At 44.4% G+C, this 127,415-nt stretch overlaps 1 protein-coding gene and 4 long non-coding RNA genes across 9 annotated transcripts; 1 reads left to right on the forward strand and 4 right to left on the reverse strand.

The window, feature by feature from the left end:
- Positions 1-8,525: 8,525 nt before the first annotated feature.
- Positions 8,526-62,896, reverse strand: LOC146189530 (uncharacterized). 3 transcript variants are annotated; one of them, XR_014707663.1, is made up of 3 exons: positions 62,673-62,896; positions 15,509-15,561; positions 8,526-11,013 (listed from the first exon to the last, which is right to left on the reverse strand). It is a non-coding gene; the product is annotated as an uncharacterized LOC146189530 (long non-coding RNA). The 3 variants fall into 3 exon arrangements; XR_014707664.1 differs by lacking the exon at positions 62,673-62,896 and adding an exon at positions 18,551-19,103; XR_014707665.1 differs by lacking the exon at positions 62,673-62,896 and adding an exon at positions 18,529-19,103.
- LOC146189531 (uncharacterized) lies at positions 40,290-49,935 on the reverse strand. 3 transcript variants are annotated; one of them, XR_014707668.1, is made up of 4 exons: positions 49,902-49,935; positions 48,474-48,801; positions 46,043-46,184; positions 40,290-40,481 (listed from the first exon to the last, which is right to left on the reverse strand). It is a non-coding gene; the product is annotated as an uncharacterized LOC146189531 (long non-coding RNA). The 3 variants fall into 3 exon arrangements; XR_014707669.1 differs by having other exon boundaries at positions 45,976-46,184; XR_014707667.1 differs by lacking the exon at positions 46,043-46,184.
- LOC146189532 (uncharacterized) lies at positions 57,105-60,275 on the reverse strand. The gene is made up of 3 exons (XR_014707662.1): positions 59,740-60,275; positions 59,497-59,657; positions 57,105-57,955 (listed from the first exon to the last, which is right to left on the reverse strand). It is a non-coding gene; the product is annotated as an uncharacterized LOC146189532 (long non-coding RNA).
- A 7,823-nt stretch (positions 62,897-70,719) lies between the features above and the next one.
- LOC146189533 (uncharacterized) lies at positions 70,720-79,569 on the forward strand. Its single transcript, XR_014707666.1, has 4 exons — positions 70,720-70,830; positions 73,962-73,991; positions 77,943-78,020; positions 79,417-79,569. It is a non-coding gene; the product is annotated as an uncharacterized LOC146189533 (long non-coding RNA).
- Positions 79,570-90,469: 10,900 nt separating this feature from the next.
- Positions 90,470-109,615, reverse strand: LOC146189534 (uncharacterized). The gene is made up of 12 exons (XM_084605293.1): positions 109,602-109,615; positions 109,421-109,542; positions 106,563-106,607; positions 104,323-104,364; positions 103,597-103,638; positions 101,518-101,688; positions 100,219-100,418; positions 99,961-100,055; positions 98,630-98,747; positions 96,288-96,434; positions 93,669-93,782; positions 90,470-90,791 (listed from the first exon to the last, which is right to left on the reverse strand). The coding sequence occupies exons 1-12, from the start codon at positions 109,613-109,615 to the stop codon at positions 90,636-90,638; spliced, it is 1,266 nt and encodes a 421-aa protein (XP_084461419.1). The 3' UTR covers positions 90,470-90,635.
- Positions 109,616-127,415: the final 17,800 nt, after the last annotated feature.

Raw genomic sequence — 127,415 nt, forward strand, 5'->3', positions numbered from 1 at the left:
GGCATGAACGCGGTGAATAGTGTTTTAAATGTGTCACAAAGACAGACGTCGCATGTAAATAGTGACATGTAGTGTTAAACTGCACGTCCTCACCAGAAAGTTTGTAGTGCTGATGATGACATAAAGGCGTGTAATTGCTTGCGTTTCAAGTTGTCCTCGAATTTAATAGCCTAGATATCCTGAAGGAGAGAGCCCGAAGGTCTCCGCAAATCTGCTTTTGAAGAGTGCTTTCATTGCATTCAGAATGATGTGATCACAATTGTAGTGCCTAATGATGTCTCATGGAGGGTATAGATGCCATATGTACAAGGGCCTTGTTGGCGATTACAAACTTCATGTCGGCTACCAAGCAGCAAGAACAGAGCAGGAATGCATATTGAAGAACAGTGTGCTGCAAATACAGCCTTTTTCAGACGCAGAAACTCGAAGCATTGGCGAGAGAAAAATCAGTTGTCCACTGTTCGCGTGTATTACCTATAAATTGCAACGACCACAACACAGTAGAATACAGGCACCTGAACAGGAACTTCAGAACTTCAAGACAATTTCATATTCTGAAAGTTGCAAGCTCGAAATGCTCGTTTATTGTAGCTCCTATGGAGCGAAAAATGGCTGTTTTTTCTAATGTGGAATGGTGGATATTTTTTTGGAGTATTTGCTTGCAATTTAGACATCACCATGAAATTCGACAACTGTGGGCACTTCTTTTTTGTGTGTGTGCTTTTGTTAACAATCTGAAGAAAGCGGCTGTCTGACATATTGTTGTGAGCTCTTGAAAAACGTTAGAAAATTTCTTATGCATCGGAAGCTTTCTCCTTGACATGACTATGTTCACAAAAAAGTGTTACACTATACTAAGTAAAATGTGCTTTATAGAGTGCTATAAGTACGCAATCCCACACATTTTTACAGGTGTAGCTTTTGCTTTCGTTGTGGCATGACTAATTACAACTAGCGTACGAAAACAGTTTATATCCGTCCATTTAAACAGAATTATTCAAGTCCACTAGACGCTCGTTCCTGATATTCACAGAAGTGGTACAGCAGCCTTAGGGCTGCACATTTATTTCCTTCCTTTTGCTGTATTTGAAGAAAATGTTCAACCAAGGAGCTAATTCCGTAGGGAAACCGAGCCAAGAATCAGATCATAAAAGAAATGCATGTAGGAGGAGGGTGAATGGTTAGGGTAAAATGACCCATGGTACTCATTGCAACGATTCGATTCGAAGTCTAAAGCAGCGTAGCAATGCGGCGAACATTATGGCTGCGGATAAAACGCTCTGCCGAATTTTATGATCGCAAAGCTTTAAACTTTGTTCAAAGTTTGTAAATCAAGGGATCTGCTTTAAGGCACACCCACTGGTCCAACGTATCTAAACTTTCGCGAATATGTAGGTTTCTCTTCACCCGTAGGAAACACTTCCACGAATGAAAAAAGAGCACCACTGCGTTGCTTAGGAAAATCCCTTTGGGTTCTCAGCTTCTTTACAAGGACTGAATATGGCTACGTTAACTAGAATGATAAGAAAGAAGAATTTTCTACAGTATCTAGTGTGGCTGATTAAACAGGAACTGAAATCTGTGCCCAAGGAGATTCTCTGATGTCAAAATTTCAAGCGCTCATTGAAAACAGCGGCTAAGAGTGTAACGATATTTTAGCTGCGGAGGCCTGCACAGAAACAAATGCCGTCTGAAACTGCAAAATATGTTACTTGTTTGGCATCTGTAATGGCTTGGTCAGATATTTCCCTCAGTTTGTAGAACCCTGTAGAGGGAAAACAAAAAGGAAAGTGGACGTGTGTGAAACAGCTGTGATAGCTTTCAAAGCAAACAAAAAATAGTAAAATCAATCTACAAATCTTGACCTTTGCAAACGATAGTCATGGCCTCCAATACCAGGTTAATGAAAACATGTTATCTGCAAAACCAGTCATGTCTAGTTATAAGGTTGCAATGCCGAGAAGTTTTACTCTGTGCGTAATGATTGTCTGTATTCTTTGAATGACGCTCAAATGTATTTGATAGATCACCTTTTTTCACGTTTCTTTCGAAAGGTATGTGTTTCTCTGACATTAACGTTTGTCGAAAAAGCCGTTGTAATAAATAAATGCAAAACGAAAAACTTGTACGCTCATCACTCTTCGTGGTACTTGGTGGTAGGAAAACAGGTAGTTGACGTTTTGCTCTCGTCGCAATAACAATGGAGGCAGTTGAGCAGTGTATTTTGCCTGTATGGGATTTGGACACTGCGCGACACATCCAACGATGTTATTATTACAAAAATTATATATTTCATTAAATTGCTAGACGAAAATGCTATATAAATGCATACCTTTGCATATAGTATATCGAAACTAATCCATATGAGATACATGCTCCGCATTCAAGAGTTCATCATGTAGCCAGTGTAACATACCGAAAGATGGGGCCGAGGAAGAAAATTACTTATCGGTCTATAAGTGAAGAAACAGCAACAATAATAGCCACAATAATAGCCATGTACAAATCAAGGATGTGATAAGCAACTTCGTGCTTCTAGTGTTTGTAACTTCTCGTAAAAATTATTTCACAAGTATGTTTATATCAATCATCACTTCAAATATCAGACACAGCATTTATTAAGCCAGTCCTATGCGTATTTCTTTGCATTATCATAAACTACAGAAATGAAGATTTTATTCTAGTGCAGTAATTTTCCTACCTTCACTTTAATATATATATATTGTGAGCCCTCCACGGATCTTCTTTCATTTGTACATACCATGATCTTCTTCTTCTTCTTGTACATACCATCATCATCGTCCCGCGGCGCTGGCTCCGGCACGCGCTTGGGTTCTGTCCATCGGAATAAAACGCCAGACACGGCATCCGTTGCCTTGCCGTCTCGACCTTGCCGTCTCGACGTGGCCTTCTTCCACAAGTGGTGGAGGTAAGACTTGATCCCCTTGCCGTTTTGTGCCCTGCCTCTCGCTGGAGCTGCGTTCCGGTCGCTGTTTACCGCCTGCCACCATCGTTATGTCTACCGAGAGTACCCACGAATCGGCAGGACCCTCTACCTCGGCTGCACCACCCCCTCCGACTGTGCCTACACGAGAATGCGACCAGCCGCTGTTCGCTGGTCGTCGCGATGTAGACGTCGATGACTGGCTGGACACCTATGAACGATGCAGTAACCACAACCGGTGGGACGATGCTCTAAAATTTCTGAATGTTTCTTTCTACCTCATTGAGGTCGCCAGAACCTGGTTTATTAACAGCGAACCCCACACCACTAACTGGACCACATTCAAGCAGCAGTTCCGCCAATATTTCGCGGACCCAGCAGTTCGGACTGAGGTCGCGAAGAATAAGCTCGCCTCTCGCCTCCAAGGTCCCGATGAGTCGTACGCGTCTTACATAGAGGCCATACTTGCACTTTGCCGGCGTATTAGTCCCACCATGCCGGAACCTGAACGCGTACACCACATCTTGAAAGGAATTAATTCTGTGGCTTATAATACCCTGATTGCCCAGAATCCTTCTACTGTTGACGCCATTATTGCGACCTGCCAACGCATCGACCAGCTGCAGTCCTCCCGATTGCAGCCCGGCATTGTTGCTGGCCCGACCTCTGCTGACCTGGATCTGCGGGCACTGATTCGAGCCATCATCCGGGAGGAGCTCCAAGCCCTCAAGCCTGTCTGTCGACATGGGCGCGATCATTCTTCCGTACCTTCTAATGACGCCGGTCTCCGCAACATCATTAAAGATGAGCTTGCAACCATCACCCGACCAATGGCGTCCGACGCTCCTGCACCCCGCCCAGCATCGACTTACGCGCACGTCACAGCATCACCCCCTCCTTTTGTTCCGCCGCCCCAACTGGCATCGCCCTACAACCACATCAACGCCGTGACGACGGCTCAGCCTACGCCACCCTACTACGCACCTTGGCACCCCTCTCGCCCAGTGTGCTACTACTGTGGAATACGAGGACATATATCCCGCTTCTGTCGTCGACGTATTCAGAACGAGCGGCGTGGTTACGACGCCTTCGAAAGTGACGTATCCTCATATTATCAGCGACGACCTAATCCCGGCTCACCTCGTCGATCCTCTCCACCGCCGGTATCCTCGTCTGAACCAAGTGATGCCCATGTAACCCGACGCCGGTCCCTTTCCCCATACCGCCGCTCTGTTTCTCCTCTTCGACCAGCAACAAATGTTCCTATCCGTCACTCGGAAAACTAAGCGATGCAGTTTCCGGAGGTGAAACTGCACTCTGCGAACTAACCAAAAGTCCTCCTCATCGCCCGTACAATATGACTTGCGTTTCAGCTGAAGGATTACCGGTCGAAGCTTTGATTGACACAGGGGCTGCAATTTCTGTTATTCGCGCTGATTTGTGCCACCGTTTGCGGAAGGTAACGACACCAAACGATGCACCTCAACTTCGTGGAGCAAATGACGTCCCTCTACATCCTTCAGCAAAGTGTACAGTTCGAATTGTTATAGACGGCGTCCGCCACCATGTGCAGTTTGCTGTGCTTTCACCGTGTGCGCATCAGATGATTTTTGGATGGGTTTTTTTGTCGACCGCTTCAGCGTTAATTTCTTGTGGCGACCGTGTCATTCATATGACAGACAGTGATTTTTCATCTGACATTTCTGAAGGACGTCATTCCCTCATTGCCGCAGTTGATACTGTATTGCCTCCACAGTGCGAAAAGCTTGTTACCGTTGTGTCAGAACACATCACTGACGGGAATGTACTCATCGCACCATCTCATCGTCATCTTGCACGTGGAATTGCCTTCCCATCAAGTCTTGTACGATTCCGCAGCGGCTCAGCGATAGTAGCTGCCACGAACACATCCCGTGAATCCCTCGTGCTGACTAAAGGAACTTCCCTGCCATGCATAGTGGATGCTCACCCTATGTCCATGATGGTGCTCACCGCCCCGCTACCTCAGCAACGTGATTCATCGCACGTCTCTCTTTTCATGCTGTCGAAGACAATCAGTCCGGACCTCATGCCGCACCAACGCAAAGAATTGCTGGAATTGCTTCAAGCCCATCAAGCCATTTTTGACGCCACTTCCCCACCACTGGGACGGACTAGTGTTGCACACCACCGCATCATTACTGAAGGTAACTCGATCGTACGCCGACGACCTTATCGGGTTTCTCTCTCGGAACGAAAAGTAATCGAAGAAAATGTGAATGACATGCTCCGTCGCGATATTATTCGTCCATCAACAAGCCCATGGTCCTCCCCAGTAGTATTAGTTAAGAAAAAGGATGGATCGGTACGATTTTGTGTTGATTATCGCGCACTCAACAAAATTACCCGTAAAGATGTCTACCCTATGCCGCGAATAGATGACGCGCTTGACTCTCTACAAGGCGCCCATTATTTCTCGACCTTGGATCTCCGCTCAGGTTATTGGCAAATACCTATGCATGAGAGCGACAAACAAAAAACCGCTTTCGCAACTCCCGATGGACTTTACGAGTTTAATGTTATGCCCTTCGGCCTGTGTAAAGCACCAGCGACATTTGAAAGAATGATTGATATGGTACTTCGTGGCCTAAAATGGAGAACCTGTTTATGTTACTTGGACGACATTGTTATCTTTTCGGCAACTTTTAACGACCATCTCACGCGCCTGAATGAAGTCCTGACGTGTCTTTCTTCAGCGGGCCTTCAGCTCAACACCAAGAAGTGCCACTTTGCACAGAAGGAAATTAATATATTGGGACATCTGGTTAGCCATGATGGCATTCGTCCAGACCCTGATAAAATCAGCGCGGTCTTGAACTTTCCTCGCCCACAACGGACTACAGATTTGCGCAGTTTCCTCGGCCCGGCGTCATATTTCCGGCGTTTCATAAGGCATTTCGCAACTACTGCGGCACCACTTCATCAACTACTTAAAGCGCGAAGCTCTTTCGTGTGGACTGAACAGTGCAACACTGCTTTTACCGACCTAAAGAACGCCCTCACATCAGATCCCGCTCTTGGCCACTTCAGCGACAGCGCTCCTACCATCCTGCACACTGATGCCAGTGGTCACGGTCTTGGCTCTGTCCTTCTGCAGCGCGATGCAACTTCGCGTGAGAAAGTTATTGCCTTCGCCAGTCGGACCTTGACTCCAGCTGAGAAAAACTACACCATTACCGAGCAGGAATGTCTTGCCGTCGTCTGGGCTGTTCAAAAGTTTCGCCCCTACCTCTATGGTCGGCACTTTACAGTTGTGACCGATCACCATGCTCTTTGCTGGTTGTCTTCACTGAAACATTTGACAGGCCGACTTGGCCGTTGGATTCTACGCCTGCAAGAATACAGTTTCGACGTCGTTTATAAATCGGGACGGCAACACCAAGGCGCCGACGCTCTTTCTCGCTGCCCACTTACGGAATCAGCCTGCTGTTTTTCTTCGCAACGCATTTCTACCTCTGACCACAGCCGACCATCTCTTCCCCCGACGCATATCACAGCAGTTTCTTTTGACGATTCTGAGCACAAACACGCACTCCGCTCGCAGCAATTAGCTGATGCCTACTGCCGGCCCATACTACCCCGCCCAATGCTAGGCTTCGCCGACAGCTTCGCAATTTCAAGCTCGAAGATGGCATACTACACCGCTACGTATATTGCCCTGATGGAACTCGTTGGCTCCCAGTCGTGCCGCGTGCGCTTCGCCCACGTATACTGGCGGCTTTCCACGATGACGCCACTGCCGGTCACCTTGGTTTTAACAAAACATATGACCGCGTGAAAAGACGATTCTTTTGGCCTGGCCTATCTTCTACCATAGCTAAATACGTCGCTTCCTGCCATCTGTGCCAACGTCGCAAGCGGCCGACTTCTTCGCCCGCTGGCCTCCTACAGCCTCTTCCATGTCCCGCCACGCCATTCGACGTAGTCGGCATCGACTTATATGGTCCCCTACCTCTCTCCGACGGGGGTAACCATTGGATTATAACAGCTGTCGACCACCTTACACGCTATGCTGAGACGGCCCCTGTACCGACTGGTTCCGCTGAAGAAGTAGCTAATTTCTTTTTGCGGTCAATTGTATTGCGTCATGGCGCTCCTCGGGTGCTTCTAAGTGACCGCGGGACGGCCTTCTTATCGACAGTCGTTTCCGAAGTTCTTCGGGCCTCATCCACCCTCCATAAGACAACCTCAAGCTACCATCCCCAGACTAACGGACTGACTGAGCGATTTCATCGCACCCTATCGGACATGATATCCATGTACATCACACCGGATCATCGAAATTGGGATACTGTTCTACCATTCGTCACATTCGCCTATAATACTGCAGTACAGCGGACTACCGGTTACTCCCCATTTTTTCTCGTTTTCGGCCGTCCTCCCACTACAATCCTCGACACTTCCTTCTTCTCTACGCCCGATTACTCCTCATCATTACCAGCCCAGTTCTTATCCCGTGTGACCCGATCCCGACATCTTGCCCGCCTCAACACAAAAGCGTGCCAGCAAGACCGCAAGAGTTGCTACGATTCGAAGCATCGCGTGGTCTCTTTTCGTCCTGGTGACGAAGTACTGCTCTATACACCACTGCGCACCCCTGGCCTTAGTGATAAATTTCAGCGCCGCTATGTTGGTCCCTACAAGGTCATCAACCAAACGTCCCCAGTAAACTACCAAGTCACACCTGTTGATCCCCCCGCCGACCGACGCCACCGTGGAGCTGAAATTGTTCATGTGTCTCGCTTGAAGCCGTTTGTGCGCCGCGGTACATCGGTTGATTAGGAGCGGCCAGGCTGGCCGCTTCCGATCCCCCGGGCAGATTGTGTGAGCCCTCCACGGATCTTCTTTCCTTTGTACATACCATGATCTTCTTCTTCCTCCTGTACATACCATCATCATCGTCCCGCGGCGCTGGCTCCGGCACGCGCTTGGGTTCTGTCCATCGGAATAAAACGCCAGACACGGCATCCGTTGCCTTGCCGTCTCGACGTGGCCTTCTTCCACAATATATATATATATATATATATATATATATATATATATATATATATATATATATATATATATATATATATATATATATATATATATATATATATATATATTCTCACATATAAAGGAAGCTGTAAAGGAACATCAAAGGCCGAATAGCATACATGCAACTTATTTATAATTTGTCGCATAGATCAATGGAAATTTAGTTGTGCAGTAAGTTCACTGGCAGATACCTCATCATAACGATGAAGAAAAGACAATACCCCACTGATGCGGTACACACTCCTAAATTCCGCATACTAAAACGGTGCTCTCTATACTGTACCGCTTAAAGTGTATGCCATAATTAGAAACTCATTTATTTCCCCTTGTCTGCTCAATTTCTGAGTTGAGTATGACAATAAATGGCATCTCGAGGAAACTTCGGTTCGCGGCAATATTGAAGCTGACATGCATACAGGTAAATTTGAGCTTTGCTTAAGACGACGAGTGAGACTGAGGCCATGCACAATACTGTAATTGTGTAGTCGTAAGTTCCTATGTAAGAACCATGCAACGCAGAGGGTTTGGTTTCGGTACTTATCGCGTTGTATAAGATTGACTAATCGAGGTGAGATTCCCAGTTACTTCCCCTGTGAGAGACACAACAGTGGAGGGTACGAGGGCTCGACAAACTTTGTACCAAAAGGGCATGCTCGAAGCGCAATAGACACGAGCGTAGTTTTTTTAGCCTCCACCCAAAATACAGCATTTATTCAGAAATTGCATGTCTGGACAGTGTAAAAATGAAGAACTTGCGCATTTATATAAGAGCCAGCTGTCCGCCGTACGGCGGACATATTTGCCACTATAAGTTTACAATTGTAAAGAGCTTGCCACGTAATCAAAAGATTACCCAGTAAACATCGCATTGTAATATTTGAATAGCTAAACGAACATACACAAACTCAAACCACAGGGCTTTCTGGAACACGTGGTACCGCGCGTGTTCTGCGTTATTATCTCCTGCTATCCTGTACGCGTTGATTCCAGGTGCATTTGCGCAATAAAGCCTTGCTGCTCCAACTCTACAGTTATCTCTCAGCCCTGAGTTCAGTAAGCGATAGGAAGTTCCGATCCTTTACTACCTCTGATAAAACCATTTGGAAAAGTGCATTTGATATAGCATGTCTAACTCCAAGTTACACCTAGCTGGCAAAACAAATAGCGCACTTCCCAACGTACGGCCCTAACAAGCCACTTTCTGGTTCCAGTGGCAGTAAACGGAAGCACCAATCCAAGCGCATAAGCTCTTACACGTCAGATATTATGCTACTTGAAATATCTTTTATTACATTCACGAACATGCAGCTAAATGAAATAGCCGACATGAATATTCACACAAATTGAGTGCCCCAGACTGCATTAATATATAGGCTACATTTCATCACTGCTGCTGCCCTTGAAATTTATAAAATAAAAAGTTATCATTCTATGCGTAAATGAACATTTACCGAATCACGCGTGGCTGTCTACCAGCCAAAAAACGTCTGCAACATAAATCAAGGGGTTTACTCCTACAATATTGTAAGGGTGAAATAGAATACTACACAGAAATGCTGATGTTTATGAGACGATAACTTTTTCATTATCAATGTTGTATGGGTTAAATAGAATATATAACCATTTCAGAAGAAACCACAGAGGAAATAAATGGCGAACCGACACACTTATTTCGTAGCTATAATTAGAGTCGTGTACTCTTCTGAATTATGAACATAGTTGCCTCAGATATGACTTCACAAAATGCTAATATTTTTTAGGTTATATATTAAACCGCGTGTGGTTAGTGTATACGCTATTTATTGTCCAGCTACATGAGGAATTTACAGTATATTTATCCGCGTAGCTGACACGAGTGCATTGTTGTTTGAAACTAATGGTTTTTTCCTGTAGAAAATGAGTCGCTTAATAGTACAACGAAGAGGTTGTTGTCAACAAGCTTTATATAAATTACAACAGCTATAAACGAACGAATAAACATCTCCACTTTCCACTGCATGTTCTTGGACCATGTCTTATGCAGAAATATTTGAACTTACTTTTCAGGCATACTCTTAGCTTGCGGTGCAAGCCAGGTTTAGATATCAGCAACCGTGGTTGGTAGGATGGAATTCAAAAAGAAATGTGCCGCTTTAACACACGCCAACAATCGCGCATTTTCACCACAGAAGCCCGAACTCTGTATGTATTGAAAAGGAATCGCGTAATTAGGAGTCATATAAATAATAATTTTTCTATTCATTTTAAGCATTTAATAGGATGTAATTCAGATCCCCAAAAATCATCCTGATTTCTTAAGATCTGGAGAGGCGCAACATTTCATTGTGTATTATAGCAATGTTTTTTGAGAGATAGCTTGTTGGCATTTGCAAAATGGTATACTAATAATAATACGGTAAATAGGGTTTCACTGTGATTTATTGCTTAACCTTTGAGAACATAACTGCGGTGTGCTTCCCACAATAGGTTGATAGCGCTCTCGCTGCGCAGTAAAAGTCTGACAACATGATTTTGCTGTTGCAGTAGGCAGTGAAATGGCCGGGTTCGAATTAGTTCTCAAATTTTTTGTCTCACGAGACTAAACCTACAAATACGTGCTGGCAAGTGTGACCAGCGCTCTTAGTTACTTTGAGACGGAAGGGGCAGAAGAGAGCACGACCCCATACCATTATATCCCGCTGGTTGTTCCCGCATGCTACTTCTGTACACGGGATGATGTTGATATATTTGGATGTCCAATCTTTAATAGCTGCGCATTTATTATGCAATGTCCTGAAGACACCGATATAATATAACTGTTCCCAGCTTTCACATACCACTCTCTACGATTCCGCGAGCTATTCGCCGCGAGATCGACCTAGAGGTGGCGCCACCGTCACTCCGATAGTGTGGATCGGCAGCCGGCGGCGCTCGCAGAAACGCACGCTGCGTAGGTCTGCTTCCGAGTTTACGGCGGGTTTTTTGGCGATGAAAACGTGTCTTCTGCAGTATTTCTGCAATATTGGAGAAAAAAATCAAAGGATTTCGCCAGTGCAGCAGAAGAAGAGCGGATTTTAGGAAAACAAAGCACGCAACCACCAGACTTCTAGATTTACTTTGCACGTTTCTTGCGCTGTACCACGATCACGCGCCTAATGCTTGGGCCTGCCTAATGACAGCTTTGCTTTTATTATCGACTTTTAAACAGTTTGCGTGTGTCTCATGCGGGTGAGACCGGCGTAGTTAGTGTCAAGCCCACGCAGATACCTGCAGTACTTTAGATTGAATTGAGAAAGCCTGGTTCATTATATCGTACTTAACTCGAGGATTAAGCAGGTTAAATGTAGCACTGGCAGTGCGCTGCATGGCGAGTTGCTTTAGACTGAGTGCACATCAACTCTGGCCCAGACAACCACGCACAAGTATTCCCCAAAAATTAGATTACGCCGACACTATACAGGAAACCTCGCCGCACAGGAAAGCTAATTGTTCACGTGTACAGCGCTGAGTGGATTGAATTTGCCAAGATGCTTTTTGCGGCTACTGTCATAAAATGTGATAGTGTATTACTGCATGCGCCACTAACTGTAAAGGATTTTCTGAAACCGAGGAAAGTATAAGGGATTTCTGATGTGTGTGATGTTACTGTATAACGGTAGATTAGTAGTGTAATTATTTTGTTTGGCAATGCCAATAAATTTTACCGTGTGAGAGAACTTTTACACACTTGACAGAATTTACAATAATCAGCGATTATTTTCAGTAACGTTAAAGTGCAAGCTACGAATTACTCGCTGCGAAGACCATTATAAACTGCGCATGGGCACTGTCATGTTCTGGGAAGCATATTTACAGGCTGAAAATTTCTTTATCACTAATTTTTTAGCAGTGACTAAATCTTATGCGAAGTAAAATATTAGGGTTGCTTCCAAAACAGATGCCGGATATAAAACTATTCCGAAAGAAATGGAGGTCATCTTATCATGCGACTATAAAGATGTATTTATTCCCGAACTAAACACTGATATTTAGGCTCGCATGAAGCTGTTTTACTCCCCTTGTCAGAAACGACGAGTTTGTTCGGAAGACAGCACTTGGACGAAAAGGGATTATAATGATTATAACTACCACTAAAGTACATTAATCTAGGTGTATTATGTAATATTTAGGGTAACAATTAGGTGCAGGGAATAAGTTTCCCAAACATTCGAGCATTTCTCTAAAGCAAAATGTGCTCAATAAAACTTTTACAGATGCACAGAAGCCTTCAACAACAAAAAAAAAGAAAAGAAAAAAAGAACAGAAAAGAAATGCATATTACCCGGGCTTAACGCATGAAAGTGGCATCGGCTATGACGGATGATTGCAGAGGCTGATTTTGGTGTCGTTGTTTTTTTCAATATTAACACCACATTTACCACGTGGGATTGTTTATTGTGCAGTCAAATCCCCCAGCAGGGGAGCGCCTTTCGAAACGGTTGTGATTGAATCCCCCGTTCTCGAAATCAGCAGTCGAGCGCCCTTACTATTGAGGCACCACGACAGAGGTTTAAAAGAAAAAAACAAAATTACACACACAACTTTATCGTGCATAGAGAAGGCATAGCAGGCATGCATAGAGAGGCCTGTTCATACTGCATTCTGCTATATGAAGAAGTCTGCGGTGGCATATGTTTCAGTAGCTGCGGTATTCCAAACAGAAACGGGAATATGCGATTTCTGAGCTTTTGCATTAACTTTTATTGACGGCAGCGACCTGTTTTGCTTTTGACACGGTGGTAACGACAGTACCACTTCGTTTGAGGCATTGCATGTTAAAGGATCTCAAGCACCGAAGACCGCGATGGATGATGTCCTTATCCAAGCATGACATGCTCGATACGGACAAGTATATATATTTTTTAATGAAGGGTGGGGTTATAGACTGTTCCTATTTATTTTGCAAGAGACATATAGATAAGCAAAAGCTCACATTAACTGCGAAACAAACAAAAACACTCCTGTACACGCCGCATGCGCGCGCGTAAATCACTGCGGGCTGGCACGCGACGCGAAAACGCATCCACACTGGGTAGGTTTCGCCGCTGAGCCGCAAGGTGGCGACTTGGCTCGATCTCGAGGCCAATACTAACAGGCTGAACTTACGGCTCTGCAGAGAAGCTGCATAATATGAAAGTACATGTGTATGCGGTCATTGTGCTATATTACGATGCGCCGCAACCAATGCCCTCTTTTTGTATTCGTGCCAACCGCAAGCTGGTGCCTATCTCATCTTTTTGAGCGTTTACACAGGCCTGTTGAATTTGTTTCACACACATGAACGTCGTTTATGCGGGCTTGCAAAGGAGACGTGCTCTGTAACGTTTCTGAAAAAGTGGCTAAATGGCATAAAAAGAGAATAGCTCACGTTTGAATATACAGGATGTGAAAGGAATGCTCTATACTTGGTGGAGTGCTGTGCTTCGGCAAACCGTACACTGCGCTAGAACGGATCATGCATGCGAACGGAACTGAGATGTTCACTTCAATTGAAGAAGTTTTTACGAGATCTCAAAGCTGCGTCTTATTTTCCGGCAAATGTTGGCTGAGCAAAAACTGTATTCGCCCTTCATTCGAAATTGACCGGAAGTCCCTTTCGTAGTGAGTCAACAGTGAATAGGAATGACGTTGAAAGTCAAAAACCTACATTACTTTTTAAACGTTCTCGAATATGCCTGGAGTATTTTACTAACAGGACTACAAGGGCGGTTGATCCGACTAGAGCTGAAAGAATGAAACACATTTCTTTTCCATGCAGCCCCATGAAGGCGTTGAATAGTGTTTTAAATGTGTTAAAAAGACGTCGCATGTAAATAGTGATATGGAGTATAAAACTGCACGTCCTCACCAGAAAGTTTGTAGTGCTGATGATGACATAAAGGCGTGTAATTGCATGCGTTTCAAGTTGTCCTTGAATTTAATAGCCTAGATATCCTGAAGGAGAGAGCCCGAAAGTCTTCGCAAATCTGCTTTTGAAGAGTGCTTTCATTGTGTTTAGAATGATGTGATCACAATTGTATTGCCTAATGATGCCTCATGGAAGGTACAGATGCCATATGTACAAGGCACCTGTTGGCGATTACAAACTTCATGTCGGCTACCAAGCAGCAAGAGCGGAGCAGGAATGCATATTGAAGAACAGTGTGTTGCAAATACAGCCTTCCCAGACGCAGGAACTCGAAGCATTGGCGCGAGAGAAATCTGTGGTCCACTGTTCGCGTGTATTACCTATAATGTGCAACGCCCACAGCACAGTAGAATACAGGCACCTGAACAGGCACTTCAGAACTTCAAGACAATTTCATATTCTGAAAGTTGCAAGCTCGAAATGCTCGTTTATTGAAGCTTCTATGGAGCGAAAAATTGCTGTTTATTTATAATGTGGAATGGTTGATTTTTGTCGGAGTATTTGCTCACAATTTAAACATCACCACGAAATTCGACACCTGTGGCTCCTGCTTTTTTGGGTATGTGCTTTTGTTAACAATTTGAAGAATGCGGCAGTCTGACACATTGTTGTGAGCTCTTGAAAAAAGTTAGAAATTTTTTTTATGCATCGGAAGCTTCCTTCTTGACAAGACTATGTTCACAAAAAAGTGTTATACTATACAAAGTAAAATGTGTTTTAAAGATTGCTATAAGTACGCAATCCCACGCATTTCTACCGGTGTAGCTTTTGCTTTCGTTGTAGCATTACTAATTCCAACTAGCGCGCGAAAACAGTTTATATCCGTCCCTTTAAACAGAGTTATTCAAGACCACTGGAAGCTCGTTCCTGATAATCACAGAAGTGGTACGGCAGCCTTAGGGCTGCACATTTATTTCCTTCCTTTTACTGTATTTGAAGAAAATGTTCAACTAAGGAGCTAAATCCGTGGGGAAAACGAACCAACAATCAGATCATAAAAGAAATGTATGTAGCAGGAGGGTGAATTGTTAGGATAAAATGACTCATGGTACTCATTGCAACGATTCAATTCAAAGTCTAGAGAAGCGTAGCGATGCGGCGAACATTAGGGCTGCGGATAAAACGCTCTGCCGAATTTAATGATTGCATAGCTTTAAACTTCGTTCAAAGTTTGAAAATCAAGGGATATGCTTTCAGCCACATCCGCTGGTCCAACGTACCAAAACTTTCGCGAATATATAGGTTTCTCTTAACCCTTAGGAAAGACTTCCACGAATGAAAAAGGAGCACCACTGTGTTGCTTAGGAAAATCCCTTTGGGTTCTGAGCTTCTTTACAAGGACTGATAATGGCTACGTTAATTACAATGATAAGAAAGAATAATTTTCCTACAGTATCTAGTGTGGCTGATTAACAGGAACTGAAATCTGTTCCCAAGGAGATTCTCTAACTGATGTCAAAATTTCAAGCACTTATTGAAAACAGCGGCTTAGAGTGTAACGATATTTTTCTGTGGAGGCCTGCACTGAAACAAATGCCGTCTGAAACTCCAAAATATGTTACTTGTTTGGAATCTGTAATGCCCTGGTCAGATATTTCCCTCAGTTTGTAGAAGCCTGTTGAGGGAAAACAAAAAGGCAAGTGGACGTGTATGAAACAGCTGTGATAGCTTTGACAGCAAACAAAAAATTGTAAAATAAATCTACAAATCTTGGCCTTTTTAAACGATAGTCATTGCCTCCAAGACCAGGTTAATAAAAACGTGTTATCTGCCAAACCACTCATGTCTAGTTATAAGGTCGCAATTCTGAGAATTTTTAGTCTGTGCGTAATGATTGTCTGTATTCTTTGAATGACGCTCAAATGTATTTGATAGAGCACCTTTTTTCACGTTTCTTTCGAAAGGTATGTATTTCTCTGACATTAACGTTTGTCGAAAAAGCCGTTGTAATAAATAAATGCAAAACCAAAAATTTGCGCGCTCATTACTCTTCGGAATACTTAATTGTGTTAGGCAAAGACGTAATTCACGTTTTGCTCTGGTCGCAATAACAATAGAGGCAGTTGAGCAGTGTATTTTGCCTGTATGGGATTCGGACACTGCGCGACACATCCAATGATGTTATTATTACAAAAATTTTATATTTAATTAAATTGCTAGACGATAATACTATATGAATGCATAACTTTGAGTAGTATCTCGGAACTAATTCATATTAGAGACACGCTTTCCAACATTTACCGAACCACGCTTGGCTGTCTAAAGCCAACAAACGTCTAAAACAAAAATCAAGAGATTCTCTCCTACTCTAGTGTATGGGTGAAACAGAGCACAATAAAGAAATGAAGATGTTTTTTACATAAGATAAATTGCTCAATATCAGCCTTATATCGGTTAAGTTAAATAAAAATCTTTTTCAGAAATAACCAAATATGAAATAAATGGTGAACCGATTCATTTATTTCGTAGCTATAATGAGAGTCGTGTACTGTTCTGCATTATGAACATCGTTGAATCCGATTTGACTTCGCAAAATATGGATAAGTTTTTTGGTTGCATTAGGCCGCTGGTGGGTATTGTATACGTCATTAATTGCCTCGCTATCTTAGCGATTTGGAGTATCTTGATCCGCCTACGTGACATGAGTGCATTGTTTACGAACCTTGCGCTTTTTTTATGTAGTAAACAAGTCGCATAATAATATGATGGAGAGGTATTTTTAATAAGCAATATATAATTACTACAGTAATAAATAGGCAATAAATAAAGAGGTCACCATTTTCCACTGCATGTTCTTGGAGCTTGATTTATTCAAAAATATTTAAACCTCAATCGCGGCAAAATCTTAGCTTGCGGAGCAATCTAGATTTTGGTACGAGCAACCGTTGTCGGTGGAATGGGATTCAAAAAGAAATTTGCTCGTTTAACATAGGGCAACAATGTTTTTTTTTTCACCACAGAAGCACAAACTCTATGTGTTTTGAAGAGGAATCGCGCAAATAATGAGTTCTATAACCATTAATGTTTTTTTTTTCATATTATGCGTTTACTAACACGTAATTCATGTCCCCAAAAATCATCCTGCTTTCTGAACGCCATGAAAGTGATACAATTTCAAGGTGTTTTCTTAGCAATGTTCTTTGAAAGCTTGTTTGATAGCATTTATAAAAGGGTATCCCAAATATATTGCGGAAAACAAGGTTGCACTGTGATTTATTGCTTAAAGTTTGGAACATAACTGCGGTGTGCTTCACACAATATGCCGATAGCTCTGTCGCTGCGCAGAATAACTCTGACAACATAAATTTCTAGTTTGCAGTAGGCAGTGAAATGGCAGGGTTCGGATTCCTCCTCAAATTTTTGATTCAAGAGACCAAACGAACAAATACGTCCTGCAAATGTGGCCAGCTCTCGTAGCTACATTGAGACGGAAAGAGTTGACGAGTGTGCAACCCTATACCATGAGATCACGCTGGTTGTTCCCGCATGCTACTTCTGTCCACTTTATCATGCTGATATCTGCAGGTTCATGCTTTATTAGCTCCGCAGCTATTTTTAATGTCCTGACAAAACAGGTATACACGAACTGTTCCCTGCTTTCACATACCATTCTCTACGGATCCGCGAGCTATACTAACAGGGTGAAATTGCGGCTCTGCAGAGAAGCTGCATAATATGAAAGTACGCGGGTTCTGTAGAGATGCTGTAGGAAAATACGGAACCCATTAATGCCTTCTTTTTTTCTTCGCACCAAATTCGGGCTGGTACCTGCCCCATCGTTTTGAAACTTTTACACAGGAATGTTGAACTTGTTTCACACATATGAAGATTGTTTATGTGGGCTTGAAATATTGGCGTTCTTTAACATTTTCGAAATGGCGTCTACGGGCATACAAAAAGAAGTGATAATTTTTGAATCAACAGGATGTAGAAGAAATGCTATACACATGACGAAGAGCAGCGCTTCGTTAACCTGTATACCGGGCTAGAACGGATCATGCCAGTGAAAGAAGCCTAGATGTTCAACTGATTTAAAGAGGTGATCAGGAGAACTAAAAGCTTCGTATGATTTCCCGGCGAATGTTGACTGAGCAGAAAACTCTATTGACCCTGCATCTGAAAGTGTCCAGAGCTGCCTTTCGCAGCGAGTCAGGAGTGACTAGGGTTGATGCTGAGAGTATACTACATACAACAACGTTTTACACGTTCTTCAACAAGTGTGGAGTATTTTGTCAACGTTACAACAAAGGGTGCTGTATCGTACTAATGCTGGAGGAATGACAGACATTTAATTTCTCTGCAGCGCCATGCAGACGTTAAATGGTATTTTAAATGTGTTAAAACAAGAGACGTCCCAGGTCACTAGTGACATGGAAAATGAACTGCACGTCCTCGCCGGTAATTTGGTAGTGCTGGTGATGGCATAAATGCGTGTAATTGCCTGCGTTTTAGGGTGTCCTCAAGTCTAATAGCCTAGATACCCTGAAGGACATACCGTCTGGCTTCGCAAATCTGCACTTTAAGAGTGCTTTCACTGTGATCAGAATGACGTGATCACAATAGTAGTGTCTAATGATATCACCTGGAGGGCATAGATGCTATACCTGCGAAGGCCTTCTTGGAGCTTAGACATTTCATGTTGGCTACGAAGCAGCAAGAGCGGAGCAAGAATGCATATTGAAGTACAATGTGTGGCAAATACTGTCTTTAAAGGTGGAGATACTCGAAGCATCTTCGCAACAGAAGTTTGTGGGCCATTGTTCGCTTGCGTTACTTACGAAGTGCAACGACGTCAACACAGTAAAATTCAGGCACTTGAACATTAACAGGATAACTCCAGTCCAATTTCGTATTCCGGAAGCTGCAGGCTATGATTGCTCGTTTATTGCTGATACTTTGCAGTAAAGAATGACAGCTTTTTTTGTAATGTGTAATGGCTGATTTTTATGAGAATATTTGCTCACAATTTTAACATCACGGGGTCATTCGACAACTGTGGCTCGACACTTTTTGCTTACGTGCTTTTGGTAACAATTTGAACAGAGCGCCAGTCTCACATATTTTGTTGAGCTCCTGAAAAACGTTACAAAATTCCGGTATGCATCGAAAGTTTAGTCCTTGACATTATTTCGTTCACAAAAAGTGCTATAGTATACCACTATAGTATCCCACGTATATATAACGACGCAGCTTGTGGTTTGTTGTGTGATTACTATCAATTAGTGCACAAAAACGGTATATGCGTCCAGTTGATAGTTATTCAAGACCACTAGAAGCTTGTTCCTGGTAATCACAGAAGTTGTGCAGCAGAATTACTGCTGTACATTTATTTCATTCCTTTTGCTGCACTGGAAGAAAGTTTTCAAAGCAGGAGATAATCCCGGGGGGAAACTGAAACGTGCATCTCATCCGAAAATGAAATATATGTAGGAGGGGGCTCAATTGTTACGGTAAAATGAGCCGTAGTACTCATTGGAACAATTTCATTCGACGTCTAGAGATGCGTAGCAATGTGGTGAACATTAGGCTTGCGCATAAAATGCTCTACCAGTATTAATGACCGCAACAGTTTAGTCTTAATAAAGCATTTGGAACTCAAGGGATCTGCTTTCAGCCCTACGCAATGTTCCAAAAATGAATATGTGGGTTTAATTTTGCAAGTAGGGTAGACTTCCACGAATGCAATAAGGAACGCCACTGTACTGCTTAGAAAAAGCGTTTTATGTTGTTAACATTTTACAAGGACTGAATATGGCTTCGTTATATAAACCGCTAAGAAAGGAGCATTTTCCTACAGTATCTTGTCTGACTGACTAAGCAGGAACGGAAATTTGCGCCCAAGAAGATTTTTCAACTGTCAAAATTTCAAGCGCCAATTGAGGAAAGCCGCTAGGAGTGTAACGATATTTTTGCTGTAGAGGTATGCAGTGAAGCAACTGGCGCCTGCACTGTAAAATATGTTACTTTTTCATCTGTGATAGACCAGTCAGATATTTCCCTCCTTTTGTAGAAGCCTATTGAGTGAAAACAAAAAGGCGAGTGGACGTGTGTGAAAAAGCCGTGATAGCTTTCAAAGCAAGAAGAAAATTTCCAAATCGATCTGCAATTCATGGCATTTGAAAACGATACATATCGCGTCCAAGACCAAGTAAATGAAAACATGTTTTCTACAAAGCCACTCATCAGCATTATCATCATCAGCCGGACTATACCCACGGCAGGGCAAAGGCTTCTCCCATATTCCTCCAGTTAACCCGGTTCTGTGCTAGCTGCATCCACTTGACCCCTGCGAACTTATTAATCTCATGCGGCCACCTAACGTTCTGCCGCCCCCTGCTACGCTTTCCTTCCCTTGGAATCCACTTTGTTACCCTAAGCGAGCATCGGTTATCCTCTCTTCGCAATACATGTCCTGCCAATGTCCATTTCTTCTCCTTCATTTCCACTAGAATGTCGATAACTTGAGTTATTTCTCTGACCCACTCTGCACGCTTCCTATCGATTAATGTTACCCTTCCATTTTGCGTTCCATAGCCGTCTGGGTTGTCCTCAACTTAAGTAGAACTCTCTTGGTTAGCCTCCACGTTTCAGCCCCATAGGTGAGTACAGGTAAGATGCAACTGTTGTATACTTTCCTCTTGAGCGATACCGGTAAGCTGCTAGTCATAATCTGCGAGTGCTTGCCAAATGCGCTCCATACCAATCTTATTCTTCTTGTTATTTCCTTTTCATGGTCCGGATCAGCGGTTACTACCTGTCCTAAGTAGACATATTCGCCTACTACTTCCAGTACTTCGCTACCTAATCTAAACTGCTGTTCCTTCCCGAGGCTTTTGAACATTACCTTAGTCTTCCGCATATTGATTTTCAAGCCTACCTTTCTATTTTTCCTGTCTAGGTCATCAATCATTATTTGCAGTTCATCCCCCGAGTTGCTTAGCAAGGCAATGTCATCAGCAAATCGCAGATTACTGAGGTATTAGCCATCTACCCTCATCCCTAACTGCTCCCAATCCAATTCTCTGAATACTTCCTCTAAGCAAGCTGTGAATAGTACTGGGGAGATTGTGTCTCCTTGCCTAGCACCTTTCTTTATGGGAATTTTGTTACTTTCTTTATGCAGAACTATGGTTGCTGTGCAGCCACTATATATATCTTCCAGCACTTTCACGTACGGCTCGTCTACCCCCTGATTTCGCAATGCCTGCATCACCGCCGACGTTTCAACTGAGTCAAATACTTTTTTGTAATCAATGAATGCTATGTATAAGGGCTGGTTATATTGCGAGCATTTTTCTATCACCTGATTAATAGTATAGATATGATCGATAGTAGAGTATCGTTTCCAAAACCCTGCTTGATCCTTTGCTTGATTGCAGTCTAAGGTTGTCCTGATTCTATTAGCGATTACCTTAGTAAATACCTTATACGTAACAGACAGTAAGCTATTCATGTTTAGTTATAAATTTGCAATTCCGAGAATTTTTAGTCGGCGTAAAGATTGTCGGTATTTTCCAATTACGCTCAAATTTATTTGATAGAGCACCTTTTTCACGTTTCTTTCGAAAGTTGTGTGTTTCTGTGACATTAACGTTTGTCGGAAAAGCCATTCTAACAAAGAAATGCAAAACCTAAAATTTGCACGCTCGTCAGTCTTCGTGACACTTGGTGGTAGGCAAAGAACTTATTCACGTTTTGCTCTGATTTTAGTAACAATACAGGCAGTTAATCAGAGCATTTTACCTGTATGGGTGTCGGCCACTGCGCGACACAGCCAACGATGTTATTATTAGAAAAAAAAGTACATTTTATTAGGATGCTATCCGGAAATGTTATGTAAATATATACCCTGGCGCAGTATCGAAACTAATTCATGTTAGATAGTTGCTCTGCATTCAGGAGTTCATAATGTAGCCAGTGTAAAATACCTAAAGATGGAGCCGAGGGGGAAAATAATTATCGGTCTATAAGTGAAGAAACAGACACTATAATAACCCTAATATTAGCCATATACAAACAGCACGGATGTGATAAGTAATTTCGAGCTTCTAAGGTTGATAACTTCTGATAAAAACTCCTTCACGGTTATTCCTTAACATCAATAATAAATTCAAACAGTACACCAAGCAATTACTAAGCCACACCTATGTGCATTTCTTTGAATTTTCAAACCTACAGAAATGAATTCGTTATCGGTATGCACTTGTCTACTTAAATTTATTCTTAGGAAGCTATGAAATAAAAGCAACGACCGAATAGGATATACTAATTAGACCCAAGATTGAATATGCGTGCATAATGTGGGACTCTTAGACTAAGTCTATTATCACGAATCTCGAAAGAATGCGAAAATACGCGTGCATAATGTGGGATTCTTAGACTAAGTCTATTATCACGAATCTCGAAAGAATGCGAAAATACGCGTGCATAATGTGGGATTCTTAGACTAAGTCTATTATCACGAATCTCGAAAGAATGCGAAAATACGCGTGCATAATGTGGGATTCTTAGACTAAGTCTATTATCACGAATCTCGAAAGAATGCGAAAATACGCGTGCATAATGTGGGATTCTTAGACTAAGTCTATTATCACGAATCTCGAAAGAATGCGAAAATACGCGTGCATAATGTGGGATTCTTAGACTAAGTCTATTATCACGAATCTCGAAAGAATGCGAAAATACGCGTGCATAATGTGGGATTCTTAGACTAAGTCTATTATCACGAATCTCGAAAGAATGCGAAAATACGCGTGCATAATGTGGGATTCTTAGACTAAGTCTATTATCACGAATCTCGAAAGAATGCAAAAATACGCGTGCATAATGTGGGATTCTTAGACTAAGTCTATTATCACGAATCTCGAAAGAATGCGAAAATACGCGTGCATAATGTGGGATTCTTAGACTAAGTCTATTATCACGAATCTCGAAAGAATGCGAAAATACGCGTGCATAATGTGGGATTCTTAGACTAAGTCTATTATCACGAATCTCGAAAGAATGCGAAAATACGCGTGCATAATGTGGGATTCTTAGACTAAGTCTATTATCACGAATCTCGAAAGAATGCGAAAATACGCGTGCATAATGTGGGATTCTTAGACTAAGTCTATTATCACGAATCTCGAAAGAATGCGAAAAAAAGCAGTTAGGTTTATATATTCAAAATTTCTTCGCACAGACTCACCGACCGAACTAATGCTAGCCCATGGTATTGAACAACTTCAGATAAGGAGGCAAAATTTCCGTTTACATTTTCTTTGCTTCTGAACATTAAACTTAGCCTTGACACTTCGCTTTATCTTTCCCCAATGCCTGCCAGAAATACACGACACTATCACAAAGCTCTTCTAATACATTTTTTTTAAGAACCAATGTGTTCCAACTTTGCTTTTTTCCTCGCACCATCAATGACTGGAACTCACTACCCCAACCATGGCAGCTTTAAACATTTGTAACTTGTGTTTTTTTTAGCCATGTTTAAATAACTGTATTGAATTTTCATTGTAATATTCTATGGCAATTCATTTCTGCTTATCCTGTGTGTCATTGTCTTAAACTATTGTATTGTTCACTGCTGTTGCCCTTCCTGCTTGGACCTCACCAATGTTCTGCAGTAAATACATAAATACAACAACAACAAAAAAAATAAAATAATTTTGTTCTGCAATTGTTTTACAGACAAATACATGATCACTAAGATGAAGAGTGTCAATTTTGATACCGATGAGTTACAAACTCCTAAACTCGACATGCTACGTACAGTGCTCTTTGCACAGTACCGCTTGATATGTATGTCATAATGAGAAACTCTTTATTTCACCTAGTCTTCTCAATTTCTATGCTCAGCATGAGAGTAAATGGCATCACGGTGATACTTTGTTACGCGACATTATTTACCCTGATATGCATACAGATAAATTTGAGCTATGCATAAGACGACGGGTAATTAAGACTTTGGCCGTCTACAATACTCTGCCTGCGTAGTAGTATTTTCTATATCGGAATCATTGTACTATATAGAAACATTGTACCATAAGGGCATACTCGGAACGGAAAGGAACCAAGCGTAGTTTGTTTTGCCTCCATCAAAAATGGAGTATTTAATCAGGAATCGTATGTCTGGACACTGTAAAAATAAAGAACCTGCACATTGATATAAGAGCCGCCTGTCCGCCATACGGCAGTCATGTTCGCTATTACTATTTTACGACTGCAACTACCTTGGCACGCTATCAAAGGCTTAGACTATAAACCTCGCACTGTAATACTTCTTTAACTAAACGGACGTACACAAATTCAAAACGAAGAGCATTCTTGAACATGAGGTACCGCGCGTGTTTATCGTTCGTATCTCCTGTTGTCCAGTACTCGTTGCTTCCAGACGCAGTTGCACAATAAAGCCTGGCTGCTGCAACACTACAGTAACCTCTCAGCACTGAGTGCAAGAAACGATATAAATTTCCGATCTTTTACAGCCTCTGCCAAAAACCATTTGGAAAAGTGCATTTGATATAGCATGTTTAACTCCAAGCGACATCTAGCTCGAAGAACGCAATAGCGCAATTCATCCTGGTCCTAAGAATGCAGTTTCTGGTTTCAGTGGCAATAAGACAGCAACAATCTATGCGGTTAAGCTCTTCAACGTCAAGTATTATGCTACTTGAAATATCCTTTATAACATACACGAACATGCAGCTAACGAAATGGCCAACATGTGTGTTCACGCAAATCGAGTACTGTCGACTGCAACAATAAAATGCTAGATTTCAGCACCCCTCCTGCACTTGAAGATTACAATAAATGTTAATATTATCTGCGTAAATGAACATTTATCGAACCATGCATGGCTGTCTACCAGCTAAAAATGTCTAAAAGATAAATCAAGAGATTCTCTCCTGATAATTTGCGATAAATCTTTCTTGATAAATTTCGCAATAAAATTGTTCATTGTCAACTTTCTTTAGGGTAAATAACTTTCAAATTATTTCTGTAAAGCAACGTAAAAGTAAATTGCGAAACAATTCGTATATTTAGTAGTAATCAGAGTCGTGTACTGTTCTGAAAATTATTGCCTCCGATTTGACTTTATAAAGTACCGATAATTTTTTGGCCGCTTGCGGTTATTGCCTACGTTATTCATTTCCTGGCTACATCATTAATTTACAGTATCTTGTCCGCGTACGTGACACGAATGCAATGTTTACAAAACGTTTGGTTTGGTCCTGTAGAAAACTAGTCGCATAATAATATAACAAAGAGGTTGTTGTTAACTAGCTGTATATAATTACTACAGGTATCAAAAAATAAATAACTAAAAAGTTAATCACTTTGCAATGTATGTCCTTGGAGCATGTTTTATGCAGAAAATTTTAAACCTTCTTTTCCGGCAAATTCTTCGCTTGCGGTGCAATTCAGACTTCTTAATAAACAATTGTTGTCTCAGAATGGGATTCTGATGAAAATTTGGCCATTTAACGCAAGCCAACTATCGCGTATTTTCACCACAAAAGCACGAACTCTATATGTCTTGAAGAGGAATCGCGTAAGTAATGATTTAAATAAACGATAATATTTTGTGCATTTTAGACTTTTACTATCATATAATTTATCTTCCCAAAATCATCCTGCTTGCTGAACGTAAAAAACGTCATAAAATTTTTTGGTGTATTTTAGCAACCTTTTTTGAGTGCTTGTTTGTTTCCATTTCCAAATTGGTATCCCAAAAATATTGTGCCTAACAGGCTTTCACTTTGGCTATATTGTGACGTGGGGGCGACAAGGCCGATGCCACAAATGAGGAGTCTGGTAGCGTACAGAAGAAACTTTATTAGGCTTCTCGCAAAAGAACTGAGTGATTCGGCGGCGTCGATAGCAGCAATCGTGCTCGGCGGTCGTGAAACAAAGAATGCCCGTTTCATGCGTCAGCACTCGATCTAAAGATTTGGGCGAAGGATCGAGATAAAACCGCAACCAGTGACTAGCATACCTTGGAACATTGTAGAAACATACACGCGTGATTTGAATTCTCGAGATACACCTCGGCGCATCTAACGCGACAAAGAAAACGATAAAGCTACGTCTCGCGACAAAAGAAATGAACAAACAAAGAATACATAATCGATTCGTGCGCTGGTATTGCAGTGATAAGGCCGCATACCGGCGGCTGTATAAGAAGAAATGAAGAAATGAATGGTTCGTGGCATTACTCCCCCTTTAACAAACCTTGCCTTTATATTTCAAAACATACAGACGTCAGTTAACATAAACACGGGGAAGTAAACATGAATAGCCTTTAGCGCGTGTAATATAACTTAAGGCGTAAAACATGCACAATTTCTGGGGGCGCTAGGCGCCGCTTTGATGCTGTCGCGCCATCGGAAACGACATCGTAGTTCCATTGTCCTAGTCGGCGAAGCACTTTGCTGGAGCTGAAGTATCGGCGTAAAAGCTTTTCACTCAGTCCGCGGCGGCGAATCGGTGTCCACACCCAGACTTGCTCCCTTGGCTTATACTCAGCATCGCGTCGTCATAGTTGTAACGTCGGGCGTCGTTTCGTCGCTGACCCTTAATGCGTGCTCGGGCCAGTCTTCGGGCTTCCTCTGCACTTTGGAGATAGGCGGCGAAATCGAGGTTTTATTCGTCTGTGACGGGCGGAAGCATTGCGTCGAGCGCTGCCGTGGGCTCCCTACCGCACACAAGCTTGAATGGGGTCACTCTCGTTGTCTTCTGAACAGCCGCGTTATACGCGAACATCCCGTTGGGCAGGATGTTGTCCCAGGCCTGGGGTTCGGAGTCGACGTACATGACGATCATGACCGCTGTTGTTTCATTGACGCGCTCTGTAAGTCCTTTGCTGTGCGGCTGATAGGTTGTCGTCCTCCTGTGCCTTGTCTGGCTGTACTCTAAGAAGGCGTGAGTGAACTCAGAGGATAGGGGTCGCTTTCAACTTTGTATGGTCGTCCGTAGAAATAGGGGAGAAATTTTTATTCAGCCAAAATGCTGGAAAGGCATCCTTGCTCCGTCATCGAATAATTGGCTGCAGTATTCGACAGGGAACGGTTAGCGTACGCGATAACATTTTCCTGTCCGTCAACTTTCTGAAGAAATGCGCCTAGGCTAACGCTCCTTACGTAGGTGTGAATTTCTCTCTCTCTGCATTTTCTTCGAAGTGCCCGACTACAGGAGGAGATTGTAAGCGGCGCTTAATTTTTTCGAAAGCATCATATTTCGGCGTTTTTCATTTAAAAGGTATGTCACCTTTGTAATCTGCCTCAACGGTTCGGCGATACACAAAATGTTCTTGACAAACCGCTGACAGTAAGTGCATAGCTTAAGACACCTGCTAACTGGGCAATCGCAGCTATATTCTCTAAGTCAGGGCAAACGCAAGCCTTGCTAACAATGCGACCTACGAACCATTGTTCCTCGTATAGGCGAAGTGGCATTTCTCTGGTTTCAACGTTAGCCCTGATGTCTTGATTGCCTCGAGCACTTTTTAAAGCCTTTTCAGAGGGTCATCAAACCTTAAGGAGAAGACAACGACATCACCCAAGCATACCAGACAAATCTGCCACATCAAGCCAGCCATTACGGCATGAAATACTCGTTGAAACATCGCGGGAGCGGAGCAGAGACCGAATGGCATTACTTGGAAGTCCAAGAGGTGTGATGAATGCGGGTTTCTCACGGTCTCTTTGGTAGACCTAAATTTGCCAGTAGTCGCTCTTTAACTCCATCAATGAAAAGCACTTTGCATTGAAGAGCCAGTCCAATGTGTCTTCGATACGGGGGAGAGGGTACACGTCCTTCTTCGTTATACTGTTTAGGCGGCGGTAATTGACTCAGAAACGAAGCTGTGGTCCAACTTTCTTCTTCACCAACCCGTCTGGTCCCACCCAGGCGCCGGGGAGGCGAATACATTTCGTATGCCTGCTGATTCGTCAATAAATGCGATCGTCGTGCCCTTATTGAGATGCCGGTATTCTTCCATTTAAGTTTGTTACCAGCACCTGGACCTCGATCAAAAAGGGCAACTGGATGTTTCCTTCGATGACACTTTCAGCAGGGTCGATGTCTGCATTAACCACGAAAACTACGACGGTTGATCGAGCGGCACGGTCAATTCAACGCTGATGATGTTTATAGCGACGTGATTCGTGAGTGTAGTCGTGGAAGGTATGGCGTTGTCCGCCGAGAGCTTGATGAACTTGGATCGGACTTCAATGATCGCCCTATGCTCATTTAGGAAGTCTATGCCAAACTCACGTCGCGCGAACGCTTCTGTATAACCACGAAGATCTTGGGGTACGTACGCCCATTTACGGCTATTCTTGCAGTGCATCGCTGCGAAGGAGTAATGAGGTTACCATCAGCGGTATGAATCCACGGGCCATCCCAAGCGGTCATTCTTTTTATACCTGAGAAGCAAATGGTCCACTGATGACTGAATAGACAGCTCCGGTGTTTACTAGGGCACTGACTGTGTGACCGTCGACAGAAAATTCAAGGTCGCTTGTTCACGGCCTCGCATTTCACGTGTTCCTTGGTGTCCAATATCGGCTGCATCGTTTATTGAGGACACAAGGCAGGGTATAGCGTTGCCACTTTGCTGGGTGGAGGTGTCGGCTTTCACTGTGGTCGAGTTGTCGCCAATGTTGTCGCGTACGTAGCGGCGGTGTCACTTTAGAGCTTGGGCGCGTGATCGTCAAGGTAGTCGTCACAGAATGCAGCGTCCTGAAATTTGTGTAGTCTCTCGTCGCTGTCGGCAAAAGCTCTTGGGTTTTTCGCCATTGAGAACCTAACCTCGAAAGGTTGCTACATTTAGTTTCCCCTATGTGGGCTAGGGGACCTTGCATGGACGTAATTGCGGCCCGGTGACGAAGTTGGGCGCTGTACGGTGAGGAGAGCGGTACCGAGGGCTTGTTGACTCTGCCCTCCTCGAGCAGGTCTCGATTTCTTCCTGTCATTCGCCAGGACGGGGTCGTAGGGCGTCAATGGCGAAGCCGCGCAGGCCCATACCCCTTTGTGGGGAATGGCGTATGGTGTAGGATGGGGCAGGCCTCACCGCAGTGGAAGCAGAATAGTCGGTTGTTAAACGTCCTCCAGGCGTCGCGTTTCCTGGGACTTGAAATTCATTGGCAGGCGTGGCGGGTGATGGCCAAGGAGCAGTGTTCAAAAACAGTTTGATCGCGTCGACATGGGCTTGGGGGTCCGGCCCTGGTGTAGGACGGCTTAATGTAGCAGCCTAGTTCATCTTGGTGGGCTCTTGCGTGAAAACCTTCGAAGCCATTGGAGCTGTCGCTTGAGGAACGCCCTGTACCTACTGGACTTCTTCACGGACGACGTCCGCGAGCGCCGCAACCTCAGATTGTTAAGTTGACAGCAGCAATCGGTGAAGCTCCTCTAACGTGATCTCCCGGATGAGGTCGTAAAGGCTCTCTCCGCTAGCAGATGCGCTGCTGTAGGGGCTTGCGCAGACCGGTCGGAGCGGTGTATCGTAGTGGCGAATTCGGGTGTATATTCTCTTCTACATGGTCGACGCTCCAGTTTCAAATTCCGGCTCCAATTTTTGGCAGATTTCTGACAAGCCCTGTGCAAAGAGACTCTAAAGCCTCGCCTTAGAATATCACCTTACGTTTGGTCATGTTAGGGTCGGCTCTGCGAAAAAGACGACAGCCAGATTTGGGAGTTGAAGTCTTGAATGAAGGAGAGCCTGGGCTCCATCCTTCTGGACAGCACCTGAAAAAGCAGCCAAAAATTCAGACTTGAATGTCTCCTAATCATTTAAAGAGGTTTAATGATTTCCAAACCCAATTCTGACAGATCTCTCAAGAGCAATATAAACGCCTTAATTTACCATCGTCGTTTCAGCCATTGAACCCTGCCACGTGGTCGAAGAAGTCCTTACACTCCTCTGCATTCTCGTCTGGTCGTCCTTGGAAATCAGGGGGCTCACGTGGTTAGAATAAACCCAAGGGTGCTTTCTGCTCTACGGATGCCATCTTCAGGGGTATGTTACGACGTCGGGATATAGCACCTCCGCCAGATGTGGTGACAAGGCCGAGGACACAAACGAAGAGTTTGGAAGTGTACAGAAGAAACTCTTTATGTGGCTGACTTTGGCCCGCAAAAGACCTAAGAATTCGGCGGCGATGATAGAAACAATTGTGCTCGGCGGTCGTCGAACAAAGAATTCCCGGTTCACGCACAGCGCTCGATTTAAAGCCCACGACGAAAGATCGAGATAAAACCGCAACCAGTGACTAGCACACCCTGAAACATTGTAGAAACAAACAGACCTGCCTACAATTATCGAGATACACATCGGCGCACATTTTGTGACAAAGAAAATGACAAGGCTGTTTCTTGCGACAAAATAAATGATCAGACAAAGAATATATAAACGATTCGTTCGCTAGCATCGCAGTAATAAGGCCGCATGCTGGCTGCTGTAAACAAGAGGAACTGAAGAATTGAATCGTTCGCGGCAGTATTGCTTAACATTTGGGAAAATAAATGCAGTATGTTTCATACAATGTCGATAACGATGTCGCTGCTCAGAAAAATCCTGACAACTTTTGTTTGCAGTAGGAAGTGAAATGGCCGGGTTTGGATCCGCCCTGAAATTGTTCGCCTGACAAGACCCAACCACCTGTACGTGCTGGCAAATGTCGGCAGCTCTCGTAACTACCTTGAGACGGAAGGGGGAGAAGAGGCTCCAACCCAATCCAATTGAATTCCGCTGGCTGGTTACGCATGCTATTTCTGTCCGCCGGATCACGTTGATATATCTGGAACTCCGAGCTTCTAATACCTGTGCATCTGTTAGGCATTGTCCTGACAACACAGGTTTAAAAGAGCTGTTTCCTGCTTTCACACACCATACTCCATGGTTCCGCGAGCTATACTAACAGGCGAACGTTCAGCTCTGTAGATAATCTGAGTAATATAGAAGTATATGTCTATGCTGTCATTGGGCTGTAGGGCAGTGGCGGACCTACTAAAGCCCTCTTTTTTTAATCGTGCCAACCGCAAGCTTTTGCCTGTCTCATCTGTTTCAGATTTTTACACCGTTCTGTTAAACGTGTTTCACATAAATGAAGACTTTTGATGCGAGCTTTCAAAGGCCTTGTGTTCTGTAACATTTTCGAAATAGCGGCTACATGACATACAAAGAAAATCGCTAACTTTTGAATGTACAGAACCTGGAAGGAATGCTCTACACTGGCGCAGAGCAGAGCTTCACCAAGACCATATACCTGGAAGGATGGATCTTGCCTGCGAAAGGAATTTAGATTATTACCTGCCTTGAGATCATCCACAAAACTGAAAGTTGCATCTTAGTTCCCGGAAAAAGTGGGATGAATAGTAATCTATTCACCCTACCTTGTACACAGTTCGGAGCTTAGTTTTAAAGGAAGCTCCGGACTCCTTCCTTTGGGCCAGAGAAATAACTAAAGTTACCGACATTCTATTGAAAATTAAGAAGAAGAAATTGGCATGGGCAGGCCATGTAGTGCGAAGAGAGGATAACCGATGGTCGCTTAGGGTAACAAACTGGATTCCAAAGGAAGGAAATCGTAGCAGGGGGCGGCCGAAAGTTAGGTGGTTGGATGAGGTTAAGAAGTTCGCAGTGGTCAAGTGGATGCAGCTAGCACAGAACCGGGTTAATTGGAGAAATATGGGAGAGGTCTTCGCCCTGCAGTGGGTGTAGTCAAGCTTATGATGACCTACACGAATGTTTTAAACATTCTTAAAAAAATGGTCTGTATTTTCTAACGCAACGTCTGAGGGCAGTTCATCTCACAAACGCTGAAAGAATGAGGGATATTCAGTTTTTCCATGCATCAGCATGTAAAAAATACAATAGTTTTCAAACGTGTTCAAAAGAGAGACGTCGCATGTGAATAGTGACATGAAAGGTGAACTGCACGTCCTTGCCAATCATTTTGCAGTGCAGCTGTAGGAATTGAGGCATATAATTACCCGGATCTTAAGTCGTGCTCAAATCTAATTAGAGCTTCGCAGTTCTGCATCTCTAATGTGCTTTCGTTGAGTGCAGAATAATGTGATCATAATATCAGTGCTTAATGATATCACCTGGACGGTAGAGTATCTTGCTGTACAAGGGCCTTCTTGATACCTCAGAACTTCTGAGAATCAGGAACGGAATAGGAATGCATATTGAAGAGGAACTGTTGCCGGTACCACCTTCCCAAATGCACAAAGTCTAAGCTTTGACTCGTTATAATCCGAGGTATATAGATCACGTGAATCATCAATGAAGTGAAACGAGCACAGCAAGTAGGATGCAGGAGACTTAAACAAGAACCGCAGAACCCCAGGAAAATTACATATCCCTGAAGTAGCAGGCTCTGAGTCCTCTTCCATTGTAGTTTCCTTGTGTTGCAAGAATAGATGTTTTCTTAGATTGTTTTTCAAAGTATTTGTTCAAAATTTAACACTATGATCACACCTGATGGCCAGAGTGGATTGTTTTTTGTCTCTCCTTTTCTTTTAATAATTTTAAAATCCCAGCGTTCATAAATACTTTTTGGTAAGCTGCAAAAAACGTTAGAAAAAAGGTTTTGGTATGAAAGGGAAGAATAGACCTTCACATTAATATCTTCAGATAATGTTATACAAAGAGCCACAGTTGTGTTGTACTTATTTTGAAGAACCTCTGCTTCTATTTTGGCGTTAGTACCTGTTGCTATCGCACTAAAATCTTAAATGCAACTTTTCCTCCAACGGATGTTTAGATTATTCGATCAGTATTTGCATAGAAGTGCTTCATGCATGCTATTGTAGCATAACAACTGCAAGTGACCAGTAATCTGGTACCGTGTGATGAGAATTGATTTTAGCCGCTTCCAGGGCGGGCGAAAAAGAACAGACAATATAAACAATTTCATAGATATGCGGTACATCTTCGCAACTTTAATCAAACCCTCTAAATAGTGTTTTCAGAAAACATTTGTTTGTTTTTATCTATCACAAGAGCAAAGAGCTGCATACACTTGGCGGGTCGGAAATCTAATTTCAGTGGAACCGTTACTCATGGTTTAGAAATATTACTCAATAATATCATCACTGAGATTGCAAAGCAATGGCTCTATACTTGCTAACCCACGTCTGTGCTGCCCTCGTAGGCTATGCTAAGGAGAGCAGTAAAAATAGCGACCTAGGAGATCGTAAGAATATTTTCAATATACATTTCACCACAGATTTGGCACCAATTAGCTGTGCTTGGTTTCAATGGGTCGAATAATGAAACTTGGCCCGCGAGCCTCTATTTAATGCTATTAAAACTTAGGGAAGGCAGCTTGCTCATTGAAGAAGAAGCTTTCGGCAACTACGGCACAGCACCCTACAAATAAACATCTGAGCCCTGAGGTTGCGTCAAGCGCGGACATTTTAGATTTATCTTTTGAAGAACTTAACCATAAAACGTCTTTGCCAAATTATAATTTAAACAATAAACCTCACTATTGTATCATTGCCCATTGGTGTTTTCTTTGCAGACAGCAAAACTACTAGCTTTGTTGTCTGGAAATTGAACATTGTAAAGGAACGCTGAATGTGGCCCCATAACGATAAAAGAGTTCTGTAAAATTATTGACGTTTCTCTATCAAATGCGCGCCATATTACACAATGGAGAATCGTAAAAATATACACTGGTTTTATTAGTATCTTCGACACAACTGGCCCCTTCACTTGCAGAAAGTTTTATTAGGATGTGAAGAAGTTATTACATTTTAAAGCGCTTATCATGGCCGCATAAGAGGCAGCAAAGTGTCGGGTGTGGTTGCATTCTTAAAGGCATATTTTCGACTCTTTGAGTGCCATGGTGTACGCCATTCGCTCTCATGTGTTCTAAGACATTAACGCTACCTACTAATAGACCGTTTTTATGCATATCCTGTTCAGCGAAATTATTCTGGATCCAGAAACGCTCCATCAAGGTAATCAGTGATGTGGTATAGTAGAAAAAACGCACAGATGTCTTTCATTCCTGGTGATGTGCTACGTGAAAATCTTTTGTTCTGCGCAGGAGCTAATTCAGTTGGGAAACTATGCCATGAATGAAATCAGTAGAAATGAATGTACGTAGGTGTGGGCGGAATTGTTCTGGCAAAGTGACCGGTGGTCACTCATTGCAACGATTTTATGCGAAGATAAGACATGCGTAGTAATGCGGCGAAAATAAGGTTTCCAGGTAAACGTTCTACCCAGTTTTATGACTGCAACAGTCTAGCATTTCTTCAAAGTTTGGAGCTCAGGGGGTTAGGTTCGAGCCAAACCTAGTGTTCAGTTTTTGAAAGTGAGTGATTTCCGGTCTTAGCGTCACCAGTGTGGAGGACTTCCACTAGCGCAGAACTTTTGTAACTACGTGGCTTTGGAAAATACTTTTTAAGCTTTTTACAAGAACTGAGCATGGAATAATTAGAATGCCGGGAAGCATTTGCCTACAGTCTCTGTTGTCTGGCTGGTTAAAAAAGTGCTCAAATCTGCAGCACCCAGGAAGTTCAGTCAACTGAACTGAAAATGTTTGGCCCCAATTTCAGAAATTAGCATGGCGTGTACCGACATTTTTGCTGTGTAGGCCTGCAGCGAAGTTGCTATCCGCACTGCATATTATATACTTATTTTGCAGCCGTGAAGGTCTGGTCAGATTTCTCTCTGAGTTTGCAAGGCGGTGGAAAGTAAATCAAATGTAAACTGAACATGTTTGAAACCACTGTGGTAAAGGTTGTGGGGATTCAACATTCTCCTCGCGTGCATGACGCGGAGAACACCCTCTCTCTCTCTCTATTTTACGGGCGCTCTCATCTTTACACTTCGGGCATCCTTCCCCGGAGCTGTTGCGGAGAAGGCGGTGTTTAGGGAAATGGCGCCCTTTGCCGTGCCCTCTCATCTTAGAGGACAGTATCTGCATCCAGAAGCAAATGACGCCGCGACGTCGGATCGCGCGGATGCAGCCATTGCCGAAGAAGAAAGTTGAGAGCTCCCAATAAACAGACTGGCCCGTTGGCTGGGCCTCGATGTGTCGTTATTCCATGCCTTGGATCAGGCCTCAGCTAGCTTGAAGACATTGCGTGAGGGCAGAGACCGAGCACCATAATAAAAACCCACGAAATGGCGCTCAACGTGTGGCTCCACTGGCAGTCCAGTTGGGGAGGCTAGCTCACGAACAATGGTGGAAATCTAGGTAGTTATGTCGTCGAAAATCCGCTTGGAGATCCTGGCCAGTATGCGAGGCCAAACCAAGTCTCTTGAGTTCCACGTGGAACCTTTCTGCATTAAAGTGGTATCATCCGCATATCTGAGGTTGTTGATGTTGCCATGTTTTCCAGCAATTTTTCATCCATCTGAAGACTCGTCCAGACCGGCCTTCCTCATGATGCAATCAGCATATAGGTTAAATAGGAAGGGCGACAGTATACTGCCTTGTCTGACTCCTTTCTCAATCTGAAACCAATCAGTAAGACCATGCCCAGTTCTGACGGTGGCCTCTTGCCCCTCATACAGGTTCCTGAGGAGACAGATGAAGTGAATTGGAACTCCCATCTCTTGGAGAGCTTGCCACAATCTGCTGTGATCTACGCAGTCAAACGCTTTCGCATAATCAATAAAGCAGAAGTAGATCAACACTTGCAAACCCCTTAATACAAAGCATGAGACTGACTACTAAGCCCTGACAAGCTCGCAAATGCTACACGCAAGCTCGAGCGGTCATCCCCAAAACTTAGGAGATGCACGTTCTCTGGACGCTTCCGCAACGGGGCGCTCCCCACTGCGATCTCCTTCCGCAAATTTTTAGTGACATCGCACCTGCAATCACATACTCAAGCTGCCTTTACAAATGCCATCTCGCTGCTAGTGAACTAACCTGCCAAATGCGAGTGACCTCACCACATATTCTTGAGACGCCACTCCAGTCACTCTGGTTCTCGACTCTCTTGACCCGCTGAACTTTGATACTGCGCTCGGCGCTTTTTGGAAGCGTTCTCAGCGCACTTTTTGCTAACTGACAAAACGGACGTACTGCATCATCGGTTCTATTCGGAGATAGGCAAAAAGAGAATTTACAATGACCTAGACCTAATAACCTGCTTCTGTGAGCGGGTCGGAAGGGGTGCGTCGGCACATTGCAGTAGTTTGAAAAGTAGCTGGGAAGCGCCTCGAGATGGACGTTTTCGGTGGATCACGTCGGCGGTTTCTGTCAAGAGGTATTGTAGTGGCAGTGGGAAGCCTCTTCCAGTTGGTTTGGCCTCACATACTGGCCAGGATCTCCAAGTGGATTTTGGACGACATAACTACCTGGATTTCCACCATTCTTCGTGAGCTAGCCTCCCCAACTGGACTGCCAGTGGAGCCACACGTTGAGCGCCATTTCGTGGGTTTTTATTATGGTGCTCGGTCTCTGCCCTCACGCAATGTCTTCAAGCTAGCTGAGGCCTAATCAAAGGCATGAAATAACGACACATCGAGGCCCAGCCACCGGGCCAGGCTGTTTATTGGGAGCTCTCAATTTTCTTCTCCGGTAATGGCTGCATCCGCGCGATCCGACGTCGCGGCGTCATTTCCCCCTGCATGCAGATACTGTCCTCCAAGATGAGAGGGCACGGCAAAGGGCGCCATTTCCCTCAACACCGCCTTCTCCGCAACAGCTCCGGGGAAGGATGCCCGAAGTGTAAAGATGAGAGCGCCCGTAAAATAGAGAGAGAGAGAGGGTGTTCTCCGCGTCATGCACGCGAGGAGAATGTTGAATCCCCACAACTTTTACCACAGTGGTTTCAGACGTGTTCATTTTACATTTGATTTACTTTCCACCGCCTTGCAAACTCAGAGAGAAATCTGACCTGTCCTTCACGGCTGCAAAATGAGTATATAATATGCAGTGCGGATAGCAACTTCGCTGCAGGCCTACACAGCAAAAATGTCAGTACACGCCATGCTAATTTCTGAAATTGGGGCCAAACATTTTCAGTTCAGTTGACTGAACTTCTTGGGTGCTGCAGATTTGAGCACTTTTTTAACCAGCCAGACAACAGAGACTGTAGGCAAATGCTTCCCGGCATTCTAATTATTATATCGATGCTGCAGTTCTTGTAACAAGCTTAAAAAATATTTTCCAAAGCCACGTAGTTACAAAAGTTCTGCGATAGTGGAAGTCCTCCACACTGGTGACGATAAGACTGTAAATCACTCACTATCAAAACCTAAACACTGGGTGTGACTCAAACCTAACCCCCTGAGCTCCAAACTTTGAAGAAATACTACACTGTTGCAGTCTTAAACTGGATAGAAAGTTTACCTGGAGACCTTATTTTCGCCGCATTACTACGCGTGTCTTATCTTCGCATAAAATTGTTGCAATGACTGACCACCGGTCACTTTGCCATAACAATTCCACCCACACCCACGTACATTCTTTTTTACTGATTTCATTCATGGAACAGTTTCCCAACTTAATTAGCTCCTGCGCAAAACACAAGATTTTCATGAAGTACATCACCAGAAATGAAAGAAATGTGCGCGTTTTTTCTACTGTAACACATCACTGATTACCTTGATGGAGCGTTTCTGGATCCAGAATAATTTCGCTGAACAGGATATGCATAAGAACGGTCTATTAGTAGGTAGCGTTAATGCTTTAGAAAACATGAGAGCGAATCGCGCACACTATGTCACTCCAATGAACAAAAATATGCCTTTAAGAATGCAACCACACCCGACACTTTGCTGCCTGTTATGCGGCCATGATAAGCGCTTTAAAATGTAATAACTTCTTCACATCCTAATAAAACTTTCTGCAAGTGAAGGTAGCCAAGTGTGTCCAAGATACCAATAAAACAAGTGTATATTTTAACGGTTCTGCATTGTGTAATATGGCGCGCATTAGATAGAGAAACGTCATTAACTTTACAGAACCGTTTTATCGTTATGGGGCCACATTCGGCGTTCCTTTACAACGTTCAAGTTCCAGACAACACAGCTAGTAGTTTTGCTGTCTGCAAGGAAAACACCAATGGTCAATGATACAATACTGAGGTTTATTGCTTAAAATATATTTTGGCAAAGACGTTTTGTGATTACGTTCTTCAAAAGATAAATGCACCCGAGCAACAACCAATATCTAAAATGTTTAAGGTATTCAAAAGATAAATTCACCCGAGAAACAACCTATATCGAAAATTTCCGCGCTTGAAGCAACCTCAGGGCACAGATGTTTATTTGTAGGGTGGTGTGCCATAGTTGCCGGAAGCTTCTTCTTCAGTGAGCAAGCTGCCTTCCCTAAGTTTTAATAGCATTAAATTAGAGGCTCGCGAGCCAAGTTTTATTAATCGACCCATTGAAACCAAGCACAGCTAATTGGTGCCAAATCTGTGGTGAAATGTATATTGAAAATATACTTACGGTCTCCTACGTCACTAGTTCTACAGCTCTCCTTAGCATAGCCTACGAGGGCAGCACAGACGTGGGTTAGCAAGCATAGAGTCATTGCTTTACAATTTCAGTGATGATATTATTGAGTAATATTTCTAAACCATGAGTAACGCTTTCATTGAAATTAGATTTCCGACCCACCAAGTTTGTGCAGCTCTTTGCTCTTGTGATAGATAAAAACAAACAAATGTTTTCTAAAAACACTACAGGGTTTGATTAAAGTTGCGAAGATGTACCGCATGTCTATGAAATTCTTTATATTGTCTGTTCCTTTTGGCCCGCCCTGGAAGCGGCTAAAATCAATTCTCATCACACGGTACCAGATTACTGGTCACTTTCAGTTGTTATGCTACAATAGCATGCATGAAGCACTTCTAAGCAAATACTGATCGAATAATCTAAACATCCGTTGGAGGAAAAGTTGCATTGAAGATTTTAGTGCGATAGCAACAAGTAGTAACGCCACAATAAAAGCAGAGGTTCTTCAAAATAAGTACTACACAACTGTGGCTCTTTATATAACATTTTCTGAAGATATTCATGTGAAGGTCTATTTTTCCCTTTCATACCAAAACCTTTTTTCTAACGTTTTTTGCAGCTCACCAAAGAGTATTTATGAACGCTGGGATTTTAAAATTATTAAAAAAAAAAGGAGAGACAAAAAACAATCCACTCTGGCCATCAGGTGTGATCATAGTGTTAAATTTTGAACAAATACTTTGAAAAACAGTGTAAGAAAACATCCATTCTTGCAACACAAAGAAACTACAATGGAAGAGGACTCAGAGCCTGCCACTTCAGGGATGTGTAACTTTCCTGGGGTTCTGCTGTTCTTGTTTAAGTCTCCTGTATCCTACTTGCTGTGCTCGTTTCACTTCATTGATGATTCACGTGATCTATATACCTCGGATTATAACGAGTCAAAGCTTAGACTTTGTGCATTTGGGAAGGTGGTACCGGCAACAGTTCCTCTTCAATATGCATTCCTACACCGTTCCTGATTCTCAGAAGTTCTGAGGTATCAAGAAGGCCCTTGTACAGAAAGATACTCTACCGTCCAGGTGATATCATTAAGCACTATTATTATGATCACATTATTCTGCACTCAACGAAAGCACATTAGAGATGCAGAACTGCGAAGCTCTAATTAGATTTGAGCACGACTTAAGATCTGGGTAATTATATGCCTCAATTCCTACAGCTGCACTGAAAAATGACTGGCAAGGACGTGCAGTTCACCTTTCATGTCTCTATTAACATGCGACGTCTCTCTTTTGAACACGTTTGAAAACTATTGTATTTCTTACATGGTGATGCATGGAAAAACTGAATATCCCTCATTCTTTCAGCGTTTGTGAGATGAACTGCCCTCAGACGTTGGGTTAGAAAATACAGTCCATTTTTTAAGAATGTTTAAAACATTCGTGTAGGTCATCATCAGCTTGACTACACCCACTGCAGGGCGAAGACCTCTCCCATATTTCTCCAATTAACCCGGTTCTGTGCTAGCTCCATCCACTTGACCACTTCGAACGTCTTAACCTCATCCAACAACCTAACTTTCGGCCGCCCACTGCTACGATTTCCTTCCTTTGCAATCCAGTTTGCTACCCTAAGCGACCATCGGTTATCCTCTCTTCGCACTACATGGCCTGTCCATGCCAATTTCTTCTTCTTAATTTCCAATAGAATGTCGGTAACTTTAGTTATTTCTCTGGCAAACTCTGGCACGTTTCCTATCTTTTAATGTTACCTCTGCCATCTTTCTTTCCATAGCCCTCTGGGTTGTCCTCAACCTAAGTAGAACCATCTGGTGTATGTGTAGGACTCTAAACATCAATCCAAGCCACTCTTTATTCCCTTTAAAAAGAAGCTCCGAACTATTTACAAGGAAGGGTGAATAGATTTTTATTCATCCCACTTCTTCCGGGCACTAAGATGCAACTTTCAGTTTTGCGGATGATCTCAAGGCAAGTGAAAATCTAAATTCCTTTCGCAGGCAAGATCCATCCTTCCAGGTATATGGTTTTGGCGAAGCTCTGCTCTGCGCCAGTGTAGAGCATTCCTTCCAGAATCTGTACATTCAAAAGAAAGCAAACTGGTTATCAGAAGAGACTTTGCAAATAGCTGAGGAAAGGAGGATGGCAAGCGTTATGGGGGAAACAGAAAGGTACGAGGTTCTCAATGCGGATTTTCAGAAAATAGCAAGGAAAGATAAGGCCTTCCTGAACATACAGTGCCAAGCAGTTCAGGACAACAGCCAATTGAGGAACACAAGAGCTCTGTATAAGACAATCAAAAATATCAAAGGAAGCTTATGTGCTAAACTGGGCGTGATAAAGGACAAACGAGGCAGGGACCTCACTGAAGCTTCAGAGATAAAGAGGAGGTGGCAGGAATACGCAGAAGAACTGTACAAGAAGAACCCGGATATGCAAACCCAACAAAAAACGGTTGTGATTACTGATAGTCGCAGATTATGACTAGCAGCTTACCGGTATCGCTCAAGAGGAAAGTATACAACAGTTGCATCTTACCTGTACTCACCTATGGGGCTTAAACGTGGAGGCTAACCAAGAGGGTTCTGCTTAAGTTGAGGAAAACTCAAGGGGCTATGGAACGAAAAATGGTAGGGGTAACATTAAGAGATAAGAAGCGTGCAGAGTGGGTCAGAGAAATAACTCAGGTTACTGACATTCTAGAGGAAATTAAGAAGAAATGGGCACGGGCAGGACATGTAGTGCGAAGAGAGGATAACCCATGGTCGCTTAGGGTAACAAACTGGATTCCAAGGGAAGAAAAGCGTAGCAGGGGGCGAGAGAAACTTAGGTGGGCGGATGAGGTTAAGAAGTTCGCAGAGGTCAAGTCGATGCAGCTAGCACAGAACCGGGTTAATTGGAGAAATATAGGAGAGGCCTTCACCCTGCAGTGGGTATAGTCAGGATGATGATGATGACGATTATGATGGTGTTGATTATAACTGATCTCGAGCCGGGCACCCTGAAGAGTGAAGTTGAATGGGCCTTAGCCAGCCTTGCTATGAACAAATCTAGCGGAATTGATGGCATTCCAGCTGAGTTGCTTCAAAACCTCAACCATGATGACGCTGTTAACGTTCTGTATACATTAAGTCAGAATATTTTCACAACCCTGCAGTGGCCACTGGATTAGAGGAGGTCAGTTTACATCCCCATTCCAAAGAAAGGCAGGGCCAAAGATTGTTCCAACTACAGCACGATCGAGCTTATTTCGCATCCTAGCAAGGTGCTGTTGAAAATCCTCCAAGGTAGACTGCAGCAGTATGTGGATCACGAGGTTCCGGACGTACAAGCTTGGTTTCGCAAGGACAGAGGAACTAGAAACCAGATTGCCAACCTTTGCTGGATCATGGAAAAAGCAAGAGAGTTCCAGAAACCCATCTACTTCTGCTTTATTGATTATGCGAAAGCGTTTGATTGCGTAAATGACAGCAGATTGTGGCAAGCTCTCTAAGAACTGGGAGTTCCAATTCACCTCATCTGTCTCCTCAGAAACCTATATGAAGGGCGAGAAGCCACAGTCAGAAATGGGTATGGTCTTACTGATTGGCTTCCGATTGAGAAAGGAGTGAGACAAGGCGGCATACTGTCGTTCTGCCTATTTAACCTATATGCTGAGTGCATCATGAGGAAGGCCGGTCTGGACGAGTCTTCAGCTGGAGTGAAGATTGCTGGGAAACGTATCAACAACCTTAGATATGCGGATGATACCACTTTAATGGCAGAAAGTGAAGAGGAACTCAAGAGACTTCTGATGCGCGTACAAGAAGAGTGAGAAGTTTGGGCTTAAACTGAACATTAAAAAGACAAAAATCATGGCGTCTTGCCTTATCAAGTCCTGGAGCATCAAGGGACAAGAAGTGGAAGCTGTGACAGATTTTCTCTTCTTGGGCTCCAAGCTTACCCAGGAAGGAGACTGCAGCCATGAAATTAGGAGACGCCTGCTTCTGGGAAAGAGAGCCATGGCTAGCCTTGACCGCCTAGTAAAGAGCAGAGACATTACACTGCCAACCAAGATCCGTATAACTTGTGCTATGATCTTTCCAGTTGGGATGTATGGATGCGAGAGTTGGACTGTGAAGAAGACTTACCGCCGAAGAATTGAAGCGTTTGAATTGTAGTGCTGGCGAGACTCTTGTAGAGTTCCTTGGACGGCCAGAAGATCAAATCAGTCGATATTGTCGACCATAAACCCTGACTGCTCATTGGAGGGTCAAATTCTAAAGTTAAAGCTCAGCTGCTTTGGTCATCTGATGAGAGAAGGGGAGTCGCTGGAGAAAGATTTGATGTTGGGAAAGATTGAGGGTCACCGGAGAAGGGGTAGGCAGCGAACGCGATGGTTAGATGGCATCCTCGAGGCGCTGCAGATTAAGTTATTTGACGTTAGGAAGTTAGTGAGAGACCGGAAAGCGTGGCGTGATATGGTCCATAGGGTCACGAAGAGTCGTACACGGCTGAACGACTGAACTGAACTGACAACAACAATGCTTCTCCAAGGATAATATACAAAATGTGGAGTTCAAAATTAAATTTGTAACTGCTGAGTTTCGCGACATAAGGCATACGAGGAATGCCGCAGTAAACAATTTCGACTAATCTAGGCTTGTGAGGTTCTCTAAGAAAAGTGGCTTATGTAGAATAGCGTAGAATATATCATCTACATCATCTGACAATTCAAGCCTGACGATTTCCAGGAGTGAATTCACGTTCTCTGAGTTTTTTGTTGCAACGGGGTTCTCGAGGACAACTTTGCGACAAAGGTCTCTGAGGACGTGAAAGAAAACAATTGCCGTTTTGTCTTCTTTTCCCATTCATAGGCATGTCACACTCTCTCTTGTTTAACAGTTCCGCGCGGTGAGGGTAGCTGACGCGTTGTTAAACATTAGAAAAGTATTCCAGTAATATGCGTTGTGGGGCTAGTTGGTTCGTACTCAGATTGGTTTTATGCGCACAAAAAGACAACACAAAAAGACAAGGGAGACAGGGCGGAGCGCACTTTCAACTGTTTTATTCCGGAAATGTACACGACATTTATACCAAAAAAATCATCTGTGCATAATCATCAGTGCCACGTGCGAGCCAAATACCCAGGAAAAGCATAAAGGAATAAAACAGTTGAAAGTGCGCTCCGTCCTGTCTCCCTTGTCTTCTTGTGTCGTCTTTTTGTGCGCATAAAACCAATCTGAGCATTAGAAAAGTGTGGGAACATTATAATATATTTTGATTACCTCACGAATATACGTTGGGAGAATGTTATTTTACAGTGTTCTAAGTGTCAAACGCACTCAAATACATTCAGTTATTTAATCACAAAAGTTTATCAGCAGCCGGGATTATTAGAGCCTCCTCTTTCTTTTTAAGCTTGTTATAATATAACTGCCTCTTCTCAAGTTCTTATCTTTCTTGAAGATTCCCACAATGGTTCTCCCGCGCTTATCATCGGCATCTCAAGCTCGACGAGACCATTTTTATTCTTTCTTTGCATTGTGATAACATAATGTCCACACTCGTTTATTGATAGACTTGCTTTCATATCTGCCGCATTTGAACATGCTGAAATAACTTCTTATATTTGTGCATTGCAGTAGACTGCATGCTTTTGTTAATGAGAGCTTCCTCAAAGAGCTTACAGAGAATTTAGAATAATTGCACATTCTCAAGAAGTATTCATACAAGGTGCGAATCACGTGTTTATTCCGCCTAGCACGTGGCACCGGTATAAAAAAATGCTCGGTGTGACAAGCCTGCAATCATAGTTGGGAGCACTACCAGGCAAAGAAAGGGACAATACCCCCTCGTTTTCCTACAATGTTTCTCCTTTTTACTGCCCCCTAACAAAGGCATTTAATAATCTGTCCAGAAATTGGTTCGAACTTTTTGTTGTTGCGACGAGAAACAGCATGACTACAAAAGGTGTTCACTGAATGTCAGCAGAAAGCAAACAAATTAGACCGTGCTCATGTTTTGCTCGGTGGCCTTCACAGAAGTAGAATTGCCTTTGATCTAAAACACTGCCCTATTGCAATTTGTAAAATTAAAAACAAAAATCAGTTGCCAACGCAGCAATGCTTTCCAGCTTAGTTAAAGGCAACGCTGATGTGTTTAACGTGTTTACACCTGCAAACGGAAAGTTCTCCGCGACGACACAAAACAGCACGGCCACGAACATCGTTTCGATTAGCGACCATGGCCCGTTTTGCAACGAGTAAATATTGGGTTTATAATGCATGCAATTCGTAACGATGGTGTGTAAGTGTCGGCAACTCTTCTGCCTTCATACTTTCGTTTAAAATTAAAGCTCTCAGTCACTCGACCCACCCGGATGTGACAAACTAGTGTACACGGCCTGCCGGATTTCGGCAGCACCAGCGACAATGGCAGCGGTATGAGCAAAACATCACGACCTTAACTTTGCGAGCAGCGAAAGCTAAAGCAAAGTGGAAAAGGCGCGATTGTGCAGTAGCGCGACTAGCCAAATGAAATGTCATGAGAACAATACACGATGTGTAAGAGGAGACGGCATGGCACACATTTCTGTCCTAGACAAATCGCATCACGCTGTATGATATTCTGCCATGTTTTGTGCACTAAAATTCAAACCAAGTGCGCTTATTATCACCCATATTTGCGCATGTTTTCCTTTCTAAATAAGCAGCAAGCGGCAGATATTCTGCACTCAGCTTCTGTCGCCGCGCCAGCGAATAGCTTTAGCAGTCCATGTTGCACCCCCAAGCTGTTCCATACACCTGTTTCGGTTTCCATGGCAACTACGCGATTTCGGTGCTTTCGGTTGTGCTTGTTTTCCAACTAGCTGCCGTACTCTAAAATTGCGGATACTACTGCTCCATCATCATCATCATCAGCCTGACTATACCCACTGCAGGGCGAAGGGCTCTCCCATATTTCTCCGCTTAACCCGGTTCTGTGCTAGCTGCATCCACTTGACCCCCGCGAACTTCTTAACCTCATCCGCCCACCTAAATTTCTGCCGCCTCCTGCTACGCTTTCCTTCTCTTGGAATCCAGTTTGTTACCTCAGCGACCATCGGTTATCCTCTCTTTGCACTACATGTCCTGCCCATGCCCATTTCTTCTTCTTAATTTCCACTAGAATGTCGGTAACTTGAGTTATTTCTCTGACCCACTCTGCACGCTTCCTATCTCTTAATGTTACCCCTACCATTTTTCGTTCCATTGCCCTCTGGGTTGTCCTCAACTTAAGTAGAACTCTCTTGGTTAGCCTCCACGTTTCAGCCCCATAGGTGAGTACAGGTAAGATGCAACTGTTGTATACACCATTCACCGCTTAACTTTGTGCGTGCCTGTGTTGTGTGTGTGTGTGAGGGGTGGGGGGCGTGCTAGGGAGAGCAGAAAGCGGATGCTCGCACCCTTGGCTTTTATATTCAATACATTATTTTACTGCAATAATATAGGCTGTGTTAACACAACTACAAAACTCACAAGGAGCGCTGAGAATAAACTTCAGGGCATGAAGTAATCAGACATAAAGAGGCTAGTATACTCATTTGTACTTTGCCGAATAGTCTTTCCTTGTCCTAATTGTAGCCACGTCCAATTTAAAAAAAAAGAGTTGTTTACTTGGCTGATCAGACAATACTGCAAGTCCGCTATTCATCTCCTCAGATGCACAGCCAACGAAAAACTCGAATCAGATATTGACGTCACACAGGGAAGCACACGGAAACTCAAATATTATCCAAGTTGGTGAGGCTGGCCCAACCTGAAGCGGAAAGACACAAAATAGGGTAGTTAGGCATCCAGTATGAATCCATACATACCCCAGTATGCATACTTCCACAGATATCCTAACGAAACCTGATGATAGACCCAAATTCCAAGAACATGCGTCCAGAAAACAAGACCGAAGAAAAACGAGGGCAAGAGCCCTACCTAAGCAATTCTCTAAGATGCAGGGCCATGTCGATTACGCAGAATACCACTCGAGTGACGCCTTATCAATAGGCATAGTAGTCAGCAAATTACGAAGCCATTCCTCGCAGCCATCATGTGTAAACATGCGCAGGAAGCTGAAGAAGCAGCGTTAGCTTTGGCTATTAATGGCACCACCTCAAAAATATTTATCGATTCTTATGCCAAACTTAAAACATTTGTCAGTTCCAAAATTCACAAACTTGCTCTACAAATTCAACGGAAACATTCGCCACTTCGCAGAGCACTCCTTGGACTCATGGAACGAGGCCGCCCGCGAATATGTCAGATTTCTTGAGATGTGTGAGCTTGACCTTTCCTTCGCGGGGAATGGTGCGATGAAATCTCACTAAAATATGGTGCACTACCTTGCGAGTTGCATAAATACCCCATTCACATAATACACTTTGTAAATTGCAGCGCATTACCTGGCATCTGCTGCAAACAGACTATTTCGTCAATCCCTACACGCAGTCTGCATAAAACGCTCATTTTTGCTTATATAAAACAATTACAATCATTTTACCGGAGATATTAAAGTCATACTGAGGGACTGCCCCGGGTTAAAGCCAAGGACATAACTCCATCTAAACAACACGTTAGACTGGCAGGCTGCGATGTCCAGCTCGGGTTCCGCAATATACTTCGTAAGTTTCTGAGGTCGCAGAGTCATGAACTCTTAAGCTATGAGGCCAAAGAGGAGCACCCCAGTCAGTTGAATAACATTCTTTCACTGATGAATATAATGTTTCTCGCGCTCTCTCCCTTTCTTACATTGTGACAAAAACTAAATTCTATACCGCATTATCTGCAAGTACCTTTCACGTCTGCTCGCATTTATGAATGGGCTGATTTTTTTTTCTCGTGCAGGTGTAGCCCCAACATATGCACTGGCTGCATTTGCAATGATCAGAAACCAAAGGCACCTCTTCTAGCATCGTCTCGTTTACAATGATTCAGCATTACTGCATTCTATTTACCATGAGCTAAATTTTTTAAATAGTTTATGTTATGAAACGACAAAAATGTAGTACTTTGGTTGCTGCAAATGACCCCTGCACAAAGCAGCATGACCACGGGGGCCTTAAGTTCGAGAAAGAGCCAAAAGGAAGAATTTTGAGGAACAAAACCGTCAATTTTTCTGAATCAGTGACCAAGAAGTCTCAAAATCCACCGGCATTATTATCAGACACGTTTGGCAAAGCATGAGACAATCACCTCATTCTCAACTCTAATTTACTCTCCAACAGTCCCTACTCTGCCAAATGACCCTCAGCAGAGCTGAAACAGACGAACCCAAAATTTTCAACAAAAGCAAAATTTGGAGAAAATACGAGAAATTACACCACTGTCTTACGAAAGACACGAAGCAGTTATTGAAAGGCGCGAGCATAACTATTTTCATAATTTTACAGCTACTTAAGCCCCGCCTTTAAGGCATTGACGTGACAGCGTTAATGGCTCCTGCCTGTGGCTTCCCTTGCGGTTTTGAAGCGAAAGCTTCACTGGGCTAGCTGCTGCGCGTTGCGAGTACGCCGCGGTTTGACCTTCAGCCGACCTTCAGCCGCGTGTCTCGCGGCGCCCGCTTTTTCTTTACAAATGTAGTGCACGGAGCGGGTGGCGCTCCATTTTTATGCTGCTACTTTGCTTCTTGCCCCGCCGGGGTGGTGCAGTGGTAAGACGCCCGACTACTGTGCCGGAGTTCCCGGGTTCGAACCCGACCACGGCGGCTGCGTTTCGATGGAGGCGAAACGAAGTGGCGTCCGTGTGCTGTGCGATGTCAGCGCACGTTAAAGATCCCCAGGTGGTCGAAATTACTCCGTAGCCCTCCACTACGGCTCCTCTTTCTCTCTTTCCACTTTCATTCCCACCTCCCTCCCTTCCCTTACGGCGCGGTTCGGGTGTCCACAGAGCAAGTGTGACAGTTACTGCGCCTTTCCCTTCCTGTGAACCAATTTAACTTTTTTACTTTGCTTCTTCTACATCGCACACCTGTTTCTTCACACAACTGGCAAACTTCATTCGTGCCAGCACATATCTCAAACTTCCATGGAGCACCGCGCGTGACGCCATCACTTACCTATGTGCCTCATTGCGTATGCGCGATGCTCTTCAGCTGCTACGCTGCCGCGGAGCATATAAGCCGTGGAGCAGCCGCAGGCTTGCGAAGGCGTATATGTGCGCTGAGAGGTGAATCTATAGTGCTACATCATAGATGAGGCAACTGCGCTCAGTGCGAGCACTAGCTACGCTCGCCTACAAGCCGCATCTCCTCATTCTGCCGGCATCGCTCGCCGTGAAGAAGCCGCACGTAGAAATAATGAAGCTGAGAGCGCTAAACGAGCAATGAACTCTCAAAGGGTGAGAAGAGAGACTTGCAAAGCGACGATGCAAGGCGCGGAGGGTACCTGTGACAAGAACAACAGAGAAACGATTCGGTCTCATCCAAGACTACTACTGCTTTCTCTTTGTATAGCATGGCTCAGCTACGTTAAGCCAGTACCAATTTTGTTTCCGTTCTCGAATACGCACTTTGATACTCTCTTATTACCTGCTGTCTTAAAGTGTGACTTATCGCATACTCATTCGAATATATGTTTAGAGCACCACATAATGAAAGAGACCACCGACATGCATGTAAAGCCCCATTTTAAACAAGATGTACGAACGTGCTTGTTTTTCCAAGGGTACCGTGTCTGGGCCTCTAGTTGCGATGCTATTCCTCCCCTTCCCCATCTCAGAGGAGCTACCACATTTGGGATAACCTGCCCACTCAACCTTTCCAAGTGGTCTCAGACGTTACACAACCCGCCTACTAATCAGTATCACGTCCTGTCAACTGCCCTCTACCGCCTAACCCAAAGCAAGGTTGATATTTCGCTCACAATGCCGACGGCACATATTCTGGAGACCGAGGCATTTAACAGTGTTGATATTTCGCTCACAATGCCGACGGCACATATTCTGGAGACCGAGGCATTTAACAGTGTAGGATTACGAGCGCTGCTTTAGGCCAAAATATAGGAATTCGACCTCTCTGGTCTCCTTGGAATATTCTAAACATGAGTTTTAGTTTTGCACAGATAGCTGAGTGAGATTGCCGTATTGCTTTCGGCGTCTTCCGCGCACGCCCCAACACTGTACTCCGCCCAATGACTGCTTACTGCACCAACAACTCTCCCCCGTCATGATCTTGGATGTATTAGGGACCGTCCGTAGTCAAGCCAGGCATATCGCCAAGCTTCACTCAAGCCTAACCTACTCCCTCCGACCACCGTCTGAAATGGCGCTATTCAACACTGTTACTCGCACAAACATTTCGTAATCACGCCCTACATCGTCTAGCCAACATAGCCCCATGCCGTCTTTCCATGATTCTTTACTGCACAGGAATGTACCAGCACTTCTAGCCAAAGACATAGCTAGACCTTAGCCATCCGCCAAATTTCAATCATAGCGGCCTCAAAACGCTTCCATATCCCCACCCAGAAACGATAAACGCTCCTACCAGCGTCGGTATTTCGCATCATTTGAACTGTCGCATAAATTCACGTTAATACGAGAGCACACGTATGTCCCTTTTTGTTCACTTATCATGTAGTTGCGGAATGTTTTCTCCTCGTGGCACTGTAACAGATGACATTGTGCGTCTCGTCTACAGAACATTCGAGACGTGAAAGCTGCAGCCAGAGCCTACAAATGTCAGTGAACGAGCTGCAGTACTCGTGTGTTATCTTCGTGTCAAGAACGGAACATTTGAAGCCACATCGGAACGCACAAGAGAAACCAACACGTTTTCTCAGGGTCACTGGCTTCTAGCACCTCTGTCTGAAAAAGACTGAACTGAGCTGACAACAACAATGCTTCTCCAAGGATAATATACAAAATGTGGAGTTCAAAATGAAATTTGTAACTGCTGAGTTTCGCGACATAAGGCGACATAACCACTGCGCCACCCCGCCGGGGTTGCGCAGTGGTTACGGCGCTCGACTACTGTTCCCAAGGACGCGGGATCGAATCCCGGCCTCGGCGGCAGCTTTTCGATGGAGGCGAAAAGCAAGGCGCCCGTGTGCTGTGCGTTGTCAGTGCACGTTAAAGAACCCCATGTGGTCGAAATTTCCGGAGTCCTCCCCTACGGCGTCTCTCATAGCCTGAGTTGCTTTGGGACGTTAAACCCCACAAACCAACCAACCAAACAACCAAGACTGAATGTATTCTCACGGGTGTATTAGTGCTGAGAGATGGCGTGTTTATTCTCACGGGTATATAGTGTGCTCAGTGACGAGAGCTAGCTTGTTCCTGTTTTCCTTATTCGCATTCTTTCGCGTTCATTTCAATGCCGATGTCAACAACCCCTTGCTACTTTTTTGTGCCGAGGTTATTGTTATGACCGCAGTTAATGTTATCGTCTTGACGTTTTATCACCTGACTTCCAAGAAGTAGAAAGAGAATGTACTGTACATCACAGTAACAACAAAAGCAATTCGTTGTCTGTTTTCTCAGTGAGAGTTTGTCAACCTCAAAATCTTCCTGAGACAATATGGTTCAGCTGGGTCCCTTGCATAGCGGAGCTTAATGGATGCAGTCGGCTGGCAATGGACCATTGTAGGCCAGCACATTACCACCTTTTGAATGCTGATAAATACAGCACAAATATGAATTAGCAGTAAGAGAGAAGGTAAAAGGGTTCAGGATCTCGATGCATTATTCTTTAACCGAGGAAGACTGCATTAGAGCAGAAGCAATGAACAATACCTTCAGAGATATCACTGAGGGCGTGGTAGAAGTAGGTGGTAGGATAATTATAAACAATACCGGTAACTTATCAAGGCGCACGAAAGATTCCATTACAAAACGGCGAAGTGCGAAAATCTCCAACCCAACAGAAAGGATAGAAATGCCAATCAATAAGTTCAAAGTTTTTCAAATAGGAAAGTACAACATGAAAAAAAATCGAGAATTTTTTAAAGAATGGTGGCAGTTTTAAAGCGGTGAAGAGGAAATTAGGCATAGCCAGAATATGCACTAAGGGCCAGCACGGGCAATGTCATCACTTGAATAGACAAGATAGTCTAAGTAACCGAGTTCTATCGTACCTATAAAGTAGACAAAATAGTCAAGAAAGTAATGAAATATACAGTAGTGAAGAGCAATCAGACGTTCAGTCTGTAAGAAAGGACGAGGTTAAGAAAGTTTTAGAAGCTATGAAAAGGAGAAGCAGCTGGGGAAGATCAGGTAACTACAGATTTGTTGGAGAACAGTGGATATCTGTGCAATTCCTCGTAACATACGCAATATGCAATGCCTCGTGACATCGATGATGCCAAATCGTGGAAGGACGCTAACATTATCTTATTTCATATAGTAAGGGGATGCAAAGCACTTGAAAAATTACAGACCAATCAATTCACAGTGGTTACGTGCAAGGTGTTTGCTAAATTATTCGCTAAAATAGTCTGGGAAACCTCAGACTTCAATCAACAAAAAGATCAAGCAAGTTTCCGGAAAGGTTACTCTGCTGTCGATCATATCGACACTATCAACTAGCTGATATAAAAATGTTCAGAATATAGCAAACTACTATACAATCATTCATTCATTCATTCATTCATTCATTCATTCATTCATTCATTCATTCATTCATTCATTCATTCATTCATTCTTCAGCATTCATTGGTTACGAGAAAGCCTTTGACTCAGCCGAAGCCTCTGCAGTCATGTAGGCATTGTGAAATCAGGCTGTAGAAGAACCGTATGTGAAAGTACTGGGAGATATCTATAGTGGCTGCACAGCAACCATAGTTCTACATAAAAGATGCAATAAAATTCCCACACGCAATGGTGTTAAAGGGGTCGTGAAACGAAAATGTAGCAGCCCAGTTGCAATTTTCCTTGCTTCAGTAAACATTAGGTATGCCTATTCCAAAATATCTCGTCGAAATATTGCTTCTGCATTTAATAATACCATTCTGAAATCAAAGCATTTTTGCGTTCCTGAAGCGACCATGCGACCCTGTAGGCCGGAATTAGAAGTACTCGCCTACGTCATGTTTAGCCTTTTGGAAACGCAGATATAATAATTATTTCCCATACAATAGTAGGTTGCTGGTAAAGTTAGCAAATAAAAATACATTATATCAATTATTCGCTCACGCAAACGCATTTCTTCAACAATACTGTCACGTGACGCGCGGTCGGCGGCGGCGGCGGAGCAGGACGGGTGGTAAAGCTCACTTTACGGGTGGTGTCTGCTTCTCGCTGCGCTCTGGAACAGAGCGAGAGGTGACGCTCAAGTTCAGATTTTCGGTAACGACGGCTATACCTCGCTCCGTCGGGTACTCCAAATGACAATGGTTCCAATCTAATTTGTTGTTGTTATTTTCTTTTTGTGAACATTCGTGATGGAGCACAACGTCTTGAGCAGTCTCATATACCACCGGTACAACTTGGTTGTGCGGCCGCTGCTGTATTTTTTTTAATTATTATTATTCTCGGCGTCATTAAAGATACGATCTAAATACGGTTCCAGGTCAAAGAAATCGACAGTGTGTTCAATCCGAGTGGTGGGTGGAGTGTTTCAGGAGCGGGCGCCGCGGCGCGTACTCGTATATTAGTTGCTCGCCTCCGCGCTGCATCACTGAGAATAGCGTGTCGAGCTTCGCTTCCTTTATTTCGGCCGGATGACCTGAACTATGGCACTACACGGAAAGCCGGAAACCGAAAAAAAAAAAAGGTTGCTACAATGTACTTGGGTGGCCCTTTCACCCTACGCGTTGTCGCAGCTTTGCTCCCCCACCTTCCCGACGCCTCTCTCGTAACCTTTCTCAAAAAAAAAAAAAAAAGGGAAGCATACTTTCTACAACGTCTACAGTGCTCAGACTTCGCCTATTTTTCCTGTCACCGTTAGGTTCTCGGTTTAGGCGTGTTGTGCGTGTTTGAGTGCTCGCTATGCCAACCGTGTACGTCGCGATCGATTGCAGCACGGCTTCTCCGAGTGGAAGTAACGTTCGCTTTCACAAGTTTTGGCACACCGATTGGGTTCATGTGTTCGTACTACTTTCTACTGGAAGTCCTAAATGAACCTTGGCGTCATTCGAAGCCTCGGCATGGACCGGAAACGAAGAAAGCTCACCTCAAACGATGCGTCGTACCGACGCAAAACCGCTGGCCCAGTGCATTGGCAAAAAAAAAGTGTAGGTCGCGTGATAAAGGCAGTAAACGTAGTTGCGATTTGTAGCCTTACAGATATGCTTATTTGAGAACTACTCGACTCGCAGAAGCCACCAGTTCTATTTGATTGTTTCCTGCCAGATTGCCCTCATAGCAGTAATATGCGCATTTTGGATTTTTTTTTTATTTTGAGCGGTACCGTGAGGCCAGCACAACAGGTGCCCCTACCAGCATATCGTACCACCCAGAACAGGCCCCTTGGTTCCACTTCGATCACGTTCTTTCCACAGCACTCATCTAGTCCCATAGAACCTGATGAAGACTCCAAAGAGGAGGATCATGTTGAGCAGAGCTCAGAATCCTTCACATCATTTAAAAGACATTTCTAGGGTAAAAATTGTTCACCTCAAAAGCTCATACGCCCCATGTCCTTGCATTACGATGGTGTGATTACCAGATCAACCATCCAGGAGAAATGCATTCACGCAAGTGTTATTGATTGGAAAGGCGGATAGATTGGCTTAAAAGTTTAATATCTGACCTGCTACAGAAAGAGAAGAACAAAGAGGGTCATGACTTGATTAAAATATATACAGGAATAGTAACTTGCACCACAGTCACGAGTCAAGTCCTGTGTCATGCAAGAAGCAGCAGAGAGCCTGCACTGCCTGTAGAGCTTTCCATTTCTGGCCAACCGGCCAATAAGTCCTCTGAGAGAGGCCTGTTGCCAAAACACTTCAAAGAAGTAACTCGAGTTATTGTTTTGCACGCATATACTGGGACACACCACTAGTACACGCTCCACAGTCTCCGTAATGTCACATGTGGAACATTCTGGGCAGTCCGCCTGTCCAATTAAGTATAAATATTTGTGTGTGAAACCACATTTAGATGGTCTATGGAGAAAGCATGCATAATGGCATATAATTGGCAAGTGGGTATGGATCCACTAAAGCACTACCTTGTGGCCTTGAGGACAAGTAGATATAAGGAACTCAGTGATGTGTAGTGCCAAAGGCTGGTAAGGGTGTGGTGTTGAAAACTTCCAAAAATTTGTAATGCAGGCTTTGAAACTGTGAATTCACACCACTTCTAAAGTGGTTTCCCACAGATGTGGAAAGCCTCTTACCAAGGGGCCACAAGCTCAGCAGCGGTTTGTGGAGAATTATGCCCTTAAAAAAAAGATGAGTCATGTTCTGAGCGGCATCACCACAATTGTAGGCGACGCTTGCGGTGATACAGATCTGTGTATACATGGATAGAGTTGTAATATTCTCACCAGATGTATGTCAGATTAAGTTGCTTGAATCTACTAATTGATATCTTGGATTTCTCCAGTATCCCGAGAACATGCAAACGCACCAAAGGTTGAGTCATTACACACAGAGGTTGGGTGGGGTGGTATGGGAAGTCGTAGCGTGATAGCATTTGTAATTAATGGCAGCGGAGTGTACGTGAAAAACTGCTGTTCAGCTGCTCATCATCAGTGGGTGGCAATGGTGTTGTGCAAGTAGTCGTAAATACACACAAAGTGGTTCGTGTGACAATTATGTAGATATTGGGCAGGCACGTGACATTCTGAAGTAACAGCACAAAACGTGGATGGGAGCACAAGACGAGAAGACGACACAATGTCTCATCGTCTTCTCGTCTTGTGCTCCCGTCCACATTTTGCGCTGTTACCTCAGGATGGAAAACCAACAAGCCCAACCTGCTATTCTGGCTAACATGCCATTGTTTGAGGTGCATTGCGGCAGCCAAGGTTTATCCCAAGCACCTGCACTTCTATGTACATGTTAAAGAGTACTGGGAGTGGTGCTGATATGGGTGTGTACCATTTTCCTGGCTCGGGCAATCAGATTGCAGGCGGGCTAGCACACACAGCCCAAAGCACATGTAGTAGAAGTTTGGACTGTCGAACCGCGAAGTCTTCAGTTCAATTCCTTCCCTTATATTTTTCAATTTGTATGAGTATCATACAGTCTGTGCTTGTATGGTTAAATTGCGAGGGTGTACATATCACCTGCGCTCCTGACCAACCTCACTCTGCATAAGTATTCCCAAGCAGTTTTCGTTCCATCAAAAGGCTTTCACAATATTCAGCGACACAAGCAGCTACTCAGACAGCATCAGTGTAGCATTCTTGGAGCTTCGCAAATCTGTGGATACATTGTTTACTAGCAAAACATGCATGGTACGTAGATATGTGTACTAGGACGCATAAGATGCCGTGACAATGTGGACTGCCCTTACGTCTACAGCTGCCCTTTAATCCTGTTACATTCTAGCCTGCAGTGAATTCAGCAGCAAGGTTTCACAATTAAATCATCCCAACTTTATATTTCTAGACTTGACCCCAGCACCGACAAAGTTCATTGTATTACCAGCATTTTGGTGGCATATTCAACCAGCAGGCCAATTAACTCAACGTCATGCAGGTTCTAGTGCAGATGTTTTCATGCAAACTACGGGTATCATCAACGAAGGAGGCTTTACTATACATACCTTTTCAGCACGCTGTTTTATGACTGGTTAAAGTCTGGTACATTTCAAAGTATAAGGCACATATTATTGTATGCATGTCTACAGATTGCAGATTATGCTGGCTTGCTTCTGAATGAGACTGCAAAATGCTGAAAATAGTGGCCACCTTTCAAAGCAGCTTTTGCAGAAAATGGTTTGATTTTTCTATTCCCCATGAGCCACTATTTTTCGAGGCTGTGTAAAGGTGAACGCGGCAACTAGAAAATCTAGGTTTGTCAGTGCCACAAGGACCACCACTTTGTAGTGCATTTGGGCATTATCTAATGTTACCAAATGAGTGTTAGAGACATGTTGCTTTCAAAATAATTTATTGGTTAGCCGCAGGTTCATCAGTGCATACAAAATTTTTAGGCTAGAAGGAAGTTGACTTAGAGCAAGACATCTTTTATTCACGCTTCTTTGCTGTCTTCCTCTCTCCTAAGTATACAAATGTGTATATACAGCTTCACAATCATGATGCGTTGAGGTCAGTGCTAAATAAAAAAAAATGCATCCGACAAAGGTATAGTTAGAGATTGAGTACACAAAATTCATTTTAAGTGAGCCTATATATGTCTTGTAGATTCCAAGGGAAGGCAAGTATAGCAGGGGGCAGCAGAAACTCAGGCAGGCAGATAAAAAGTTTGCGGGGATCAGATGGATGCAGCTGACAGAGGATCGGGTTATTTGGATAGATATGGGAGAGACATCTATACAAGCAGGTAGTATATACACAACTGCACAATTATGATGCATTTGCAGTCAGTGCTAAAAAAAATTCCACCCATCAAAGGATAGGTGGGGAGTGAGCACACAAAATTCATTCTAAGTGAGCCTATATATGTCTTGTAGATTCCAGGGGAAGGCAAGCGTAGCAGGGGGCGGCAGAAATTCGGGCAGACAGATGAGATTAGGAAGTCTGCGGGGATCATATGGATGCAGCTGATGTATCTGCGGTCAGTTCCAAAAGAAGAAAAATTCTACGCATCAAAGGTAAAGGAAGGGAGAGAGAACACAAAATTCATTCTAAGTGAGCCTATATATGTCTTTTAGATTCCAAGGGAAGGCAAGTTTAGCAGGGGGCGGCAGAAACTCGGGCAAGCAGATGAAATTAGGAAGTTTGCGAGAATCATGCACCTGGCACAGGATCGGGTTATTCGGATGGATATGGGAGAAGCATTTGCCCAGCAGTGGGTGCAGTCAGGCTAGTGATATCAACAAGACTAACAACTGGATGAGTTGGTACTGATTCATCTTAAAACCAGCCAGAAGACGAAACACGTGAGAGGAGCACAAGACAAAGTTTGACTAACAACTGAAATGTTACTGAAGGAAAGAGGCAAAAGAAGATTCGCACAGAAATGCACGTGCACGAAAAACCCCCAAAGCAGTGAAAGCGTGGAAAGCAGAAAGGGTCTAAAAAATCAAAATCTAAAAAAAAGCAAATTCCTTATGGTCAAGAACCACTCGTTACAAAAGGGAAGCCACAGATCCAAGTCCAAAGGCACACTATACTGCAAAGGCTAAGGACGTGTGTGTGGCTAAGAAATCGGTCAACAGTCTTTTGGGGCCTTTTTTACATGTGCATCTCTGTGCAAGTCTTCTTTTGCCTCTATCCTTTAATAAAATTCCAGTTATTAGTCCAGCTGTCCTGCAATTCTCTCTTCTCATATTTTCCGGCTTGTTTCAGAATGAATAAGGTGATGACTCTACAAACCTTGCACAAACTGGAAACCAGTGTAACTGTCAGATGGAAACCTTTCCCTTATTTGGCTTGCATTACAAATAGGGAGGACTTTACTGTGATGTCTGCCGAGGCATCCCCAAAGCCAGTGCGCAAGCTGGCTGTAGCAGATGTAGTGGTGCCTCCTGTTGACAAGAGAAAAAGCAATATTCACTTTTCAGCATAGCAAAATGAAAATATGATTTAGGTCTTTTACAAATTTGAAAGTTATTCATGCATCTGTACAATTAATTCCCATCTAACAGAAGCTGTACAGTGTAACTTTCACTGTCAATTTATTCTCCCTGGAAGTATGGCAAACTTTGAATTCTGCTGCAGGTGATTGAGAGAGAATGAGACCCACCCAATATTAGAACTCCAGTGCAATCACAATTTGCTACTGCAGCAAAATAATGCCTGAAGGCAATGCAGCTTTTGACTGAAAAAACCTGGTAGTCGTCTTACACCCTCTATACTAGTGTTGTGGCCGATGTCAATGTCCACGCTGATATCATCCGCATAGCACGAAGATGTTAAGTATGCGACTTATGCATTAAGCAGCTCTGTGCATGGAGTCATTCTATTCGAAGGAGCCATAAAGTACAAGTGCACTTCTGTCAACAGCTCTCCGTTGTTTTCCCACAACACGGCACGTGCCAAACTTTCTGCAAGTGCCGCAAAACTACTCTATAACTTCATTTGCTAACTGTAAAATTTCCAACACTTACTCAAACTGTGGAAGTTTCGGTGTACTGGCCTTTGTGAGAACGTCTTTTTTTTTTTTTGGTTGTTACATTTCAGCACATGTAAAATGTCAGTGTCAAAGCATTTTGGAGAGGTTTACTGTGTGCAGGTGTTGATGATGGTATCAGTGAAGTCAATTTTTTTAATTATATTTGCACACTATACAACACTCACCTAATGCAAGTGGGTAAAAAAAAAACTAGCAAATAAAACTTTGAGTGCTGGTATGGTGATTGTTCTGGCAGCAAGTGGGGACAGGCTATAACAAGAGTTGTCGGGCTAGTTAGTGATCGTCTGCAGAAGCCAGTCCTGCTCTGTGTGTTTTTCTTTTCTGTGTCGTTTTTTAGTGCATTTTCCCACGGCTTCCGCAGGAGACAGGCTACTTCACTGCATGCAATTTCACTTAGCACAGAGTCCTCCAAAATGAGATTGCTTTTGTACTTATTTACTGCATTTCTTGTGACATTCCTTATGCATTTATGTTTTGAAGTGCTGCACTTGCTGAAGGTCATAACTGGCTAATAAAACAAGCAAATTTGTCCGGACAGCGTCCGCCCCCTCCCCCCCCCCCCCTCGTTACTTCACATCAATGTGCATGCCCTTTCCATTTAGCAAGTTCACACTATCAGATGATGCGTGTTTTCTCATTTACTCGTGCATGGAATTAAGCAAACCAGTAATTTTCATGGTGAAACGTCATGCTCATGCGCTTCTACGAAAACAAGAAAAATATGAAAACCAGCGATGTGTTCGCGCTAACGTGGCGCAATGTCAACACTGTAGACAGTGTAGATGATCGCAGGTAAGTAACGTTAAAGGGGAAGCTTTATTTTATTAACACTGCCTTCCGCAATAGATTTCATTACAGCATTTCTTGCTCGAGAAAATGAAAAACAGGTGGCCGCTTGTTCAAGTTATGTCACCTTTCGCTCAAGGTTCTTACCTTGTGTTCTCGACTAGCAGTCCATGATCAAGAAGCATTTGGAGTAAATGCGGATGATCTGTAACACCCAGACGGCTGCTTCAACTACGTAGTCGCCGCCGGGATCTCGCCAGATGCTCTCAAGAGCAGTCGGCATCGGCACGCACCGCCCGCAGCTGCACCTGTTCGAAAGCTTCGGTTAGCGATTGCGCACTCTCACAACGGTCAAACGTAGGCTAGGCTGCAAGACTCGGACATACATACCAATGCGTAGTTCCGAAACGGCTGGGATCGGGAGGCTGACGGTCGGGGCTTCTGCAAGCCGGAGTTGTGCCGCGGTTACCGCGGCCTCTCGACACAAGTGTTACTGTACCGGTCGCTCGCAGGGTCCATCTTCGCCGACCTGGCACCCGAAAAGTTGCGTCGGCGTAAGGCTCAAAGCCCACGATGTAATCATGTTTTAACAGTAGCGACTATATTCTAGTTCACAGCGACGCTGGAACCCAGGAAGGAACATAGGCGTCGGCCATATTAAAAAACCCTGTGTGAGCGTAGAGTAGGGCACAATTAGAACCTCTAAAATACACCGAGCTTGGTCAACTTTGGCTCAGCAGGCTCCGGCAACGGGAGCTTCTCATTGGCTTAGCGCTATGACGTACTTGTTGAGTTGAGGAGGACGCGCGCTAGGAAACCGAAATTCTGTTTTTGTCGCTATTAAATCAACGCGGGCGATGAAACGAATCGAGGTATATTATATGATGCAGGACAAGGATTCCATTTAACTAAGCCGTGCAAAATTTCCGGAAAACGTTTCACGACCCCTTTAAGCAAGGAGACAGAAAAATTCCCAGTGCTATTTACAGCTTGCTTAGGGAAGTATTCAGAGACCTGAAATGGGAGCAGTTAGAGGTAAGGGTACATACATAAACCAGCCTTCAGTAATCAGCGATTCGATGATGATATTGGCTTTCTAAGTAACTCAAGGGATACATTGCAAAGAATGATTGATGATCTAGACAAAAAAAATCAGAATGGTGGGCCTAGAAACTAGTACGCAGAAGGCTATGATAATGTTAAACAGCCTCGGGAAGGAACCACAGTTTGCAGTAGGTAGCGCCTTCCTGGAAGTGGTAGGCGAATATGTCTACTTAGGAAAGGTAGCGACCGCAGATACATGCTATGGAAGGAAAATAACTTGGAGAATCAGACTGGGATGAAAAGCATTGCCAAGTGCTCGCAAATTATGACTAGCAAGCTTACCGGTATCGCTCAAAAGGAAAGTATACAACATTTGCATTTTACCTGCACTCGCCTAAAGGGCTGAAAATTACAGGCTAATGAATAGGATTCTACTTAAGTTGAGGACAGCGCAGATAGCTATGGAATGCAAAATTGCAGGTGTAACGTTAAGCGAAAGGAAGCGTGCAGAGTGGGCAGAGAAATAACTCGAGTTAGTCACATTCTAGTGGAAAAAAAAAAAGAAATAGACATGGGCAGGGCATGTCATATGAAGAGAAGATAACCGATGGTCGCTTAGGGTAACAAATTGGGTTCCAAGGGAAGGAAAGCCTAGCAGGGGGCGGCCGAAAGCCGAGGCGGGCGGATGAGATCAAGACGTTAGCAGGAGTCAAGTGATGCAGCTAGCACAGGAACAGGTTAATAGAGTAATATGGGAGAAGACTTCGTCCTGCAGTGTGTATAGTCGGGCAGAATATGATGACTATGATGATAACTGTTATGATGATAACTATTATGATGATGAAATACAACAGGTTCCGCATTATTTGAACCTAAAGATTCACTAGTGCAGCAAGGAGTACTAAGTCGTAAGGAATTTCGTTTACTTGACGAAGACGATGACCGCAGATCTGGTCACGAGTGTGAAATAAGAATGAAAATAATAACGGCGCTGAATGCGTTTGCAGGTACCCTCATATGAGTGGCGTCAGATCGCCATTTTCCTCGTGAAGAAAATATTGAGAGAATGGTGCCCGAACTTTCTGCTCGTGTACATGTACAATTCAGATACACATTATTGTCTTCGCTCGTTTGTGTGCTCGGGATCATGTGCTGTAACCCAGGATGTCATCTTCTTTCATCTCTCTTAGAGCGTCTCTCAGGGAAACTCACACAATATTAGAGCTTTACCTTACCTCTTTTCGTGAAGCCATTGCTCTTTATGGCATGATGGAGTTCAAAAGAGGTGTTAAGGAGAGCGACGCCTTTATTGTCTCCACGAAGCATTCAATAAACAAATATGAAAGGGTTTGGTAGGAAACGATGTCTAATACCTTTTCTCCCAAACACCCCCCCCCCCCACACACACACACACACTATTTGAAGCATCACCGCCTCGAAAAATCACAAACATGCCTCTTGGTAGCATTAAGAGATAGGAAGCGTGCAGACTGGGTCAGAGAAATAACTCAAGTTACCGACATTCTAATGGAAATTAAGAAGAAGAAATGGACATTGGCAGGACATGTAGTGCGAAGAGAGGATAACAGATGGTCGCTGAGGGTAACAAACTGGATTCCAAGGGAAGGAAAGCGTAGCAAGGGGCGGCAGAAAGTTAAGTGGGCGGATGAGGTTAAGTTCGCAGGGGTCAGTGGATGCAGCTAGCACAGAACCGGGTTAAGTGGGAAAATATGGGAGAGGCCTTCGCCCTGCAGTGGGTATAGTCATGATGATGATGATGATGATGATGATGATGATGATGATGATGATGATGATGAATCTTAGCATCAACATCAAAAGGTACGAACTTGCAGCGCAAAAGAGAGTTCAGCCTAATTTGAAAACAGCGTTACCCGCTTTCAAAATGAAAGAGATAAGTGTAATTGCCAGAAATAACGCCAGTGAGCCGTTATGCAAGAGCAAGCTAATGATATAATATTCAAAAGGGAGCAGGGGAATTAGGCAACGTCACAGGCACAGTACACAATACGTAGCCCAGAAAACCGATAGGTTCACTAATTACACAGACATATTTTGAGAGACAGCAAGCGCACAAGAAAATTACAGGCACTATAAGGTGGGTGGAGGGGACTTCAAATACAGCGCAACTGGAGCTGGCACAACACAGGGTTACTAAGGTGGCATCCCAAAAGGAATTTCTCCGCCCGTAGACGACATTTTGAAGCGCAAAGCTCTCCTACGCCATTTTTCGCCAAGTTCATCGGGCATAGTAATCTTACCTTCAGCTGGAGGAGCGCCGGGAATGTAGCATGACGTCATACCAGGTGAAGTGCCACAGCTGCTACCGCTACGCCGCCTCATAGCTGCGCCGAGCGCTGAACCCTGCCTCGCTGGCTGTGATCATGGGTGCGCGTCTCGCCATGGAGGAGAGCCTTGCGGACCGTCTTCGGAGGCCCCGACAACGGTTACTTTATCGCATAGGTGGCAGGATGCTTCAGATCACAGTAGATGTAGCTCACCGAGCTGCTTTGTTAGCCGAGCTGTTTCGCTACTTATAAGCCAAAACAAAGCAAAAGATTCGTTACACTGCTATGCTTTGTTACGTTGAGCAATGTGTAGCCGAGCTTAACAGCTCTCGCTCTGTCTTACTTGGTTTAGAAGAAATACGCCACTGCGATTTTGTTGGTGATATTAGAGAGAGAATTCTATTTTCGCGCAGTAATAATTGCTGTGCATGTCCTGGGCCAAGGTAACGAAAAACCACTGGTCAAACTGGTCTCAGGCTATGCAAGCCCGCTAGGTGGATGAAAAGCTTAAGAAAAAAGGTGGCTGAATGGCACCGTGGCAAGACAAAAAAGCTGTGTTCTAAGTTAGCTCAGGGTTCGAGACAATTGAGGCATGGGGAAGAGTGTCATACAGGGTGCAAAAAAGAACGAGCAGGGGTTAACAATGTATATTTGTAAGCGTCGAGGGCGGTGCAGTTCCGAGGTCGCGAAACATTTGTCCGGAACTAGAAGTATAAGAAGAGCTTTTCTAATAATGTTGTTAAGCCTTAACGACGCCAAGGTGCTTCCTTTACGTCATTTCATAATTTTTAGCAAACTAAATTGAGGCTGCTCCCATAATATGGTATATTGCAGGTAACGATTACGAAAGCATGCGCTGTCCCTATAGGTTGCTGTACGTCTCATGCAATCCTTCGCTTTGCGATTACTTTAGTAAATACACTAAACACCATGGAACTAAATCTGATGGGTCTGTAAATTTTGAAGCCCTTGACGTCCACCTTCTTATCTATTGATATTATTTTAGCCTTCTGCCAATATTTCAATCCGCTATAGGCCATGTGTAAGTGCATACGCCAATTTTTTTAGCAGAGTCTACGTTGTGATGTATGGATGCGAGAGTTGGACTGTGAAAAAGGCTGACCGCCGAAGAATTGACGCGTTTGAATTGTGGTGCTGGCGAAGACTCTTGAGAGTTCCTTGGACTGCCAGAAGATCAAATCAGTCGATATTGTCGACCATAAACCCTGACTGCTCATTGGAGGGTCAAATTTTAAAGTTAAAGCTCAGCTACTTTGGTCATCTGATGAGAAGAGAGGAGTCGCTGGAGAAAGATTTGATGTTGGGAAAGGTTGAGGGTCGCCGGAGAAGGAATAGGCAGCGAACGCGATGGTTAGATGGCATCCTCGAGGCACTGCAGATCAAGTTATGTGATGTTAGGAAGATGGTGAGAGACCGAAAAGCGTGGCGTGACATGGTCCATAGCGTCACGAAGAGTCGGACACGACTGAACGACTGAACTGAATATATACCTTGAGCAAATGTATCGTCCTGACCCATCCCTGCTGATTTCGCCTTCTGCTCTGCTTCTTAAAAGTTGGCGATTCTTCTGTATGTTCATCTCTTTTCACATCAATTAGAAAATGTGGGCAAGAAGTATGATGTGGATGCATTATTTTCAGCCACGAAAAAAGTTGGGAGTATTTGTGCCACAGTTTACAAACGCGCTAGTTGTACTGTTCGTGATAAGCGGAAGGTGTGCAATGTGAACCATGTAAACCGGTATATAATATGTGAAAAAGGAGTAGTGTACCATATTCCGCTGTCTTGTTGGCGCACTTATATCGGTCCAACTGGCCGTTGCCTGAATGTTCGCTTACAAGAGCACAACTTGTCATTGGGAAAACTGCCATCTTCGAATCTTTCGAAGCACTGCAAGAAACACAGGGGCTGTAAGCATTTGCTCGATAAAACTCGTGTTTTGTTTAGGCATTCTAGTCAAGTGACAAGAGAGGTGTCAAAGGGCTATCACAACTCAAAAAATCAGCCTACATGTGTTAGGGACCCATCTGTTGTCCTGCATGAGCTAGACGTTTCCTATTTGGACGCGCCTGCGTGATTGCCGAGGTTTTGTGTCTGTTTTCTTTCGCTTTTGAGTTTATATTTTCTGAGTTTCGTGAATAAACGCGTAGTTGAATGTGATCGCATATGATGTTTTCTTTTTTGTCAAAGTCGTGTGTATGCTGTTAATATTCCAAGAAGCTTTACCAACTAGCTCGAATGTCAATTTTACTACAATTAAAAAAGACCGTCTGCAGGGACAAAGGACGTTGCTTTTTTTCTTATCATCAGGGTGTACAAACATTTGTCAGTAATAATAATATTAATTGGTTCACAAGAAAGTAAAATATCTTAAATCGACGCAAGAAAAGTAAGAGGCAGCAGGAAGGTCATATATGGCGTCATATATGTGAGATAAAGGGTGATTCCGCTTTACTGGTGATGCCGCTCACACGTTGATAGTCCGCGCAGAACCACCACGTACCGCCCTTCTTGCACACCAGGATTACAGGAGCCGCCCAAGGACTGCACGAGTCTTGAATTACAATTTCGCGCCGTTGCCACAGACGCTGGTTTTCGCCTCGTCAACCTCGCTCTTATTATGATCGCCGCGACTACGACGGACCGTGTCTGACTTCCGCCCGCGATGAGCCCTCCTACACTTTCAACACTCCTGGTCCACGAAGGTCAACTCGCTCGTCCCCGCCTCAGGGTCGCCTCTCCAGAACTCCACGACAGTTCCGTCTGCCATCTCCACACAACAGTGGCTCTCTTGCAGAATTAGCTAAAACAGTGCCCGGGGTTAATGCTGTATGGTCGACTCGGCCCGAATTCCTCTCCAGACCCTCACTCATGACCAAAGTCCTTCTTCTCTCCACGTATATATTATTCTTTTAACTCTCTGATTGACATTGGCGGCCACGTTTCTGTGTTGAGTTCGGCGCTCTCAAGAATGTCCTGACCCTAACCATTTCATCGCCGTTCTCACACATGGAAATGCCGCAGTGCTGTCTTTCGATTGTGCACTGCGCACGTCAACATTAGCGGCCGTACTACACCTGTGCTGTTCCCTATCATCTACTGTATTGCTCACCACATAATCCCCGGCATCGACTTTTTCAAGACACATTCTGCTTTTATTTATTGCTCCAATAGCCTCGCTTGTTCAGACCTTCCGCTCTGTTCTGGCAGCACTCCTGCGAAGCACCGTCTCTGTGCAGCTGAATTTGTTCGCTTACTGTCTGAAACTGCAATCCATGTTCCCACATACCAATTTCCATGTGCTCCTGATGGGGCCTATCTCACTAAACCAATGATTATTGTTGTTCAGCATAATGTGATTCTTGCTCACAGCGCCATAATTGTGAACGCCCTCTACATCCCAGTTCTGCACTTCAGTCTCTCGGTCCAGATCTTGCGCCTAGGTATCAAACTGCAGACCTGTTTCCCCTGACCGAATGCAGTTTCTTGTGTCACACCTGAGCTTTAGCCTCATCTTTCTGCACCTCTCGTCTTGGGCACTTCGAGTTCAGACTACCGCCTGAATTTTTGCGGCTCATAAGCCGCTTGTCACGCTCGTGTCCTGACCACTGCTCTGGATTCCTACAAGGACGCCTTCAATTTCAGCCGCTGTCTTGTTGCTATCCATCGTATCAATACAGGCAATGTCAGCCCAATCAGCAGCAAGCCTTATTGTGTCTCTCTTCTTGATTTCAAAATTATGCACGCTGAAATCAACAAGATGCTGGCGAACAACATTATCGAGCCCTCTAGCAGTTCATTGGCATCATATGTCGTTTAATTGGAAGAAGCGACCAAACTTGGCGATTATGCGTATACCGCAGCCACCCTAATCAGATCACAAAGAAAGACGTCTGCCATCTTTCCATAATAGGCGTCGCCCTAGACTGCCTTTTGAATGGTGCCAGCTATTTCTCGTGAAATGAGGTATACCGGTATTTAAGAATTTAAAGCCATCTCTGCAACGCTCGTGCGACCTTCGAGCGCATGATGGACACTCTCCTACGGGGAATCAAAAGAACCACATTCTTATGTTGCCTAAATGACATTGTTTTCTCCGCGACATTTCAAAGGTACCTCAATACTCTTTCTACGACCGTTTCCCTCTTCTCTCACGCCGAGCTGCAGTTGAATATTAAGAAGCGCAGTTTCAGCCAACCCCAAATAAACGCCCTTGGCAACTTGGAGTGTGTCCATTGAGTTAAGTATGACCCCGATAACGTTCATGCCCTTAGAGATTTCCCAGCACCCCTTTCCTCAAGTGATGTTCGCAGTTTCTTCAGAACTTCGCCGACATTGCACGCCCACTCACCACCATTCTGAAGAAACATATGCCTTTCTCTTGGAGCCCAGGTCAAGGTGGCGCCTTGCGGACACCTAATTCGGTCCTCACCGCCAACTCGTCGTGGCGCATTTCAACCCTTCTGCATCTGCGGAAGTTTAAACCGACGCCAGTGGCCATGGTAATAGCGCCATCATTTCCCAGTTCTATACCACGGCCCACCCCATGTATGTGCCTGCGGCAGCCGCTTGCTGTTTTCCTCCTAGCGCACCTGCTAAATTACGGAGCGGGAGCGCCTCGCACACGCGTTCATTTCTTTGAGAGGTCATTTTCCGCCATGACGAACCATCATAGCGAGTGTTAGCTGTCATCACGTAAAGGCCTCGCATGCAGCGCTCAGGTTTATCGGCTTTGTGCTTGCAAGAATGTAGATTTTCACTTATCTGCAAGTCAAGCCGACAGCATCAAGACGCTGACTGCTTGTCCTGCCAACCTGTCAATTCTTCCAATTCCCTATTCTTGCTGCGATGAATACGTTTTCATTTTAATCACTTGCATTCTCCACACTTGCGCTGAGCAGAGTCGTGATCCTTCACGGTGGCCCGTTATCGACAACCTGCGCAATAACTCCGAGCTTTCCGTCAGACTTTCTACGCAGTGTTCAGACGAAATATACGCTCAAATGGCTCGGACCATTTGATCGTCGACCCCGGTTATCTACACCCTACTGTTCATTCCAAACTTCACGGTCCGCAGCAGCAGGGCACCTCGTAGTCTAGAGCACGTGTGATAACTTTAGATTTCTATAAGGAACCTGCAATGAGGTTTGCTGTATCGACTGCCACGCCGTAACACACAGCCTAGGTAGAAGGGCAGATACTTTACAGGCGCTCCCGTAGGGCATTTTCATGTCCCCTGCATGCGCTTACATATATAAGTTTGCACGCACTGCCGAACCCCTGCATGGCGTGCCTCAGATAACTGGACTACGTCGAGAGCGTCTGGGCAAAAACGTTATCTTCCATACGCATATCTATAACGCTGCAGAATATGGTAGGTCGTTTATCGCGAACCAAGCGGTTAACAGCAGCAGTTTTTAGGCGCGCTGTGAAACAGTTGAAGCGCTGTCTAGGCACTGCAGGTTTCCTATAGCTAGCTATCTATAGCTAGAGCCGACGGTTTTTTCTGGCCTGGTATTTATCACTCTTTTCTCCTCTACATTTCATTGGGGCTTCTGAGCCGCGCCAGCGTTAGAGCAAGCTCCAGCTTCAGCCTAGTGGCCACATTCAATCCATCAAAATTTCAATTTACACATTTAGCTATGCTCGTCTTGACAAGCTTGCCCCTCCCGTCATCACCTTCCGTGTACGAGTGAACTGATATCGCCACTGATTACACCGTCCGGTACGCTATACCGCCAGCGTTCCCCACCGGCTGTGCCGCCGACAACGCCTATTTTTTTCTCCATGACTTTATGCTGCTTCATGACGCTCCACGTCAACTGTTTACGAATCGAGGCGCGACTCGACTTGCTTTGGTCATGTTCCATCCACCACAATTTTACGGCGGCCTGCCATCCGCAAACCGCCTTACTAAATGATTTAACCGTATGCTGACGGTTATGCCTTCATGACGTCAATTTGCGTTCTGGAAATTTGCCTGCCCCTCCTCCCACCAAGGTGCCACCTGCTACTCAGACCATTTTCTTTTTGGGCCCGGGATTCTAATCCCCTTCGAAAACCCTACCTGCTAGTTGTCTTGGCAGCTCTACAAGTAGTTATAATTCTGATGTCACTATACCCGCGCCGGCATCACCTATCACATTAGTCGGGATTAGTTCAGCGCTTCCCGAAATACCAAAAAAAAAAAAACCGTTGAAGGCGCTTGGATATCTCTTAAGCGCAGTAAGGCGAAAGCCTTCCCTGCGAATATTGCACTCATCTGCCGCTCTTTCACTCGTTTATTCTTTTTTTTTCTCTCTTTTTTCGTTTTGCGACTTTTTATCTTTTTTGCTCGATTTCTTTTTTAGTCGTTCTACTTTTTCTCTTTTGGTTGTTTCTAATCTGTTTTTACTGTTCTTACTCTTTTTTTTTTCTTTACTACTCTTGTCTTCTTTTACTCTCGGCTGACTGCGATGTAACGCAATGACGAGGCCTGGCGTTCGAGCTTCGCAACAGCTTTGCACGTTTTTTTTTTTTGTTTTTTTTTTTGCACAATTTTGACCTGTTTGGCACAATTCCGGAGTCCGTGGCTGTTCTGACGTCTGCACAGTATATCGACGTCCTTGGCTATTTTGACGTTTTTTGACGCATTTTGGATTTTGACTTTTTGACTCTAATTAATTAATTACTCCACATCAACGAAATCTTGCACACAGACATTGTTTACCATCTGACTCATACAATCTCCCCGCCGCGGTGGTGCAGTGCCTGACTACTGCACCGGAGTACCTGAATTCGGTCCCGATCACTGGTGTCTGCGTTTCGATGGAGGCGAAACGGACAGGTGCCCGTGTGCTATGCGATGTCGGGGCACGTTAAAGATCTCCAGGTAGTCGAAATTGCTCTGTAGCCCTCCCCTACCAGCTCTTCTTTCTCTCTTTTCACTTTCTCTCTTACCTTCCTTCCTTTCCTTTCCTTACGACTCGGTCAGGTGTCTCCTGGCACAGTTGGCGCAGGGACATATTTAGGAATGTAATGTAAAAGACAACGACTACAACCGGCGAAGGAATGAAGGAAGAAAAAACTTTATCTTGCCCTATTTTTGGGCGGTTCTTGGGGCGTCTTCAGAGCTCCTTGTTTCATCCCCAGGAGTCTCCTCCGTCGACCTCATCCACTTCCACCCAATGGTAGGTTGCCCTCAGTTCAGGGCTCCGCTGGCCCTGCCGCCCATTGAGCTCGCTGTACCAGACGTTGCATGTCTTCGCAGCGGTCGCTGGACAGCAGAGTCTCCCATTGCTCCACACTCAAGTTTCGAATTTTGGGGACCACGTTTATGTTTTGACAGGCCCATGTGATGTGATATAGTGTGAGCTTTTCGTCGCACCACGGGCATCTGTCCGCGTATATGGTATGGTGCATTTTGTTTAGTACGTGTAGGTTTGAGTATGAACCTGTCTGCGGTTGTCTCCAAATGACAGCTTCCTCTCTGTTGAGAGAACTGTGCGGTGGGGGATATTGCATTCTTCTGTCTTTATAGTTTTCTAGTATGGCCGAGTATACCGGCAAAAAAGCGTTGGAATCTGAACTGAGTTCTATTCGAGCTGAGCTACATATTCTCTGTACGCAGTGGGCAAGAAAGTTCGACTCCTTTTAATTCAAGTTTAGTTGAGAGTTCGGCGCTTACCCTATCGTTGTTTTTTTTTTTTCACTTTTCGGGCTGTTTAATTAGATTATTGAACATAACATCTCACTCGAGATGAACAATACAGCCCGTTCTTGTTTTTGTTGTATGGGCACTCCAAGACACTAGAAGAAAGAAAACAGGTTCAATGTGCCAAATGTATCTGCAAAAACATTGACACGTTCTTCAGTTTTTATGTTCTATCGGTCGCACAATACACCAATGCTTAATTTTGTCCCTCTCAGTTCAATAGGTTTCCAGAATATTTTATTTCTTCTTAGTGGGTGCTTCTGTCATATGCTTTAGCTCTTTCATTTCTTATGTGTGGAGCTTCAACACTGTATATAACGGGGGAAGCTTAGCTGCCTTATGTTCAGTTCAGGAGCACTGCACCCATCATCTCGATGTCGTCCACGACTTGCCTCCTATACCTCGTTTTATTATGGGGTATGTTTTTTTTTTATAACATAACAACCTTTTAGCGTTACTTTGCACTGTGAAGAAAACCAAGCATGTATCTATTACCGCGGTTTTGATAACATTCCTTACGAAAATTTTATGTTTTAGTATAAATCAGACACGAGGTAAACAGAGGTACTGCAATCGCGGGCAGCATTTTTCAGCATGATGGCCTCAATATTTTCTCAGTTTACGAACAAAAAAACGTCGCTTGCATTTCCAGGTGATTAAACAGCAACGGACGTTATACAAAATTTTATTTTCATAAGTGGTTTTGAGTCCTATTGTTGAGAAATACAGCGTTAAGGCTCCTTCGCCTTGTTTTGCAAGCTTCGTGCTTTTTCACAGTTTGTGTTGCGTGAATGGGCTATGGATCATTACCTACTTTACTATACCTTAGTAAAAACTTTTCAAAACTTTGCACATGTTATGTTGCGTTTTCGAAGCATGGGAGATTGCCTAGGTAAAACACACGTAAAGTTATCTTTGTGCCTCACTCAGTAAGGGTTTCTTGAGGAGCATTAACTGCCAGCATTTTCTTCAACGCATGCTTTTTGTTTAGTCTGCCGCTCACCCTATCACTGCCAACTTCACATTGTATCACATTGTAGTGGCCTAGTGAGTGCACTGAAGAGCCTTGTTGGACGACATAAAGAGGATTTTATTTTATCGTTTACAGGAATAATCACAGGGGTTTAGCAGGGGTCAAGTAGATGCAGCTAGCACAGGACCGGGTTAATTGGAGGAATATGGGAGAGGCCTTCGCCCTGCAGTGGGTATAATCAGACTGGTGATGATGATGATAATTTATCTTTACAGAAGATAGTAAACTCCCGCTATTCCACACAATGCCTATTCATTTTTGGTCGAGGGGTGTATGTGAGAGCTTCTAATTGCGCTTTATGGAACATACGCCCCTTTATGATAGACTTCGCATGCAAATTGTCTATGGAAACTAAAGCTAAGCAAGCGTGTAAGCAGAAGATTGAAGCAGATATGAGGAGCTCGTTATGATAAACGATCGACAGAAGGATGCGAAAAGCCGATGAAGGCAAGAAAAACGTAAGAAATTTTTTAATTATGCTGTTAACCTGAATTACTGCTGTATTGACTTTAAGGAGAAGGATAAAGAAATGCAAAGTAGAAGAAAAAACAAAGCGCCGCTGGTGGAAGCCGAACCTTAGACCTCCGAATATCGTGTCCGATGCTCTTACCAACTGGGCTGCTGCGACGGCTGTCCAGCCTTCTACTTTCTTGGGGAGTAAAGTTGCCCGCAACCACACCGAATCTACAGTATGAATTTTGACCACCCGTTTCTTTAAATATAACATTGCATCGCTTACAGGCAGTCGAAAGGCGTGAGGCTCAATCAATTTTCAACAAAAACCTGGAAAAATATGCTTGCATAGCTAAAGTTCAGCTTTGCCAGTGTTTTTAAACAGTTCACTTTTGCTGTCTGTCGAACCTCTTGTCTGTATACTGGTCACTGGTCCCTGTACTGGTCCGGCACAGAGGTTAAAGTTAATAATTAAGCGAGAAGTAATGAAAAACTGTCGGCCGTTGTTGTTCTCCTGGAAACGAGAATACTGAAGCATTGTGCTGTCATGCCAGCCGGGAGAAAAACTTATAGCGGTGCTAAAATACTTGCTGTTCGAACTCCTGCTTAGAGGGTAGCGTTCATGCATAATTAATTTTAGCTGTTTACATGCTGCATAGGAGCTTCCTGCCAAATTACTGATGCTATCACTGAGTACCAACGATCTTCCAATATTCCAATATTAGTAGAGAAACTACATATTTATAGCTATTACACTCCACTGCGACGACAGGCATAGGAAATCAGGAAAACCACTTAGTTTGCGTGGCTATCACCTCGTGCTGCATGGCACTCAGCACCAAAGCACCTGAGCATCTCGGCAGGAGTTTACACTGTTTAATGCACTCCGTCTACTCCCTGCGGTTATTGAGATTATTCTGTGCAAGCGAAAAAGCCTTTCATAAGTCGCATGCCGCAGCTCGTAGGAACTGTGTTCACACACCGTTTCTCGGGCGTATATTACTTTTGTTCATAATAAACACTTCCGAGGTGCTCGCTACTGGAGGCCAACAGATGACGCCAGTTGAAATTTAGAATATCCAGCAGAGTTAGCCTTGTTCATAAGTCGAACAATAACTCGCTCCCACGATAATTGGAACGAGGGCTGCGGTTTGTCATGCATCAATTTAAAAATTTCTATTCACTGTGATACCAGGGGGGGGGGGGGGGGGGGGGAATTCAGCACGTTTTGTTTACTGGCCTGCATATATTGGTATCAGGTACCGGAACGGAAGAATACCGCCCTCAAAATAATGTTTCGATGTCCTCTTTCCCAGGAGCCCTTAACAATTTAATATACTACTTAAAACTTGTTAGAGTACATTCCGATACCGAAGCTCCCATCTCTACATGGCTCCTCACAATACTGAAAATTGTGGTATATTCTTATAGTGCACATTACGTCTATTGCCTCACCAATATTTAGGTTTCCATTTGAAATCTGCCCGTCGATTAGCTAAGGTCTCAAGTCATCTGCAATCCTTCGTTCCTCCATAACACCCCCCCCCCCCACACACACACACACACACGCACGCACGCACTTTCAAAAAAGGAGCCCTATTCTATCTGCGGCAGGAAATGTAATGATTTAAACATAGTTCTTCAAAATTTTCACACATTTCAGTACATACATTTCAATGCAGCTGCTTCTTAAAATAAGGAATTAGTGCTTGCAGAGCTCTTTCCAACCAAGTGTGCGGTCAATTTTATACAATACGCTGCAATACATGTCCCCTGTGCATTCTGCCTAAAGAAAACCGCTGTAACCTTTCCACGTGCAAGGTATACGGGCCACTTGAGGATATGTAAACACGATGAACTGGTCACTTAGTATTTCTAGGAATAGCGATGTTGATGTTAGCGGCGTTGATAAGGATGTGCAGTGAGTAGTTCGTGAGTCTACTGACCGCGTGTTAAAGACAGTATTTAGTGCATGCGAAAATTTTCCAGATTGGTGGGCACTTTCTTCCAATTCAAATCAAGTCCACTACAAGCTGATAACTTTCTGTTTATCTTTTCACAGCCCTGCAAATATGTCCTGGCCTCTGCAAAAGTAAGCAGTCATAGCACCAGTATCAAAACTGAAGCATTTTGTAACGGTCGCACTTTAAGCATGACGAAGATATGGACAACTTCCCATTTCAGTTTTTTTTTTTTTTTTTCAGTACGGTAGCCATCGTATTCAGCCAGACGAATATGTGCATAGCGTTTTGTTTGCAGTTAGGCTATATTGATTTCATTATATTTTAGCATAAACAATCATTTTCTGACTATCAGCCTAAAAGGGGGAGACCAAAATGCATTAACGCATAGTTAGATGTGGTTGCATGCAGCACTGTGGGTAATTTTTTTTTTTTTTCATACAACTCGACAGTTTTGTTTTTAAAACATGTTTATTGAGGCGGAAAATGCGTGCATTGTATTTTTGTTGTCTTATTTTCGAACAACATCAACGTCTTAGTAAAGGTGGCAAGTGTATGGCGTTATTCGAATTCCGGACAGTGCGCACTTATCCCATATCTAATCTTGATGACCATGTTCTCTCTTATTTGACCATTCCGGAATCAACTGAATGCATGCTTCGTGAAGTACAAACGCAGCTAGGCCCGGTTTGTATCTTTTCTTCATGATAACACTCAATTAAAACTGATTTCTCAGGATAACCATTCGCATATTCCATACTAGGCATCGCTACAGCAGGAGTAGCCCGAAATATATGCAAGCACAGACGTTAAAGCAGGGCACTAGACTCTATAATTTCGGAACGCTACAGTGTTCCATGCTGTTGCTATACCAAAGGGCATTGAAGCATACACTCTTTCAGTCATTGTCTTCGCCATGCCAACGTGTTATTTACGATTCGAACTAAGACATTAAAGTAAGTTGCACTTGCTGTCAAAATCAGGCGGTGTCACTCACGTGGATTTGCAGGTGTATGAGGATAAAAAAAATTATTTTTTTTTTAATCGGAAGCCTCAATTCGTGTCCTATTCATCAAACGTGTGATTTTGCATATTATCTGGGATTTCAATCACCTCTTTGTTGAAGTGTGAAGGTGAACGCCTGTGTGTAAAAGTGCTCCTAGAATGAAGGAAATTTTCTAAGCTTGGTAGGCAGTATCTAACATCCCAAAGAGAGTCAGACTATGAGTCATTACTGAGAGCTCTGGAAATTTTGTCCAACAATAGTTTTTTTTTAATAGGCACTAACATACGGCAGTACAAAAGTTCCTTGCTTTTCGCCTCCATCTAAACGTCCTTCCGCATACCGCATGCTTGGGATGAGCAGTAGAGTGCCGTAACCACTGAGCCGTCATGACAGGTGGAAATTTTAGTCACTCTACACATATCGAATAGCATTTATGATCAGCTAGCTAACGCACTTACCTAGCTAGCTCACTTGAAAAATGGTTACTGTTAAATTGCAAGAAATTGCGCAAAAAAAAAAAACGGAATAATAAAGGCATAAAATTCTACTCTGTGCTGCTTCACGCATCGACTCCTTTAAGTAAAACATTCTTAAGTTTTTATTTTTATTTTTTTATTGAAGCATACTGTAAGCCTTGCTATGCTCTTAGAGGAGTGGGCGAACAATCACGGACAATCACGAAGTTCACGAACAATCTGATACTTATAGTCTCGGCAGAAGCGCGTCATTATCTAGCCCTGCTTAAATGACAGCGAACATATATATATATATATATATATATATATATATATATATATATATATATATATATATATATATATATATATATATATATATATATATATATATATATATATATATATATATATATATATATATATATATATATATATATATATATATATATGAGTCTCAGCGATGAAGCATACGTTCCTTCAGTCGTTGTCTTCGCCATGCCAACGTGTTATTTACCACCACCCGAACTATACAGTGCAGTCCACTTATAACAATATTGAGAAAACCTGTAAATCCAATCGTTATAACCGATTATCGTTATATCTGGACCGCCGAAAAGAAAAGAAAAAAATGGACACCCACGTATTTTCCCATGCATGTAGGCTTGCCTACTTACGGTGAGTAAATCGGGTTGAACAGCGCTGATCACCGTAAAGAGCACTAAACACTTTATTACAGTATACATCAAAAGTCATCAAATAACTTAAGCATACTTAAATAAGTTGGAAATTCGTGCTCGCTTAAGCAGCAGCTGAAGCTTGACAATGTACGCTGGCGGCAGTCCCTTTTGCGTGCGCGAAACCGATTAGCGACTGGATGAACTGAAGGATATTACCAGCCTTGATGATCTTTAAAATCGTTTTAAAGCAGCAAGCAGGAAGCTTGCTGCGTCGTGCAGAAATATTTTTTTTTTTTTTTTTTTTTGCCGAACTTCATGGCGGTTCAGTTAGTGGTGTCATTACCGAAGCGATTGATTTCTCAGTTTCCAGAACTTTTAACAACTTGGAAAAGCAAAATCGCATGCAGATTTGCCATATTTTCATCTGCTCGCTCTTTGTTTATTTTAGTACTAGCTTTTTTTTTTCTTTTTTTTTTTTTACAAACTGAACCCACTCCCCTCCTCGATACCTGTCACGTGAGGCCAGTAGCCGGTGAAGCTTCCTTTACAAACGTCTTCTAACTACAGTCATTTGATTTGGAGGAAACGGCTACTTCTTATAAACATCGCGAAGAAAAGTCATACATAGCGATATTTTGATTGTATAAGAGAATACACAAACCCAAACCCGGGCGTAGGAGTTAATATTGAATTGGAATTTCCGTAACTCCGCTACCGCCGCATCCACCAAATGAGAATAAATTGTTGGATTGATTGACCAAGACGAAGATGTCTCTATGATGCCACGTAGCCACAGAGGTCCAATCATAGAGCTGCACATACATATGTGAAAATAAAAAATTGACAGCAATTATTTGGTGGTAATCTGCTCTAGCATCAGTGGGATAATTAACATCATAGACATACACCATGACTGAACTCATTAAACCGGCTCTTTAACACATACACCGGTACTAAACTCATGAACCCAGCTTTTTAAAACGGGTCGGTGGCCCGTAGGCCATAGGATATGAGGGGTCCTGAGTGGCGGGAGAGTGACAGAATGGAGGTCGCGGGACCACGAGGAACCAATCGCCACGCTCCACCCACAGTGATCAAATGGCCCTTTGGCCATATTTTGGGCTCTCTTTCAATCACAAAACCCCGCTGCTGGAAGCGGCAAAATTTTCTACGTGGTCGAGGCAGGGATGGAGATTAAGAGGTCACGTGTCCATGAGAGACTAGTGATCCGGTGTCATCCATAGGATTAAAATTTAGAGATGGCACCATAATCCAGGTAATCTATTTGTAATTCTTGTAATTCTAGATCTACCAACTATGGGTACCTGCTGACGCGCTGGTGAATGCACGTCATAAACCGATGGAGGCACACAAAACTTGAGGCTGATAGCTCTATTTCTATGGCATTCTCTTTTCAGCCTTCTTAAGGGACCTCGTAGTTTTTTTCTACTTTAGGGCCACCACTGCCCAATGATTCTAATAGTACATTCAACACTTCTCGCCTTCCTGAAATGTTGTTTAGAAAAGACTTCATTCTGGTGGAATCACGCGGCCTATAATATTTCGTCACCGGGATTGAAGAACATCGAACATGGTTTCCTTACATGCGGAAACGTGGATGCCGAGGCATCCATCAATTACGACAGCAGAGTTTATTTATTTCACATCTCCTTCTTCCACAGCTGCATTTCTCTGTGAGAAGAAACGTGTCTAATAAAATTAGGTAAAGGTTTGATTACTCATTCATCAGAAAAATTGGAAGTTTTTCTTCATGCACAGTGCTCGGTGTTACGAGGATTACGATCCAAATGAAAATGATGGATTGGAAAGGAAAATTATTGTATAAACAACGCTATGGATGTCCCACGGTTGTCTTCTTCACTGTAGTTCCCTAATATATTTTCGAAGGAGCTTAATAAGTATTCATTTCTTTTCGAACAGATAAAAGTTGGACGCGCTGCACGATGTGCTAATGCGCAGCATCGTGTGACAATCCGTCAGCCGAACCAAAAATGCGTTGTAAGTTTACATTTCACTACTGTAAGAAACCTATACAAGATATTATGGGGTACCACTTTGTTGTTTTTCATTCTAGTGATTATTTGCTTTGCAAGTCAAGAAAACTCTCTGCAATATTTTTATTCAATGACGAACGAACTTTTTCTTCGCTGCAGAGTTTAAGCATTTTTCGATAAGAAAGAAATTTTATAACATAGTTAAACGCATCCTACAGTAATTTGCCCTTTTATATGCATTTATCATCATTATCAAATGTTTTAAATTTTCTTGTCGCCTATCTGTGCAACTTAAACCTGCTTTCATTTTTACGAAATGTGATCACTATTACATCTAATACGGATGATTCCAGTCAGCTATTGAAGATTTCAGTCAGCTATATTCTCTCCATTCAATGCAGCGGCTCCTTTTCCCTTGACGATTTGCTCTCCCCTCAAAAATCTTTATCCTGGTATAAAGTACAGATCCAGCACACACGATGGTTGTCCTTTCAGTTTGTTAAGAAAGTAGCCGCATCAAGCGCAAGAATGGCAACTCGAAATCGTAAAAACAACCAGACGTCTAGACATGTTTGATCTTACATGAAGAGTACCCAGGAGGTTATATAGTTCATTTATAAATCCCTCACAATTATTCTTAGAATAATTATTTAATCACCTTCCAGAGGAGGCTCAAATTTCAGAAATTTCAACATATTTATTAAGATAGGGTTGTCTCTCGGTAGCATAGTACGGGTTTTTTCGCCATGTGCGGCGTGCACAGCTAATAGGCATTAAACAGCAACAAAGGATTACGCATATACATGCACAGATAAGGGCTTGTCAATGTACACGTATTATTATCACGTTGGCAACTTTGATCGTGTAACCGCAGGATGATAACTGAAGTACCTAATTCCTTTAGTTCATGGATGTATGTGCAGCTAAATAATAAAAAAAGGCTCGATATGGGTTCAATTAAGGTAAGCTGATAAAAGAAAAAGAATAATTTCCAAAAATCAATATCGGCAATAACAAAAAGCTTTCACTGACCGCTTCTAGATGCCGCGACAATTCATAGACACCCGAAAAGTGCGTACTGAAACCGGTCACATTTTGAAACGGAGTTTTCCAACTGGTATGATTCGAAAGCTCTGGCCATATGCACGTTGTCTTAAATGTATCACGCCATTCCTCAAATTAATTTTATGCTTAAATCTGTTCGCGACGCTAAGACTACTAAAGATGTTCGCATTTTATCGTCATCATATTGCCGCCCATAACCTCCCTCCCCTGTCAGGCGGTTCAAGAGCCGACCCCACTTGTTCGGTATTATTGGATTTTTCTGAGTAAGATGCTGTTTCTTAAGCACTTGCTAATGCCGCTTTTTGTCCTAACCGATATTTTTTTTTTCTTTCCAGGCTGTGCCTGATACAACATATAATAATACGACACTTAATATCATGTATGCGGGCCCCTTAGGCAAGTGCGTAGAACACGACTCAGTGCAGACATGCGTAGAGAGTGGCGTTAGTGTTCTTTGTTGGAAGGTATAAAAGTTGTTTAAAAAATTTTCTCTGTGTCCCGTTTCTCTCCAGTGTATAAGTTTGCTAGGTCACGCCAACAAGTCCAAAGTGCCAAATAAACGAAAATATTTTATTCGGCAATCTGTAGCCTGTTGTAGCCCAAGTTGCACAGGAACCTCTTGTTCCGCTTGTTAAAATATTTTTACGAAATATATATTTTAATGAAAATCGTAGCTCGCTGCACCAGTGTGACTGTAAAAGCATGCGTAATAGCTTTATTATTCTCTATTATTAAACAGCGCAGTAAGCATATACAGAACTATATATATATATATATATATATATATATATATATATATATATATATATATATATATTTACAGTCACACTGGTGCAGCGAGCTACGATTTTCATTAAAATATATATATATATATATATGTGGGTGTGTGTGTGTGTGTGTGTGTGTGTGTGTGTGTGTGTGTGTGTGTGTGTGTGTGTGTGTGTGTGTGTGTGTGTGTGTGTGTGTGTGTGTGTGTGTGTGTGTGTGTGTGTGTGTGTGTGTGTGTGTGTGTGTGTGTGTGTGTGTGTGTGTGTGTGTGTGTGTGTGTGTGTGTGTGTGTGTGTGTGTGTGTGTGTGTGTGTGTGTGTGTGTGTGTGTGTGTGTGTGTGTGTGTGTGTGTGTGTGTGTGTGTGTGTGTGTGTGTGTGTGTGTGTGTGTGTGTGCGTGTGTGTGCGTGTATGCATGTATGTATGTATGTATGTATGTATGTATGTATGTATGTATGTATGTATGTATGTATGTATGTATGTATGTATGTATGTATGTATGTATGTATGTATGTATGTAAGCATATACAGTAAACTATACAGAAAAGCCTACCCATTTTAGGGCTGCATAAGTTTGTTCAAGCAGCCCTATAATGCGTAGATGCAGAATGAAAGAGCACTGAACAAGGGCTGAGGGGGAGCCTCCATTCGCAAGCCGAGCCAATGTTTCGACAAGTAAACTTGTCTTCGCCTGGACAGCACGATCGCCACTGGCGCGGGTTTAAATACGCTTTTGCTTCTCAAGAAAAAAAAAAAAAAAAAAAAACAAGTTGCGGAGGGAGGGGGGGGGGGGGGGGGGGGGGCTAGAGATGGAAGGAGGGGAAGGAGTGAATGAGTGTTTCCTTGGATATGAATTTCTGAGCCTGGTACCGGTGATCCAGCGGCCTGAAACAGAAAATAAAAATAAAAAGCGGCAGCAGAAGGAAGAACTGACTGCAACTTTCCCAGTGCTCACTCTGCACCCCTTTGAGAAGGGGAAAGCAAAATAAGTGAGTACAAAAAAGTCTAGAATCTAGACATCTCCGAATTGCAAGACCTCTCATACAAAACTACAACAGAACAGCCTGGCGCCTAAAAAATGTTACAGGGGTGAACCTAAATCTCGTTATGTGCGAAAATGCAAAAGTTTTGCACTTTCTGAGCTCAGTTGCGTTGTGAGCTTGTGTATTTAAATACTGTATTTTTCTACTTCTGTTTTTTTTTTTAGCTTCCGGATAGTTTCATATTTTGTTTTTCTTTCGTTTCTTTACGGAGGCACTTTACTTTTTTTTCTCTTGCCCTAAACGTCCTTCACCGTCCTTACTCTAGACAAACATAATTGTGAACACGTTCGCAGGAGGCCTTGTTTTTTTCTGAAATAAAGACAATAAAGACAAAGCACGTGTAGAGTAGGGGCTAACGCACTCGGCTAGACACGGAAGGCTGGTAGTTCCAGTCCTGACGTGGACACGAGTTTTTCTTATTACCGACAGCTCGTGGTCACGCCACTCATGAGGCAAGAAATACTTTTGCATTTAAAGTGCTATGTTAACATCAAAAAGCCGTCGCATGTACACCAGCTCAAAGACTTAACACGAACGACGGAAAGAGCGGCTTGGATTACCGCCCTCGCCGCGAAGCGGTAGTCATCGGGTGCGAGTAGTGCTCTCGGCATGTTCATGGCTGCTAGACGATAGGTAGCGCGCAGCTCGCTTGCTCTGCTTTTTCGACTGTGCCCGACTGCCGCATTGCGCTTGTTACGCAAGCATTTCTCAGTACTGTGCTCGCGAATGCGGCCTGACACGCCCGGGCAACGCGCTGCGCTTTTCTTACCGCGGGAAACCGAAACTGAGTGCTAAGTTTTCGTCGCAGCTTACGCCCAAATGCAGCGGATGTAAAACATAAATGTTATGGTCAATGCCGTGCGCTTCCGAGGAATTCCGCAGGAAGTCATATATATAGTGCAGTAATCCAGGAATGAAAAAACAAGCAGCAATACAAGCGCGAGCTGTAGAGTAGCCTGTAAAGTTTGGTGACAATTACAACTGTCGCTAACCAGGTCACTAACCAGAGGTGTCCCCTCCCCCTTCCTTCATCATAGCATCAACAACAATCGCTTTTCGGCGCTGGCAACAGTCCAATCAACGCTTTTCGTCATTCGTGATGAGTCTGTTGGGGGAATATTTTTCTAGGTCCTCGGTGCACAATCATGTGACACAGGGGGTGACGTAGCCTATAGGTTTTCTTTTTTTTCCTCGAGAGAGGTGCGTTGCTCAGTCCAAAAGCGCGATGCGCGGGTATGTATAATGAGCGCCGATACTGTGCGTTCGTAACTTTTTGCTTTCGTTTTTTTCTTCTGGTTATTTGGTGGGGTGGCTGGTACGCAAAGCGACGCGGGGAATCGGAGTCGTGAGTGTATTTTCGCAGCACTCTGCAGGAATGGTGCGTTTGTTTTCCTCATTGTAATGAAAACGTCCGAGGGCACTTAATGACCGTATGCGGGACTGCAAATATATTGATTACATTCGCATGAGTTATTTGGACACACGCGCGCCCACACACGGGCAGTTTTGTAGCGGTGGAAAATAAATAACCCTAAAGACTGAGATCATCTTCTAAAGATCACGTAAGCGTTGACATTTAGAATTAAGCTGTGCAATTATACAAGATGTTGTTTCACATAAGAGTTGATTTATGGGGTTTAATGTCCCAAAACTACTCAGGCTTGTTTTAGATAAAGGGCTTAACTTAAGGTTAAATATGCGGCCGATTGAGTCCAGTGCGCGAGCACAGCAGCAGTCAAATCTTCAGCGCTCCATCCGCTGCCGCTCAAACCATAGCAGCCCATACCTCCCATTGTTAATAAACAAAAATAAAGCAAGTGTGCATACTGCTCCGTGGTTTGCCGAGGGCAACTGCAAGCCGTCACTCGTTTGAAACCCCACCGTCTGCGTTGCCCATGCTGCCCGCATCTCATCCTTTCCGCACTGCCATAGTTTTTGACAGCTTGTTTAGAGGAAGTATTCAGAGACTTGGAATGGGAGCAGTTATGGCTAAGGGTAGACGGACAATACCTCAGTAATCTGCGATTTGCTGATGACATTGCCTTGCTAAGCAACTCGGAGGATGAACTGCAAATAATGATTGATGACCTAGACAGGAAAAGTAGAAAGGTAGGCTTGAAAATCAATATGCAGAAGACTAAGGTAATGTTCAACAGCCTCGGGAAGGAACAGCAGTTTACATTAGGTAGCGGAATGCTGGAAGTAGTAGGCGAATGTGTCTACTTAGGACAGGTAGTAACCGCAGATCCGGACCATGAAAAGGAAATAACAAGAAGAATACACCTTGAGGTAACAGCGCGGAACACAATACGGGAGCACAGCGCTCGTTGTGTCGTCCTGTAATCTTGTGCTCCCGTCCTGTGTTCCGCGCTGTTACCTCAAGATGCATAACCAACATGCCCAAGCTGCTATTCAAGAAGAATACGATTGGGATGGAGCGCATTTGGCAAGCACTCGCAGATTATGACTAGCAGCTTACCGGTATCGCTCAAGAGGAAAGTATACAACAGTTTCATCTAACCTGTACTCACCTATGGGGCTGAAACGTGGAGGCTAACCAAGAGAGGTCTACTTAAGTTGAGGACAACCCAGAGGGCTATGGAGCGAAAAATGGTAGGGGTAACATTAAGAGATAGAAAGCGTGCAGAGTGAGTCAGAGAAATAACTCAAGTTACCGACATTCTAGTAGAAATTAAGAAGAAGAAATGGACATGGGCAGGACATGTAGTGCGAAGAGAGGATAACCGATGGTCGCTTAGGGTAACAAACTGGATTCCAAGGGAAGGAAAGCGTAGCAGGGGGCGGCAGAAAGTTAGGTGGGCGGATGAGATTAAGAAGTTCGCAGGGGTCAAGTGGATGCAGCTAGCACAGAACCGGGTTACGTGGAGAAATATTGGAGAGGCCTTCGCCCTGCAGTGGGTATAATCAGGCTGATGATGATGATGATGATGATAGTTTTTGAAAAAGAAATAAAAGGTGCGTGTTGCTGCATGCTTTGCTCGCAGGACGGCTAGACTTCACTTCCAACAATCCCCCCCCCCCCCAAACACACACACACACACACACACGCACAATTAAGCGAGCGCCGAGAGCAGCTCGAAGTCGTCAGTCGTTTGAAAATGCTTCGGCGGCCAGCCGCCCAACCGAGCCCTTCCATTCATCCTTCCTGCGCATCGGACTTGCGCCCCCTCCCCCCTGCCCCATCTCTTGCGGCCCCCATCTCTCCTTCCCATAAAATGAAAAAGAAGCGAGCAAAAAAGCACCACCGAACACGCAGAAGTGATGCAGACACAAAGTCACTTTTGTGCCGCGCGAGATGGCGCGCCCAGCATCTGCAAAAATATTCCGATCCTTTCGGCCAACAATAGGAAGGCGACTCCTAGTGTCAGCAGTTCGTTAAGCCTGTTCCATTTTCGGCTCCTGTTTAGTTTTCGTCATTGCCACTACAACAATTCTAGCTTTGATTACATCTTTGTACATTTGTTTTTCACGCTTCCTTCGTGCTTCACGAAGCAAGCGACCTGTTCCTAGCTTGCGCGCCTTGGCTCTTTTAGCGCGCTACAATTAACCGGGTTAAGTGGAGAAATATGGGAGAGGCCTTCGCCCTGCAGTGGGTATAGTCAGGCTGATGACGACGACGACGACGACGACGACGACGATGATGATGATGATGATGATGATGATGATGATGATGATGGTGGTGGTGGTGGTGGTGGTGGTGGTGGTTGTGGTGGTGGTGGTGGTGGTGGTGGTGGTGGCGATGATGATTATGATGATGATGAATTACTGGGAGCGGCGAGCCGTTTCATCGATGTGCCTGTGGTGTCTGTGTGTAAACAAGCAGGAAAAAATCCAAGGTGTAAAAACTGCATCGAAGTGGATCCGAACCCTCAAATTTCTTGTTAGAAGCGAAAACGGACTCTCACTGTCGCGGTAGTGCTTTCTTTAATACATTATATTTATTGCACATGGTTACGTACTGGAAGGGCTGTATAGATTATTTACAAAGCACTCGCTCGTTGCTTAGCTCCACTGTTCGGGCCGAATAGGCAGTTAGAAGGGTTAAAAGGAAGGCAAAGACAACAGTCAAATACCGTGCCTCGAGAGGAAGCCAAGCTGGTTGAAAATTATTTTCCTCACAAAATGTCGTTTAGATGGCGCACAGCCAAGGCAGCGGCGCCATGTTACTGGAAGGATAGAGGTGCACCTAGCCTGTATACATGAGTGATAGCGGGGTGTCAGATGGTCATAAAAAGTGATAACGAGACAATGAGATCATAATAAGTAAGCGATAAGAGAATTGTGATTTGTCACGCATCGGGACTTGCTTGACGAGCTGAAGACACGGTCTTATCAAAATTGAGCAATGTTCTAGCACGACTTAACATGGCCACAGTATCTGGTCCAGGCCATCCGAACTGCCCTTGACGTGACCATTCCTGAAATCTTGTCTGAATGTACACAAGCGATACTCTTGATGTGCCCTCATTCAGATTTTTCCCGGGCCACCAGATAGTTCTTATCCAAACAGTCGTTAGTGTAGTCGACTGCTTGCTAGCGTACTCAAACATTGTTCTTCTACACAATGGCCAGCCATTTTTCTTTCACTTTGACTTGTTTCAGCGCTTTCTCTACTGACAGCGCACCCATTAATGTTCCCAGCTATATTATGAAATCCACGCCTTCGATTCTTCAGCCAAGCACAAATAAGGAGGGATGGATGACCGCCGAAACGCACAGAACACACTGTGCCTCTAGCTCATGCTCGCCTGAACTTATGAAACGACGTACAATGAGCTCACATCCCGATCCTCGTTCGTCTTGATCGTCCAGCTTAGCACTGACCTCAAATCATGCACATCTACTGGCTAAAAATAGTTTAGTAGAGACACTTAAGGTACTTGCGCGCGTAGCAATCGCGTGTTAGCATTTATAGATATCAATCACACTACGGTGAATAACGAGTATAAATCATAACTATAGATGTTTGTTACGGCTATTCGTAATTTTTCTACAAACGAAATCTACTAGCGACCAATCGGTTTCCAACCATATCACCTTCCAGCTAACACCTGCCGAGACATAGCATTGGAAGGACCGTGATGCATGCTGTCCACATTAACAGGGGGGGCATAGGCACTGTCCCGAGTAAAAAATTCATTGGAGCCACTTAAATACCTCTTAAAGGCGGTAAGACAAAAACTCTTATGCGACTCTGTACTCATTTGCCGCGTTTCTGGCAGGCCAGGGACATAGAAGTGCAGCTGGCGCGAGCATGGCAGGAGGGAGCGGCGCCACCTGTGACTTCACACGCATGCGCTGCGCGTCGACAGCTCTTGCTAGGCGGTGTTAGGCGAGGAGCGGCAAGCTAACATCTGTTGCTTCAAACTCATTTATCAATTTAGCGTCCTCTAATTAGTCACTAATTAATATTTATGTATTAATTACGTCTATTTCATTATTATACTCATTTTTGTGAGATCTTACACTGCTTCCCCGTCGTTTTGTAGGGTGTGATGTCACCATCCAAGTTCCTTCGTTTTTGGCCCAAACTGACATTAATTATAGGTCCCTCGGTGATCTGAAGCATTAATTGCGCTTAATTAGGTGCGTTTATCTAATTTGACACAAATCCGACATTTTTTACGCCTTTTGTGAGAACTCACTCTACCTCGATGTTTTTCCGCCGGATATGACGTCGTTATCCAAGCTTTTCGTTTTTTTGAGCCTATGTCTGTGCGCGTGTGTGGGGGGGGGGGTAGGGGAAGAAGCATCGTGGCCGGCAGAAACCGGGGAACAAGAGGCGACGCTACAGCGCCGGATGGCCAGCAGCTCGAAGCTGCTGGGGGGTCTCTATGCTCCAGCCGCGCCACTCTCGCTAGTCGGACATTCGAGGCGTCCCCGCGGCTAAAGCCATACATGGGGATCTGGGGATCTGATCACTATCTCATAATGCTAACACCATCGCATAGTGATCGTCCAGCTGCACAGTCCTACAGTATTGTCAACTGGTGTGCATTTCGTAAGTTGTGCAGTGCGCCGCGTCCAGCGAGCAGTCTTTTGATCACGTGGCAGTGTGCGCGCGATCGATAAGCACTCGATGCACTGTGCCCACTGGAAAAAAAGCGCCGGACATCAAGTTGCTAAATCTCCGAGCGGCCAGGCATGCCATGCGGCTTCGAAAGCAAAGCTGGACTCGATTATGCGCAGCACTAAACGACACTCGCCGTCCTGATCGAGCCTGGCGAATTTTACATGCCAAGAGGCACCTGCGTGCGCAACGGTGCCCTGTTCTCGCTATCGCCATGAGGCGAAGGGTTGATACATTGGCTCATGCTGAAATGCTCAGTATAATGTATTAAAGCATGCAAAAGAGCGCTAACTAAACACTAACGCATCGTCTATGTCATGGACTTGGATCGGACATGAGGGTCAACATGAAGCAGGAAGTATACTTAATGTTTCAAAACTTTCAGGCCGAAATCTGCGAAGCAAGTAAAAGATATTGAGTGCCGAGTAGGATAGGCACTGTCAGTGGCTTAAACAGAGGAAGTTCAAGGTTGCGTTCCCGCAGCTTCGTTTTCTGAAGCCTTGACAGTAAAACCACCACCAAGGGTTTTTTCGTGTCATGTGAAAACTACAAAATGAATGACGATTAATTTAGCTTGCGTCGGCCAAATACGAACAGGTGTACAAACACTTCGATTTGGTCTCAGTTCCGAGCTCGGCCTTCTAGGTCAGGAAGAATTCAGGCAAAGATCGGCGAAATCGGTGAGTGCGGACCTTAGTGATGGCGCAATATAACATTTTGGGAGCGCTTAATGCCCCATAAAAAGACATTGCAACGGCAGTGTGCTCTGGATGTATTGCTCAGGGATAAAGATTGACGAATACCATGGCATTCATGCACAGCGAGAGGTATTGACAGTTAAACACGCGAATTGCTCGGGTTACGCTAGCTCAAAGCATGTGTTTGCCTCAAAGCTTTTTTTTTATATATTTACGCTGATTTGCTGTGTGAATATAAGGTAGGCTTGTATTGTGCACCGGGTAATTTGAAGCGAGGGTACGTTTGGAAATTTTCATTTGACAATTCCTATGCATTATAAAAATCGGCTACGACATAACGATTAATTTCAGTGGTGAGATAGGCTAATATATTCGGTCTAACGCGGGTCCGAAGCCAACTCGCGTCCATAAAGTGTTTTAGTTAGTCATTTTGTAGTCAACCACTGTCTGCCGACTAACACCCACCAGAAGCCAAGGGCGGGACAATCATTGGCGTAATAGGTGACTACGGCTATCAGTTCAGTTCAGCCTTTCAGTCGTGTCCAACTCTTCGTGACCCTATGGACCATGTCACGCCACGCCATGTCACCTCCTAGAATCGGACATCGAGGAAATCGGTCGCTGAAAGCTCAAGTTCACTGACGTTACTCCGGCAACCCATAACCCCTTAGCTGCTAGTATTCACTGCAGAATTTCGGGAGGTGCAATCCGAAGACAAGAAAGAGTGAAAAGCTAAATGGCGGTCATTTAGCCACAAATAATCCCCGTTCAAAAGTGCATTTCTCTCATAAAAGATCTCCGCTTACTGTGGCTCGCAGGTCTGTCTGTCGTAGGTACTTTTAACAGACGTAAATGTACCGCTTGCAAATATTTTCGACAATCTCTGTTCTCGAAAGGGAGCTGTTATAAGCGCGACATTTTTTCGCCATATCATAAAACTACAACTTAAGAATCGATATATTCGTAAGCCAACCCTTGGTGTCCTTGTATTTCTTTCGCTACTTATAATAACGTACCTCATTGCGGGTAATCATACATAGGGCATACTGGTCGTTGTATAAGGGATAGCTTAAAAGAACTTAACGAAGATGTCAAAAACAGAATCAGGAGGAACATCCCTGAATACGTGGTCCCTTGCCAATGCATTTCGAACTTTGATAAAAGCAAGTTTCTCAAAAGATACAAGCGCTAGTTTAGGAGCGAAATACATGAGGCGCATGTAATTAATAGCATCAAATTACATCAGTACCTTCCATGACCAAAAAATTACAATTGTAGAGGTTCACCCCGGTCCGGTTAAACCTAGTTATCTGAGAGTAAATTCTGTTCAACGTGGCTACACATGACCCTTACGCCTGCGGCTTAAGCGTTGACACTCTCGGACCAGCACGTACCTCAACCATGGCCAGATGGAGCAACCAAGCACCAGCTAAACAGTTTCTTTAAATTCCCCGCTTAGTCACGCGGCCAGTGCACGTTGAGAAACCAGAGATGATCTAAACTTCCGGAGCCATCCAAATAGCAAATAGTACAGCTCGCGCTCCAAAAGAGGCACGATTTCTTCACGTGGCTAAACATGCGAATCTCGCTGTTTGGGTTTAACTTTGGGGGGTTTTCGTGACGTGAATGTGGTCCTGAGCACATGTTGGTGCAATTACATTCTTCCAGCTGTCAGCCAGTGTCCGTGTCTTCTCTTTTGTCGCGCTTTTAATTTTTGTGTCATGCAACGATTAATTCCACACTTCTACCCGATTGGTGTTAAAGAAAGGCCTATAGCTACTCGGTGAGACTATAAGAAAATTTTAAAAGCATAATTTTACTACAGATTTGAACATTAGGTCATTTTAGTGAATATATTCATAACAGTGTCTTGAAATATTTACCTTTCGCCTCAAGAAATCCGGAAATGTTCACTCCAAAGTCCCCGGAAGTAAATAAAAAGTTTTTCTGAGCAGTCTTTTTCGCTTTTACTGCAGGTACTAGTCTCCCGCGCTTTTCGTTGAATACCATCATTTGATGCGTTTTTTTTTTCGTTTTTCTTTTGCTTTCACTCGTTCACTTTTAAGATCGAGTGATAATGACCAATTACAGCTATCTTTTCCATAAGTGGCACCGGTGGCAAAGCTAGAAGATGTGAACTTGTGGCCTAGATGAAAATCTCTAGAAATTTGTGCGAGCATGCATGTGAAAATTACATCAAAACTAGAAATGCCGAAAGAAATTCAATGCTCTCTAAGGAAAATCGCATTTTTCGCATCCGGAATTCACATTGCACTAGTTGAATGACGATATGAAATCAACTTCTCATGATTCATCAAATTTTCCGCCTAGCGTGACATAATGGTACGCATTAAGGTCGTTTCACGTGATGGACGCGCACGAATTTGTCCGTTCACAGTGTCGTTACGGCGCCAATCGCAACAGCCCTTTCAGAAGATTGCGGCGCCTGCGATTTCTGTCGGTGAGGCACGAGCGGCATCGGCATAATTTACCAATAACAAGGTTTACCAAGATCAAGGTCACACCAACGTTTTGAAGATCAAGTGGCCAGCACAACGGATAAGTGACAAGCGCTTTGCTTGTCTACTCGCTTGTCATTTGTCCGTTCCGCTGTGTTTTTTAAGAATAGCTTGTTGTGCACTTGTGATTCATAAAGCAGAGGTTATAAGCAGTGAAATTGGGCTTCTACAAATAGCCAAGGCGGCCAAGAATATCTGGTCTTTCAGTTATGCAATATCAGAAACCATTAAGTGATAGACACAGCACTCATCAATAAAGTCAGAGCAACGCCAAGTAAACACTAGTACGTTTTTTGTTTCGATATTTTCTTGCTTTACAAAAGCGACGTGAAACCATACACGCGCTCACAACTGCATGAAGGATACCCCTCACGCTGAGCGCACTTCCCGACATGACCTCGACAACGTCGCGGTGTCGTCACGGGGGGCGCGCCCGTCAGTCCAGCCGAGCCCTGGCCGTGGCCGTGACGAGCTTCTTGACAGTGCGCAGCAGAGGGACGCTCTTCTTGGGACAGACCCCTTCGAAGTCGTCCTTCTCGACGTCGTACACGGCCACGCAGTAGCGAGGAAACTCGTGCGCCAGCCTCCAGAGCTGCCGAGAACACGAAATACAGTAAAAGAATTACAAGAGACACTAGAGCTCTGCCTTTAAGGGTGTGACGCGATGGCGTAGGCGATTGCTAGATATATAAAGCCCCATTTCAACCAAACCGTATGAACGTGCCTGCGTGGCCTAGGAGTAGCGTACCCGACTCGGACTTCAAGAGCACTGGATATTTGATTCTTATTCCACCTCTCCACCGAAAATCAGCAGTGCAAATTGGAAGCTCCTACCGTCTTTCTGATATCATGTGCTCTCATGTAGGTCGCACAAACCATCGAAGAATCTGTGCCCGGCCATGCCAGCTGCTGACTACCACCTGCCAGCGCTATCTATGCCCGTGACTTTCTAAGATTAAGCTGTGCTAGTTACGTTTCTCAAGGTCATGTTTTCTGCAATCCAAGGTCATGTGAGCCATAGTTTCAAAATGGCAACGCAGCGAGGCCGTCGCATAGAAACAACGCATATATAGCAGGCTACCAAATGGTACCATACTACGTGACTACATGACTTGGCTACACGAAAAGCACTCTTTTAGGGGAATCGCACAAAAACTAAAAAACGCCTAGTAATGAACAATTCTTGGTTGTTATTAACGGTTTAACGTACAAAAGATAGCCTATGAGGCTTCACAGAAAAGAATTGAGTTACTGAAGACAGAAAAACAGTGATTTTGTTTTCTCGCGTAATTAATATCACAGCGCTGCAACAAACGTCTGGTTGGGGCAGAAACAACAGCCTCTGAAAACCTATCCAGTCTGATATATTTTGCGGAGTAAATTATGACTAAATAACTCTCTAACATGTGAATTTAGCTATATATTCAGAAAACTTTGATTACTAAGTACCATCCATAACGTTCACACTGACATTTACTGATATAGACTAGGCTGTGAAAATATAGATTAACTGCAGCAGCCCAATGGCGTTCTGTATACGATAGAAAGCTTTACCTTTGCTAACAGTGGAACAAGTGCATGACAGGTAGAAGATTAAAGCAGGCGCGAAATCTCTTGCAAGGCAACCTAAATAAGCAGCGGCAGATCTTTAATGGCACTGAAATGGTTGGTCGAATCCTCTCTTCCACCTGTCTCTCTCTCTCGTTCAGTCACACACAGACGAATTCCTTGATCTTTAATGCGCAAGCATTATTAGACGTATTCTATTAGTTCGCCAGGGCGGCTGGGACGCCTCTATCGAGCAACCGCTCGAAGAAAGGAATCTTCCTGAAGTGGGTTTCTAACCCCGGCCTCGGCAAGGAAATCAGCTACGTTGGCTACAGCCTTAGAATGTTGTGCAGCCTCAGTAGCCGGTTTCACGACGTGCTAAGCTGCCTGTCTTTCTAACTGCTTTTTGAATGTCATACATTTTATCATCATCTCCTCTTACAGAATTGCAATCATCATCATCATCATCATCATCATCATCATCATTATCATCAGCCTGATTATACCCACTGCAGGGTGAAGGCCTCTCCCATATTTCTCCACTTAACCCGGTTCTGTGCTAGCTGCATCCACTTGACGCCTGCGAACTTCTTAATCTCATCCGCCCACCTAACTTTCTGTCGCCCCCTGCTACGCTTTCCTTCGCTTGGAATCCAGTTTGTTACCCTCAGCGACCATCTGTAATCCTCTCTTCGCACTACATGTCCTGCCCATGTCCATTTCTTCTTCTTAATTTCCACTAGAATGTCGGGTAACTCGAGTTATTTCTCTGACCCACTCTGCACGCTTTCTATCTTTTAATGTTACCCCTACCATTTTTCGTTCCATAGCCCTCTGGGTTGTCCTCAACTTAAGTAGAAGTCTCTTGGTTAGCCTCCACGTTTCAGCCCCATAGGTGAGTACAGGCAAGATGCAACTGTTGTATACTTTCCTCTTGAGCGATACCGGTAAGCTGCTAGTCATAATCTGCGAGTGCTTGCCAAATGCGCTCCATCCCAATCTGATTCTTCTTGTTATTTCCTTTTCATGATCCGGATCTGCGGTTACTACCTGTCCGAAGTAGACATATTCGCCTACTACTTCCAGTATTTCGCTACCTAATGTAAACTGCTGTTCTTTCCCGAGGCTGTTGAACATTACCTTAGTCTTCTGCATATTGATTTTCAAGCCTACCTTTCTACTTTTCCTGTCTAAGTCATCAATCATTATTTGCAGCTCATCACCCGAGTTGCTTAGCAAGGCAATGTCATCAGCAAATCGCAGATTACTGAGGTATTCTTGCAATTGCAAGAATACCTCAGGAGAATTGCAGGAGAATTGCAGGAGAATTGCAATGTAGACCTTAAAAAGACCTTCTCCATAATAAAGGGCTAAAGCACCCGGTTTATGCTCAGCTAAACATGACAATACGTGGAAAGCAAATCTTAACGAAGCGAAACTCAGCAAGACGAGTGGTAAACAATGTTTCTGCATATATATATATATATATATATATATATATATATATATATATATATATATATATATAGACTGACACACGCTTAAATACATAAGGTTTTACTGACGTTTCGACTGGGGACCAGTCTTCACCAGTTTCACCAAACTGGTGAAGACTGGTCCCCAGTCGAAACGGCAGTAAAACCTTATGTTTATAAATGTGTGTCAGTCTACTTTATAATAATATAATTTCTGGTTCATAGTGCTTTCTTCCGCACTGTTATATATATATATATATATATATATATATATATATATATATATATATATATATATATATATATATATATATATATATCCGGACTTAGCAAAGCTAAACCGTTGCTTAGTCCTGTCTTTTTTTGCGCCAGATCCTTGCTGTTTCATTTTCTATTAAACCTCAAGAAAGTAAGCGAAATGTTTCGAGCCATGTGCGTATTCCTACCTTGTTGATAAAGGTCTGCTTGTTGTCGTAGGCGTAGTAGAGCGTCCTGTTCTCGCGGTACCGTGACATCGCCTTCCAGTCGATGCCTTTCGTCATACCACTCTGCTGACAGGCCTGCGGTACCGAGGGTGCGCCACATCACTTTTGGGTCGCTATACCCTCAGTGAACTTCGTCGCAACTTTGGCATAAGACATGAGGTAGATGTATACGCTCTAGTTAGTTAAAAAAATGTTGTTTAGCCTCTTCGTCGCAACCCTATAGCGAGATGTGATGAAGCCATCCATGACTGGCGTCTCTAGCTGCGTATTCTCCCGATGCAATTGGTGAACAAACTTAACAGACACATCCATACCGTACCACAGTACCTGCAAGGCGCTGTTATCTTTCCAGAACAGAAGCGTCTTAAACCCTAATTTTCTATACGACACTGAATCGTGCAACGTTTCCATACCTAGATGGTAAGTGGCCACGGCCATAGAGTTGCCGCGGCAAGCGGAAAAGGCACGACATGAGACATGACACATAGAGAGGGAATGGTATAACTCCTGGTGCGTCAAGCGTGGCAGCTCCGTCGTTACTGTTGTTGGCCACTGCAGATGTGTCACGTGTAGCGAACCCACGGGGACCACTTGCCACAATGTGGTAGAAAATACCAGGAATCCTCCGTCCCACGCCACTATCAGTGTAGTTCGATGTCTTTCGTTAGAGACACATTCATAAAAAACAGTCAGTACCTATCCTGCATTATCTACGACCTGCATTGCCGTAGTAAAGGATGACACATATGGCACTCGAATTTAATGGTCATGCTTTCATAATAAAACCAATTACAGTTAAAGTTAGTGTCACAGCTCTACAAGGATTTTCTTTCAAGCGCGTCATACTGGCATTTGTTTCAAGAGTTCATGAGCACTACAATGTACGCAAAAGAACCCGTGACCCTGAAATCATGGTGGTTGTCTTAAGGGAGCCCTGCAGCATGTCAGGTTGACTAAACCCACTCCGTATTTCTCGTCAGTCGCCACTTCCCACACTGGGCATATCATATTTATTTGCGTATTGTCCGATATATAACACAAGTAGGCTCCCTGACATTACAGACTGAGAAGCAAAGGGAACATAACTAAAGGTAAAAGCGCACAGGAAGACACACACTCGAGAGAAGACAGAGGACACGCGTCTTCCTGTGCGCTTTTACCTTTCGTCAAGTTGCAATGCACTGATCTATCTTCAAGTTTTGTTAAGCAAAAGCAAGTTTGTAACGTCGTGTAGGTCGACCAAGACAAGATCAGAACCGCAAACTGCCATGAAAAGAACACTGGCGACAAACTGAAGTTGGTCTGAATTGTTCGATTACCTAGCGATGTCCACAGGCAGATAGCTGTATAAGCTAGAAAGAGCGGAAAAAAATGAGTAGAAGTGTCGCCATCCCCAGACCAATTCCGTAAGTTATCGGCGTTCATCGATATGTTAGCGGAAGCCAGAGGCTAGGTTACGCAACAGTTCTTTTTAGTGCGGTGATCATGGAGGTGTGTGTGTGCGAGCGTGCACGCGTGCGTACGTGTGTGTGTGTGTGCGTGTGCGTGTGCGTGTGCGTGTGCGTGTGCGTGTGCGTGTGCGTGTGTGTGCGTGTGCGTGTGCGTGTGCGTGTGTGTGTGTGTGTGTGTGTGTGTGCGCGCGCGCGTGTGTGCGTGGTCGTGTGTGTGTGTGTGTGCGTGCGTGCGTGGTCGTGTGCGTGTGTGTGTGCGTGAATGCGCGCGCGCGCGCCGCGCGAAAACAAACTCAAAGAGAGGCATGAAAAAGAAAATTATCAAGTATAAGCTTTTAACACAGTGCAGCATTAAAGAAGATGGTAGCCGCAGCGCCACCCGAAACAAACTCATCACTATGGAGACAGTGCATCTGCACTCCGAGTTAAAAGGGGAGCTTTGTCTGTAAGGCAACGTCTGTAGCCTTGCTGTCCCTGACGTCGGCAGTACTCACCGGGCCCGTGCTAAGACTCGCGAAAATGCAGTATCGCTGCATTCGCGACGGGCAGTCGCGCAGTATCTCATGCAGTATCATGCAGTATCTAACTGCATGATTACTTCAACCTTGCTGTCTGTGTTGCTTAAACATTGAGTGTCTTGCGCTCAGGATTATTTTCTTTATTTTTCATCGACAAGGCAGCACGACTCCTTCCTACTACCGTTCCCAGTTTGAAAGAGAAGAGGGCAGAAAGCGCTGCAGGCATCAGTACTAACTGGTATGGCCGCCGCGCTAGCGCTCCGTGCATATCGCCACCCTTGGCATCCCCAACATCATTTAAATTGCTGTATAAAAAAAGAAGCTATATCGCGAGATTAACAGTGACATCAAATGCTATAGTGCGAAACATCTCAAAGGGGTGCTGGAAATCTATGCATTTTACCGTAGCATCATTTACATTACTCGTTCCATTCTTTTTTCTCGCTTGCAGCCGGGTTTCTGAACTGCCAAGGCCATTATCCGTGTATTAGTCGACCTCTGACTTTGGGCTCCATCACTCTGAAAAAACGAGTCGAGCTGTACATGACTAAATACTTCAGTGCTACCAATGACTCTCTCTGCAGCAGGATAAGAGTGAAAGGTTCACACACCTCTTTAAGGTTCGTGTAAGAGTACTCGAGCACGCTATTCTTGGCGGCTGTCTTGCGTGCCTTGATGACCGCCATTGAGATGGTGAAGCATACGTTGTCCAGGTGCAGGTGGCGTCGCCATGGGTGCACCTTCCACAACCGGTACCGCTGCGTGACCGCGAAAGCAATGTCAGAGAGCATAGGGCAAACGAATAAGTTGCAGCGGTTCAACCACCAAAGGGCACTCGGAAAGTCAGTTTTCTTTAAACACAGTATAAATATTGTGACTTCTAACTTGCACATGTGAGTTTCGCTCGCAAGCGATCACGCTACATACCTATTGCCACACTTAATCTATACACCGAAGAAATTCACGTCTATAGTGCATGTCCCTCGAAAAGCGTCATCTAATCGTTCGCTCTCAATGGGATGCAGTTAAAGAGTTTGGTAAAAACACTGTAGTACACAAAATTTAATTGCACTTTTCGCATGTCTGATAAAGTGTGTGGCAACCTGTTCTCAAATCTAGAGTGCTGCATAAGATAGTATAGCTTCAACGGTACTGAAATTGATGGCATCATCCGTCAGCCCATCGTTTCTCAAAATCGTAGCACGAATAAGCCGGTTGTCCCAGCTAACTTGAACCAAGGGTCAAAAATTAAAATATTTGAGGTAGGCCAGGAAAACCCGTTTCATACAACTGCCAACCAGCTTGCGCACCACAGGCAATTTTTTGTTCTGCTCTTATCTAATTAGCTAATTATGTTAATTTTTCTAATTTACTAAATATTGACTTTAGACTATGAATATGTATTGGAGAGTTGGAGAGCACCTACAGAAACCCCCATTCCATTAATTGAGATCAAGAAAATACCAAGTGTATTCATTTTTCCAAGCTCAAAAGAAAGTCCGCGAAATACAAGTAAAATCACGTGACTAGAGCATTTGAGCGCCACGATTGTGGTACTCTCAGTCGTGATTTGAGCGAACGAAATCAGCTGCGGCCGTCACTCGAAGGTCCCGTTGCAGAGGCAAGCTACCATGTTGGCGATGGTTAGAGCGAGCTTGCCCGTAACCACCGAGACCTTGACAAGGCCTGCGCACCCCCACCCCAGCAGCTACGTCACGACAGGTGGATGGCGATAAAGTACCAGCAAATGAAGGTGCGAGCGCGAATCTGAACCGAGTCACATGATGTCGTCTCGCCCCTTTACCCAAGCCTGTACGCGCAGGCTCAGTGGCTGATCCTTTTCGGTGGCGAAGGCTCGCCGCGCTCGCTGCTACTTGCACAGTCACCTGCGCCGGCTGTCTGACGCTGGCGAAGAAACTACCGCAACCATATCGGCCTGCCCCTGCAACGGGGCCGAAGAGACACGGCCGCAGCTCATTTCGCTCAATGAAACCACCACTGAGAGCACCACAATCGTTTCGCGTGAATGCGCTAGTCACGTGATTTTGTGTTTCGCGGGCTTTCTTTTGATCTTGGAAAAAAAGATACACGTGACGCTTTCTTTATCGCAATTAATGAAATGGGGGTTTCTGAAGGTGTTCTCCAACTTTCTAATTCCCATTTATGGCCTTAAGTTATTATGTAGTAAATTAGAAAAATTAACATAATTACCTAATTAATTTCAAAACAAAACATTGCCTGTGGTGCGCAAGGCGACTGGCAGTTGTATGAAAATGGTTTACCTGACCCACCTCACATATTTTATTTTTTAACCCTTGGTTCAAGTTAGCTGGGACATCCGGTATATTCTTGCTGCTGTTCCATGACACTGGAGACGAATTCTTCGGTTTTCACATCGCCCTCTTTTGTAGCGTCTTCAGTGGACGATATCTCGGCCGGAATCTATTTTGGAGCGCCCTGCTCTCGAGTTTTATTTTGTGAAGCTGATGTATCGAGCTTTATGAGGGCGTCCGAATATCCCCGATTGCTTCCATGTCGGACTTTCCGCTAATCTCCCGGAGGGTTCTACACAAATGTGAAATGAAGGCTCGGAAATTCGGCGTCTACATTTACCTTGGCTGCCACAATGCGCTCAGATCCCTTCCCGTCCCTCTCTCCTAACCCCGTCTTCCTCCACTTCATTTCGCTTGCAAGCGCATGCGCGAATCTTCGACACATAGCACGTGTCACATGCATCTTCCAAGCTTCGCGCGTATCAGGCATCCCAAGATATAAAGATTGTAATGATGGCGGGTCGATACCTTTAGCAAGAGGCCATACTGGCTCCGTGTTTTTGAAGCCCAGGAGCATGGCAGTGAACCACGCACACGCAGCATAGTAAGACAACTGAGAGGCTACATTACTTTTCCAAATGGAACGTTCCACATGAGCTTCGTGAAGTAGCGCCGCTCACCATGTAGACATCCTTTTTGTGTGAACCGTGGAAAGGCTGGTATGCGTTCGGGAAACGCCTTGCCTGCAGCCCGGACATCTTCACTACTTGCGTCTCCAGTATAAGGAACACGGGAAGGCTGCGCAAGCGAGATGGAGTTCAATAAAAAACTTTCAAGTCCTGAAGATTGAGGCAAGAGGGTTCGCACGACCACCACTTGACATACTGATTTTCCCTCAAAGAGTGTCCAGGTATCGACTCGTTTTGCATGCGGGAAATAGCTTACCTACAAATTAATCAGATCCTCATAGTATACACCTGAAGATAGAGTGCTGGCGCCGCACGAGCGGACTGCTCTTTGGCCGCGACAGTGACATTTTTAAGGCTACGAAATGCTAAAGAAAAAAACCCACCGTGGGCTCAAATCATTTCTTGTTAACTGAAAGCACCTAAATTTGACGATCTCTTCTCTAGCGCGCTTCACCGCCTGTTAAGTTTCTTTCCGCCTAAAAATGAGTTCTTCAACCGTCTCAACTAGCGGTTTAAGCCGAATTGGAGATTTTGCGTCCTCCTTGACGCCGTCTTTTTGTGCAATACCTACATCAAAACCTTATTATGTCATTCCTGTGTGCTCATGTGCTTTTTTCCTATTCTCGCTTCCCCTACCAAGTGCGATTCTTTGTGCGAATCTCTAGAGTGGAAGTTTATGTGTTGTAGAACCAATCAATTGTACATATGTAAATAAACTTTCCTAAACATGTCAACTTCACCTTTGCAGAAGCTGCACATTGTAGTTCGGTTCACGTTTGCCACGACATAGGGGATGTTCTTGGGTACCGTTCATTTGGCTAGACGACCATTAGTACTCCCACTATAATCTTAAGCGGGATTGAATGGCAATGCATGCATGGGTCTGCAGTGACAAGAGGCGACATCCTGTTATCGCTCTTCTCAAATGACTACATCTTCCGGCCGCGGTGGTCACATACCGATCGAGGTGGAATGCAAACTTTCTCGTATTCTGAAATGTTGTTGCACGTTGAAAGACACAAAACCTTCGAAAATAATTCTAAGGCCTCCAGCCCGTAAAGTCTGCCTCCTAGCTTAAAGTGTTGATTTCGCCCGTAAACATATTCTTACTATAGCGTAGGTTCTCCTGACAAAAGCAGTTACAATTTGAACAAACTCGGGAGAACAGTACGGGGCTGGCTTGTTCCACCTAAACATATGGATAACTCTGAATGTTACGATTGCTTCTCGATGACAAAACTCCTGCACATCTACGCTACCACCAAGGTTTTATATGAAGTCTGGCAACGAGCTTAGTGGCAACGAAAAAGAAGTATCCTTGCCTTGCCAGCCTTTTAAACAGGCCCTTGCTGAGTTCCACCGACTTCTCCAACTTGATGATGAGACTCTCGTTGGTCCTCATCTTCTGTACAAATTTCTGCACGGTTGACCAAGGAAGCAACAAGTGTAGGGCGGAATTAAAATCACCCAATTTTTTTTTTTCACTGCTTTGCCTGCGTTTCATGTCACTCGCCAATCACATTTCCGTTCAGCCTATATCTAGCTATGTGTCTGATCCCGCTGAAAAGCATATAACTTGCCTTGCAGAATCGTACTAGCTTGGTCCTCTGCTCGTGGCTGCCCATGACGAGCTCGATTCCGCGCAACCTGTAATAGCGCAGGTAGGCGACCAGCGTCTGCAGCACGTCTCCCTCGTTCCACGTGGCCGAACTCCAGCGGAACGACAGGTACCGCTCGTGCGTCTTGGTCAGGCCGCTGAACACGCGGTACCCTTCCTCGTCTGGATAAAATAGCAGATAAGGGTCAGCTATTGCACAGTTGAGGCCGTAAGCCACGAGCGTGGCCATGGAAAGCGGTGTACGCCTATCGAATAATCAAATCTGCATTTTGATCGCGGTACACAAGCGGATATTTTTGGAGACAACTTTGAAGCAGAGTTCCTGCAGGCTAAAGGATATTTCCATCTCCTCCTGTGCCGAAATAGGCCGCAATAGGTACGGCATGCGGAAAATGGGGGTTGAAACCTTAAATAGGGGAATATAGGGCTTAACATCCGATATGAAAGACGCCGTAGTGCATGGCTCCAGTGCGGTAAATCCGACCACTTGGGGGCTCTAACGGGCACTTTCATCCCCAGTAAACGGCCGCTTTGCGTAATCGAACAATATCGTAATAAAACAATGTGTGCACAGAATTCTCTAAAGCCGTTCATAGAAAAATTAGGAGAGTCATAACCCGGTTACGTCAGAGGCAGTGTTCTAAAAAGTACTCGTTTGGCTCATGGTCCAAGTCAGCGTCAGGGGGTAAATCAAGGCTACAAAAAGGTGATGGTCACTCATTGGTCAGTCATAGGCTTAGCTGTACCGGCCTTACTTTGAATTAGTCATGTGAGAACCAGCAAGAAACAGCTTAGCCAGCCAGAGCAACGGCACACGACGTTCGACGGTGTTCTATTCTCATCACATCTTTCCATATCGAAAAAGCTGCCCAAGCTGCTAGCTCAATGCAACTCTAAAATAATACCTAGTCTGGTGACGTCACATCAACCACCAACCAATCAGTGCCCGTCCTTATCACCTGCCAACTATCGCTTGTAAGGTACATTCTCGGGATTTTTGAGGCTGTGAGCTTCAAATAGGTAGGTGCTGCGACCACCGAGTGTAGGTTCCTAAGGTATAGGTTGCGATGACAACGCCTAATGATACCATTAGCACTGATGACATCATGAAGCAATTTAGCCAATCAGGACGAGGGCACACAAAAGCCCGATGCTCGGCTTAGGTGGTCCTACGTGTGTTCTTCTCAGCACATTAAAATTATGCGGGAGCGTAACAACGACTGAGGCGTGTCTATGGTGTGCCACGGCTATAGGCGCTCACCGTGGGCCTGCACATAAAGCCTTCCGTTGCCCGGCGTGCGCCTGATGGCCAGCGGTCCAGTGTAAATGACGTGCGTACAGTACTCGTCCAGAGCCGCCGCCAGCTTCGCAGGTCCTCGCCCGTCGGTGCCGCATAGTAGCACGTTGGGCGTCACCCGGATAGGTGCGTCATCTTTTGGAAGAATAAAACAATTATGGTGTTACTTTATGGTTAACGTATGCGGCGACATGTTCAATAGATACAGGACCTCCCCACCAATCAACTGGCCCACTTGAGCAACTTCGCCAGTTTGTACCGAAGTTCTTATTCCTTTACCCGGCCATCAAAATGCGATTCAATAAAGAGAGTTTCACACCAACTTGCTAGAAAACACGGGGCTTACAGCTGTTACTTAAAGGCCCACTGTCCACCCTCCGGTCGAAAATATTTTCTTCCCCGGGGACTGTGAGACTTGGCCCCTAGAACGCAAGGCCGCAAAATGTTTTTGAAAAGAGTAACTAATAACGCAGTTACAGCCACCGCAATCACCCGATTTTGCCATGCCTCTCTCCTTCCGTTCCCTCGCAAAGGTTTTTCACTCTCCTGCCCGAGGTCGTCTAGCCTCCGCAATACAAATTCCCCTTCCTCCTCCGCGTTTGGCGGGAGGTGGGGCGTGGCTCTCCGCGAGCGCGAAAAAAAAAACGGTCGAGGGAGCGCGCGCCTCTGGATTCAGACTGGCCGTGGCGAGGGAAAAGCGCGCTGCGAGCGGTAGACACCCATCCTTCTCCCGTCAGTCAGCGAGACGGACCAATGGACATCGTTCGCGGTACCTACGTCATTGCTGTGGCCCGTCGGGCCAGCGCAGGAAACGGGGAAGCTGGCTTCCCGGAGGAGAGCATGAGAGAGCTTGGAATTGTATTTTCGATGCTTTGCGGCGCGCGTGTCACTGTAGCATTTTGCACAGACTATCTCCGGTACCTGATCGAAACACTGGGCTCCTTTGCTTAAAAGGGCCTTCCCTGGACAGTGGCCCACACTTCTCGGATGAGTGGTCGTTGCGAAGTCTTTCAGTATCTCGCAGTATAACAACCGTAGAACAGAGACATCTAAGCATTGACGCCGATAAGGACGAACGCAGGAACACTGCTTCCATGGGTGCTTGTCACAAAAAAAAAAGCACGACAGGCAGCACAAGACCCACAAATGTCAAATAGTTTGTTTTAGCTTATGGCGTTTAAGTTTCATAGTGACTCAGACTAAGACAGAGGCCCTAGAAGAGGGCTCAGGTGAATGTTGATCCCCTTAGCTTCTTGAGCGCTGTGGTTAAAAGACTTGACCGCGTTATAACACATACCGAAAAAAAATTAGGAACAGACACATTTTTTTTTTTTCAGTGGTAATTCATACTTGAGCACAATTTTTTTGTATTAGCATAACATTGCACCATCACAAAACATCGGCGGGTCATCTCCCGGGACATTTGAATATTTTGCTATTTTCTTTCAAAAATGTACCCCGATTATTTTATATATAGTTGTCCTCACCACTAGATACGAGAGTAGGACAAACGTTAAAGCAAAATTTTTCTGCGACTAAAGATTGGGTCATTGTAATCAATACGACCATGGCAGTATTCTACTAATTCTGCTGTTGTCTCCGCAGTAATTGCGAAAGAGGCAAACAAAAGGCTTTTTATAACAATCCTAACTGCTCAATTGGAGTGAGCAGGGCAAACACTAAAAGCATAATTTTGCTACGAATTAAGATCCGGCCATTCCATATCATGTTCAGAAAAGAATGCTACAATAATTTACCGTTTTTCAAACAAATATGAGCAATACTCGAAAACTTAGATTTGCATTCTTCTACGCCTCGCTATTCTTTTTTTATGCATATTTTGTTTTCAAAACTCAATTATGGTCTTAACCAGCTCAGCAGGTAGATGGATGGTGTATAACTGTATAATATTATCACGATTCAGAATAGATAGTACAATGGTATGCGGTTGGCTTTAATTAATATTCTACTTGTTGATGCCTGAAGGCAAATAAACTCCACAAAATGCAATCAATACTACTTTACCAGCAAATATATACTTACGATAAACCACCCACTTCTTTTCCAGAGGCTGGAGTTCTTCATCTGCGGAAAATGAGTATAGTCTTTGCCTAAGACAGCTCATAGCAGCGCTTTGGTATGCAGTAAAAAGGCCACAACACAGAACAGTGTTCCGACCGATATCTTCGGTATCTACACTACAGAATCACAGTATTGATTTTCCATTGCCCACAAAACATCTACTTGAAAGTCGATGAGTTTCCAATCACCAAATTTCAATTTCAGGGCAATGTTTTGTACTGCAAGGGGTTATCCGCCTGATTTTGTTTTTGTGCGCGGCAATTGAAACATATGACTGCCATAAAGCCTATAAAGGCGCGTAGGTTAGCACTAAATCAGAACATCATGACGGCCATCGGAAAATCTTTACTATCAAGCGCACGGTACAATGTCGTGACATGGGCGGCAAGAATGCACAAACACTGCTCGCAGAGATCACGTGATCTGAACGTGATCTGATCCGCTTTTTGTACGACAAAAGCGGAATAAACATTCATTCATTCGTTCATTCATTCAACAGCCAAATATTGAGCAGATATCAACAGTCATGCGGCAATTCATAGCACTCAGCGTAGTCATTAATGTTCACATTAATTCGCAGCCATGCGTATTCAACCATCGTTTTATTCATTCTGTATTCCCAGCTTGATGCGCAATGCCTACTCTGATGCATTGGATTTGTAATGCGAATTATCACCGCAAATTCACCTTTGTGACCTGGTTCGGCTCTCTCCTCGATGGGGAGGTGAGCTGAAAAAAAGAAAAAGAAAAGTGTCCAACCATTGTAAAAGGAACCCCTTCTTACAACTCCAAATCGTAGTAAGGAGGCTGAATGTTGTCTGGGGTATTGAGCTCTCCATGCATTCACGCGTGAAAGGATGTTAGCGAAGGCTCTTGCAATTGATATGAAAATACTCATTATATAATCATGCAATAAACCTTTAAAGTCCCGTCATGTGCATACGTGGGAAGAGGGGCAGGGACGTTGAGCATTAATGTATATTATATAAGGAAAAGTACATAACATTAGAAAAGAATCAGATAAAATGCACTGTCAAAAATAAAAGAAATAAAAATATTAAAAATAATGTCGGAAATGTAACACTTCAAGATTGCAATATTTCCTGACCAACGCTACCTTTGATGTGGCGATGAACGATGGAATCGGCCTTACAAAGAGGAAATATAATCAAAATAAAATATGACAAGTCCTTGGCAAAAATTAACATGACTACCGCAGAAAGAACACATGCCCAGGTCCCGCCGTAGTGGCCTAGGGGATAGAGCGTTCGGCTCCTGGGCCGGGCGACATGAGTTTGATCTAGGCCGCTTGCAACCGTGTTACGATAGAGGCTAACTCACAAAGTTCCTATGTACTGTGCGATGTCAATGCACGTTAAGGAAATACTGGGTGGTCTAAATTATTAGAAAACCCTCACCAAAGGCGCCTCTTATCGCAGGAGTCATTTTGGGACCAGCTAACTCCCAAAACCAAACCAGCAACCAGACCTATCACTAGGGGACTCCATAAGTTACTCTAAGAACCTTAAATGTTTGTATGCGGATAGCTGGTAGTTAAAAAGCCGTATTTCTAAGATAACATAAGATAGTAAAGGGACAGACGCGAGGCGTTGGCGAGAGACGCTACCCAATGGTTTCGAAATAAGAGAGTGTATGGTTTAAGTGAAGACTGCCATGATTTAGAAAAGCTGTGTTTGGCCTGAAAGAGCATTTCTTAGTAAAGAAAAAAGTTTTGACCAGGATGAAAAACACTATAATAGCATACCATATGCTGAAAAAGTTTTCCCGGCACACACACACACACACATACACACACACACACACACACACACACACACACACACACACACACACACACACACACACACATGGACGTTTTTAATGCTAGAGTATATTTCGAAGAGTCAGTACGGGTAGGTCTGATACTTCAAAGCCTGGCGCAATCATTAATAGCTGTATGCATCCTGTATTCCTGTCGTACCTGGACCGCCCTCATTACCTTCTTCTCCATTGCTCATCCAGCAATGTATTGATTATTTTCATTTCCTTTAATGGCGTGACGACCTCCTGGCCAAGCGGCCTCACTACTAACCTACTCTGCCTGCCCAAGATGAAGTCAAAGACTGCTTTTTTTGTCATGCATTTCACTAGAAGAAAGCCGAACACGAGAGCAGCGGGTGGCTTGCGCCTATTGGAACGTCGACGGGTAACAACTCTTACCTGAAATCGAGCACCGCGAAGTCCGCGTAACAGGTACAGCACGGTTGTCTAAACTTCCGAGGCCACAAAGTCTGCTTCTGAGTTATATAGTAAGGCAGGTACACGACGCCCTCAAATCTCAAAATATGTGTGGAGAGTAGAAGCATTATTCTAACCTCTGAGATAACTCATAGTTTTAATGGGATTTCAAGTGCCAGAATATGCCAACCAGGAACAGATCCTGTGGCCTAGAAACTTTTGACTACCCCTGTACGTGATGAAACATTTACAGCATGGATCCGGTTTCATTATAAACAGCGGCAAGAAGCTTCTCTGTGCTCAGTATCTGTTCCTGACACCGTGCGTAACTTCATTCCTCTTTCTGCTTTGCTTATTAAACCTTCATTCTACAATTATAATCAGCTGTAAATTTTATCTGTTCAGCGGAGTCCAACTCAAGGTCTGCGCGAGCACTGTAAGGCAGGGAAGGAAAGCGTAGCAGAGGGCGGCAGTAAGTTAGGTGGGCGGATGAGGTTGGACAAATTCGCAGGGGTCAAGTGAATGCTACTAGCACAGGACCGGGTTAATTGGAGGAATATGGGAGAGGCCTTCGGCCTGCAGTGGATATAGTCTGGATGATGATGATGATGATGATGATGATGATGATGATGATGATGATGATGATGATGATGATGATGATGATGATGATGATGATAAATAGCACGTACTTGAGGCGCTTCCAGGCAGCGGCTGCTTCAGTCGCTGTGCGTGATCTAAAAAAAAGGCGTTCAAGAAGATTGAGTGCAAGCAGCAAGTTCTGTTTCAAGCCACTGAAGTCCAAATACGCGAAACAGCAAGGAACTTGCCAAAAGAAAATTATTTCGCCTTTTTAAAAAATGTTGCTACTATTTTCGCTGTAGTTCATGCAGCTGTTACTAGAGAAATAATTTAGGAACATTTTCTTTCTGTTTCTAAAAGAACCTTCGATGGAATAAGTGCGCTGACAGAGAAGACAAGTCGTGTCCCTGCTGTTGTTAATAAAAAATATATTTATTTAGCGTGCGCTATTGCGATAGCTAACAACTACTGCCTGAATTTTGTATTTATATGATATCGTTTTCAAACTGTTTTGTTTCTTTTATGGCACTAATTCAACTTGCAATTTAATTTTTCTTCGTATTTCATGTTCTGTGTGCGCGCATTTTCAAGCCGTGTTATTGCTAAAATGTTGAGGTCAATAAATAATTAAACGGTAATTAAGCCGAAACGATATTCATCCCTTATTTCTTGCTGTCGTTGCCGTATCTGCTTTGTTTTTGTAACCTGTACTTTGCTTCCCTGAAATCACAAGTCAGTACGCACTGCACCAAATTTAGCGTTCATGCTATGAGTACACTGTTCAAGACACCTGCCCGTCGGGGTCGAATAGTCTCGTGGAAAATATTGTTTTAAGTATGCCTTCTTACGCTTACAGCAGCCCGACCGAACGCCCGTAATCCAAATACTTACTTTAACAAAAAATCGGATTAACACTTACTTGTCGTTCGCGATGAACCTAGAAAACAAAAAATGCGGTCGCAAAGTTGTCTGGAAAAGGAATGGACTATGATCGCCAAAATTCGCCGTGAAAAGTGCTGTTATGCGTGCGGAAACTAAGAATTAATGATTATATCCCACTAACCACTGCACCGTTCCCTGCTGGTCCACACTTGGCCCTCTTTAAACAAACCCATAACTTCTTCAACGCGCTGAGAGGCGATATGTCTACAAAAAGAGGACGCTAAAGGCATTCCTCAACCCTTCGAAGTGGAAGAAGACAGGTTTGCAGGCATATTCAAAATGCAGTCGCATTAATGTAATCGAGCAAATTCTAGCAGATATATACACTCTAGACACTCTGTTCTATATTCAGGAGGTCCGTGTTAGAGTAAGTTTTAATTTACTCTAGCTTTGTGTAAAGTTCACTGTAGAGATGTCTGCTTCATCACTTGTTTGGCATCCCAGAATGCATCGACGAATTAGAACTCAGTCATTCATTTATCGTCCCTTCATCGCATGACGCAATGGGCAGCCGTGTATGACCATGAATTCATTGCTTTTAAGGATTATCAGGGTAGTAGATTGAAATGTACTACAGCCTAAATGTATGATATCAACGTTTTCCTCTCTGAGTTGATAAAAATCGAATTCATCAGATGGCCCGAAAGCGTTGTTTTATGGCCATCTGGTAACGAAATCCTCAGCCTCAGGCGTTCCGTAAAACCTCGTAATATTGTAATATATATTTTGCTATTTGTAGCGTTTCTATGTATATTTCGCATTCTTGCAATATACCACTTGAGTACCCACGTGCTTCTCACTCAGTAAAACCCCCGGTTGAGGGTCCTTAGGAGCACTTGAAATAAAAAATAAATTCGACCTATCCTTACCTCTTTCAGGTACAGCGACAGCCGATTAAATGCGATGTATTATGCCCGGACCGGCACGAATTCTTAAACTGTAAAATTTCTAAAGAAAAAAAAAACTACTGCACAGGTTTCGCTTGAAGGCTATAAATGAGCATTTAAAATGAAAAAAAGAAGTTCGATCTAATCGTACCCATCTTCGAAGTAGAGTGAAAGATTCGGGGTACATTGAATCCGAAAGATTCGGTGTATACTTTACGCCGATTAGTAATAGTTACATTTGTTGGGATCGGATAACTTATATTTATTTAAACCTACCGCATCTTGCAGAATTCCATCCAGTATATCGAATTTTTAAATGGTTTCAGAAATTCATCCATCAATCAGTTACTGATAAAGTGTAGCTTGAGTACCTCAGTCTATGCTCATTTTCCTGACACCACTTATTCATTTCACTTCTAGCCCATTAGATCATACATTTATAGTGCAATTTCCCTGGCACATTGCAATTTCAATGGACATTTCCTTCAACCGCCCCTCTAAAGTGTGTTCCCATCAGAGGTGCTAAACGGTACTCTGAAAAGGTTTTGCAGAATGTATTCTTCTGGTAAGAAAACCTTCCCAAGAACAGAGGTAGGAATTCCTGATTATCAACCGCATTGCTGCAGTTTGCTTTCTATGATGGACGCACAAAACGCAAGAATCGATTAATCATTGTCAGGTCAACACAACGTTCTGCGCCTGTGAATTTGTTGTAACAGATTACGGTAGCTATTTTAAGACCACCGTGCTCATAAGAGGAAATAAGAAATATACAATATATACATATATCCCCGTTACTTGCCAATTTTCCAAGTGAAATGCGCTTTTATCAACACCATTTAAACGCGGATCCCAGATATGCTACGGTGTAGTATTCACTTAAAGCAAAACGATGGCAACCCATCATTTGTGGCAAAATCATCGAAGGTTTAAATAGACTGGCGGTAACCCAACCTTTCTGAACAATAAACTATCATTTTATAATGAACGCAGAGCACGAGACAAATAATAAATATTTTAATAAGAACATTAATGATGTGCTTGGATTTCTCATCCGGGGTCGCTTTAGAAAAATTGCGCTCTTAAAGGCGCTATTGGGTGAAGATATCGCACAGACCACAACATTAGCAGCAACGTACCTGTATATAGGAAGTAGACCGTGATGGCGATGCAGAGGACCAGAAAGGTTGCCAGACTAGCGGCCGTCAACCAACGGAGCCTGTTGTCCGAACCAGCCGCGCGCGCTTTGCGGTCGTTAGGCCTACGTCAAAGTACGCGTGTAAGCATTAAAACGCACGACTTAGGGGCCGTGACTCCAACATATGCCAGTGCATGCACTTACCTCATGTTGACCAGAGTGTCAAACGATCTGGACAGATTTCTTCTCGTCAGCTGCGAGGAGGAAGAAAGCCATGCTTAACACATACAACTATTCTACCTCATTCACGCAGTAGGAATAATGAATGCGATTTCGGAACACAAGAATGCTGAATTGGGCGAGTTGGTGCATTTGCATTTTAGGAAACGTAGCGCAACGAAGACAAGGACAAAATGAGGGATACACACACGAGCGCTTGTGTGTGTATTTCCAAGTGGAGGATTGTGGGAAAACACAATCCTCCACTTGGAAATATTGCTCCTATAAACCATTCCGAGTAATTAAGAAGTCGTTGACCCGAAAACGTATGCATGTCTTGATGGCTATTAATTGAGCCACCGCCTTCAAAGAGGAATTAGTGCCTGAACACGTGCATATCTATGGCCAAATTGGATTATATAAAATATAGGCACATGTTTTAAAGTGGAACAGCTTCAGGTCGGGGGTTTACCAGGCCCCGCAGCTACACGTATATCAAAGCTTTAAAAAGCAGGGGTGACCTAACCCAGACAAACCTAATAATAAAGGCTCCTCAGAATATAGTGGCCTAGTATGATATACTTTACCTAACTATTTGAAAAAAAAGCTAATTATCTAACTTAATTACTGACTTCAGGAAAAAGGCGTCACCTCTGGAGTTGAACAGCGCATTGATAAAAAAGCAGGTTTGTACCAAGGTACCATTCAGTCCCTTTTATTTATCGCCCTAAAAAAGCTACCACATGACTGCCACAATCGCATTTTACCACACTGCTGTGGTTTTTCTGGCGCCATCATGTGTTCGAACCATATGTTGGCACATGGCCGAACGTCGTCTTCGTCTCTCGAGCTTCGCTTCATTTAAAAAACCGCTGTGCTGTTCTGTTTTTAGCCACGTTTCTCGGTGGCATTTGATGCAGGTGCTGTGTAGATTCTCATGTACGCTGACCATGACGAAATCAGTGACGCTGCTCACCGACGCGCGGACGCTACAGCTGTCCATAAAGCGAGCCGTCGTCTCCGAGGCCTGCAACCAGAGTTCCAGCCACTGGCCACACCGGTGCCAGCCATGACATTCACTACCGGCAACCAGACAAGTCAGTACTCTGGTAATTCGCCCCACCGCTCACTCTTCTTGCCCCTCAATCACTGCCATTTCACGGTGCTCGGTTCGAGGATGTGGAAGACTGGTTGACCAGCTTCTAACCTCGTGACCGTGTTCAACCAATAGGACAACGAGCGAAAGCTGAAGAACGTGTACTTCGCGCTGCAAGACTCGGCCAAGAAGTGGTTTGAGAACCACGAGGCGCCCTTTTTCAACTGAGAAGCTGTTCGCTGTGAGTTTCTTGAAACATTCAGCTCGTAGGTGCGAAAAGAAAACGCAGAAATCAACAGTCGGTCCAGGTCCCAGCATTCAAACTAGAGCGTGGCCATTTTTGGGGAGGAGATGACGCGACAGTCGCGCCGACCCTGTCGTGTCTGAGGCAATGAAGGTACTCTTGCGAGGAATGGAGGAGCAACTGTTTGCTGGCATCGATCGCGGCCCTCCATGAATCGTCGCCGATTTTGCCAAAGAAGCCACGAGCATGGAACTTTCATTACCAGAACGAAGGGCGCAATACGGCCGCCAGGTAAGTTTAGCGGCCACACACTACTGCGCGTCCATGCCAGCCGCCGTTGACAAGGCACTGCAAACGTTTGTGAGGAGCATTGTCCTCGAAGATCTTCGAAACATCCGCTTCAATGCTCTGTCTGCAAGCATCCCTTCAACAGGGGTTGTCGTCCATGTAGGAATTCGACGAGCGGTGCAGCCACCATCAGCACCCCAACAAGAGACATAATGTAGCGACGTCCAAACCCCGACCTGCCCCTGAGCCACCTGCGTTCCGACCTGTTGCCGTACCACCTCACCGCTACCTACGCCCCTTCGAACAGCAGCAGGACCGATGCCCTGCTATCAGCAAGGCACACTTCTGACGCACGCCAAAAAGACGACCACTCTGCTGTCACATCGAGGAGACCGGCCACATCATTCGCGATTGCCCGTACCGAAGAATGGGTTTGAAAAGATCCTCACCGGACGTGCCTTGACATTGCTATGGTGAAAGACCGCAGGACATTGAGGATTACGTGGCCACTGGTGAGTTACCCCTGACGTCGTAGCAACGGCAGTCGCGATCATCATCCCGAGGCGCTTTGTATCCCAAAGTCGACTCTCCTGAATAAACTCAGAGGCGCGTCACCTCGCCGGGAAAACAAAACATGGCGACCTCCGGATGTGAGGCCCCCGCTACTTCTCAGATGCAGCAGTCTCCACCTGACGATTTGAAGCGACGACCCGATCCGACGAACTTACCAACGGGCTGCAAACGACTGGTTTCTGCTGAAATTTTTGTACCGCCGACAGTTGTGACAGGACCGCACTAGTGGCTACTGGCGCTGATTTTTCTGTCATGAGCAGCTGGCTAGCCATTACATTCCGCAAGGTTCTGGCGCCTTGGTCTTGACCAAGGATGGGCACCGTCATTGCTGAAGCGAACGTGTCACTGCTTCTCACTCGGCCAAATTGTGTAGCTCGGGGCCTTGCCGAACCTGTCAACGGGTAAATCGAGATTCTAAAGACAAACTTTACGTCTGAACCCCAGCATTTGACAGCGAACGTGACGGTCGCTGCTGTCACTCTTCTGACAGCGCCATGTGGCCGAACCATATCTTGGCACGTGGCCGAACGTCGTCTTCGTCTCTCGGGCTCCGCTTCATTAAAAGTGCAGCTGAGCTGTTTTGTTTTAAACCACGTTTGTCGGGGACAATATTGTGATTGCGTTCCCAACGCAAAGCCGATTTTACTCTTTGAGACGCATCTTCGGAAGCTGGAGTAACTTCGATGTCAAACTGAAGCTTTTTTATTGTTCGAGCTATCTTCTAACGTCAGCGAAAAAAAAGTACTTCCCTCGTAGAATACCATGGCGCCAACATTTCAGCCAGATGCCATTCAAGACAAAATATAGCTTCTGAATAGACTATTTCTGATTCCGATATTTACATACTGGTGAATTATCAGTTATCAAATAATTAATTAAAAAGAAAATTATGCAATCTAGGCTAAGCGACTCTTGACAGCCCTCATTTTAGTTCTATTGGGCTAGAACACTATGCCCTTATTAAACGCCTAATTACCTTTAGACAGGGCACAAGATATATATGTACCTACAAACAGTGCCAGGGTGAAACATGTTTCCACCATCTAAACGCTGTGCATGTTCAAAATTAGCACGTAAACACGTTTTCAAAGGTATCAAGCACAGAGGACTACAGTGAGCACGGTGCAACTTCATGAACAACATCCACAAACGAGTGATCAAAATGCGACGAAAGCGGCGTGGTCACTAAAACATTATTCCCCATTCCATTTCTAAAAGTCTCCACATAAAGAAAGAAAAGGCGCTGGAGCGAGATGCGTGAGTGGAGAGCGTGCATTGTCCTGAGAAAAGCTGCTTCTGCATGCACACATACATGTCTTGAGAAGAGGCATCTGGGTAATGTTGGCGGCTTACGTACAACACTACATGGCTGTCACTTGGCTTCACCGAGTGATTTCCCACTGGAGAGGGCCTTCGAGCAGAACGACAATCGGCGAAAGTATCCACAAACTACCATTCATAAAGGAAAAAGCTGAAAACAATATACAGGCCCTAATAAAGGACGCGAAAAAGCACACTCATATGTATATTTAAACACAGGTACACTTTTAAATGTCGCTTTCAGATGGTTCGTTTTAATTAGTTGCTCTTGAGCTTCCTACCAGCAGAAGCAATATGAATTGTTCGATTTTTGAGAACTCACTTCTCATCAGCGCAGGATTTTTCCAATAGTTTGTGTTAAACAGCCGATCAAAAAGCGCACGCTAACACATTAGTAAACACGTGGCACTTAGCAGTTTTTGGTACAGCAATCTGAACGCCCCTGTCCTGCTCCGGAAGGACAACGCCAACTTCTGCATCTAATCATCCGCTTAATTCCTGGTCGTGTGATAGACTGTTGCAAACTTGCAGGGTCGCAGCGGAGCACCAGAGCGAGATGACCATCGTGGCAGGCTTTTCATTCTGAACAGCCCGTGCCGAGCACGCGCTGTACATCTTTATTTTCCTCTAACACGGCTGGTAACGCTGATCTCAGCCCCTCCGCTTTATAGCATCGGCGGGCGCTATAAGACCACATATATCGCCACTCCTTTTAAGGAGACGAGCACTCTCCACCTAGCATCTGTGTAAAGTATCGCTATGGTTGACCGGCTGCCGGTAACCAATGCTAGCCCGCCCTTAGAAACACAGTACGCAAAAGAGGCTACGCCGTGTACGGTCGGTATACCACACCTCGCTACCTCATGCTTACACTCTATCTTCCGAGTCTCTCGATGCCTAAAGCCTGACGCCGCTTCAGAACAATGGGCAAGGTTCCACACCCTCGGTGCCGCGACAGAAACGTGGTGCCGAGGTTCCCCACTTAGAGAAAGCTGGAAAGGGTAACTGGTAAAAAAGGTAACTGGAGCGGCGGGCCAACACTTACGGGTTTCGGTCGGGCAGGTAGATCGTGGTGCACGGCGGGCATGTATGGAGGTGCAGGCTCGGTCCGATCCAGAAGCACGTGAGTGGCGCGCAGCTTTGTCGTCTTCATCTCGGATGTTCTTAATGCACGTTCAGAAGCTGTTCTTCCAGCAGTGAGAAATCGTCCGATACGATTATTTCCGAACTTTAACCTGTACAGCATGCCTTCACATCCAGTGTATAGTTTTAAAGCATATTAAGCAGCAATTTTGCCTCTAAGGCATGTCCGAGCGCTACCTGAAACGTAATTAAGCAACACCCGAATGAACATTATAAAGTGTTTGCTATTGGCGTATTTTCGAACTTTAAGTGGTGTACCGCACGAATATCCCGGGACATCAGAAAACGTTCTAAACGTCGAGTTTGGTCCTGAAACATCACTGAGTGCTATCAGAAAATTAAGAAACAAGCCAACGGAGTATTGTGAATTATTGCTAGGCAGTAATCGCTGTTTCAAGGTAAGAAACGGTCGATTCATGGAAACAAAATTGCCGCCTAGATAACAGCAATTTTTGTTCATATTCTTTTGAAAATGTGACCTAAAAGGCAACACACACTACTGTATAACTGACTAATGACTTGCGTGGTGTACATTTAAAGCAAAAACGAGTTAAAATGTAGGAGCTAAAGTAGGATTTCAACGGCTATCATACACGTCCACAATAAAGGAACTAATGACTTGCGTGGTGTACATTTAAAGCAAAAACGAGTTAAAATGTAGGGGCTAAAGTAGGATTTGAACGGCTATCATACACGTCCACAATAAAGGAACTAGCCGACTGCTCCGCAGAATGATCATGCTCGAGGCTTCTATGTGCTTACCCATTTTCACGGGTGCTCTACCTTTGGCTAGGCGGCACAGTTGAGCTCCAGCACTTTACCGAACACAGTTCAGAAACAAGCATCCGGAATATGTAAATTCGACACAGTGGCCCATGTACTCAAAAAGTTCTATTCGACCAACGTTATATCTAAATGAAACTAACGCTAGATACCTAAATTGTGCAGTCTAAGTCAGCCTTGTGTAGAGCGCTTGATCGGCGCACTTCCCTGCATAAAAATCGATACCTCGTCGCAGTTTCTACTTTTAACAATCAATTCTTGTACGGAAGTAGATCCACACAAACCTGTGCAGAAGGTGGGCATGAGCACTTTGTCCGCTAATCGTGGGCTGACTTTTTATTTCAGTTTTTATTGCGGGATGAGCACTGCCCGAGCGCTCTACACAAGGGTGACGTCGACTGTACGTCGTATTTGTCATTTACTTGGGTACTAGCTCTGGCCCTATCCCTCAAAATATGTGAACTTCCGGTCTTGTGCAATCATGCATTGTCTTATTTTTCTCAAAATCAGATTGGGGTGCAGCCTCGGACAAACTGCGCTCACATAAAGCACTGCAGAGTATTAAATTCATCAACGCTAAAATCAATACGAGGAGCTTTCTAATCAAACGAAGGCATTTCTCTTTGGACATGAAAATTAAGAACGCCCATGTTGGCATCGAGGAATTGAAGCAGTATTTTGTTTTCAAGCTACTGTGCTCTTCCATTGTTAAAAGTTACAGGTAAAGTTCTAACGGCTCTTATGACGCATCACCAAAACGCAAGCGCGAAGTCCTAAGCTCGTTTAAAGGTTTCGGGCGTTCCCACGCTGCAGCGGCACACGCAGAGTATATATGCCACTTGCATCATAAGAACTGGATTCGAATAACACGGCACCGCAACAACCCGCCTTTCAGCAAAGTTTGTATCCTGTCGATCATCTTTTTCAGGCAGCGCCTGTGCGGGCCTTGTCAGAGCACGAAATGCAGGGTTGGTTTGGTTTGGTTTGGTTTGGTTTGTGGGGTTTAACATCCCAAAGCGACTCAGGCTATGAGAGACGCCGCAGTGGACTCCGGAAATTTCGACTACCTGGGGTTCTTTAACGTGCACTGACATCGCACAGCACACGGGCACCTTGCTTTTCGCCTCCACCGAAAAGCGGCCGCCGAGGCCGGGATTCGATCCCGCGTCCTTGGGAGCAGTAGTACGAAATGCAGGGGGTGCGTGCCAAAGGTAACTAGACTGCAGGGTCCACTTCTCAGTCGCACCGCGGAGAATTCATGCCTACTGAGAGGCTACAAACCGTGCAAAGAAAAGTGAGCACTGATTGTCCTCCCATCTTAAGTTCTGGAAGCCTTTCGAACTTCATAATACATCACAGGAACAAACTAAGTTGCCTGGTTACTTTTCGAAAGGACAGTACATTCGTCTCTCTTGCAGGCTTTTCTGATTGTTTATTGATTTCATTTAGTGTTGCCGCCACAGTACGCTGATTAAAATCCGAACCCCTCGCGGCTCTCAAAAAGAGCAATGTTGAATCCCCTAACGAGTGGTTTCTAGTTCTTTGTCGTTTAGATGCTTCGAGAGCAGAGGTACTGGGCAATCATCATCAGCCTGAATACACGCATTGCAGGGCAAACGCCTCTCCCGTGTAAATAACGCCGCAGTGATACCCTCTACTTCGGCATCCCTCACAACTTGAGTCCCTTTGGGATGTTACACCAAGTAGACCAAGCCAATAAACCACCTCCCATACTTATTTCCTTAACAATAAGCAGCTCAGTGGGTCCAAGAAACCCATCTCAATCGTTTTCTCACGAAATATTACGTTTAGAGGACCCACGACATCGCTGATTTAGAGAAAACAAACATCTTCGCAAAGCTATCGGCAAACAGAACCGGGACCTATATGCGTCTTGCTTAGAATGTTGCGCATTTTCACGAACCACAGAAACGAACACGCTACAACAGAGCTGAAGCAAATGCCCATAGAGCTAGGCAGCAAATTCAATACTTGCCTATAGGTGTAGACGTATTCCTAACCACATCCAGGTCCTCGCTAGCAATCGTGAACTGCTGTTCCCTTCCGTGGCTGTTGAAAATTAGTTATCTGCTGTTATTTTCTGGGGCCCACCGTTCTGCTTTGCTAGCTCAGTTAGGCCATTTATCCTGCCTTGTAATCCTCCATTGAGTTACTTCATGAGGCAATGCCATCAGAGAAAAGCAGATAATCAAGGTGTTCTCCATCAACCCCTCAACTAGTTTTAATTCAGGTCTCTGAATACCTCCTTATAAGCAAACAGTGCGTATGATTTCAGTGATTGTACTTTCCCGGCTGACATTCTTACCTTATTGGTACTTATTATTTTTCTTTCTGAAGGACTATATTGGTTGTGCAGCTTGTGTACAGGTACCTTCCAGTATTTTTTTTACGTAAGGCTCTTCTACACATTGGTTCCGCAGTGCCTGCATGGCTGCTGAGATTTTGGCTGAGTCAAATGCGTTAAACGATTCAGTAACCTGCTCAATTTTAACTAATAACACATCGCTGTACAAGGACAGCTGTCATTAAACATCGAAATGTTAGCAGTTAAATCAAAATTTTGTGTTGTTGGGCAAGGCATTCAAGCGCACGGAGGATGTACATATTCCGCCGGAAGAACACCATTTAACGATTAGAGGAAACAGGGGAATTAATTTTGTTTTCTGCAAGTCCCCGGCGTGCAAGCTTTTGTCCATGCCTGACAGACCTATGTCTCAGATGCTCGAGCAATGTTCCAGGGAATGAATCAAAATTCTAATGGAAGTATTGACTTTCACATTTAGTGCTTGCGCTGGAGTGCAGCCGGATAGGCAAGACCCGCAAAAAAAAAAAAAAAAAAAAACATCTTGCCCTTATAGCGAACCAGCTGCGATAAGGTTTCGTGTGTCTGCAGGATACAACTAGAGTGCACTCCAGACAAGTGGGATGAGCTCTTCTCATCATCATCATATCATCATCAGCCTGGTTATACCCACTGCAGGGTGAAGGCCTCTCCCACATTCTTCCAATTAATCCCGCCCTGTGCTAGCTGCTTCCACTTGAACCTGGCGAACTTATTAACCTCATCCACTCACCTAACTTTCTGCCGCCCCATGCTAAGCTTTCTTTCTCTTGGAATGCAGTTCGTTGCCCTAAACGAAAATCGGTTATCCTCTCTTCGCACTACATGTCCTGCCCTTGCCCATTTATTCTTCTTGATGTTCACCAAACCTCAATAACTTCAGTTATTTCTCTGACTCACTCTAAGCGCTTACTATCTCTGAACGTTAGACCTACCATTTTTCGTTTTTATAGCCCTATGCGTTGTCCTCAACTTAAGTAGAACCCTTTTCGTTAGCCTCCACGTTTCAGCCCTACTGGTGAGTACAGATAAGATGCAACTGTTATAGATTTTCCTCTCCAGCGATACCGGTGAGCTGCTAGTCGTAATGTGTGATTGCTTGCCAAATGCGCTCCATTCCAATCTTATTCTGCTTGTCATTTCCCTTTCATTGACCGTATCTGCGGTTACTACCTGTCCTAAGTAGACATTTCCATCTACTACTTCCAATGCTTCGCTACCTAACGTAAGCTTCTGTTCCTTCAGAAGCTGTTGAACGTTACCTTAATCGTCTGCATATTGATTTTCAAGTCTACCTTTCTGGTTGGTTTAATTAGTTTGGTTTGTGGGGTTTAACGTCCCAAAGCGACTCAGGCTATGAGAGACACCGTAGTGGTAGGCTGCGGGAATTTCGACCACCTGGGGTTCCTTAACGTGCCCTGACATCGTACAGCACACGGGCGCCTTGCTTTTTGCCCCCATCTAAAGGCGGCCGCCGAGGCCGGGATTCGATCCCGCGTCCTTGGGAACAGTAGTCGAGCGCCGTAACCACTGCGCCACCCCGGCGGGGCTCTACCTTTCTGTTTTCCTGTCTAGGTCATCAATCATTCTTTTGCAGTTCATCGCCTGAGTTACCTAGCAAGGCAATGTCATCAACTAATCGCAGATTACTGGGGTATTCTCCATGAATACTTCCTCTAAGCAAGCTGTGAATAGTACATGGGGAGATCGTGTCTCCTTGCCTAACACCTTTCTTTATAGGAATTTTGTTACTTTCTACATGCAGAACTATGGCTGCTGTGAAGCCGCTATATATATCTTTCAGTAGTTTCCCATACGGCTCGTCTATACCCTGATTTCGCAATGCCAGCATGACCGCTGAGCTCTGTACATGTTCAAACGGCGAATTTAATCAGCAAGGAAATATATGTACACCCATGCTACGCCCTGAAAACATATTCTTCTGTACGTACATCGCACGTACATTTCGTCTCATGCGGATGTACAAAAACGGACGTAGTCCGTACCTCCCACGGACGTACGAATATGGATGTGCGAAATCAAATAGCTTATGTATGTCCTACAGACGTCCGATTTCGGCGAAGGACGTTCGGCTCTGTGCTCGGGCGTCCGACGGACGTCGATGGTTGCTTGGGAGTTGTCTGTCCATAATTCCAAAATGTCCGTCCCACATCGATGTCAGTGCTTGTATGGAGGTCCGTACAGAGAAAGAAAAGCAACGATGGAGACCAGCGTAATGCAGGCACCCTTGCCTCCGTGACAAAGAGCATAAAACGATTTAGTGAACAGCATATTGCCTTCTAGGACTGCTCACGTGCGCTCCGGGGCTGGCCAGGGTATTCGGCTACGTGTATCCGCCTTCACCGGCAGCACGCATAGCCTCCCTGGCTCTGCTACTTTCGCATCATGAGAAGCATTTGAGAGAAGCCGTTTCTCTAATGTGTACAGCGGGCCTGCCTTGCTTCGGCACTTCCGATACTGCCGCTTTCGGCCGTTTATTGGTTTAATGTGATAGCTTTACAAAACCCATTACCACACAAAAAAATAGAAAATTTGTTAGCCTTCCATTAGCGGCTGCGAGTAAAGTCTCAGTGGAGAAGAGTCAGTGTAGAGAAAGTAATTTCATCGCCACTTCCGAAGAAGATGAGGGAGGGTGAGGGTATGGAGAGAAAGAGTGGAATGTGGCGGGTAGCTTAGCAAGGGCAGCGAAAAGTAACGTACGAAATTTCATGCGGTGGATGATGGATTGGATTGAGCCACTCAATCGCACGGTCTCAACGTATATCGTCGGTGGTGGCTATTCCGGCCTGATACATTAATTGCCAGCGTATACTATACCGCGTGTATCACACTAATCAACAATTTTTTCGCGTGAATTGCAAATACTCTATACGTCACTCGCTGCTTTGATTGGTTTAAAGCACAACCGCGCTTGCTTGCCATTAATAAACCTCAGCGACGTGTTCGAACGTTTTTGCGTGCTGATACCTGAATGTATAATGTTGACGAAACAGACGCGTTAATATTTTGGCGCATCTTACTCCGCGTACTGCGTAGCCACTTTGGTGGCCAGCACTGGCAATAAACGCACGAGAACTTAAAAGACGAAGACAACGATTTAAAAGCCGTGGTGCTAGAGGCTGCTGGGATAGCAAGGAGATCTTCGCAGGTCCTGGGCGTGCAATCAGGTATCATAAAAGTGATGAAGGCTCTACGTCACTCGTGCGTGACCTGTCAGCGTTTTCTTTCAGTTGCTTTGTCTCCATTTTGCTGGAGGAAGTGAGAGGGTGGCTTCAAATAAAAGCTCCAAGATGTATCTCAAGTCCAAGGCGTGGGAAAAGGAAAGGAGACGTATGGCCGTCGGAGCTGCAAGCAAAGCACACGCCAGCACGCACGCTTCTTTTTTTTTTTTTTTTTTCGCCTACCAACGCGGAAAGGATGACGAAAATTGCGGACGATTACGTTACTTCCTAATGCGAAATTTGACCGCAGCTCAGTGGCGAACGGTGGCGGCGGTGCACATGTCGAGATCCGTCGCCACTAGTCGCCACCGCACAGGGGTGGCATCGAGAGGTCGCGGGAGGCAGCGCGTGGGTCCATAGGAACGTTGCGCGGCGAAGAGATAGCAGCGACGGACTGATGCCGCTGACGCCGCTAGCGAGTCAAGTCAGCGTGGCTCTGCGTTTCGGCTTGGGATGCACGCACCGTGATCCGCTGAGGCAAAGCCGGCGCTTCGGCAACCGGAAAACACCATCGCCACCACCACACATGGAAGAAGGGGGGGGGGGGGGGGGGGGGGTACACGCAGCGGCGAACGGTGGCGGCAGGACTCAGGAGCACATGCAGCATTCGGAGAACAGGCGTGGTCGCCGCCACGGAGGAAGAGGGAGGGGAGGAGGGTACACGCAGCGGCGAACGGTGGATCGCGCTTTAGAGTAAGAGTAAAGATGCGGGGATGCATTCGCTATTTCGAGACGATTAGCGAAAGCTTAGGGGATATCTTTGTTTCGCGATAGGTGATCGCGGCGGGCAACTGCTCGACGTCGTTGTCATACCGGTCCGTGAAAACTGTTATTGCGCTTACGTGTGGGTATAGCGGAAAGAAGGTGAAATAAACGAAATAAGTTGCCGCATATTCGCACTGTATGTCTATTGCCGTTGTCACTATTATACAATGGGGGCGAAGTATGTCAAGTATACACTATGCAATCAAAACATGACGGCTTAGGCACATGAAAGAACAATGATTTAATATCTTGATGTACAAATACAATATCTACAAAATGATTACGAACAACGATTTACTGCAAGTTAAATACAGCGTATGATTCTTAAGCTTAAACTTCTCTCACGCTTTTGTGCATGTATACGAAAAATTCACTCTGATTACAACGTGTTTGAAGGAAGACTAACACCAGCAAAAATTTCGCTTCCATGACCACCAGCAACATGTGGCTGAGTATTGCGTAGTCGCAGTTTGGTGTAATAGCATTTCGCCGACTGCTTCCTTGTGATCTGCGCATGTGTTCATGCATATGGCCGGTCTACCTTTGCAAAGTATTATGGGAGCGATTTCAGCGGTGACTCACAGTGGGTATATTGTTTGTACACCACGCGATAACACAAGTGAAGTGCTCCTCGTAGTTCTTGAGAGTGCTTCGCTTCACTGCTCGGATAAATCAAGTTCCGTTCATCAGTAACACACTCATTGAGAATTGTCAGAGGCATATCTATTGCTTGCTGTTTCGATAAGAGCGTCCTTGCATTGGAAGCTAGGATTATATGCTAGAATAAATATCGTAATTAGCATAATATTTTCGCTCAGAAAAAAAGTATAATAGCTTCCAATTAATGCAACGCGAAGAAATACAAGCCTAACGCGTCATGTGCTATTTTGCACCCCGGGATTCACTCTTCACATTGCTATATGCACTTCTAAAAATTAAATGGGCAGTGAGGGCTTTTAATGAAGCAAGCGTGACGCAATCCTATTTAATCTTCGTGGCTGATAAATATCGTTAATATTTTTACAAGGCTGAGCCTTATTTCGTGATGCCAAGTGAAATGAATGGAGATGTAAATGCACCGGATATAGGTCTAAGAGACCACATCTGCTTGCAGCGATAAAATATCAGAAGGCTGTAAAAGTAAAATATGGCACCTTCGACAAGAACACACAAAATCGTACGTCTGATTACCAGGAACAGTCGCCCAGAATAGCTGAAATAAGCCCAAAAATGAATTTAGCACTGCTGAGAAGTCAGGTACTTGCACTGCATATGCATATTTCGGGCGCTGCCGCTTGTTCCGCTTCATTTTCACAGTCAATAATCTTTTTTTTGGTCTCTATGAAACGAAAACATTCTCCCGTCATTTTTGCGCTGTTACTGCACTGGGAAACGCAGCATCTAGACACTCTGCAAAGAGACTGTGTGAAGAATGCCGCTTTCTGTGTCTAGCAGGGTGAGTCGGCGGGAGCGGAATGTAAGAAAATGGCGGCGGCGCCTCCCAAGAACCGGGCTTGGCGGCTACGACCCCTTCCAAGAGTGGCGCCACCCTCAGCGGAGAGCGGGTGCGTATCGAGGCACTGCCAGGCACCCTAGGTTACGAGTATAGTGACGAGGAACAACGGCGACGCCGACGACAACGTGAAACGCGGGAACGGGCGCCAGAGAACTGCGCTCTAAAAAGGCCTGGTAGGCTAGCCAGCGTGGACAGCGCGGTTTCAATTCAAACCAGTGGAGGCTTGGAGCTACCCTCGACTAAAATCCCTTGATAATTTGAAAGTAGCGACACTATCCTCCGCGCCGCGCTTTTTTCCTCGATTCTCCTCGCGCGGCGGCGGCGAGGGCTGCGCACGACACGCTTTTTCTCCTTGACGCCCGCCGGCCGGCCGCAGCAGTGAGTGAAGTGCGAGCTTTTGGGCCAGGTCTGCGCTTCAGGAGTACACAAAATTTTTGAAAAATTGCGAGAAAAGCATTGAGAATGCCGAAAGTAAAGTTCATGAATTGATTGGTTTCTTCTTAGAACTGTTTGAATGGGGAATACTGATAAACAAAGCTTTCAGGCCAGTTCTGTGCTACAGACACTTTTTAAGTCTCATGATAAGGTTTTACTTTGTGCACTTAATCTAGTACTGCCTCTGACTTTGTGTTTGTTTTTTTAGAGCGTGAAACCTGTCACCGCGGTAAAACTTCGGAAAACGATCCAGGCTGGTGCTTTGAACTTCAAGATCAGAGAAGGTCAAAGCAGGACTTAGTCTATTTCGCTATACTGTCAAGCTATCTCTCTAAGCATAGTATATGTCACGTGATCAACCATGAGATTGGATTATTGGTTAATTGTACATGTATTTCGATCAATTACTGAGCCAAATTAATTGATATTTAGTAAATTGCAATTAAAATCTAAATTTTAGCTGCAACATCGAACCGCATACCGTTGGAAAACTTAGGCCAAGTGTAATGGCGCTGTGCTAGTTAACGATCCGCGATAATCTGCGTTAATTAGTTAATTTTGTATAAAACCAAATTTTGAGCTGTTCCTTGCTGCTTCGAGGCAAGGAACAGGTTTGCCACGGCAGTCTTGATATGATGCTGATGGAGGAATTAAATAATTTATCAGTACGCGGCCCCTCACTGACTTCGCATGTGGTTAAAAGACAGCAGGGTACACTGGGAGAAGTGGTGGGCCCTATTGCCGACACACTGAAGTTCTGGGGCAAGCATGCTGTGGTCTCATGCGCTATGTAAAAGAGCTTGATTTCATTGAACGCAACAATCAAATAAAAAATTACAAGGTGCACACAGGTCTTCAACGTGCGGAAATGAGAAAGCATATAACTGCCAATTCATTAACTATCGCTATCCTATCTATCACTATATCTACTAATGCCAGAGACCTATCGTAACTGTCACTATACGCAACGAACACTACCACCTCACTATCCGGGCCGGGCCTATTACTATCATTTACTATTATTATCCGTAACAGTCACCATCATTACCTAACACTATTCATAACCATCACTATTTAATCTGATGCCGCCCCATGACCCATTGATATACTTCAATTTTCATTGACTTACGTTGTCAGTCATATCTCTATTATCTCATAATATCTGACGAGACAACTATACATTGACTTTTAATTCTTATACTTTCTTGTTTTCTCATAAATGGAGGTGGGAAAAGAGCAAGCCACAGAAATAACTGACTACTATCAGAGCGAGGTTCATGTCTGTCGAGGAGGCTTCCTTTACTTCAGGACAGGTCGGTGAGAGCAAATTGATGGAACTGCATTTGGCCTGTTTTTTTTTTTCGAGTTCGTGTAATATTGGCGGCTCAAACTGGTCTTCAGTGAAATGTAGCTAGAACATAGAGCGATGAGTTAATCACTCAGGCTAGGTGAAAAAACAATCTTCTTGCATACAATTGGAATGAGTAATATGTTACAGTGTTAAGAATTGTTGCTCGCAAAATGTTCCCCTATTTTTACATCATAACTTAAATCATTATTGATTGGTTAAGTTTCGTAAATACAGAAAATTGATGCAATGATTCCGGCTGATTTGACATCGATGGGATAACTTTTCTCGCAGTAAATGAATACGCGGAATCGCGGTTTTAGAGCTCCAGCTTTCAAAGCGAAGGTAACTTACCAACGCCTAGTAATCATGGTCAAAGTGAAGCGTGTGTAATCATATGAACACCTCCTGCACATTGGCCGTATCCCTGATAAATCGAACGCATATTATTTAACCCACGCGTGTGTCGAAGCATGGCAAGACACATTCAAGAATTGAAAAAAAAAAATGCCGTACGGCCTAACTAGTGCAGATTACCCGCAATACCTCGGGTTTACTTGCCAAAGAGTTTTTCAGGGCCAGCATTCATTGCTCCCGAGTAACCGACGCACACTACAAGTACAAGCTGGAAAGGCTAGCTCCTCTACAAGCCCGAATTTTGATTTTTAGTGAAGGAGGCCAGGGATCCTAGCATAATCGCGACAAATGCAATCGAGAGACTGTAATTTTTCAGTTATCTCTGACAGCAAAAAGCAGATTATAGCGCCCTGTTTCTGACTGTACAGAAGTCGAAGCGTGTTAAATGATGGAGCCTTGGAGCCTCGCAGAATATTCAGCATGCTGCAGAGGACAACCTTATTTTTATACAATGAACATGCTGCCGCCGCAAAAATATTGAGGAGCAAGCAGGAATAAAAAACGCAGCGTCAGGTGACGCGTTATTACGGGGAGTGAGAAAGGCACCCGACGTCGCAAACAACTCTGTTCTTTCTAGGAATAAACGTCTTTCGACTAATCTTGTGAATCCATTGACTCGTGCGCAAGCCGTCACTCTTTCCTTAAGATATCATGAATACCGCATAACCATCTTCAGGCCGCTTGCTGCAGTTGTACGCGCTACAGCACGGCATAGAGCTTGCACGCTGCAATAAAAGCACAGCGCGCAAAGACTAGGAGAAAAATGGCGCGAAGGAAAAAGAAAACACAAGGAAAACGCCGGACGCGCGTCGGTTTCCAAGGGCAACGGCAGGGAGACCAATCGTCGCTCAGGAAATCGGGCGGAGAGCAGGCCTTTAGCGAAGGGGCGCGCAAGGGGCGAGGAGGAGCCGAGGAGGTAGCGCGGCGGCGGCAAAGTTCAATCGTTGGCGTAACTTTCAAAGCATCAAGGGGTTTTACCCTCGACAAAGCACAGAGCAGTATGCACGCTTGCTTCTTTTCTTTTTTTTTTATTTCCTAGCAGTGAGGTATGGGCTGCTTTGGCCTGAGCGCCAGTGGGGAGAGCGCTAAAGCTAGATTTGACTGCTTCTGTGCCCAGCGCGTTAAAGCACAGGGCTCAATAGGCCGCTTTTGTACCTTAAGTTCCGCCCGTTATGTGACGAAAACTTTTATGTCCATAAACTAAGAAACATCTTGTGTAATTAATTCTCAGCATAATTCCAAGCGTGAATGGCTACGCGCGCCCTTAGAAGATGATCTCAGTATAGACAGTTATTTCTTTTCCACAAGAAAGCATTCGTGCAGCTGTGTGGTTTGCTCGCAGGACGGATAGACGTTCCCCGTCCTTCAGTTCAAAGCCGCGCTCCGACGGCTAAGCGCCTCCTTTCATCCTTCCCGCTTATTGTACTTGAGAGACGTCTTGCAGCCATCCTCTTTTTCCAGTAAATTGAAAAAAAAAAAAAAAAAGAAAAGAAACCCTCCCCCCCCCCCCCCCAAGACCCGCAAAGTGACGTAGAATCTACGTCATCCGTGTGTCACGTGATTGCGCGCCCAGGATCTGCAAAAATATTCTCCGGAAGAGGGAGATTGCGGGCTGTTCCGACCAGTGGCTATCACTCCCCGCACTCCTTGTCGGTTGATGCGCGCGCGCTTTTTGTCGGATATCCTCATCGTGCGCGTGCGCTCCTGGAGCTTCTGGAATCTGGACGCCCTGCTGCTACTTATGCTGAACATTTTGTCCGGTAACGTCGTTTGCGCGCTTGACTGCCTGCCTGTCGGGTAACGTCGCGTGTGTGCGTTTCGGGGCTTCGGGCTGCTGCTGAATTTTTCTTTCGTGTAGCGCCGTGCGCGCGCTTGCTGAACTTTGCCTGCATTATCGGCTTAATTATCGTAGTGTGCTGCAGCAGAAGGCGACACTAGTGCCAAAGAAGTACCAGCATTCTTCGGGCCTTGCGCTGTCCGTACTTAAAAGCATGGTTGCTTGTTTGCCATTCACATGTGAGCTGACAACACCGTCGAGAACGTCAAATGATTTCGTGTCGTCCTCAACACTGATAGGGGACGCGTACGAGTGGCTAAGCAGCTACAGCAATGCCACGAGTACGTCGTGCGTAGTCGACTGGGAAGTGTCCGATCCTAAAAGGTATTTTACTACACGGCATATGTAATCTGCTAATTGTTCCCTGTAGTTTTTTCTTGATATGCTAATTTCGCTTGTATACCCAGG

The sequence above is a fragment of the Amblyomma maculatum genome, chromosome 5 (assembly GCF_055883805.1).
Source record: "Amblyomma maculatum isolate TAMU_Amacu chromosome 5, ASM5588380v1, whole genome shotgun sequence".
NCBI classification, from domain to species: domain Eukaryota; kingdom Metazoa; phylum Arthropoda; class Arachnida; order Ixodida; family Ixodidae; genus Amblyomma; species Amblyomma maculatum.

Excerpts from the sequence above, each read along its gene's own strand:
- LOC146189534 (XM_084605293.1), bottom strand. Across the intron at positions 101,689-103,596 it reads AAAGAAGTGGGTGGTTTATC|ATGACGCACCTATCCGGGTG; the intron begins GTAAGTATATAT and ends TTCTTCCAAAAG. Across the intron at positions 100,056-100,218 it reads AGCTAGTACGATTCTGCAAG|AAATTTGTACAGAAGATGAG; the intron begins GCAAGTTATATG and ends TCAACCGTGCAG.